The 144,179-nt window shown below is 44.0% G+C and overlaps 2 protein-coding genes across 3 annotated transcripts; one reads left to right on the top strand and one right to left on the bottom strand.

The window, feature by feature from the left end:
- Positions 1-24,230: 24,230 nt before the first annotated feature.
- Positions 24,231-116,079, top strand: LOC147451721 (uncharacterized). 2 transcript variants are annotated; one of them, XM_086517624.1, is made up of 15 exons: positions 24,231-24,412; positions 24,481-24,813; positions 45,116-45,668; positions 45,963-46,201; positions 46,278-46,461; positions 47,531-47,556; positions 111,902-112,266; positions 112,335-112,421; positions 112,506-112,674; positions 112,760-112,864; positions 112,943-113,158; positions 113,262-113,468; positions 113,551-113,775; positions 113,920-114,058; positions 114,147-116,074. In XM_086517624.1, the coding sequence occupies exons 1-15, from the start codon at positions 24,305-24,307 to the stop codon at positions 115,361-115,363; spliced, it is 4,173 nt and encodes a 1,390-aa protein (XP_086373750.1). In that variant the 5' UTR covers positions 24,231-24,304; the 3' UTR covers positions 115,364-116,074. The 2 variants fall into 2 exon arrangements, with proteins under 2 accessions (XP_086373750.1, XP_086373751.1); XM_086517625.1 differs by lacking the exons at positions 24,231-24,412; positions 24,481-24,813 and adding an exon at positions 26,061-26,194 and having other exon boundaries at positions 114,147-116,079.
- Positions 84,687-85,751, bottom strand: LOC147451722 (uncharacterized). The gene has a single exon (XM_086518734.1). It carries the CDS (start codon positions 85,734-85,736, stop codon positions 84,687-84,689), a length of 1,050 nt encoding a protein of 349 aa, XP_086374860.1. The 5' UTR covers positions 85,737-85,751.
- Positions 116,080-144,179: the final 28,100 nt, after the last annotated feature.

Raw genomic sequence — 144,179 nt, 5'->3', positions numbered from 1 at the left:
TAAATAGAGGAAGGTGGAAGACCGCCATCACTATGTAGCGAGCAGAGCGTCATGAGTGGAGTGATCCCCTCTTGGCGAACCGAGACTGCGAAGCCGTCTAGGATGCGATATGTCGAAGCGAAAAAAACCACCATAGTGCCTTCACGGCAGGGTTTACAAAGGCAGTATACCACTTATTTTAGGTTTTAAGTAACACTTATGATTTATAAGGGCCATGTCCCATGGTGGATACACTAAGTAGTGAAGCTTAGGAAGCGTGTTCCAGGATGTCATTTATGCTAGAGATTCTTAAAGGCAGTAATACACTGTGTGTGTGTGTATACATACATACATACATATATATATATATATATATATATATATATATATATATATATATATATATATATATATATATATATATGTGTGTGTGTGTGTGTGTGTGTGTGTGTAGAGAGAGAGAGAGAGAATGAAGGAGTGGGAGATAGAGAGATATATAGAGAAATAGAGATAGGGAGGGAGAGGTAGAGAGAGAGAGAGAGAGAGAGAGAGAGAGAGACTGCTCTGAAAACACTTTTTGGAGCAAGCTTTCAGAGTGAGCTTTTTTGGGAGGTTTGGTCAACTGAGCAATATATGAATGAAAAAGGCTCTTTTCAAACCTCAACTTTGAATGAAGTGTTAACTAATTATCTATGAAATACTCTAGCAAAGAATAACAACAGCCATAGCAGTAGTGAAAAAAGAAAATAAAAGATGTATTAGCTCCGAACTTGAGAAATTTGTAGCTTGCATCAATAAGGATGATTCTATGTCTTTTGTGTATTCTTGATTTGCATGAGTATGTACTAGGAATCTAGCTATGAGGTGGGTAGAGCTTCCATTCATTATAAGAAACAATGTGTCAACTCTCCACCATACTTATATGGCACTCACTTAGTCTATGCATTATATACTTTTTCAATAATTTTTGCAAAACTTTCAAAGTATGAAAAGTTAGGATGTGATTTAAAGTTGAGCACTCTAGTAGTGTGTGGGGAGTGTGTGGTGCTCAAACTCTTGAGCTTGGCAGTGATCATAATGTGCACAATCGATTTGACTCTTCTCCATTACCCAACCCCCTGTCTCGCATCAAAGGATTGGGAGCTAAGCCGAATGGATGCAATAGAGCATATCACTGACAAGGGGAGAGGCTCAAGCATATAAGGGTGAGTACGGTTTTCTCTTTAAGTGAAGAACATGGTATTGTAGTTGGGGGCAATATGGGTGGTGTAATGTATGAAGTGTGACCCACCAAATTCCTTTCAAGCCGTATGAGAGAGGCCAAGAGGGAGGGAGAGAGGAAGAGGGAGGAAGGAAGATATGTGTGTATGTGTGTGTGTGTGTGTGTGTGTGTGTGTGTGTGTGTGTGTGTGTGTGTGTGTGTGTGTGTGTGTGTGTGTGTGAGAGAGAGAGAGAGAGAGAGAGAGAGAGGGGGGAGGGAGAAGGTAAAGGGAGAAAGGGGGAGAGAGAGAGAGAGAGAGAGAGATACATAGATTTTATTATCATCCTCAACATGACCTATGGGACCAAAGTTACATGTGATGTAGTATGTGTATGGCTGATGAGTGACTCTTGATGCTCCAAAATTGTGGTGATGAGAGTAGCAATGGAGAGCCCGCACTGTGGCTGGGAGAGGAAAGTGTGTAGGTCTAAGTCATGGCTGAAAATGTGAGAGAAGCAAGTTCAGATGTGACCCCAACGCCCTGTCTCGCATCGAAGGAAATGGGAGCTAAGCCGAATGGTTGCAATAGTGCGTATCGTTGACAAGGGGATAGGCTCAAGCATGTAAGTGTGAGTACGGTTTCCTGTTTCCTCTTTCAGCAAAGAACATGGTTTTGTGTTTGGGGGCAATATGGGTGGTGTAATGTATGAAGCGTGACCCACCGTATTTCTCCCAAGCCGTAATACATTGGCGCTGTAGAAAAGCTTCGTTCACTTGGGAGTCAATTGAAACATCATGTAGCAAGTGTAATGCATCCCATCTCCCAAACCACTTCTTTATGTCTTGCATCCATCCCGTGCTCAAGATCTTGCTCTTATGCGTCTTTTGAACTTTTTTGCTTGCTTCCCATGCAATTGTAGGAAGTCGATGTGAGGGGTTTTGATGCATCTTTATCATGTACTCCACAACCCTTTCCATGCCCATAACCTCAATTAGAAGAGATCCCGACTCAAGAAGTAGGAGCATATATGGTGTTTGTGTCTTAAATTGGAGAAAGTTTGTAAGAAAACGCTTTCGGACATTCTCAAACTCTTTCCAAGTAGACTTTGAGATGCTCCCGCCCCACACTTCAACTCCATAGAGAAGAACCGATGTCACCAATGCATCAACAAGATACTTCTTGAGAACCCAACACTTGATGTTTCCTACATTACACATGTTCTCAAATACATAATATGCTCTCTTTCCCGCTTCCAAATGGCGCATAGCACATTCATACCACTTGTGATTGGATGAAACCTCAAGGCAAGGTACTTAAAGCTCTCAACAACTTCAAGTGTTTCATTGTTGTACACAATGCATGGCTTCTCCTTATGGTTGGTTTTCAGAAGCATAACCTTTGTTTTGGATACATTCACAATCAACCCACTATACAAGCAAAAGTTCTCAAGGACAACCATAAGCTTTTGTGCATCTTCTAAAGTGTGTGCTAGAAGCACTAAATCATCCGCATACAACAAAAGCATGATTACCACATTGCAAATAGTGCCCTCTTCGATGCCTTCTTCTTGCATAAAGTCAAGTACCATTTGTTCCAATTGATCGATGCATAGACCAAAGAGAGTTGGTGACAATGGACATCCTTGTTTAACCCCAATAGTGCTTACAAAAATTTCTAAAATTTCTCTTCCCATGCGCAATTGACAAATCACCTTCATAGATTCAAGAAACCGCAAGCATAAACTCACTTGGCACTTGGAGTTCTTCCATCCTTCTCCACAAATTGTTATGTGGAATCATATCAAAGGCATTCTGAAAGTCCACAAAACAACAATACAATCGCTTGCCTTTCAACCGACTTTCCTCCATGAGAACACGAAGAGTGACAAGATGGATGGTGCTATGGCATCGACCAAAAACCCGCTTGTCCTTTTGCACACTTGCCATTCTCTTCAGCCCAATCACTGAATTTCATCTCCATTATGCACCCAAACGACTTTGCCATAAGAGACCCAATCATTATAGTCCGGTAGTTGTTTACATTCTTTACATCCCCTCCTTTATGCAAAGGCTTAACCCAATTAGTACTCCAATCGTAAGGCATACCATGTTGAAGTGCAAGGTTGAACATATCACACATCCACTCATGGTAATCCCGTCCATTTGATCATCTCCGGCTTGATACCTTGAAGATCTCCCGCTTTGCGAGTGGCCAACTTTTCAAGCCCACCGCATACATCCTCAATAGTAAAAAAAGAGGGCATACATGGGAGTGAACCATAAAATGGCATTTTTCAGCATTTTCTTGCTCAAATAACTGCCTACAATGTGTGTACATATCCACAAGACTCAAGTTACCAAAATTCTCAACCTGCTTGCCCCTCAAGTTTCTCCAAAATCTTCAACATGCATGTGCCTTTTCTTGGACTTGAAAAAGTTGTTGCTTTACTTCCCATCTTCTTCTCTTCTTTTGAATCAATGCCTTGTATGTATAAAAATGACTTTGGTAGTTGCCTTTGTCCATAGTTGCATCAAGCTTTATCAAGGACTTTCAAGGACTTTTGAGCATCTTGAAAGTCTTTATCAAACCACCTTTTGCATGATCTATCTATGTTGATAGATCTTTTGAGCATCTTGACAGTCTTTATCAAACCACCTTTTGCGTGATCTATCTTTGTTGATACCATGGAGATGCTTTATAGCAAAGCATTCTTCGGCACAAGAACAAATAACTTTCTTGAAAGCTTCCCATTTATTTTCCAATGGTGCGTCATATTGAAGCTTTGTCATCCATAACTTTTGCTCCGACCATTTTAATGTGCATTGGTGCTCGTTTGAAATCCATACATAGTGATAATTCTCTTCCCTTTTGGCTGAGATTATCATGCTTAGTTGCTTCTCCACATGAAAGGTCAGTACATAAGGTCTAATGGTTGAATTATGGGGTCCATTGGCCAAACATAAAACTCTTTATGCGATACATGATGGCTTCGGAGAGTAGCATATAGTCAATCACAATGTCCCCATTATGTTTCCTACATGTAAATCCATTGGTTCCACTCCACAAAAATACACCATTGGCAATGAGCATACCCGTGCTATTACACATGTGTAAAAGTAATTTTTCATAGTGATCCGGCTCTTTCTCATCCATTGAAGTACGATCATACAAGTGAACTTCCTCCAACTCCCTTGAAATGTCTGGCATATCAAATTGTTGAGTATAATGTTGCAATGTTTTTGTGCGAGCATTCACATCCCCAAATACAATAACATCACCTTCGCCTTTGAAATAAGCGATGTCCTCTTTTAAATCAAAAAATGGTTGATCTCTATCCATGCAAGCATAAAAGGGGGAATCATGATGAGGAATGTAGCAACTGGCTACAAAAATGGGTGCTCTTTTTGGTGTCATAATTTTTGGCCATACATAACGTTTGTACTTGTCATCTTTCACAATTGATACAAAATCTTTCAATCCTTTCTTAACCATACATGCTACCCCTCCTTGCCCTCTTTGTTGCTTGAGATTCTTTGACCACATCAATGAATGTACATTGTGATCCTCCAAGCCATTAATCCTTTGTGTATCATGCTCCCAAGTTTCAACAAGAAGTACAACATCGGCTTTGCTTGTTAGTTCATTAATGCCAAACCCCGCTTTCCATGGGTATCCATTACAATTCCAAAAGCATATTTTCAATTGTAACTCGGTCTCATAGGTCACGCATCCCTATTTACTCAAGGGACTTGCCTCCTCCTTGGGCACATTTTCTTCGTGAGAGATCTCCTTGTTTTTCTTATTCTTTTCCTCATATGCCTTGCGATGCATATTTTGTTGCTTAATAGTGCGATCTTCACATACAAAGAATTTTGTATCCCTCAAATAGATCCAACTATTATCAAGGATAATCTTTCGTTTGGTCTCATCCGGCATGGTGCATACAATTGGCCGTTCTCCTGAGCGAGGAGCTCCTTGCTTCCCCACTCTATGTGCTCCATAGACCATAACTCCGGACATGCCAAAGAGGGTTTTGAAGAAATCTTCAATAACAATGGCAAGAGAAGGAGGTGTCTCTAACTTCTCTTCGGGAATTCCATAAATTACAATGTTCTTGGAACGTCGCTCCCGTTCCTTCAACTCCTCCACATCCACATTTTCAACATTCTTTGTTTGAACCATAGCTTGCATGAGTGAGGAATTAGGAACCACATTGTTACCGCATACATCAGCCCAAGATTTGTTTGTGCATACATTTTTCATGTCGCATACATCTCTGCTCAATATATATATAGATAGAGAGAGAGAGAGAGAGAGAGAGAGAGAGAGAGAGAGAGAGAGAGAGAGAGAGAGAGAGAGAGAGAGAGAGAGAAAGGGGGGGGGTATATAAGACGGTGGAGAGAGAGAGAGAGAGAGAGAGAGAGAGAGAGAGAGAGAGAGAATGAAGGAGTGGGAAATAGAGAGAAATAGAGATAGGGAGAGGTAGCAAGAGACAAAAGGGGGGAGAGAGAGAGAGAGAGAGAGAGAGAGAGAGAGAGAGAGAGATGAAGGAGTACGAGCAGAAGTGCGACGCGAGAGAGAGTGTGCAAGAAGAAGAGCATGACGATATGGTGAACTCGCTCTACTGTAATGCGTAGAGCATAGTGAGTTCTTATTAGGTTTTTACAAAAGAATATGTGTACATACCTGGCGGCCCGCCCACTTACCTGGCCGACCACATTGGGCTTTATACCCCAACAACCTCCCACTTAAAGTCCAATGTGGTACTTTAAGTGTGAGAGAAGCTACTATACAAGCTAATATACAAGAGATGTAGAGAAGTGATGTACTACCCTACACCTAACTGCTTGCGAAAATGCGCAAAGCTCTCTGAGGGAAGTCCTTTTGTAAGTAGATCAACAGGATTTTCTGTGGTGTGAACTTTGACAAGCTGAAGTTGCTTATCCTCGAGCATTTCCGTGATGAAATGATACTTCACATCCACATGCTTTGTCTTTGAGTGATAAACTGGATTGCGAGCCAATTGTATAGCACTTTGACTATCACAATATAACACAGGCATCTCTTCTTTGATTCCCAAATCTGTTACTAGGCGATTAAGCCAAATTGATTCTTTGCATGCCTCTGATGCTGCAACATATTCAGCCTCTGTAGTAGACTGAGTAACACAATCTTGTAATCTAGAACGCCATGATACTGCTCCACCAGCCAATGTAAAGACATACCCTGATGTAGACCTTCGGTTGTCTAAGTCACCTGCATAATCTGAGTCTGTAAAACCCTTTACACTTAGCTCCTGACTCCCATAGCATATACGCATACTCTTTGTAGCTTTCAGGTATCTCAATATTCCTTTCACTGCCTCCCAATGTTTCTTGCCTGGGTTTGACATGTATCGACTTACTACTCCCACTGCATTTACTGGGCGAGTAGCAATCATTGCATACATCAAACTACCCACTGCAGACGCATATGGAATCTTATCCATTTCAGCCTGTTCTTCCTCAGACACAGGACAATCTTGTTTGCTAAGTTTCACATATGGTGGCAATGGAACACTCAGTGCCTTTCCCTTCTCCATATTGAAACGTTGCAAAACCTTGTTAATATACTCTGTTTGAGATAACCAAACCAACTTCTTTGATCTGTCTCTCTCAATGCGCATACCAAGTATATGACTTGCCTCACCCATGTCTTTCATGTCAAACGATTTTGCCATCTTTGACTTCAAAGCTGAAATTTCTTCCAAGTGCTTGCCAGCAATCAACATGTCATCCACATACAAAATAAGGATCAGCCAACTACCATCCTTAGCCTTCTTTGTATATAGACAATGATCGAACTCACTACGTTTGTAGCCTTGAGAAAGCATAAACTTGTGGAATTTATGGTACCATGCCCTCCGTGATTGTTTTAAGCCATAAAGACTCTTTAACAACTGGCATACCCAATCTTCCTTGCCTTTCTCAACAAACCCTTCTGGCTGCTGCATGTAAATTTCCACATCTAAATCACCATGCAAGAACGCTGTCTTGACATCCATTTGGTGCAACACCAAATCTAATATGGCAACCAATGCAAGAAAGCATCTCAATGTAGTCATTTTGACCACCGGAGAGAAGACTTCATCAAAGTCAATGCCTTGTTCTTGCTTAAAGCCCTTGGCAACAAGCCTTGCTTTGTACTTTGGCTGACTATCATGAGCGGTGATCTTATACCTGTAAACCCATTTACAGGGTAGAGCGTTTTTGCCCCATGGTAACTTAACCAGCTTCCATGTCTGCTTTTTATGCAGAGCTGACATCTCTGACTGCATGGCCAATTGCCAATTCCCATAGTCCTTCATTTGCACTGCTTCCTTGTAACATGAAGGCTCATTGCAATCAGTCAACATGACATAGTTCATAGATGGAACAAACCTATCAGGAGGTCGCGTGACACGTCCAGATCTACGCACAATAGGTGGCTCAGGCTCAGCCACAACCTGTGGTTCCACTCTATCCTGTCCTTGCTCCTCTTGAGCCCTGACATTTTGTCTTGCACGTGCAGGTCCATCTTCTTGGAAGACAACTCTTCTAATCTCCTCAACCCTCTCTGGTTTAGAATGATATTTGGATTCATTAAAGTGAACATCATTGCTGCGGACAACCTTTCTGGATTCGGGATCCCAAAGTCTGTACCCCATCTCACCAGAATTACCATAGCCTAGAAAGATGCACTTTCTACTCTTTGGCTCAAGTTTGTTCCTAAATTCCTTTGGAACGTGAGTATATGCCTCACAGCCAAAGACTCTGAGATGCTTGTATGAGGGCATTTTGCCTGACCATACCATCTCTGGCACTGAATCCTTCTGCAAAACCTTGCTAGGAGATCTATTTACAAGATGAACAACTGTTGATACAGCTTCAGCCCAAAACCCATTTGGCAGCTGTGCATTAGACAACATACTTCTGACCTTCTCTTGTATGGTCATATTCATCCTCTCAGCAACACCATTTCGAGGAGGATTGTAAGGAGCAGTAAGTTCACGTTTTATACCTTTTGACTCACAAAAGTCCTGAAAGGCCATTGAAACATACTCTCCACCATTGTCAGTGCGTAAGCATTTAAGCTTCTTGCCATTCTGATTCTCCACAAGTGTCACAAAAGTTTTGAAAACACTAAACGCTTCATCCTTGTGCTTGAGAAAGTAAACCCATACTTTCCTCGAGTAATCATCTATAAATGTCATAAAGTAAGAAGCTCCCCCTAGAGATAGGTTAGGCATAGGTCCACACAAATCACTATGAACAAGTGCCAACTGTGTATCTCTTCTACTGCTTCTATGCTTATGTGGCTGCTGTGTTTGCTTACCATACAGACAATGTTCAGAAAAGCCAGGCAAATAACCAGAACGAGACAAGATTTCCATTCCCTTCTTGGACATATGTCCTAACCGGCTATGCGACAAAGAAACGTTCGGCTGCTTGGTTACATTGATTACATTTTTAGAGACATTTGATACATAAATCATGTAAAGTCCTCCAGACTTTACTCCATGTGCTACTGTCATAGAACCCTTGGATATCTTCCACATGTTCTGTCCAAAAGTGGTGACGTAGCCAGCATCATCAAGTAAACCTGTGCTGATCAAGCTCTTTGTAATTGCGGGAACATGTCTCACATTCTTCAGCGTGAAAGAAGAGCCATTCTGAAACTTCAATTGAACATCTCCAACACCTAAGATCTCGCATGTCTGCCCATTGCCTAGTCGAACATGATCTTTAGTGGTCACATAAGAGGTAAACCACTCCTTGTTTGGAGACACATGAAGTGATGCCCCTGAGTCTATAATCCAGCCACTCAGTGCATTTCCATCAGATGCTGTAAGAAGAGATGAGTCCATTGTATTCTTCAAGAAGTAGATGTCTCCTGACACTAGACTGTCATCCTCTGCAATAGTGTTTGTCCAATTTTTTTTCTCGAATCTTTAATGAGGATTTGTTCTTCTCACCATGGTCTTCAGCTTTCTCTTTGCCTTTTTCTGCTTTCCATTCTCTGCAGTCTCTTTTCATGTGACCCTTCTTGCCACAATGGTAGCATTCTATGTCACTCTTGCCTTTAGCACTGCGGGACTTGCTACGAGACTGATTCCTCTTTCCACCTTTGTACTTTTCTTTGGTCCTTCCCTGACAACTAAGGCTGTTCCTTTGCCTTTGTCCATTGTATTTCTATTGGTTTCTTCAGTAAGCAGACTTCCTTATACACCTGCTATGTTCAAACCATCTGGAGGTGCAGAATTACTCAAAGCTATTGGAAAAGTGTCCCAACTTTCCGGCAATGTGATCAACAGGAACATAGCTCTAACAGGTTCATCAAACTTGACACCTTGAGCTGACAACTGACTATAAATTGTGTTGAATTCATTTAGATGATTGGACATAGGTGTCCCTTCTTTCATCTTCAAGTCAACAAGCTTCTTAAGCCAGTATACCTGTGAAGCTGCACTCTACTTCTCATAAAGATCACTCAGCTTTAACCATGCTTGATAAGCCGACATCTCGTCTGCTACATTGAAGTAAACGCTTTCTGCCAAAGTCAGCATAATGGTAGAAAGTGCCAATTCATCCATTTCGCTCCATTCATCTTCATCCATATCTTCTGGTTTTATCCCCTTGAGCTTTACAGGTTTTATCTGCTTCTTTTGTACCAACACGTGCCAAATCTGCTTCTTCCACAATGGGAAATTGGTTCCATCCAGCTTCTTGATATTGTAAAGAGCAGTGTCCTGTGATCCAGCCATAGCTACGCTTCACAGTAGTTTACTTTCCTGGGAAAAATTCGACAGAGTTTCCCCTGTAAACTGACCTCTGAACCAATATCAACCTGTCAAATAAACCAAGAAAGCTTCAGATTCTGCAGAAATTTTGGCAGAGTCTCCTTTGTAAAATGGCTCTGGTGTACTAAAAACAGACCAAAAAACAGCTCAAAAAACCACTGTCTCTCTAACACTATAAGCTGTGGGTAAACCTATCCTGCACCTGTACTGTCTCTGACTGTCCTGTCACTGTCCTGTAAGCATAGACTACGACAATGCCTCAACGGCAGTAAAGCAAAGATGCAATCCCAACTGTCTAACTCACAGTCAATACATCCTAGCTGCCTATCTAAGGGTGCTCGAGGGATCGCTCCAAGACCTGTATCACCGAAAGGATCTCAACTTTCGAGAATCCCCCAGCTCAATAAAACCTCACTCGACCCTCAACAAAGGCTGCAGTAAATCTGACAGTACATAGACTTCCCACAAAGTCATACATCCACAAATTTCCCACTGTATACTGTAACCGCTGCGGCGGTTGTTTGCTGCGTGACTCACAACCAGCAAACCCTCAACAGACATACATTATCTCTGACAATACATCCCATGTGGAAGTACCTGCAATGTCAGGATGAAATCTGGAATATCAAGCAGCAAACACAAGCTACCTGATGAACTAGTGGATGTCGCCTATAGTCTGTGTGTAGATGCGCCCGTGTCGTATGTGACACGCCTCCAAGAATTGTGAGCCGTCCTTCGATGTGTAGACATCCACAAATCAACACTGTGGGAGTATCCTCAGCAGCTACAGTCGTAGGCCGAAAACCCCAAATTTGCAGAGTCAGATCTGCACCCGCTGAGAACACGTAGTCGAAAATGGCATGCGCAGAACTTTGTCGAAGCCGTGTCTTTGCCTGTCGAATTTCACTCCAATCTGAGCTGGTGACTCTAGCCTCCTGCAGTGCTTCCCCGAGCCTCGATTTGAGCTCTGATACCAGTTGAAGGAGTATGAGCGGAAGTGCGACGCGAGAGAGAGTGTGCGAGAAGAAGAGCACGACGATATGGTGAACTCGCTCTATTGTAATGTGTAGAGCATAGTGAGTTCTTATTAGGTTTTTACAAAAGAATATGTGTACATACCTGGCGGCCCGCCCACTTACCTGGGCGACCACATTGGGCTTTATACCCCAACAAGAGAGAGAGAGAGAGAGAGAGAGAGAGAGAGAGAGAGAGAGAGAGAGAGAGAGAGAGCTCCGAAAACACTTTTTGGAGCAAGCTTTCAGAGTAAGCTTTTTTTATTTGGTCAATTTAGCAATATTTGAAAAAAGCTCGCTTCAAACCTCAACTTTGAATGACGTGTTAACTAATCATCTATGAAATACTCTAGCAAAGAAGAACAACTTCCATAGTAGTAGTGGGAAAAGAAAATAAAAGATATATCAGCTCCAAACTTGAGCAATTTATAGCTAGCATCAACAAGGATGATTCCATGTCTTTTTGCGTATTCTTGATTTGCATGAGTATGTACTAGGAATCTAGCTATGAGGTGGGTAGAGCTTCCATTCGTTATAAGAAACAATGTGTCAACTCTCCACTATACTTATATGGCACTCACTTAGTCTATGTATTATATGCTTTTTCAATAATTTTGCAAAACTTTCAAAGTATGAAAAGTTAGGATGTGATTTAAAGTTGAGCACTCTAGTAGTATGTGGGGAGCATGTGGTGCTCAAACTCTCGAACTTCGCAGTGATCATAATGTGCACAATTGATTTGACTCTTCTCCGTTACCCCAACGCCTTGTCTCGCATCGAAGGGATTGGGAGCTAAGCCGAATGGATGTGATAGTGCATATCACTGACAAGGGGAGAGGCTCAAGCATATAAGTGTGAGTATGGTTTCCTCTTTAAGCGAAGAACATGGTATTGTAGTTGAGGGCATTATGGGTGTTGTAATGTATGAAGCGTGACCCACCAGATTCCTTCCAAGCCATATGAGAGAGAGAGAGAGAGAGAGAGAGCTTCAAAAACACCTTTTGGAGCAAGCTTTCAAAGTGAGCTTTTTTCGGAGATTTGGTCAGTTGAGCAATATCTGAAAAACCCTCTCTCGAAAAGCTCGCTTCAAACCTCAACTTTTAATGAAGTGTTAACTAATCATCTTTGAAATACTCTAGCAAAGAAGAACAAGAGCCATAGTAGTAGTGGAAAAAGAAAATAAAAGATATATCAGCTCCAAACTTGAGCAATTTATAGCTAGCATCAACAAGGATGATTCTATGTCTTTTTGCATATTCTTGATTTGCATGAGTATGTACTAGGAATCTAGCTATGAGGTGGGTAGAACTTCCATTCATTATAAGAAACAATGTGTCAACTCTCCACCATACTCTTGTATGGGACTCACTTAGTCTATGAATTATATACTTTTTCAATAATTTAGCAAAACTTTCAAAGTATGAAAAGTTTAACTTGTGCTCTACTTTCTTCGTAGCTCTGGAAAGGTGGGATTTTTGGTGCAACCATGTTGAAATCAGCATGTTGCTCATTAGGTCAATGCTCCATCTTGTAATGAGTACACAAAAATGAGCATCATTCTAAACGTTAGAGACTCACTTTAGCATCGCAAACCAATTTTGTAACATCTTTCATACGGCCCTTGATATATAATATCCCACTACATCTTGAGAATTGTGGGCTACATAGTTGACCAAGGGGTGGGGCATGGTTTTTGATCTTATAAGTTTTTGAAAGACATTCTGCTAACCCTTCACCATAATTTTGTAGGACGCTCAATGATTTCATGCATTTAATAATTCTTTAATATTTTTTTGCAATTTTTTTTGGGCAAAAAATTGTAGCTCTTGATTTCTCCTTTGTTCACATCTCCCCAAAGGTGGGTTTTGAAGTTACAAACATTATTCTATGAATATATGCTTATTGAGTGAGTGTTCTCTCTGAAATCACATGATATGCCTAACTTTGTTCAAGGTCTATGGTTATGAGATGGTGAGTAGGTGGGACTAAATTTTGGGTTTAGAATATTAAACACTCTCTCTGAACCCATCCTGCTTTGTCCTTTTCTTTCACCCTCTACCTCTATCCTTGAGCTACATAGCTAATGGAGAGAGAGACTAAGGGTAGAAGAGAATAAAAGTGAGAGCTTATGAGAGGGAAACAGTGAGCCTGCAGAGATTACAGAAGATATTCCCATGTAGATACAAAGATAAAAAATGAGAATGTCTTATTATTTCATTTTCACCTCTATATATCTATCTTCCAGCCCCGCTAGAAAGATGAATGAGAAACTAGAAACCATTCCTTACCTCAACTTTATCACACCTATCCTTTTGCATACCTCTCCAAGAGGAAAAGTGTAGGAGTTAGATAGAGAGTGTCATAAAATCTAATATCTAACCAACCCAAATGATTTTCTCATATTAAATTGATCGCTTAATGTGGGAGAATAAAAGGGAACAAGAGTTAAGATATAGATGTGCTTATAGATCTATTTCAACATGGGGCCAATGGAAAAGGGACCCAAATGAGAAATGGCCTATCAAAGAGCAAGGCTAACCAATGGAGCAAAAGACCTTAGGGTTGGCTTCATTAAAGCCTCCAAAGGTAAGTGTTACAAGCCTTAAGACATAGTGTTTAATTTTTAAACTTTAGTCAATTAAGGTCCAAGCAGGGAAGGGGGCAGCTTGCTTAAGCAAGGGCTGTGCTTAAGCAGGGGGCCTGCCTACTTACCAAGTTCAAAGAACTTGCTACAAAAGAGGGGGCGAGCCCTACAAAGGAGGGAGTTGAGTAGTGTGTGGGCACCTCACCAAGGCCCCATACTCTCATGAGAGGAAAGGGGCCACATGTCAAGTGTAGAGGAGGCACACTGCTCAAGCAGGCAAGGGCTGTGCTTAAGCAAAGGCTATGCTTAAGCAAGGGGGGTGCTAGCTTAATCTCACGAGGGAAGGAAGGACACTTTTCAAGAGGCTACACACCTTGCCCCAAAGGGAGCCAAGCTCTTATTGGCTAGAGGGCTACATGGCCCAATAAGCTTCAAGGGAAGCCTAGGAAAGGGGTTCGACCAAGCTACCTCTCTCTCTCTCTCTCTCTCTCTCTCTCTCATTTGAGCATCCCACGAGCTCTCCCTCACTCATTCTTCTCTTCACACACTCTTGTGAAGCAAGAACTTCATCTCCTTCTCCAAGCTTGAGAAGTTGAGTGCCTACTACCATAAGCTGTTGGCTATGGATGCAAATCTAGACAAGAGAATGATTATGCTTGCTTATCAATCTGTCTAATCTCCATTATCACTATGCTAAGCTATGCTACAAGAGCTATGAGTGATTATGTGCAAGGGGGTATTGCTTTCTCGTAGAGATACTTCTACTTCTCTCTTCTTCCTCACTCCCTGCCAGCTCTCCTCACCTTTCATGGTGTTCGAGGTCTTGGGATCGAGGCTGGGCATTTTTCAAGTTCATGCTAATCATGTTTATAGTTGTTGTTATGCTAATGTTTGGTGAGTGAAGCTTTCCATATTCACCTCATCAAGAAGGTCTCAAGGAACACCATCAGCTGTATTGTAAACAAGGTCTTCCCTCATGGAAGAGTCTATAATACAAATGCCTATTGGAGGGGGGACCAACTCCAACTAATCAGGTCCTCTATTAGTGTCGATTTCTCTAAACTCTCACTCTCTTTTACAAGTATTGTTCATGCCATGTTAATGAAGTAATGTGTTAGTGTTTCTCTCTCCATCCAAGCACTTTCCTTCTCACTCTACATCTACACACAAAGAAATGCTCAAGGAAATGCTCAATATGTTATTCACTTTCCGCTCCAACTCAAGTTAAAAGCTAATTCCATTACAGAGAGGAGAGGGGAAAATATTGGGAGTGGGAGGGGTTTTTTAGAAACGTAGAGGGAGCAACTAAAGATTGTTGATATTGTTATTTTTTGTATGTGCAGATATTCATAATGGCCCCTGGAAAGAAATATGTTGGCGCATATGTTGAATTTACTTGCATTGGTGATGCAATTTGGAAAGGACAAATTGATAAGACGTCTAACTTGGCCCACTTACATGGTCAAAATTTGCCTTCTGGTTGTTATTATGTTTCTGTCACTAAAGTGAATGACGGGAAAGATGCTCCTCTTCCACATGTTCCTCCCATGGATACACAAACTACTACCTTAAAGAAGGATGAGGGTACCATCATCACATGGCCCAAAAATGATTTGGTGAGATTTTTTGTTCCTTTCTTTTGACATTTTTGGAGATGTCATAAACCGTGTGAGACTCAAGATTTCTAAAATTTTCAGTAAATTTCAAAAAAAGCGAGGAAAGACGATAAATAGACAGATATGTCTTCGACATTGATTTTCTCAATTCCACAAACCACGCATGTCATCAATGTGCTAACACCACCCACTTTACCAAAATCAACACTCACCAAGGCTACAAAAGGAAAGACTAAGATACACGAAGGCAACTCTGCTAAGGTTATTGCTGATGTGGAGGATTCCAAGGATGAAATTGATGATAGAGAGATAGAAGCCTATATGATAGCTGGAGGTACTGCTGGTGAGGACTTTCCAATTAATGAGGATGCCACATTACATCAAGACATGTTGTCCAAACACCTATATGAAGGGTTTTTTTTTTGCTTTGAATGTACAACCACGTTGGGAGGAAGAATGCTTTATAAAGTCATGCAAATTATGTGAGAGGAGCAAGAAACTCCACTGTCGTGGGTTCCTCTATGTCGATTGACAAAGCTTGAAAAGGCAAGGCAGGTGAGTTGGGATCCCAAGCTTTGAAACCACTAGCAAACACATTCTTGATTGAGGGGTATTACAAACCAAAGGGATCCTTTATTTTCTTTAGTGATGCTTTGAGATATCCATCGATCGAAGTCGACGATGAAATCACACAGAAATGGGACCCCTTATGGTAGGAATTGAATAGCAAGTTTGAAGCAGAGATGAAGGACAATTGTTTGTCAGATTTGTCTAGAAAAATGCTATACACTTGGGATTGAAATCATAGATTGACTGCCTAGATGAATGTCTTGGAAGAAAGTAAGTTTCTTTGTTGTATTGCTTTGCGAGGATTTCATTAGTTGAAACAGTACTCTGATAGAGCTAACACTATGTTGTTTTTAGGTGAGACTTACAAGAAAGACATAAATCTACATCCCTCGGTTCGAGTGGAGTTGATGAAAGTGGACTTCACAAACAAAGCAAATATGATTTCTATCATCATGCATGTAAACAAGTACGTGGAACTATTATCATTGCTCTCATTTTTGCTTTGAGATTGTGTACTTCGTTATATGTGTCACTATCATCCAATCTAGGGTTGACCTTGAGGTGGGAATCCTACACAAGCCCCAAGTTGAGAACAGTCTCAATGTGATTTGTGAGGAGGGGTATGTGGATTCTACGGTCAATGCTTCGATATTGTTCCTTCGTACCAATAGTCTTGTTTATGGATTGTCAAATACAACGATTCGCCAGTGGAACAGTATGGATGCGTGCCAATTTGGTTGTCTAGCTTGGCTCGCACATGCAATGGTCGATGATAGAGGTGTTTTTATTGTTGTGTGCTAAGCAAATGATTATGCAATGGTGAGAAACGTCACAGGAGCTATCGGGTGGTTGGAGGATCACATGAACGTGGTGGTTTGCAAGACTTCAATTTGCAAAAAAGACAACATAACTATCCGCTCGTTACTCGTCTTTGTGAAAAAGGAGGAGTTGCCGTCATCATCAACTACTATCAAACTGCCACTGGAAGACGCTTGGTTTGATCCTCTTGACAAGGAAGATTGGATGAAACAAGAAGATGGCACACCTTTGAGAGGTAAATTTCAAGTATTTTGAACAAATATAAATTTTTATTGATGTGTTGATCATCCTAAAGCAATGCATCTTTTATAGGACGCATTGGACACAGTCCATTGTGGTGAGTGCTCACTGAGTACACAAACAAACATGATGTGGTGGTACATTATGATGGGGAATGTGGTGCGCTGGGATTGTTAGGTAGCAAAATGGGTCGAATGGTTACCATTTTTTAAGACAATGAAGAATATGCCAACAACCTTCAAACAATCTTAGATAAACAAGCCACTCACTTGAGAGGGATGCAAGAGAGAGGAAAGAGGCAAGTCATTGATTTGGATAAGACGATTGAGGAGCATGTACGCTGCCAAAGCCATGTATTGTAGAGCTAGAGCCAACAACCCATTGACAAGAACGCACATGATGCACTAGAGTCATCCCATATTTGACTCTTGAAATTTTATGTATACCAATTTGGCATGCCATGCCTTGTTTTGACATCAAATGCGAAGTTGTTAGCAAAAATTGAGGAGAGAGAGAGAGAGAGAGAGAGAGAGAGAGAGAGAGAGAGAGAGAGAGAGAGAGAGAGAGAGAGAGAGAGAGAGAGGATTGATTAAGCAATGCACTGTGGATTGTTTATGAGGAGTTGTGAAAGAAACAAGTATAGATAGATAAGAGCATAGAGCTAAAGCAATGGTGTGACAGATATTGGAGATAAAAATATGAAAGAGAATATAGAAAACTTGTTCGTAAATATACTCTGAGCGAGCTTTTTACAAGAGACCTTTGAGCGAGATTTTCTCCAGCGTTTGTCAATCGAGGGTATTTCTAAGAAAAACTCTCTCAAAAAGCTCGCTCCAAACCTCAACTATGTCTCACCGAGATCACAATGTGCTCAATTGAGTAACATATCGCGCATGACGAAGTGTGTATAATGTACTGCTAGGCAATGACAAACATATGTCTCCTGCGCCCTTTATGTCACACGTTGAACCATTAACAAGTCGCGCACAACCAAGTCTCCCACTAGAAAAACTACTAAACCACTCACGACATGGTGAGACATGGAAAGCAGTATCGCCATCTAGTAACCACTTTGGAGAAAGTGTGCTATCCAAAGATATATCTGCAAGAGGAATACTTAAGGCAAGTGTGACATCATCGTCACGGGCATATACCACCATTGCAACTACCTCTCTAACATGTGTGAAAGCCGCATCTGCATCTCACATACATATGTGCCTCTATCTCATGTATCTAAAACAACATCGTCTAATGTGACCTATACGACCATAATGCCCACATCTCAAGCGTCAACATGAATGAGATCGTTGTCTAACATGAGTCATCGTCATGGACTCAAAATTGTCACACATATCAAATATCATAAGTAAAGCTATGGCTCTACAACATGTACAAGGGCAATGCAATAAACCAATGCCGAAGAGAATTGCACCAAACCTGGAACAAAAGGAGCTCCCTGCAAGGAGAAAACACTTTCAAAAGAGCTCACGAGCACTCATCTCCTGCAATAGTGTAACCACACTCATCTCCTGCAGTAGTGTAACCACACTCTGCTCTGCAACCATCACAATGATGCAAGTCTCAACTGCCAAAAGTACATGGAACCTATAACTAGTGATTACTACCTGTAAATTGTATGCAGTAGACTCATGATCGGAATATTTGGCATTTTGTTTATTGAAAAGTGTGTAGAACCAAATAGAAGATGTCATGTTTTCAAAATGTCAACAAGTGGAGCTCAACAAGGTGTTGAGCCAGTGAATAGAATGCATCAAGATGGAACTGGTAATCTTTGCAAGGGATGGATTTGTTTTTTATCATGTTCTCAATGTGTTGGCAGACTACAAAACCATGGGAGCCTATATGTACAATTCAAAATAATTTGCTTAAGCTACATGAGGTTGGTTTTCATTTGGATTAATTTGCTTAATTGTGTGGTGGAAATGTTCAAGAAATACAAACTATAGCCTTATGCAAGATGACAGAATCTTTTGCAATCTGCAACAAAGATACATGTCATTATCTCTATAATAAGCAGGATATGCAGTCAAACGAGCACCAATCAAAGTGCAATAAATAACTGCAACTCCCACAAAAAATGCAATTTGAGAGTAGACCAAAAGTTAGTCAACACTTGCTACCTTCTCTCAATGATAGAGCTGGTTACTATATAAATGCCAATAAGCATACATTGAGCCAATGCTCAAGACACCTATGTTGTGTCTCGATCTCTGTGCACAAAAATTGTGTCTATGTGGGAGAATATTGATATCGTGCACATTGATGCAGATTTTTTTTTTCTCAAATCTATGTCAAATGGACACCACCATTGCATTCAAAACATGCACAAACTCCCAAACCGTCTCTTAGGTTGTGTAGATATCGTATGAGGGAAATATTGCCAAAAATGTGTTTTTTTGGGCCAAAAAATGCACATACAAAAACCTGTTTTTGCTAATTTTCCACACTGTGGTCTGGATAATCACAACAAAATAGTCCCAAATATGAGTAAAATTAGCTCTTAGATGAGCTAAACACAAGCTGAAGATATCACCTCCACAATCCCATAAATGGATGTAAATTTATAGCTCGAGAGGTTGTTGTAAGCACAACCCAATGCACTTCAATGTGTGTGCAATCAAAGGATGACACTTCAACTGAATTCTCTTCTTTGTAAGCACTCATGAATGGATGCAAATTAGCTCCAAGTAGTGCATGAAGCACTCACGAATGATGAAGCTCTCTGGCTGGCAAATAATTGGCTTTGATACCAGAATGAAAGCAAAAGGGCGGAGTTAGATACGAGAGAGAGAGAGAGAGAGAGAGAGAGAGAGAGAGAGAGAGAGAGAGAGAGAGAGAGAGAGAGAGAGAGAGAGAGAGAGAGAGAGATGGATGGATGGATAGACAGATAGATTGTATTATCGTCCGCGGAGGTCAGATATGACCTATGGGACCTGATGACAAAACATTACAACGTTTGCTTTCCAGTGAAGCATTGATAAATATCAGTTAAGGACTGAGGGTCCCTCAAAAGGGTGATGAAAATGAAAAGGAAGATGAGGGATGAAACCTAGGGGGCTCCAATGGAAGGGGGCCCGGTTTGGGAGTTCAAAACTCTTGGATGATGGCTTTACCATCTCGGTAGACTGCCCATTTGCCTTGTTTGCGAGCTTCGTGCATCTTCTTGAGTTCACTTTCTTTGACCTTGAGTTGATTCGGGGTCAACTCTTTGGAGATCCAAAGCTTTGTTCCCTTCAGGAGGTAAGACTGGCGTAGTAGCTTCCGTCGCTCTTCTCTATCCTTGAAAATAAGGATACAATGCTTGGGTGGCACACTTTTGTGTGTGTCGTTGATCCAAGAGATGGTTTCTGGCTTGATAGTTATTGGTTGGAGAATGCCATTAAGCTTGGTGATTGCATCTTCAAGAGTATCCTCGTCTGTGCACCATGGCGGATGGAGTTCGCCAATCCGAACCTTCATGCCGATGGATTCTTGTAATGCTGCTTGTACTTGAGTGACAATCTTTTTATGTGTTTCTTCATGAGCTTCTTTCTGGGCTGCTTTGATTTTCGTCTCATGTGCTTTTGCAGTTGGAGCTTGGCTCCCGATGTCCTTCATTTCCTTAAGCTTGCTCAAACGCTCCTTGAGCTGAGCATTTTCCTCGATGAGCTCTTGGACTTGGGTCTCTAGAGTTGTAATTCTCGTGTCTAGACAGATAGGGTGCTGTTGCAATCCCAAGAAAATTTTTGCGAGTGCGAGCGATTGGCATCGAAGTCATCGTATTCCAAGGGTGGGAACAACCCCTGTTTTTCAAACTTAGGTTTCTCCTTGTATTTTTTGTGGTGCCGCCTCGCAGACCTTGACAACACGAGATGCGGCAGGACGACGGGGACAGGGCGAGGATGTGGGGACAAGACGAGGTGCAACAGTTACTGGGAGCAGGGCGAAGTTGGCCAGAGCGGGAGCAGCGCGATGCAGATGCAGAACGGGGACAAAACCGAGAGAGGGGCACTGCAGATGCAATAACGCACACGATGAGGGGTGGTGGTCTTTCACTGTATGGTAGGCAGCGTTGAGGCTAATGCCACAGGGCCGCCCTCGCCTAGGGGGAGACGAGCAGGGGTTGGGGCTGAAGCTGAAGCTTAGGGTTCGACGACGCTAGAGAGAGAGAGAGAGAGAGAGAGAGAGAGAGAGAGAGAGAGAGAGAGAGAGAGAGAGAGAGAGAGAGAGAGAGAGAGAGAGAGAGAGAGAGCACATGACATAGATATGGTGAGGGAGAGACAACCCGCTTCTTCTTTGTAGCACGTGATAGCATATTAGTTCATGTGTGGCTCATAATTGTATATCTATACAATTAAAGGTTAGCGGACATAAGTTAGTGATTACCCACATAAGCATACATTGAGCCAAAGCTCAAAACACCTGTGTTGTGTCTCGATCTGTATGCACAAAACCTGTGTCTATGTGAGAGGATATTGATGCCTTTGCACATTGATGCATAAAATTCTGCTTAAAAGTGTCAAATGGACACCACCATTGCATGCCCAAACTCCCAAACCGACTCTTAGGTTGTGCAGATTTGAGTCTGTATAAGGGAAATATTGCCAAAAATGCGTTTTTTTGGGCCAAAAAATGCACGTGCAAAAATATATTTTTGCTAATTTGCCGCACTGGGGTCTAAATAACCACAACAGAATAGTCCCAAATTTGAGTAAATTAGCTCTTAAATGAGCTGAACCCAAGCTGAAGATCTTGCCTCCACAATCCCATACATGGCTATATATTTCTAGCTCTAGAGGAGGCTGCTGTAAGCACACTCCAATGCACTCCAATGTGTATGCAATCAAAGGATGACACTTCAGCTGAATTCCCTCCTGTGTAAGCACTCACGAATGGTTGCAAATCAGCTCCGAGTAGTGCATGAAGCACTCACGATGATGAAGCCCTCTGGATGGCAAATAATTGGATGTGATACGAGAAGAAGGGAAGCCAACCCTCTTCTTCTCTGTGGTACGCGATAGCAGGTTAGTTTGTATGTGGCTCATAATTGTATATCTATACAATTAAAGGTTAGTGGGCATAAGTTAGTGATGACATACATAAGCATACATTGAGCCAATGCTCAAAACACGTGTTATGTCTCGATCTGTGTGCACAAAACCTATGTCTTATGTGTGAGGATATTGATGCCGTGCACATTGATGCAATTTTTTTGGCTCAAAACTATGTCAAATAGACACCACCATTGCATCTGGAACATGCCCAAACTCCCGAACCGACTCCTTGATTGTGCAGGTTTGAGTCCGTATGAGGGCAATATTGCCAAAAATGTGTTTTTTTGGGCCAAAAAATGCACATGCGAAAACCATTTTTTGCTAATTTCCCACAATGTGGATTGAATAACATAGCAAAATAGTCCCAAATCTGAGTAAGATTAGCTCTTAAATGAGCTAAACAAAAGCTAAAGATCTCAGCTCCACAATACCATACATGGCTATAAATTTCTAGCTCCAGAAAGGCTACTGTAAGCACACCCCAATGCACTCCAATGTGCGTGCAATCAAAGGATGGCACTTCGGTTGAATTCTCTTCCTTTGTAAACACTCATAAATGGCTGCAAATCAGCTCCAAGTAGTGCATGAAGCACTCATGACGATGAAGCTCTTTGGTCAACAAATAATTGGTTGTGATATGAGAATGAAGGGAAGCAAAAGAGTGGAGTTAGATAGGTGAGTGTGTGTGTGTGTGTGTGTGTGTGTGTGAGAGAGAGAGAGAGAGAGAGAGAGAGAGAGAGAGAGAGAGAGATGATGAGGGAGAGCCAACCCTCTTCTTCTCTGTAGCACATGATAGCAGATTAGTTTGTGTGTGGCTTATAATTGTATGTCTATACAATTAAAGGTTGGCGGAAATAAGTTAGTGATGACGCACATAAGCATACATTGAGCCAACACTCAAAACGCCTATGTTGTGTCTCGATTTGTGTGCACAAAACTTGTGTTTATGTGTGAGGATATTGATGTGGTGCTCGATTCCTAGGTTGTGCAAATTTGAGTCCATACGAGGGAAATATTGCCAAAAATATGTTTTTTTGGGGCCGAAAAGTGCACGTGCGAAAACCTGCTTTTGCTAATTTGCCACATTGTGGATTGAATAACCACATCAAAATAGTCCCAAATTTGAGTAAAATTAGCTCTTAAATGAGCTAAACACAAGCTAAAGATTTCGGCTTTGCAATCCCACATATGGCTGTAAATTTCTAGCTCCACAGGTTGTTGTAAGCACACCCCAATGCAAGGGAGCAATAGGACCACTTGGGGCACGGATGTTGACCACCATGAGACTGTAATTGGACATGATCAAACATATAATGTCCATTGTGTGAATAAAAACATATAATGATGATCCTTGTGTGACAAAATAAGTAGCCATTGTTTGACTATACAATTATTAAGACTAGAATCATCTTTCTCGGAGGCTGGAAGACTTATTTTGGGTTTAAAGCCATACACACATATGAGCAAAACTTCTTTCACACAATATCATTCACATTAACTGACATCGTGTCACTACATGAACCAACTCCCTTGCTTGCATGGCGTCCCTCCTCTGAAGCCTGCGCCCCTCCTCGCCTCTTGTCTGAAGCCTCGTGCCCCATGGAGGGTGCCTCTCCTTGCCTCCTCGTCAGTCACCGACTGCTTGGGAGCAGATCTTCGCCGATTCCCATTAATAAAATATTAAACAAGATTGGGCCACACCTACTTGTTGAGTCCTTGACTATATCATTGGCTTCTAAGCTATGGAGTTGTAAGCTAGACTATCTTGCCCATGTTTCATGCAAAAAATAGGTGGAACACCCAAGTTTAGAAGGGTTCGCTATGGTGGTCCAAAGATTAAGCATCATTTATTTTGGCAAATCTCTAAGTGTGCCATGAGGGATGGAAAACAACCCATTCGACTTCCCGATTTTAGTCGGGAATGGGTTGATACCCCTTTATACACCAAAGCAAATAGTCTGCTTTGTACTAACCATGTAGCACATTGGTCAAATACATCCTTTTATGAGGTGGGTCCATTGTCAAGTTCAGGCCTTGCTACTTGTTGTTTTGTCCACCCATATGGCGCGCACACCCCCCCCCCCCCTCCCCCGCCACCCAAAAAAAAAGAAAAGAAGGACACCTATGGCAACCATCCCCCAAAGGACATTATGACATTTAGCATCTAGTGTTCAGGTGACCCGATGGCCAACTTCGGGCAATGGGTGTAAAATAGCCAACTTGGGCAATGTTCATGATCATTTTGAAAATTAAGCTAGATTTTACTATTTCAAATTTCTATATTAATTTGCTCAAAATCTAGGCGGGAATTTTCCTTTTCCTCTTGCTCCCGAGTCCCAATCGCCAATTTTTTTGAATCTTACTAAAGCGGCTGTAGCCGGTATTCCTACACTCTCCAAGCAAGCAGAAATGACGGAAGGAGCAGGTGCTGGGGGGGTCGATTTCTGTGTGATTCAGCTTCTTCTTCAGGAAGATGATGAGTTTTTTCGCGTCTTGGTCTCCTGGATTTCTGGAAAGGTAAGACACGCAATACTCTCAGCTTGTCTGTCTTAGTCCTTCAGCCACATTGATGTTAGTTTTGGCAGGCGGTTGAGGACTCCTCTCTCTCAGATAAGTTGAAGCAAACAAACCGTCTTTCTTTTGCCATATCTTTTTTAAACTATGTGAGGAGTGAATCAGACACGATTCTGGCACAAGAGGTTGACTATAACCATGGGAAACATGAGCTAGCGAGCAGTCCACGGGATATCTCACCCAGAGTTGAGTCTGGCTTTGTTGAAGAACCACATGAAGGCAATTCGATTGCACGACACTGCATCAGCGCAATGAAGGAATCTTCCTATGATGCCGAGTTTCCTGCCCTTGGTGCCTCCCATTCCAATGTTCTACAGCAGTCTAACCAAGTGCCAAAGAAACATGTAACTTCTTTTAACTATCGATTTTCTTTCCTCATCTTGTTGTCACTACAGAGGCTCCTCAGTTAGTAGAAAGAAAATTGTCATCTTTTTTTTCTTCATTTGTTTATAGAGGCCCTAGTCAAAAGCTCCTCGCCACCATATTTCAATATCTCATGCTAGAAGGATAACTACGTGGTGTTACCAATCTATGTTCTTGCACAAGTTCTACAGAACAAGGTCATGCTATTGTGCATATTTAATCAATGGGGTGCTTCTGTCGTGCAAGTCCCACATGATGATTTTACAGATGTAATGGACCTAACACCTCTGCTAAGAACGACGTAGGAAATGGTCTCATCCCTGGTTATGACAGTTTGTAGGCCCCTAGGCATGCAATATGTGGAAGCTTATCGCCTGCAACTTCTTGTTTGAGTGCTGTCTCAAAAGGTTGCTGCAGTCATTTGTAACTTTAGGATCTCTGATTAATTTCAAACTACGAAACTCCAATCTCTGCTAGCTTCTGTCAAAATAGCATATGTCATGAAGACAATTATAAGCATCAAGAGAGATAAGAGATGTGAGAGATCAAAATCAATGGTGAAGCATGACTCATGATTTATCCGACAGCTCTGAATGAGATGACCTGATAAGCAAAAAGAGTGGATGAAATGAGGGGTGCCTGGACTGCTATGCTCCTCAGTTAGTAGAAAGAAAATTGTCATCTTTTTTTTCTTCATTTGTTTATAGAGGCCCTAGTCAAAAGCTCCTCGCCACCATATTTCAATATCTCATGCTAGAAGGATAACTACGTGGTGTTACCAATCTATGTTCTTGCACAAGTTCTACAGAACAAGGTCATGCTATTGTGCATATTTAATCAATGGGGTGCTTCTGTCGTGCAAGTCCCACATGATGATTTTACAGATGTAATGGACCTAACACCTCTGCTAAGAACGACGTAGGAAATGGTCTCATCCCTGGTTATGACAGTTTGTAGGCCCCTAGGCATGCAATATGTGGAAGCTTATCGTCTGCAACTTCTTGTTTGAGTGCTGTCTCAAAAGGTTGCTGCAGTCATTTGTAACTTTAGGATCTCCGATTAATTTCAAACTACGAAACTCCAATCTCTGCTAGCTTCTGTCAAAATAGCATAAGTCATGAAGACAATTATAAGCATCAAGAGAGATAAGAGATGTGAGAGATCAAAATCAATGGTGAAGCATGACTCATGATTTATCCGACAGCTCTGAATGAGATGACCTGATAAGCAAAAAGAGTGGATGAAATGAGGGGTGCCTGGACTGCTATGCCTTGGCCCCAAGATCTAGGTAGGGAACAATACGGAGCGCATGTTGAAATCTCAGAACCAGAGGCACAACCCAAACGAAGGCCCTCTCTCAAGGTACCTGCTCCTCCATCCTCTGGTATTTGTGCTGATGTATGCAAATGAGTCATGACTTGCTTAATCAAGAAGGGAATGAACAGAACTTTGACATCTAACGAAATCTGGATACTTTATTGTCGATGAGTGTAACCAGCTGCATGTGTCCAGACTCCAACATTGTCTGATAATTCACAATCATTACACCATTTTGACAAAGAACCACAGCTGGAAGTTACCTTCTTGCTGAAATCAGAGTCCAAGAATGTTCCTCGTGATGCATGGCTTGCACCTTTGAATGTCCAAGGGTTCCACAAGTAGCAAGCTGTCGTTCCTATTTCCCAGCAAACCATAAGTTAAATTGGGATACGTACTTGCATTTGGTTGGGTTAGAACAACATTGTTTTTGTCTTTATGTGGAAGACACATTTTGAGATTCTAGAAGGTGGAAAGAAGATTCCACCAATCTTGTGCACCAAGGGCAAGATTTTTAGCTAGATCACTTTGTGGGAGGATTTGGCTATATCCTGAAGGATGGCTTTTATAAGTGTTAATAGAAGCATAATAAGGTAGTATTTAAGCATCGTTGAGATGTAGGGCTAAGAGAAGGTGATTAGGTCTTTCTTACGTTTAAGAAGGCCAGGCTCAAAAAGATGAGAGAAAGGAGAAGCTATAGATCATTGACAAGGTCAATGATGTACCTTTCAAACTATAGATGTCGAATTATTGAAGGATTCACACTATTTTCCTTGTGAGTGTTCTTAGACCATTTTAAGAAGTGGCAAAGGACATGATTTGTGAGGAGCAGCCAAAGGTTGAAGAGATAGAGGAGATCCTTCAACTAGAGGAGGTTTTGGCTCATAAGAATCTGCCCGTGTGACCAGGGAGGTTCCTTTGTACAGGGGGTTGCACTTGGCGATGCTCTTGGCCCCATCGACCTACCCCGTCGACGCACCTGCACCCATCGGCTTAGCCTCTCGGGCCACCCCGTTGCACCCGGCCTTGTCGGCTCACCCGTCAAACCACCTTTCCGTGTTGGCCCACTTGTCACACCCCCATCTGTCCACACACCCCTCCCCTTCAGCCAAACCCGATTGGCCCACCTGTTAACTTCGTCAACGCACTCGACCACGTTGGCCCTTCAACGAGAGAAGATAGGGATTATTGGGAATGGGATTGTGCTAGCTAGGGTGGATGAAAGAGAAACATAGTGTGAGTGTGTGTGTAAGCAAGATTATCACTCAAGTGAATTAGGTTCCAAGATAGAATTAGCTTGGACTCATAAACAGAATCTTGAGTATTGGCTTAGCTTAGCACAGGCTCACCATAGACAAGCATGTAGTGCAAAATAGAGTTGTGTTTATTTATTCATAAAATGAGCTTTAAGTAGCTCTACAGCCTTGCACCACAACATGTGGGATAATTCCACTCTTCTCTCCTTAATTCACACTTTAGGACAAAGCTCACACTTTACAATCCTCCCCTTAAGGTTTGGACTAAGACAAAATACTGAAGATACAATATCCACACAGGATTATAAATTGGTATCCACACGGGATGGTAATATCCACACAGGTTGACAAAATCCACACAGGATGATAATATCCACACATGAACATAAAAGTCCTTCTTTACAAGTAGAGAGGCTGCATTTTCAAAGTACGTCGTCTTAAAAGACAAGGTTGTCCTCGCCTTCGTCTTCTTCTTTTGCTCATAGTTACATGGGACGGCGGGTCGGGGTCGGGACGACAAAAATTAGGAAACTGCGACGGGGTCGGAACGGCAAAAAAAAAGAGTTTTTTTGGCATTTTTTGACCTACACACATGCCACACACATAGAGCATCACTTTGACCATAAATTTACACTAAATAGACCAAAGAACACGAGCCATATAGGCTGAAATGTGCTAATAAAACATCGATGATCGATGGATACAAAATGAGAAGTGCATGCCACAAGGGCTCAAGAGTCAAAAACCCTAAAGGACTTAGGACAAGCCTGAGGCCTCAAGGATAACAAAAAGTACAAAGGGCTATGTAGTAGGTAGAGTCGTAGACTCAAGAGTCTAGACTCGAGAGTCGAGTGATCAATGATCATCAAACTCAAGAAGTGCTCGCTTGCTGAATCTCCATATCGTTGTCGTAGTCGAGGTCGTCAGCGACGTATGAGGGCTCGGGAGGCTCGCATTGAGGCTCGAAGTCCTCCTCTAGCTCCTCCAAAAGAGTATCGGCCATAGATGGATTCTCTTGTGCCATCTCCCACTTAGTGAAAGGATCTGCCTTGTGTGTGACACTCTTGGCAAGCATGCGCAAGTTAGCACTCACAAACACCAAATCATTGGCCCTCTGAACCCCAAGGCGATTCCTCTTCTTAGAGGCAATGTGGCTGTACACACTCCATAGTTGCTCCAAGCAACTAGTGGTACATGCTTGGCTAAGGACACGAACAGCCAAGCGCTGCAAATGTGGGCCATCTCCGCCATAGTCCTCCCATCACAAAACCGAGCCAATCTTGTTGCGATCAAGCTGTGCATCTACACATCCATAGGAGCCCTTCTTTTGCCTGTAGTTGAGTAGCTCGTCTCTAATCTTGCGTCTAATGTCACTGCTAGGCTCAAGGCGCTCCAATGCAAGCCGCCATCCTTTGCTCACCTCCTTGTCGGTCTCTTGACGCCTTCCCTGAAACTCAGGGTCAAGCACATAAGCTGCCGCATGAAGTGGAGAGTAGTGTCCATTCCACCTCGACTCACACAAGCCATGAATCTCTGCATACTGAACAAGGTCAGGCACAAGCTTCTCAAGTGCCTCTATCATCCGATCCATGGCTTCGTAGACTTTGCCAATGCATGGCTGCAAGCCATCCACCACTCGAAGTAGGTGTAGAATAGGCTTGACCATGGCGTCAAGAGTCTTCACCTCCTCCCACCAAGCGGCATCGTCGGCCCATTCTCGGCATTTCAATCCTACTGTTGATGTAGACTCCGGCATGGCCTGGAACTCATCACTGAGAAAGAGGCCCCTTAAGGCTCCGCCACATGTAGACAAGCGGCCTAGCATAAGCCAATTGAGTGCAAATCTTGTCTCTGAATATTTGAGCAAGGACAAGTGGCTCCTCTTTGAGAATTCATGGCGCACTTTTTGATGGTTGAGCACAAAGGAGACAATTCGGGAGGCGTCACCAATGGTAGGTGAAATCCATGACAAGTTCCCTATGTCCTTGAGGAGGTTATTGAGGCAATGCGCCATGCAAAATGTGACATGGATGCTGGGATACATGCCCTCAATGATAGCTCTGGCTGCCCTATTTGACGTCTCTCCATCTGCAACCATACAAAGGACATTCTCCGGGCCGGTGATCTCTATGGTGCTTGTCCACTCCGCAGCAAGCATCTCGGCGGCCTTGCCATTATCGGATGCATCATGTGACTCCACAAAGTACATCTCCCCCCGAGAGTAGGCCACCACCCCGTGGATGGACCGCTTGCGGGTGTCGCTCCATCCATCTACAAAGAGAGAGACGCCATTGGTCTCCCACAAATCCTTTGTTGCTTGGGCCGCTTGCTCCACGGCAAGCTTCTCTTTGTCAAGGAGGGTGGTGCGAAGCCTCTCCGATGAAGGTGGCACATAAGAGGAGCCATATTCCCCTATTTTCGTAACCATGGTTCGAAAGTATGGAGACCTATCCACACAAATAGAGCATGTTGTGTTAGTATGGAGAGTCGAGAGTCGAGAAGTTATAACCCATTATGAATACAAAATGGAAGATTGCAATGTGCATATGCCAAGGGAAACTCACCGCGAAGCATGGAAGGCAATGTGGTCGTGGAAGAAGAATCGGGTAACCGACCTATCCACCTCTTCCTTCAATTTAGGATTCCAATTTTCGTTGAGAGTGGTTTGGCGATGCGGAACGGAAGAGGACGGTGTAGATGCATGGCTCTTGAAGCTTCGAGAGATGTCGTCAATGTTGGCTTCCCTTTGTTGTCGCGGTGTCGCCGTGGCGGAGGGATCAACGGCAACAAAACGGCCCCTCTTGGCCGCTTCTGCAACCTCATATACCGTGAGCTTCTCAAGAAGATCCAACCTCTTCTCGGGAGCTACATGAGGGCAAAACTTCACCTCGTGACCGGGTTCATGAAGAAGATGGACTCGCATTTTGTTTGAACCACCCGTTCTCTTGTATGGGCATAGCTTGCACGTCCATGGTCTTGCACCTTCACCTTTGCCATGCGTGCTAAAGTCGAGTTCATCCCACCACGACCACGTTTGCACGGCGGGCCTCCTTCGAGAAGAACCGGCTTGAGAAGTGGAGTTGGCTTGAGATGACATGATGGTGGAGAGACTCGAGAGAGTAGAGCTTAGAAGTTAGAGGAGTTATAGGAGAGCTTGTGTGGAGAGAGAGTAGAGGAGAGCTTCAAAGTTCAAACCTCAAAGTGGGTAGAAGAGGGAGAGACTTGAGAGTGGAGACTAGAGTGTAGAGTAGTCAATGGTCATGCTTGAGCCTTGAGCAATGACTCAATGAGGCTATGAGGCTTGAGCAATGAGTAGAGAGGAAAGCATTGAGTAGCTTGAGCTTGAGGGAAATTGCAAATTGGAATGAGACTATGAGTATTAAGAGGCCCAAGGGAGCTTTTTATAGCCTCCCAAGGGCCAAGGCCCCCCAAAATGTGGCAGTTGGGACTGCACAGAGCCGTTAAAAACGGTCAAAAACGGTAACTTTTCGGTTTGGCAGCCGTTCTCGGCCGACCCCGTCCGACCCCTGCCGTTCCGGCTGTTCCTGGTCCGTCCCCCCTGCGACCCGCCCGTCCGGCCCGAAATCCATCCGTCCCACAGTGTCCCCTTCCGTTCTCGGCCCGGTTACGGCCGTCCCCTGGCCCTAGGGCCCGTCCCCCCCGTCCCCTTTAACTATGCTTCTGCTACCGTGTGAGCTGACCCTTCGTCGATAGGTCTCTTCCCTTCGTAGCTTTTGCTACTGCTGCTTTCTCCACTGCTACTACCTCCATTTGAGTAGCATCGAGAAGGAGGGTGTCCCTTTTTACCGCATTTGTTGCAAGGTTTGTTTGTGTAGCAGTCTTTCGCTACGTGTCCCATTCTTCCACATTCATTACACTTTCTTCCGGTTTATGTCGATGACGAATATCTTCCCCTTGAGGATGTCGTGACATAAGCCCCTCGTGATGATAATGAACCTTTTTGCATTCTTTCTTCTGCTTGAATTGAGTTGATGACATCTTGGAAAGGTGGAGCCGGTTTTTTTTCTTAAAGAATTGTAACTAAGTGGTCATAAGGTGGAAATGCACTTAATAGTACGGCCACTTTGTTGTCTTCTGGTACTTCGACTTGGATGTAAGTGAGCTGCGTGAAAATGCTCTTAATCTTATTTACTAGGCTAGCAATGTCCTCCCCTTCAATCATGGCGATCTTGTAAAGTTGTCTTTTCGTTTAACTTTACTTCTTTTGGCCCTGGCTCCAAAATTACTTTCTAGGATATGCCAGGCTTCACGTGCATGCTTACATTCGTCTATGAAATGCACATTGTTGTCATGCAAGGAAGTGATGATAATTCCTAATGCTTGTTCGTCCTTGGCCAAATTTTGTGCGCTTGCTATAAGTGTAGATGTCCTAGAGTGCACTCCATCCGGTTCGGCTTGTTGCTCTAAGGCAGTGCTGATGACAAACCATAAACATTTTTTCATTAGGTAACCTCTTAACTTTGTTTGCCAGGCATGAAACCCCTCCCCATTGTACTTCTCAATTCCCTTTTCCTTCATTGTGCTAATAGAGGGGTCTTAGCTTGGGAGACTCTCCTAGCCAGTATCTACCTCTTTACACGGGCACAAATTCCTCTTCGGAGATGATATAACTTTTTTTTGTAATTTTTTTTTTTTGTGCTTGGCTGCAAAATATTAGGGTTCATCGCAAGATAGAGAGAGACATCCCCTTATGTGAAGCTCCTCTTCACAAGGTGCTTTGAATGTTTGTTGAAAAACTCAATGACTTGTCTTTAAGAAATCCAAAAAAAAAAAAAAAGTGTGGCAAAAGCTTCAAATTTCGACCTAAAACCGGGAGAATTTCAACGTTGTTCTTACTTTCACCTATTAGGGAAAATATATTTTTTCTAGCCTTGAAAAGAATCCTCCTTTCTTCCTCCCTTTTTTTTGTAGTGATGGGTTGCTGCTCCTCGTGGGAACTTGAGCCGTGAGAATGGGCGCCTTGGAAAGGGTCTGAATGTGTGGTAAGGGAGGCCCCTTTATTGCTTAGGTTTTACCTCGGTGCAACAGGGCAGTGAGAGCAAGGCCTTAGGTGGTGTGGCATAAGGGACTTACAAGGTCACAAACACCAGTCGCGGGAACGGGGGCCCCGTAGGGGTAGACTCGAAAAGTCCTTAAAAAAACAGTGTAGCGCGTGTGGCAATGTCCGTGATCGGACGGTCGGAGAAAAAGGGGCGTCGTTGGTGGTCGGAGTAGAAACGGGCAGCGTGGTTCGGACGGGCAAAGCGGATAGGCGCGTGTAGGCGGGTGGCTTGTCGGGCAGGCGTCGACAACGAGCAGCTCTTCGGGCAGGCAGACTCGGGAAGATGGCCGGGCAACGACCTCTAGATTGTGAGAATGCCTTTGTTTTTGAGGGTTTGACCCCCTTTAAGAGGGTAGTCCCACCATGGTGAGGTGGTCTTTTGAAGACTTTTAGGGAAAAATCTTGGTGATCATTGAATGCGCCTTTAGGCGCGCGCACACATACACACACTTAAGCCTCTGCTGTAGCAATTCCAAAGAGTGAGGGTGTGCAAGAGAGCAAAACCAATCAAGCTCTATATTGTGCAAATATAGGGCGATTTGAGTATGGATAGGTTTGATGGAATACTCTTGAGATGGGCTACACGGCGCACGCACACACCAATTGAAAATGTTGATTCCTCTAAATAGAGGAGCAACTATTGAACGCAAATGCAAGTTGCTAATGGCGAATAAATGAATTTCAATACCAATTAAGCTTCCAATTAGCCATTGAGTAGTGGCCCAAGAGTCTTTAGCTCAAGAACATGCTCATGTTAGCAAATGGAATACTAATTATTATGCAATAGGAGAGCAAACCTAATGGATCTAGCTAATGATGATTAATGAATGCTAATTGTACAAACATGCAAATGCATAATAGCAAACCTAGCTAGCATACCCGTGGCTCTGATACCACTTGTTGGGAATGGGATCGTGCTAGCTAGGGTGGATGAAAAAGAAACGTAGTGCAAGTGTGTGAGTGTGTGTGTAAGTAAGATTATCACTCAAGTGAATTAGGTTCCAAGATAGAATTAGCTTGGACTCATAAATACAATCTTGAGTATTGACTTAGCTTAGCACAGGCTCACCATAGACAAGCATGTAGTGCAAAGTAGAGTTCTGTTTATTCATTCATGAAATGAGGTTTAAGTAGCTCTACAACCTTGCACCACAACATGTGGGATATGTAACAGACTTGGACACTCCAAGTCAAGAATCAATCGCGACAGCACCAAATAACCACTTCAAAACAATTCATAGATCACAATAGATTTGCACTGGCCCGGCGGAGTTCCGTGCCTAGAGATATTGGCCCCAAAGACTGGCGCCCCTTTCGGTATTTCTTTTTGTATTAATCAATTCAAAGTACAAGAGAGTGGGTCGGGATTCACTCTCAGACTCTGCGTCCAGATGCTCTGAGAAGTGAGGCCCTCACCACTAATTTAAAGGTTACAAGGGATGCCTAAAAGCAGAGCCCCAAAAGCTTCAAATCAAAAGCAACTACTCTCTCTCTCTCACAGAGAGTCAAAACTTGAAAGCAAAAGCATTCTCTCTCTCTTTCTCATTGCGTAGAGAAAAAGCAAGATTCGTGTCGCTCATCATTAATTTAAAAATAAAAAATAAAATTTAAAAGCCTCCGCGATTTCCAGAAATTAGGGTTTTTGGTAGAAATTAGGGTTTGCAGGAATTTTAGGGTTTTTGGCAGAAATTAGGGTTTTTGCTGTCCGTAGCCACGTCATCATTTTGTGACATACCCTTGCAAAACCGACAAAAGCCATAAACCGTCTTAGCAGACACTGACTGTTAGTACCTACGTACTAAGAACACACATCTAGCACATGTACAAAATCGACAGTCACATCACACGACATCATAGGACATCACTAGACATCACATGACATTCAACATTCATTCGGATCTTAGACCATGATTTATCGGCAATGTAGCTAGCAATCACATCTAGGTCCAATCGGGACCTCATCGATGTCCGATTGACTAACCCCTATTGCAACCATGTCTATTCGAGATCAAGTAGACCAAAATGCTGCAGTCATTTCGTCTATCAGTTCCTGCACTCAAAAGAAGTGAAGAAACAAATCAATATCATTATCAGGAATTCCATTTCATAAAGTCATCCAGCAGAATACTTTCAGCTATCAGTATCCCTGAAGCTCAAAGAGACATCAGTGACTTTAGTATCAAAATCGAGGCATCTATTGACAAGGGAGCGGAGTGACTCTCCTCTTGTGCATCCCACTGCACCAGATTTCCGACTAAGCTGAATTTTGGGTTCCGTTTGGAGTAGACTATGCTAAACCAAAACATCGAGGTAAAGTTTCACAATCCGAGGAGTATCTGCTCGGTCCTCCTCCTCCATCCACTTCGCATCAAATGCAGGAAAGTTCTTGAACTTAACCAAGAACCGCCTTCGGACTTTACCTTTCTTCGTATCGTTATGTGCCAAAATCTGTTCAGGAACAAGGATCTCCTCATTTTCTTCCACTTCGGGTTGCTGATCAGGCTCCCCATCATCAGGCACGTCACCCTTAACAAGTTTCAAGAGACTCACATGCAATGCATTGTGAATCCTCCAAGTATCTGGCAGTTTCAATTGGAAGGAGACATCATTTATCTTTTCAGTGATCTGGAAAGGTCCGTAGTATCGCATACTAAGCTTTGGAAAAAGCCTCTACTTTCTCTTTTTCTTTCGATGGCGTGCCTTCTCAAAACGTAAGAGCACCCAATCATCCTCCTTCAATTTCAAGTCGCGACGATGGCGATCCGCTGCCTTTTTTTTGTCGTTCTTGAGACTCCTGCAAAGTCTCGCGAACCTTGGCAAAAGCCGTATCCAAATCTCGCTAATATTCATCCGCTTCAAATATCTAATCTTTCGTGCTCAGGAAGGATGGAACCTTCGCAGCACTTTCAACAATCTCACATGGTGTCTTCCCCGTCGAAGAGTGTATCGTGTTATTGTAGGCAAATTCCACCAAAGGTAAGTTCTTTTTCCATTGAGTCTTTTGATCCGAGATACAAGAGTTCAATAAATCTAAAATCACTGAATTGGCAATCTCAAATTGCCCGTCAGTCTGCAAGCGGAACGATGACGAGAACTTCAACTGCGTGCCAATGTTCTCCCAAATTGCCTTAAATTTGGGGTCTCTGTCGGAGACAATCGTCTCAGATGTGCCATGTAATCGGAAAATCATCGTGATCTTTCTGTGTTCTCGGGAGATCAAAAATGAAATCCATTTCAATATTTTCCCAGGGGCGGGTGGGTATGGGTAAAGGTTGTAACAATTCCTGTGCCTTATGCCTGTCAAACTTGACCTTCTGGCATACTGCGCACAAACTCTTCCATATCCTTTTTTGAGTCTCGGCCGAAAGAAGTATCTCTCTACCCCTTCATGGTGGTAGCAATGCCGCGGTGACCCGTAAAAGGTGGACTGTGGCATTCAGTCATAACCTTTTCCCACAACGGCTGTGTAACGCACAACATAGTCTTTCTCATCAAGTAGCCTTCCCGAAGGGAGTATCCAGCTACTGTCTCCCCATCCCGTATCCGTGTGAAAATATTTGCAAAATTTGTATCTGTGGCATATTGATCGACCATATCTTCGAAGCTCCTACGATGTGTCGCGGAAATAGCCAGAACCAACGGCTTTCGAGACAAAGCATCTGCCACCACGTTCGTCTGTCCCTGCACATGGACAATCTGGAAGTGAAACTGTGACAAGATGTTCGCCCACCTCATCTGCTTTTCCGAAAGCTGCTTCTGTGAAAAGAAGTAGCGCAAACTCTGATGGTCTGTAAAGACAGTAAAATCTGCTCTGAGTAGGTAATGCCGCCACTGAGTAAGAGCATGGATAACCACCAAAAGCTCTTTCTCATAAATCTGTGCTGTCATCTCCGGCCTGGAGAACAATCGGCTCTCGTAAGCAATGACATGGCCTTCTTGCATCAAGACCGTACCCAGACTACGACCATAAGCATCACAAAATACTTCAAATGACTTCTGCAAGTTCGGCAAAGTCAAATCTGGTCCTGTAGTCAATTTCTCTTTCAATGCTTGAAAGGCAGTCACCTCTGTGGATCCCACCGAGAAAGGGACTCCTTTCTGTATCAAGAATATGCAAAGGGGAAGCAACCTCTGCGTACTTTCGTATGAACCGCCTGTAGTACGAACACAGTCCCAAGAAGCTTCTAAGTTCATGGACATTCCTCAATTCGGGCCAATCACGGATAGTCTCTATCTTGGCCGGATCCATTTGCACTCCTGCTGTTGACACAATGTGTTTCAAAAAGTGTATCTCTGGTAGGAAAAATTCACTTTTCTTTGCATTAATCACTAACTTTTGATCTCGTAATGCCTGAAAGACCTGAAGCAGATGATCTCTGTGTTCTGCCTCATTCTTGGAGAAAACAATGATGTCGTCAAAGAAAGTGCCAACAAATAGCATGTACTCTAGAAAAATCCTATCCATCATTTGGTTAAATGTCGCAAGAGCATTGGTTAAGCCAAAAGGCATCACCAAAAACTCAAATAACCCAAAAGTCGTCCGAAAGGCTGTCTTGTAGATGTCTCCCGGCGCGATTCGGATATGATGATATCCACTCTTCAAGTCAATCTTGCTAAAGCACGAGGATCCCTGTAACCTATCGAGTATATAATCGATCCTAGGAATTGAAAATCTGTTCTTGATGGTGATTTTGTTGAGAGCGCTATAATCGATGCACATTCTGCAAGATCCGTCTTTCTTCAAATCCAACAACAGTGGAGAGCAATACGGTGAAGTACTATGTTGGACAAGACCCTTTTCCAAGAGGTCTTTCATTGGGTTCATAATCTTTTCATTCTGTACTCGGCTCACAGAGTAAGGTGGCCGGTTCGGTGGCGTGCTTCCAGGTATCAGATCAATGGTTTGATCTTCAGGCCCTCTGAAAAGCAATCGGCATGAGTGTGGAGAAAAAAATCTTGGCATTCTTTTGATCAGGTCAAAACATATTCAACCTTTATCCATCGTTCAGTTCTCTCCCAAAAGAATGAGTAAGACACTGAAGTTCATCAAGTACAATCTCTAAGCCCTTCATTTATCAAAGTCGCTTTCTCGGCCCGGTAGTCAACCACGGCGTAGTTCTTGTGGTACCAAGGGATCCTGAGTAGAACGTCACTCGCGTGCCTTGAACACCCCTGTCATTGCAAACAAAGTTTGCCAATGCTCGGTGTAATGGAAACATCCCATCCGGGTGCCAGTCGAACTACCCCCACCTGTGGCGTCAGTCTGTCGGGCGTAATTCCAAATCGAGCCGCCCATTCCAAGTGAAAAGAAGTTGGCCTTGGCTGCTTCAAAAGAGCTTCCTGATCCTTCACTTTGCCCCAAAAAGCGGCAAAGTTTGTACTTTCATTCATTAGATTCGGTGCAGGTCCCACGCCATGTGGTACCAGTTTTGCTTTTCTATCTGCCTTTTCTGCCACGTTCCTCAGTTGCTCTCAAACTCTCAGGCCTGTCGTCGTCTTTATCATTCTGTTCTTTCTGTGCCTTTTAAGGGCACTTCGTGGAGATATGTCCCATGTTCCCCGCATCCAAAGCACTTCCCTTCTCTGATGAAGCGAGCTCTCTCCTCAGGAGTAAGCTTGGGTTGTGCATCCTTTTTCTTTGGGTTGCTCTTTTTTCTTTCTACTTTCACTCCCAGAAGTCTGTTCGGCTCGTTGTGTCATGGCCTCATCTGTGGGGTAGGTCAGACTGCCAGAGTGAATGGCAAAGCCCCGCTTCCCATGACTCATCAGCTCCTGAATAGAAGGTGACTTTTGTTCCAAGTAGTGATCTCGGATCTCTGGAGGTAGACCCAAGGTAAACCGCTCAATCTGTTCTCTGAACAAGATCTTCTTGAATGAAGAAGCGGGTAGAAAAGAGCTCCAGAATCTTTCACAATAAGCATTGATTGTATCTTTCTTGGTCATCCGAAGATGGTTCCAAGCAGCTTGTACATCTCGTTCATATTCTTGCGTCAACCAAGAAGAAATAAAAAGCTTCTTAAATTTCAGCCATTTAACTGGCGCAGTCTTGTTTAAAAGAAGCATGGACCACCAAGTATGAGCATTCCCCTTAAAGTAAGAGGCAGCTCTCCGAATCTTGGAGTGCTCTGAATAGCGTCCTCCCGCGAAAGCGATGTCAAACTGCTGTATAAAAGACAAAGCCTTCGAAGCATCTGAGTATCCTGAAAAAGTATCAAACTTGATCGAGTGGCCACCTTCCTTAAACTCTCGAACTTTCTTGCTTTTATCTTCGAGAAAGTCATACTGGTTAGCTGTGTAAAAATTCTTCTTGTTCGCATAAAAGTTTCCGTCATCGGAATCTGAGCTGTTTGTAGACGAGTCCTTAGTAGAACTGTCAGTCTCTGGGCGAGATGTAGCATTCTTTGCCTTTTTCTTGCCCTTTCCGAAGCTTTGTTTCTTGCTTCGCTTTTTACCTTTTCTGTCTTCTTCGCTCGAATTTGAAGAGCTAGAAGAACTGTCAGATGAAGAAGAAGAAGAAGAAGAACTGGGTACTCCTTCAAATCGAACACGCTTCTTTCGTTTCTTTGCTTTGTCAAAAGTCGACCGACGACCCAAATATCCCGGGAAGTCAGTGCTTTTCTTCTCCTTTTTGCCGTGCTTTTTGGCTTTCTTTTGCGCGTCAAAAAGCTGAGCAATCCGTGCATCAACCACCTCTTCTAATTCCCTCTCTGAATATTTCTTGTGAGCAGAAGGTTTCTTGAGAGTGGGTGTAGTGGTTTTCTGCCACTGCTCATGCACTTCTTGAAAAGAAGTCTCGCTCATATATTTTGCAAATTTTGGGTCCTTCGCAAAATTGAGCATCATCTTCGTTGCATCGTCGATCAATTGACGACGCTTCATCTCTCTTTGCTCCGCCTGAGTAGGCCGAGGCGGGCCATACTCTCTATTTGAATCTTCGTTGTGATCCCAGCCCGCATCTCCAAATGCAGAGGGAGTCGACTCATCCTTGCGTGAAGCCATAGGTGCCGCGGAAAAAAAAATTGGGGATCGGATTTCCCGTAGAAGAGAAATCGGCCGTGCTCTGATACCACTGTAACAGACTTGGACACTCCAAGTCAAGAATCAATCGCGACAGCACCAAATAACCACTTCAAAACAATTCACAGATCACAATAGATTTGCACTGGCCCGGCGGAGTTCCGTGCCTAGAGATATTGGCCCCAAAGACTAGCGTCCCTTTCGGTATTCTCTTTTTGTATTAATCAATTCAAAGTACAAGAGAGTGGGTCTGGATTCACTCTCAGACTCTGCGTCCAGATGCTCGAAAAGCTAATTTAAAGGTTACAAGGGATGCCCAAAAGCAGAGCCCCAAAAGCTTCAAATCAAAAGCAACTGCTCTCTCTCTCTCTCTCTCACAGAGAGTCAAAACTTGAAAGCAAAAGCATTCTCTCTCTCTTTCTCATTGCGTAGAGAAAAATCAAGATTCGTGTCGCTCATCATTAATTTTCTTTTTATTTTTTATTTTTAATTTAAAAGCCTCTGCGATTTCCAGAAATTAGGGTTTTTGGTAGAAATTAGGGTTTGTAGGAATTTTAGGGTTTTTGGCAAAAATTAGGGTTTCTGTTGTCCGTAGCCACGTCATCACTTTGTGACAAGATAATTCCACTCTTCTCTTTTTGACTCACACTTCAGAACAAAGCTCACACTTTATAGGGATCAGAGGCAAGTAAGAGATGATATAGATTAGAGTACGTCACCTGACTCAGATAAGATCCAATCATATTTTTCAAGGAGCTGTTGACACTTCCATCTTTGATATATACCCTACTACACCCCCAATATACTACAGGATGGAGGTAGCTAGATTGCATATGATGCTTGTATACCCTATGTATATAGTCTTGCATTTCAAGCCCCTTGCAATAGAGCTCCATCCTTTACCCATCATGTTACCCATCATGCCCGACCTGTAGTAAAACATCATCCAACCCCCCCCCCCCCGCGGGCAAACCTCTCCCCCTCTAGCGTCAAACCCCCTGCCCTCAAAACCACAAACTCATTGTATACTCTAGATTAAGTCTTAGCATAGCTTATCAGTTAACCATAGTCATTATTATCATTTTCCCTTTCCCTTGTTTGGGATGGTAGATGATATAACACACATGTACATTGATTGGTCTCATAGGCTTGAGCCTTGGTCTCTTAGGCTGAGTCTGGCCTTTCGAAGACATTGAAAAAACCTCTCTCTCTCTCTCTCTCGTCTATTGCAAGGTTCTTGTGTGCAGTGTTCTCACTTGTTAGTGTGTTAGAATTCTGTTCAATTATTCACCGCTTGTGTTTGAAGTACCAATTTGGTTCCAATGTGCATGGTCTTTTTCCTTGCTGTGGCTTGGAGGGGACAAGTGTTAGGTGCAGTGGAAGGTTTTAAGGATTTTAGCTCAAATCTAGTACTTTACACAAACACAAGGTTACTTCACTTCAATGGAGGGAATTAAACACAATGAAAGAGAGAGACAAAGAGAAAGAAGAGAGATGGCATTGCATGTCGGGTCCCAAATACCCTCAAGGGTCCCCTTGCTCTGTTGCCAAGGGAAGTACTTGCTTTAGATTACTTGCACAAATGTGGATACAATGGCTAGATGTTGAATAATGAGTGCCGATCCTTCGTTTGGATGAACTGCAAAACGCTATCGTTGATCCGATGCACAAAAGCTAGGGCTGATTTGATGCAAAAACGTTGTGTTGATTTGATGCAAAACGCTGGGCTGAACTGATGCAAAAATGCAAGGTGGAATCTGATGCTGAGGACGTAGGTGCTGAACTGCTGGTGTTGAGGGTACTGATGGAGAAAATGATGGATATGGTTGGTGCGTTGGTTGCCTTCTACGGGTATTGGGTTTTGAGATGCTTAAAATTGAAGGCCAAGTGACTCTTTTACAGGTTTTTAGCCATTTGCCCTACCTACTTTTTATAAATGTCATTTCAATGCAAGTGAGGGTATGCAACTATGACCTATTAATAAATGACCTAAGTGACTGTTCATATGCCTACATGCTTAGGTGACTATATTGTGCAAGTGAGGGTATGCAACTATGACGTGCCTGATCATGCACGTCCTTCTAGAGGCTCACGAAGTTGCCAGGCTAGATCCTAAGCTATACTAACTAAGACTGATGCTGACCTGTAGTAGTACCTTGTCCATGTGGATCAAGGGCAATGCGCACGTGACAACAAGCATGAGTTTCAATTATTTGGGGTTTTGAACCAACCGTTAAAAAAGTAGTAAGAGCACTCTATAGCTCCTGAGGGAGGGTCAAATGAAGAAATTCTTTACCCACCTCAAGAAAATTGTTGGAAAGGGGCAAGGAACTATTGCCAATCAACCTTTGAACGCAAATGGGGAGCTAGTAATGGAACCAGAGAGGCAATTACAAGTATGGGAGGGCCACTACTCTAGGATCTTCGCCGATACGGACGGTACCAGCAAGGATCCTCTTGCTTGGTATGACAAACACGTGCGCATTTGGCCTGGTATGCCTGAAGTATGTGACATGTTGAACTGGTACGAAGTGCGGGAGGCCTGTCGGCGGTTGAAGAGATACAAGGCAATTGGAGGTGACGGGTTACCACCCGAATTCTTTAAGCTGCTTGTGAAAGATAAGGGGCTTAGGTCGGATCCGCGTAAGCCACGATCGGAGATGGGCAAGGCTTACTTGCACATGATTGAGGGCATTTACGATATTGGAGACATCCCGGCCGGCGCTAGCGACGTAGTGATTGTGTCAATTCCCAAGAAGGGCGATTTGACCAACACTAATAACTACCGCGGGATCGCGTTAATCTCCGTTGCCATAAAAGTTCTCACTACGGTCTTGATTAGGCGGATCACTAAGCTACTTGAAAAGAGGAATTTCTTCAATCCCGGCCAAGCAGGCTTCCGTACTAATGAGGAATGCATAGGGCAAGTTGCTTGTCTGAAAGAGATCGTGAAACTCCGTCACAAGGATGGGAAACCAACTTATGCGGCCTACATTGATTTCATGAAGGCATACGGCACAGTACCGCACGAGGCGTTGTTCCTAAAGCTCACTGCGGCTGGCCTGCAAGGTCGAGCACTTAGATTCTTACAAGCGCTCTACAGGTCCACCTCTGTTAAAGTCCGACATATGGATCAACTGTCGGATTCGATTCCGATGCAGCAGGGAGTTCGCCAAGGATGCTCGGGATCGCCCTATCTATTCAATATATACATCAATGATATTTTAGACGCAGATGGGGAAACATGGGGCCTGGAAGTACCTAACCTCCTCAAGAGAATAAAAGGACTCCTTTTTGTCGATGACCTGGTTCTACTTGCTGACTCTCCTGAAAGCCTACAAACGAGCCTTGACAAGGTAAGTGAATGGGCAAAGACCTAGGGCATGACTTTTGGAATTGACAAATGCATGGTCACGGTGTTCCACGGCGACTTGCAAGATCTCTCTACGAGGATCTTTACTTTGGGTGGTGAGATGGTTGAAGTAGGTGAAACGTACAGATACCTTGGCATCGATGTTGACTCGACCTTCTCCATTGAACGTATCGTTAAAGAGCGAGCGGACAAGGGGAGGAAAAGTCTCTTCGCATGTCAACACCTACTGGCGAACCGAGCCATCCCTATCTGGTCTCGACTAACTGTTTTTAAGGCGTGTGTATATCCAGTGATTTGTTATGGCGGGAAATTATGGGGGCCCACGACCAGCGTGTCCTTCACTCTCTGCAGTGCCTCGTCGCCACGGGATGCGAATGTTACTTGGAAAGGGAGCAAGGTCAACCTCTGTAGGGACGGCTACTCTCCATCACGAGTTTAACATACCACCCGTACCTGCCTTTTGTGGGGGACAACGAGCACGGGCTTTTGACAAGTACCGCTCGGTTTCATCTACTTGGATAGGCTCCTTGGTAAACAAGAAGCCTAAGAACCAACCATTCAAGAAGTGGACTTGGACGACAAGAACCGAGAATTGGACGAATAAATATATCCTAGTGACTGACTTCAGCTCAGTACGCTACCACACATGGGACAAGTGGGACGAGAGGCATTCGTGCCTGGCGTTGGAGCCCTATAAGGAGGCCGGCTATGAACAAACACGTGGATACCTGCTGCAGCTCAATAGGAGCACTATAGTCAATAGAAAGGAGGAGAGAATGCTGGCTCTTGCGAGAGTAGGTGGGCTCAAACTGGCTGATAGTTATATGCGCGGACACAGCATTTGCACGCTGTGCTCCCAGTTAGAGGGTCGTTCGCTTTCGCATTTGCCGATGAGGTGTCCGGCGGGCAGATGATTCTAGGGGGTGTTGGCTAGACCGATTCAACTCCACCTTCAACGCACTCGACCCTTCGTTGGACCTTGAAGAAAGGACAGTTATCCTCCTTGGTGGGGAGGCTCGCGGGAAGCGGCTGCCCTTCGGGGTACGGTGTGATCCGCACTCGAGGGACGGAAGTGTAGGGCACGTGCCTGTGGCGAAGTTCCTCGGTGAAGTTGTACCCCAGTATTTAGGTGCTCTGCATAGGCGGATGGGGAGATAATGCTCCCCTTCCTATGCGGTTATTTGAATCCGATCCCTTCCAGGGGAAATGACGTAATTCTCCCCAAGCGAAGCCAGATGAGCTACGAGAGCACCATACTGCCATTCCCCCTCGGGGGGGTCAACTTCACCTAAAAGGGGTTGGGAAATGCATAATGGGAGACATTACCAGCCTTAGCGGACGCCACTTGTGAGCCGACACCCTTTCAAGCGGGTATGGCATTTCCTAGGGGAAAACTGTCGGGTTTCAAAGGTAGTTTAGTGAGGTGAGCGATAAGTTACCTGGAGGAGGCAACTCCAAAGGGAAGACCGAAGCAAGTCCCGCAGTACCTGGGCCTCTGAACAGAGGTACTTGGTCGTTGTCACGCCCACCGAAATGGGTCTCTCAAGGGAACAATCATCACCCTAAGAGTGTAGATAATTCTGGCCTCCCGAGTCCAGAGGAAACTAGTGACAAAAGCGTTTGCCTTCGGTTTCTCGGGGCATAGTCCTGGTCGTTCTTCTTGTCCACTTTTACGGTGGATAAGGGGAGCGGCCGGGCTTGCCCCGCCCGACTCCGAAAACAAAACAAAAAGCACTCTACAGCTGTGCTGTAAACATTGTCTACTCTTGCTCTTTATGTATCCCAGTAGACCGTAACTACTTCTCACTAGTGTGCAGATCAATAAAAACTTTATGCTACTACGATCTGCATTAATTAAATAATCACTTTGCACAACTTAACATAATCTGAACTAACAAGAGAGATTGGTGTTTGTGAATCGCCACCATCGTACATTTCTCTAGAGGAGGCTTCTTAGGTGAAAATGTAGTTTGAACTTCGACATCATGGTTAAATTTATATAACAAATTTGGTTTTTGAGCAATCATGTTCCAACCTCATATAAACATGCCTTGGGGTAAATTTTCTTACAGCTCATTTGTTTTGCAGTTGTACTAGCCTATATAGTACACAATATATCTTTGATAAACTGGTGAGACCACGTTGTCATCAACTTAATGAGAGCTTTTGTGATTTTCCTGTGCAAGTACATTTCATGGGCTAGTGCTCTCACTTTTCTGGGTATCTAATTGTTTGTTTGGTGCTTTTCTTTGCATCAGAAGAGACGAGTGAATCCCACACCACTGGAGAACCCAACTGTTGACAGTGCCTTCGTGTTAGCAGAATTGGATTTCAGCAAGGAAAATCTCAGCAGCAATTTTGAGGCTAGGAGCTTGGCTTCAAGAAAAGTTGACATGGATGTCCTTATGCAGCAATGTTCAGGGCACAAGCCAAGGCCCAACTTGATTAAAGCAGCAAAGCTAAATTCCAAGGAGTCTTTGTATGCTGGGGAGAAATTGCAAATTGCTGCAAATGATACAAGCAAATCCATGAGACACCTGAAAGCAGCAATCAAAAGCTGGATCATTCCAGATAGAACACTGCTAAGACTCAGACGTTTTGCAAATGTGCATTCGAAGCTTGTGACTGAAAAAATGGTGCCGTCTTTGATGGCAGAATTACAATTTCTGCTTCATCTTCTCACTCTCAAGCAGGGTGCTGAGCCCTATGGTGAAAGGCACAGTGTTGAGGACAACTTGTTCCGATGCAGTGATTCTTGTTCCATATATTCTTGTTTTGTTATGGAGCACCTAGAAAAGATTGTAGAATCTGGTACGTAAGATGTGTAGGGAGGCATGCATGTTACCTTATTATGTTTCAGCTGCTGTTTCTAAACATGGTTGATTTTCTTGATGATGCTGTGCTGCACATGTTGTGCCAATACATATTTATGCTTGCATATCAGAAGCAAATATGCTTGCATGTTCATGCTGTGCGTTTGCATTACTTTTTGCACAAGGTCACGTCTGCAATTTTGAGGACCTGCAATTGCACCCATCACTTTTTCCTTGCCCACCAACAGTCTGAGAAATATTTTTATTCATACTTTTGTGAATATGTTGACAGTCGGAGAGCCTCTGCTTTCAGTTCTAGTACAGCATCCATTGATCAATCACCATTCTCCTACTTTTCTAATGCGAATGAAAGAATCATTAGCCAGGCACCAAGCATCTGCATTGCGCTCTTTCAAACCATATAAATTGTCGGATGTTTACAGTAACTGCTCAAAGTCAGCAGTATTTGCTATGCCTGTATCTTTACCTTTTCAAGCAGATCGAGATTCCAGAAATAATTTCAAGACTCGAGTAGGTTTCTCCTTTCTGTAGTACCTCTTACTCTCCTCTCAGAAAGATGATCTAAGGATTTTTTTCTACTTTGTAGGAGGCACAGAAGCTATATAATAATCGTGAGCAATGCCGAGATCACTTCTATTCAATTTTGAAAGAAGCTTCTTTGTTTCAAAACTCTTTTGAACACACAGTTGATGAAGCCCGCTTGAAGACGCAGGAAAATACGAAAACTCTTATGTCTGTTCTGGCAGTTGAAAACTATCCTTGGTTTACTGGTAAACTGCTTCTCTTTCACTATTCTCTCCTTTCATCTTCTTGTTCTGTGTGTGTGTGTGTGTGTGTGTGTGTGTAGGCATGCTTGTGTGTTTGTTCATATATACAGTCAAAAATATATGTGTGACTGTTTGGGTGAACGTGTGCGCATTTGTCTCTCTCACACCACACACAGGATTTTTTTGTAAAAGAGTAGGTGTATTTTACTACAAAAAAGATGTATTTTTAGTAAGATGTAATTTTCAGCTTTGATTTGGATGATATCTCTCTTCATAATCAAGGTAGGATCCGCACGTACATACGAATCCTTTTGTACAGTACGGTCGTACTGTACAGGTATCCGTGCGTACAGATTGATCCATACTTTTTTTTTTTTTGAGTGTCTCCCCCTCCCCTCCTGGTGGCAGTCTGTGTGTTATTTAACTCAATGCAGATTGTCTTGTTATTCTAATGAGACTATCGTCTACGATTGACTGTCATCCAAAGCGTAATTTAAAGTTTTTGGAGTTTGTTGTTGTTTTGTGTATAATGTAACATTCGAGAGGTAATTGAATCTTTTTATCTGCTGTTTAGTTTTAATTGTTTAGTGTTGGATGTCTGAAGTGGTCCATGATAATGAACAGTCTTACAAAAGTTTCAAAATGTATAGTTTATGGAAATTTTTGTTTGTAGTTTACCATTGTGGAGTGATAGTTATTAATATACCATAAACCTACTAAATTATGCTTTTAAAGAGAAAAAAATGAATTTTACATACCTAATTACTCAACCCATTCAATACTACGTATACTATGCACCGAACACTACGTACCTTACCACCCTGCTCAGAATTATGAGTTTTACTTTGATTGCTTCTAAGTTTCATTTCTTTGATAGTGATGTAATATTCCTCATGTGTTTTTGCCTCTGTGTGTGTGTGTGTGTGTGTGTGTGTGTGTGTGTCACACACACACACTCGTGTGCGTGCACACATATGCTCATAGAGTTAAGTAGGGTAAACCAAGACCTGAAGGTGAGCAGTTTCCTGTTTTAGAGTGTCATCTAATCACATATTAACTCTCAATGATGCAGATATGTTTATGGAGCACCTGACTCAGGTGTGCAATTCTCATTAACCTAGTCTTTATGAATGATAGAAAGTATCTTATTCAGTATTTTATATCTAGGACTTCACTTTAGAGAAAGGAGACCCTCAGTCATATTGACAGCTGAAGAAACTAGTAACCTGCTTCATAGTGAATGTTTGATGGACAGGAATAAATCATTTTTGTAGGTGTCATATCATTTAGGGATTTCTTGTCTTTATGTAGTGAGAGTTGTCATATTGCAAGTTAGATTAATTAAGTAGTGCGCCATTATTAAGATAATAACAATTTTTCTGCTCTCTTACTGGTGAAAGATTTTTGTTTTAATGCTAGAAGGAGTGATTCTCGGTTACACAAAAGCCTCAGATAGAAAGATTGGAATGTTAATGTATAAAAGGGCCTTCAGACCTATCAGGCTTGTGTGTGACAACCAGAGTTGCAAAACAGAAACGGAATCAAAACAGGAATGGAAATGGCAAAGTTTGATTCAAATGGGTAAACGCCAAGTCAGCAAGGGTGTGCTACTATCAATGTTCTAGAAAACTCAAAACTCTTAGTTCTAGTAAACCCTTAAAAAATGGACCATGTACAAACCAAAAACACAAATTGATTAGTTTGAAGACAAATTATAAGGGCTCAGAGTTGGATCTCAATTTTTATCACTCAAAATGCATGTATAACAAGAAATGGGAGTAAGACTCCAGAGAATAATGAATCTTGCTGTTGTTGCTAAGAAGAGATAACACGAGTCTAACAAAAGATATCCTTGTTTACTTTTGTAAATTGATCTCCGACATAAATCACAAAGCCGCCTCATTTGGATACAACAACCCTGTAGGTTTCTATCTTGTGATATGTTACCTGGCCAGGCTAATCGGAAACTTTGCGTTTCATATGTTTGAAATGTTCCGAAACACTGCATGGAAGCTGTTTCAAAAAATCTTCAAGTGTTTCAGAAGGGAAATTCGTTTCGGGAGGTCAGAGTGTGTTCTGACATTCTTATCATCCCAAGGGGGCGTTTTTGGCCATTTCGCACAACTTTGGCTACAACGGTTATTGAGGAAATGATGTGGTGATCACACAAGATGTCTCACAAATGAGACTCAAGTCCTATTTATAGGACTTCATTACCAAAGGGTCAGGTTCATACTGGGAGGATATATTGCAGGCGCTCATCCTGATGTCTGGGGACGTAAGAGGTTGCCTTGGATTGGAACCCTTTGGCTCTAGATTGATGGCTACGGATTGCTAAGAAGATGCATACGATGTGCTGCCAAAGATGTTGTAGCTGGGCTACAGTGTCACTCTACACGGAAAGACAAGACAGTTACAGTTGATTGTGGGTTCACAATTGGTGGACTTGACACGTGGCAGGAGGGTGGTTTAGAGGACATCGTGGCTAGTTCTTCTCCACCATAGTTTGGGGATAGATGCAGCTGGACAATCAGAGATATTTGAGTTATCCGTTGGTTGCCCTTTTGGGTTGTATATATGCTCACATTTGCTTGAGTGTGATACACTATTTTAGATGGTTTATGAGTCTTGAGTCTAGCGTCGAGTTGAGTCTACATCACACACTCACCCTCCCTGCACATCTTGAGCCTTGACACCCCCATTGTACGTGTGAGTTCTGGGCTTGGAGCAAAGTGTGTTGCCATGCTAGAGTCTGTACTGGTTCATCTGAGTTAGTCGAGTCCCATGCTGTTTAGGTTCTACTGTTGAGTCGCTTGTTTGTTATATTGTTCAATGTCTATAATGTTTTCATTTTGTTGGAGTGAGATTTCACGCACATTGCATTGAGGAGCACCCACAATAGAGAGCACGACACATTATTCCTGCTACAAATGTGTACACATCAATGATGATGCGATGCCTCTTTTGGAATGATGGGAATTCTCCAAGCAGATGGGAGAGATGGTTGTGCAATCAATGCCAAGACTCCAAAGCAAATAGGCTGATCTAGATGGCGCCTTCCTTTGTCATCATAGGTCGCTAACAAATCTTGATACTCGCAATCAACATCTTCATGTTTCCAGTGCATGTCTTCAATGATGCGATCGGTCATGTCGAAGAAGTTATGACTGCAAATATCCATGCTAGGATTTCTTTATGTCGAGGTGGTCGAGTGCACACACCAACTTAACTACTCTCTTGTAGGCACACCACAAGTGTAACCCCAGGTATACAATGTTTGCATTTTTTACGCTCAAGGTGCTCGGTCCTACGCGTAATGACAGGTCTTGGAGTTCTCTAAGTGAGAGAAGCGTTCTTGGGCGAAACGCTACAACATGCACTCAAGCACTCAAGAGATTTTCTTTTCAAAGGTTGGCCTATTAGTGCAAAATCACAAAGCTCTAATACCAATGTTAGGTGTAGTGGAATTGAAATGGTGACAAGATCTAGACTTTACACTCAAATCTTTACTTCTTTTCTTGCTTGAATGTGTGCTACTTAGTAAGAATGACGGTGCCTTTTATTTTCTTGTAGAGAGAGAGAGAGACTCCCAATGTGAGAAACCCATTCGGCCGTAGCCGTTTCAAATTGGCCATGCAAGGTCCACTTTCAACGGTTCCGAGGAAAACAAGTAAAAATAAAATAAATAAAAATATGTAGTACATATTTAAAGAAGGCAACAAAAAAACAAAAAAAACCTCTTGGTAACAATTGCTCACCATCCAAGCAGAGAAGGAGAAGAAGGCACGAGAGGCCTCTTCATGGGTAGAGTTGCTCACCCGCCTCAAGAAGCAAGTAGAGGCAGCGGACCAATGGATCCAAATAGCCAAAAAAGGGAAACATGGAATGCCGACTCCCACCTCTATCATCTACATGACAATTGAAAAAGAGCAAAGAAGGAAAGCATGTGCTTTGCATGTACGAGTCATGGGTGTCAAGGACACGAACAATGTTGATGAGGAAGTGAAAAGCCTCTATGCACGTATGGGAATCTTGGAGCCAAAACACAACGGAGTATTGAGAGAGAGAGAGAGAGAGAGAGAGAGAGAGAGAGAGAGAGAGAGAGAGAGAGAGAGAGAGAGAGAGAGGAAATGAAATGAAATGTTATATTAACGCCTTCAAAAGGCCAAAGTGACCTATGAGACCGGAAAGTTACAATGTGGTGGATCTGATACAAAGTCAGAGTAACAAGAGTAACAAGATGACAAAATGACAAAATGACAAAATAAAATACTATGGAATCCTAAACTTCTAGGTGTGAACTAAGCAACTAAACAGCTAGCTGGGATAGCTAGATCATAGGAGATCTAGCATCGGTCGCTGGCGGATCTCATCAATCTCCTCCATGGTCAGTAGTTTGACCGGGTGTCGTGCATGTCGAGCCAAAGTGATCCGGATCCTCTGATGCAGCCTCCGTCGATGCTGTGTAGTCCTCCGCAGTCGTGGGCGTCTGGATCTCCCTAGCTCAGTCGCTCGGTCGATCAGTGTACCTCTGGTGTAAGGCGACGAGCTTTGCTGTGGTAGTAACTCCTCCGGGTGTCCAGTGGCAGCTCTAAAGAAGTCTGTGATCTGTCTTTGAGAGTGACTAGTCTCTCCTCTCATCAGGCTCTCTCTGTGTCTGCGCAGCTGCGAGGGGGAGGGTAGGGGCGGGGGTGTGTGAGGGGGTGGGTAGGGGCGAGTAAGGATAGGGTAGGGGCGAGGGGAAGGGAGAGGGTGGGTAGGGGCGAGAGGGGGAGAGGGGTTGGGTAGGGGCGAGAGGGGGAGGGTAGGGGCGAGGGGGTGTTTGGTAAGGGCAAGGAAGGTCAGAGCATAATGAAAGTGCAGGTTGAGGACAAAACCAACTATTCTCAGCAAGACTACGAGCAGGAGTAGGGAATTCATCCAGCACATCAAGCAGGACTTGCTCTGTGAAGGGAGTTGGCTAGACACAGAGGTTAGCTTCGTTCTGGTTGGAGAAGCAGACACCAATGGGGCTGATGTTTGAAGGGGGTTGAACTCCTGTAGGGGAGATTTCTTTTTGCTTATATACTTTTTCCTCGGCTTTCCAAATTCAACGGCTTTTATCAAGAGGGCTTTCACCGAGAGCGCATCAGGAGTATCTTCTGTGACCTTCAACTCTTGAGCTGGCTCATGTGGCTCATAAGGTTTAGTTACCTTGGAAGCATTGGAAGAGGGTGTACCTTCAAGCAAAGAGTGAATTGAAACTCCAAAACAGGGCATAGATTTGGTAGCATCCAACCATTCCAACAGATCCTCATCTGACCCGTCAGGTGGAGTAGGTTGTTCCAATTCGAGGCTGGTTGCTAAGGACAAAGAACTATGTTGCACCACGGGATCCATACCACCTTCTAAGAGAATGGGTTGCATCGAGGAGCCTGAATTATGTATCCACATTGCATCATTTCCCCAATCTTGGAGTGCTTTAGTGTGTCGCAGCCATGGTCTTCCAATAAGCAAGGGAAATCCGCCCTCAACCTGGGGAAGACGAACCACCACAAAATCCAAGTTAAAAGTAAAGTCTTGTACCTGCAGAGGCACATTATCCACTATGCCCACTGGGCAGACTGTCCGCTGGTCGGCCAATGTAACTGTGAAGGGAGCAAGGCGAGTAGGCTGTAGACCTAGAGCTAGCATAGTGAACTCGGGCATCAGGTTGATGCCAGATCCACCATCCACTATCACTCCTGAGAATTGCCGACCTAAAACGGACACTGTTAGGCGAGGGCTTCTATAATCAGTGAGTGGAGCAGCAGGATTGGATATCATATAGGACTCTGATTGTCGCATTGGGAGGTGCCCGCCACTAGGACCTGCTCCAGGGTAAAGTGACTGAATAACTACAAGGGTGTCACTTCTGAAACTCGCATCTAGTCGAAGCATGTCATAGAGGGACACTTGTTGGAAAGTGTTCTTCAAGACTGTCTCTGCTGTATGCTTCTCTTTTTCTACCTGTTGTTGTTCCTCTGGTACTTTGATCTTTTGTAAGTCAGCAACTGCTTCTAAGAAAGCCCCATCAATATCGGAGAGCATAGTAAAAGATTCTTTCTTAGCACTAGGGGATGGCATGTCAGCTGCTGGAGGAGATGTAGGCATTGGGGAGGAAAGGGATGTACTTGCTGGAAGATTGAGGCCGAGGGCTGCCCTCTGAGCTCGTGTGAGGACACCAGCTGGCTCCTCTACCAGCTGCAACTTGTCTTGAGAGGCAATCATATGGGCAGAAAGGGGTGGCTTGGGGTTGGTACTAACTGCTATCAAATTGATCTTGGGAAAGGTGAATTCAGGTTGGCTCTGACTTGGGCTCGCAAAGGTAGAGGTGCGTTGTTTTGGACAATCCTTAGTGTAGTGATCCTGAGCCTCAGGGCAAAGTTGGCACGGAGAAGAGCCTTCTGGCAGAGGGCATTTGCTCTGATAATGCCCATACTCTCCGCATCTGTAGCAGAGTATGGGCCGATTGGAAGGACGAAACGGGGGACGAGGTGGTTGCTGCATGGAGTTGGAGGCTGAAGTGTAGAAGCTCTGAGGGGTTGAGGTGGCATTAGCATTATAAAAACTTTGAGTCGGGAAAGTACTTGACATACCTTGGACAACAGGGGTATTGAGCAAAGGTGGCATGTAGTTGGGATGGCCGTAGTGGGAAACCATGTTGGATGATGGTGCTAACCCTTGTTGGAGAGAAGGACCAAGACTTTGCTGTATTTTGTGCAATCCCTTTAGGTAGTAACAATCCTTGTCCTCATGTCCTGATTTTTCACAGAAGTGGCAGTAAACCCGAAGGGGGCATTCCTGCGGAGGGTGCCCTGGAGAGCGGCATGAGCTACACCAAACCGTAGCCTTAGTCTCTTGCTGACACTTGAGCTCTTCTAGCTCGCGCTTAATCTGTTCCAATGCCTCATGATTTGGAGGCTTCTCTTGTCTAAGAGAGAAGGACCTCTCCTCTTGAAGAGCTCGTTGTAGCTTTAGGGCTTCCAGTTCCCTACGTAAAGAAGTTAAAGGATCAGTAGGACTACCTTCCGAGAACACAGAGGGAGTATCTATTTGAGGAGAGTTGTTGAAGAGCTTCCTAGCTCCCTCTATTCTAGTAGCAGCTGCGATGAACTCGTCGAGAGTGGCGTCGGGTCGGAGTCTCTCTCGGAGTTTTTGCTGAGAAGTTTTGGGAAGCGCCTTCTCCACCCACTTTTTAACCATGAATTCACCGGGTTGTTGGGGAAGCTTGGCCACCAACGACTTAGTTTTCGTCATAAGCTCCGCAAAAGTCTCCTCAGGTTTGAGCACCATGTTGGCCAACTCATCCAACACCTTCTCCTGGTAGTCACCTAGCCTGAAAGCTGCACAGAACTGCTGTCTTAAGGTTGCCCAAGTTGCAAAATGGTTCTCTGCAAATTGGCTGTACCATTTATCTGCTAGGCCATCCAGGGTGGATGGAAATAGTACCAAGTAAGCATCTTCTCTGTTCAGCCCACGTCCCCTACAGAGAGATACAAATCTTCTTGCATGGTCGTCAGCATCTTCTGAGGACAGCCCTTTGAAGGTAGGGAACTTGATGTTCACCTTGGCCAAAACACTAGCTAGTGGCTCCATGATTCCTTGCTGAGAGCAAGTCTGTTGCACAATAACTTGCTGTAGCAGAATAGGAGAGAGCTTTTTTGGAGAAGGTGATCCCGAAGATGGGGAACTTGATGACGAAGGAACGGGTGATGTGATATGTGGAGGTATAGGTGATGAGGTTGAAGGATTTCTACACGGCGTCAAAGGTCGTCTTCTGTGATAGTACTTCAGAGGGCTCAGTAGTGGGCTTTGACGCTCAACTGACCTCCTTGTATGTGTCATGCAGTGACCTCCAATCCAACCAAGCTTTGGGTAAGAGAACCTCGAACTGGCTGAAGACTGGTCTAGACTCTACTAGACCAGACTCTACTAGACCAAACGAGTGACTAGACCAGCTGGACCAGGGACGAGGGACGAGGAGGACTAGACCAGGGTCGAGGGGTCTAGACCAGAGACGAGGCAAGTTGGACCAGGGCGAGAGGGGACCATGCCAGCAAGGCGAGAGACTAGACCAGCTAGATTAAGCTATCGAGGGTGAAACTGGACCAGACCAACAGGCTGCACAGGCGAGGCGAAGAAACCAGCTACTCAACAGAGTGAGACTTCAGTTGAGGTCCCACCGTGATCGCCAAAATGAGAGAACCTGTAGCGCGGATAATGTGTCGTGCTCTCTCCAGTGTGGGTGCCCCTCAGTGCAATGTGCGTGACAATCTCACTCAAACAAATGAAAACTCTCTAAACAGAATGAAACACAGAAACAATGGATAACAACAGAGACACAACAGTGGACCAGAACATGTGGACTCGACTAGCTCAAAGAACCATGTACAGACTCTGGCGTGGCAGCACACTCAGCTCTAGCCCAGGGCTCACTGGTACAAATGGGGTGTCGAGGCTCAGATGTGCATGGATGGTGAAGCAGTGCTCTCTGTAAGACTCCTTACCTCCCGAACGATGCTGGACCAAAAATGAAGAAGCAGATGATCCTGACCCCCGGCTACTACTCACATGAACCATCATAAAGAGCCACCAACGGCTCATAAATGTCCAGTCAGCTAAGTCTATCTCCAAACTGAGTGGTGGTGGTGACCTGGCCACGATGTCCACTAGACCACCGTCGGTACCCTGCCACGTGTCACTCCCAGCCCAAAGGGTCCGTCCAGTGTGAACCAGACCAACTAGACCAACTGTAACCAACTGTCCAACTGTCTGTCCTGTGAAGTGACACTGTAGCCCGGCTACATGATCTCGGATTGTGTAAGAGTCAGAGAGGACGCATCCAGTGAGTATTGGAAGGGAGGCAATCTGTCTATGCTGAACCCATGCGCATGAAACCATGATGTCATCTCCCCATACCAACATGCTGTATCTCCTTGCATGGCTAACTGTCGAGAGGACTCAAGTGCAAGGTGTGCATATCTATCTGTGGGAAGGTCCCATATGCGGTGTATGAAGGAGACAGATCTGGTGAGCGCCTCAACCACTAGTGGGTGGGCAGCTAGCTCTGCTCCTACAATAGCACGTGGTATTGAAGCCTTGGCTCTAATGAGCCGTGAGATCATAGAGACCAGAGGCTTCTCCATGTCCCCCCATCCATCACTGCGGCCTATCCTCCCGTGATGATCCAGTGAAGGTCACCAAATCTCAGCTCCATAAAGCAATGCAAAAGCCAACAAAGTCTCAAAGAGCCAGAGCTTCGTCCGAGGCTCCTGAAACTGAACTTGTGAACACATCCTTTCCAATCTACCCAATGCTGCATGGGCTCTGGTCAATCTAGTCTTTGCTGCCCTCCTCAATGAAAATGCTGGCCCACTAAAAACCATTCCAAGGTAAGTGTAAGCACCTGTATACTCCACCTTCTCCTGGCCGTATGTGAATGCGGGCGCTGACCTTTTGAGCCACTGTGGGGTGATATTAAATACCATGACCTTGGTTTTACCAAGGTTGACAGACAAACCACTTTCCTGGGCAAACCTATGCAAAAGCATCCAAGTGACGTTGCATCCCCTCCAGAGAGTCGGAGATCAACACAATATCATCAACATATAACAATAGTGAAATCTATGTCCCTGCCAGCTGTGCACCTCTATCACCATCTCTCTCAATGTAGTCAGAAACCTCCTCTACATACATGCCAAATAGAGCAGGAGAGAGCAGGCAGCCCTGCTTCACCCCAATAGTGGAGTAAACCGGTGTGGATAGACCCTCTGGGGTGCGTACATGCCCCACTACTGACTTGTATAATGCCATGACCCCCCAAATGAGTTCTGTGGGTACTCCCATCTGCTGTAATCTGCGCATCAATCTAGCTCTGGGCATTGTGTCAAATGCTTTGTGGAAATCCACAAAGTTACAATAGATCCGTCTCCCACGCGATCTGCCCTCCTCAATGATGGCTCTGAGTGTCAAGATATGTTCAAGAGTAGAAAAACCCCTCCTGAAACCTACCTGCCCGGCTGCGCGTATCTCCTCCCTCTTTGCCCATCTACTCAACTGCTGCTCAAGAATAGATGCGTACAACCGTGTCAATGTGTGTCCAATCATGATAGTGCGATAATTCCCAGGCTCCATAGGGTCTCCCGACTTGAAGATAGGTACAATAGTAGATAGGCTCCAAGTATCAGGCAAGCCCTCACACATGGCACGGTTAAACATAACTGCTAGAAGTTCTGCTAGTAAATCTCTGGCATACGTGGAATGCTCAGCCACTAAGCCATCATGATCATATGCTCTCCCAGTCCTCATCCTGTCAATGGCTTCCTCACCATCTCAGAAAACACGTGTGTGGGCATGGATGGGGGGTGCGGGATGGGGGGGCTGCTCAGGAACCGTGTACAGAGATGATGCATACTGGCGCCAAGCCTCTATAGAAGTGATGGCAGGGGGGTGGGGGGGGGGGGGTCAGGGAGTGCTCCTGAAAGAGCCGCCATGCCTCACGTGACTCCTGACTCAAGAATAGCTGGTATAGATCCCGCTCTAGGCGAGCCAAAAATGCCCTCTTCTTCGACCGCACTAGGTGTCGCAACTCAATCTTTGACTGTCTGTGAGTGATGTCCCCCAAAAGCACCTCCCTCTAAAGTCTCGCTCTAGTGTCTCAGCATTCCTCATCATACCAACTGTTCTGGGGCATTCTCCCCGCATGGCGTTTGCTCAGGCTGGGTATGTGGGTATGCCTCTGCTGTTGCATCATGTAGTGTGTGTTAGTATAGTAGTAAGCTCCTTCAGAGGTCGCCCTGGCTCCTCTGTGCACAGGCGTCTGTAGATCCCATCTATGTATACAGAGTCCGTCTCCCGCTTGAAGGTGTAGCGAGTAGGGGCTGCTGCTCGTAGTGTGTGTGCTACACTAAACTGAAAAGAGATGGTCAACGACACAAGAGCATGGTCCACTGCCACACCAACAGGTCTGGGTACAACCGTGAGATCCTGTATACTAGAGATGAGGCTCGGCTGTGCCATGATATAATCCACTGTGCTGGCTCCATGTCTGTGTGGAAAGCATGTAAAACCCCCCGCTCTCTGTAGGCCATTCAAGATGGCCAATCCATGTGCAGTCCCCATGTCTATCAAGTGTCGTCCATACTCAGTGTGTTCTCCATCGTGTGATAGTCTGGATAGGCCCGTCTTTGCAACATCCAACTCTCTCAGCATCTCCTCTGAAGTATCATAGAATACTGTATGATGATGGGCAGTCCTAGCATTGAAATCCTCTAGAATGATGATGTCACCATGTCTAGAGAACTCCCATATGTCATCATCCAAAATAGAGAAGGGGGACTGTCCTCCGGGTGGTGCATAAACTGACGTACTCGGGGGAAAGTAGCAAAGAGCAATGTAAAGATATCTGCCTGTCTCTGCTCTCAATCTCACCCACATGTACCTAGCTTGCTCATCCTTGCGGGCTATATGTATCAATGGCTGCAACTCCTCCTTGAATAACACTGCCACTCCTCTTGAGCCCCGCCCTCTGTGCTTTGATCGTGTCTCCTGTCTACAGGCTATCTCCCATCTATATCCACTAATGTGAGGCATAGATTGCCCCGGGGTCGGATGTGTCTCAGAGTAGAAGACGATGTCTCTTCCCGTAAAACTATCCTCAAAAACACCCACATCAAGGTGCATGGATCCATTACAATTCCAGGTGGCAACTTTGAGTGTGGTCCCATGGGTCTCGCACCGTCATGTGGAGCGCCGCTCTACAATCACCACCCGGCCATCTCTGTAGAAGGCCGTCTTTCCCTTCTCCCTTGCCGCTTGAATCTCTAGCATTACCTCTCTCATATGCGCAAGCTATGTGAGAGTGAGGTCATCTCCAAGGAATATACCCGTTTTCTTTAGTGTAGGGCGCTTCTTCAAGAAGTCCTTCTTTGCCTCTATGGATGGGAAACGGATGATTAAAGCTCTCCCTTTTGAAGTCTCCCCATTGCCTTGTGTCTTCTTCCCTACCCTCCATGCCTTTGTATGAGTAGCCTCACTACCCATAATGCGTAGAAGTTCTTTGACTTCTCCCTCCACATCATCTCGATCTTTTAGACCGGTTACTCTCATATGCAAGGCTCTAGTTTTTGTTCGTTGCTCTTCTTCTAGAGTCATGTTGATGATTGTAGGAGTGGGGACGGATGTGGTTTCTTTCCCTTTCCCTTTCTTAGCGATTTCTATCCATTTCTCGGCCTCATCCGCCTTCTTCTGCGTCTTCGTGATCACATCCATCCACGAAGACGTCTTTACCACCTTCTGTTTCTCTTCCTTTGTGATCATCCGTACCTACTCCTTGATGAACTTGATCTCCTCCATCATCGAGGGTTAGAATTCCCCTTCTTCCAGTCCACTGCTTACTCTATCTACAAGCTCTCGCTTGAGGGTTGTGACCTCTTCTCTAAGTGCTTGTGAATCCGCCTTAAGTGCTTGTAGCTTTGCATGCAAGTCCTCTTTCTCCTTCTTCCATTGCGCGCCTTCATTGAGAAACATTTGAAGAAGGTTGGCCTTCTCTTTCCACCATCCCACCGTCTCTGCTTTCCATTCTTTCATCTCCCTTTCCATTTGTGTTATCTGCTTGTTTGTAAGCACAAAGGTTGCCTTCGTATGGGGCTTACATACTGGCGAAACGATCATGGCCTCCATTGGCGATGCGGGTATCGGCTCTACCAAGAAGGAGGAAATAGGGGTTTGGAGCACCACGGGTCACCCTTCAACTGACATACAAAAGAAGGGGCTCGAGTCCCACTCGAGAGACCAGCCAAATACTCAAAAGTACCTCGACACTCTAGCTCAGCTGAGACCATGTGGAGAATCAGTCATCCACAACCCGTTGCGGGTACATTCACATGTCCAGCCCACTGTGGGTATCAGCACTAGAACAAGATGAAGGGCCTTGCGTCCGTTGTCATGCAACTGAACCTGCCCAAAACTGTCCAGCATACAACCGGCTACCCCCCTTGAGTTGGGTCAGCTCGCCGCCAAAAGGTTACCCCGCAGGGCGCAGGGTATATGCCACACCAAAGACAAGAGATGCAACCCCAATGGGTCTGCACCCGATTCAACACTTGTAAGGGAACAACACACGCAACCCCCAGCTGGGTTGGCTTGCGATATCGATAGGCCCTCTCAGGGCGCTGATTCCAAACACGAAAGCGGCCCCCATTGTGGGAGAGGCCTGCTGTCCACGCACTCGAAACCTGTATTGCTGGAGAAGCAGCCCTGCTGTATATTGCCCCGAGTCCTGTAACGCTGAGGACGTAGCCCTATGGTCTGCAGCCCCACTGTGGGAGAGGCCCTGCGCGAGGAGCTCTGCAGTCAACGCGCGAGGAAGCAAGTCACCTGCGCGTAGAGAGAGAGAGAGAGAGAGAGAGAGAGAGAGAGAGAGAGAGAGAGAGAGAGAGAGAGAGAGAGAGAGAGAGAGATGAAACGAGATGATATTTTAACGTCCTCAAGAGGCCAAAATGACCTATGAGACCAAACCGTTACAAACTGGGGATTCTGGTACAAAAAAGAGATACTAAAATGAAATGAAACTAGGAGTACAACTAGGAGTATGTGTGATCACTGATACAATGGGTGCCCAGTACAAGAGGGTGATATAATGGGTAATGAGTCTATTCTCATGTGTACTCTGGATTTGAGATAGTATGACTCGAATCCTCTGCTGTAGTCTCCTTCGATGCTATGAAGCTCCTCTCCTTAGTCGCGAGCATCTTTGTCACGTTCACATCTGACCCTATGTGTACGTGGACAAGCTGTTCCTACATCTAGGGTTTAGGAAGCCTAGGAAGTGTTCTGGCACCTTTGTGAGCCTGTGCGCAGGCCGTGCATGTCTAGGCACTTAGAGTAGCTGCATACCCTTTTATTGCATTACCCAGGATCTTTAGTATCATGATACAATACCAAGCATGAGCATTTTCTAGAGCATAGAATCCTTTTTGCCAAAGTACACATTTTTCACTTATTTATTAATAAGTGACTTTTGTTGGAAAAGTAGGTAGGACAAATTGCTAAGGAATTATAAAAGAAACCCAATGGGCACTGAATACAAGCAGAAAAAAGAAGACAAGCTTAGTGCACAAGTGCAGAGTGCAACCAGATAGCTTGCCTAGCGTTTTTTGAGCAGATCACCCTTGCGTTTGCAAATCCAGCAAGTTCTGCCATCGTTTTCAGTTTCCAGTCTTAGCCTCGCAAGAACCCGTATTCTCTGGTTGCAGATCCTCGCCAGATTCCCCATCTAGTACCAGATCAGCCTAGTGTTTTCAGAATTTTGCAGATCAGCCTAGCGTTTTCAGATTTCAGCTAGATCAGCTAGTGTTTTTGCATTTCAGCCCTAGTCCGAAGAAGCAGTTGCAGATTCAAGCTGCAGTACCGCCATAGGAGCAGATCCCCACCAAAGCATTTAGCGTTTTCAGGTTTCAGTCTTGATGCCGTCGTCGTTGACATCGTCATTGTCATCGCAGTCCCTATCTTGACGACGACACCTTCGACATCGTCATCACAGACCCCTATCTGGACGACGACACCTTCGTCGGCATTGTCGCAGATCTCGGACTTGACGACAACACCATTGTCGTCATCGTCATCGTCGTCGACATTGTCATCATCAAGTCCATATAATCTAGACCATTGTACGAGATTGGTGCAGTCTATAGCATAGATCTCTCTCGCCATAGAGAGAGCGGGCCATGGAGGGGGGTTTGAGAACCATCTGGTATCGTATTCTTCTCTCTCTCTCTCTCTCTCTCTCTCTCTCTCTAACTCTCTCATTTTCAGCACTTTCATTCACAATAGCATTCACTTCATAGTTACACGGAACAGGAACGGGGGGCCCTCGGGGTGGCGGAACGAGAACGGAGGCCGGAACGGTAGCCTTGAGGGAGAGGGAGAGAGAGCCTTGAGGGAGAGAGTGAGGTAGAGAGCTTGAGAGAGAGAGAGAGGGTTTAAATCCCTTCTTTACATAGGAGAGGATGGAAATAACACCCCCCAAAAAGTTCAAAAAAACTGTCCCAAACTGTCATTTTTTAAAATCTTGGTGTTCCAGATTTGCCGTTCTGCCTTCCGTTCCGGCTGTTCCGGGCCCTGTTCCGGTTATGTCTGGGAAGGGAACGGCATTCCGGTCCCGTTCCCGTTTCGAGGAGCCGTCGGGCTTGGGAACGCGTTCCGGGAACGGGAGGGCCCCGTTCTACCCGTTCCCTGTTACTATGATTCACTTTGTTTTTGATCATTGCACTTGCGCTCTCTCTAAGAAGAACGAAAGGCTCTCCCTTCCGTAAGTAAACGGAACCCTTAAGCACAGTTCAGAGCACTCATCTTGAGCACTATCAATATTCACTTCCGTTGCACCTTACAGTCTTGATCTCCCTAGCTCCAATGCTCGGTCAATGAGAGTACGGCCGATGTGAGTATGAGTTGAGCTTTGCAGTGGTGGTTGCTCCTCTATGTGTCCAATGTCTGATGTGAAGAAATCGGTTATTTGTCTCTGGGGATGTTTCTCTCTAGATCGCCTCAATAAACTGTCTCTGTGTCTGTGTAGCTCAAGTAGATATAGTCCAAGGCATCTCTGGTCCTGATAGCTCATGACTGTGGAGAAGGGTCTGAAGCTGTCTCTGAATAGACAATGGAAGTGACCCCATATCTTGTAGTGCACTGTGGACTGACATATATAATGCATCTCCGTCTCTGGGCATAGGCGACATATCCTGCTGATGGCTGGTATCCCTTTGAATCTACCAGTTTCAATCTCAAGTTGGTAGGAAGATGCCCGTATTTGACCAATGGCACACCGTAACCCATGAGATAGATGTGTATCCATATAGTTGGATCGAATCACAAACCCATCCCTTGTGAGTTGGAGAAGATGCTCTTTATAGAAAGCCATCTTCGTACGCAACTCCTGTGTCGGCTCTATCCATGTCCTCCTTGTTTCCAACTGGGTCAGGTCCTGGCGAATGAGTCTAGTAATCTCCACCCGTGTAAGAGACAACGATGGTGCATCAAGGGAGTACTTGAAGGGGGGTAAGTTGTCCATGTTGATCTCATGTATCTGAAACCATGTTGACATCTGTGCATACCAGCATGATGTGTCCCCCTATAAAGCAAACTGTCTTTAGGACTCGAGGGCGAATCTGGCATATCTATCTTTGATAGTATCCCAGAAGTTGTGCATAAACGAGACTGATCTGGTCAGCGCCTCTATCTCCTATGGGGCCCGTGGGGGGGGGGGGGGGGGGGGCTGCTAACTCTGCTCTAATGATCTCATGTGATACAGAGGCCTTGGCTGTAGTCAGTTGGCTGTAGTCAGCCGAGAGATCATAGATACCAAGGGCCTCTCCATACCTCTCCACCCATCTTGACCTAGAGAGGGTCACCAAATCTGAACCCCATAGAGCATGGCTGAAGCTACCAAGGTATCAAAGAGCCAAAGCTTTGTTCGGGGTTCTTGGAATTGAATCTGCGATGTGAACACATCCTCTCCAATCCTCCCAAGGCTGCATACGTTGGAGTTAGTCTAGTCTTTGCTGCTCTCTTCAAACAAAACCTTGGCCCAGTGAAGATTAGTCCAAGATAAGTGTATGCATTTGTGTACTCTATAGTCTCTTGACCATAAGTGAGTGTAGGTGTTGATACATACAATCTAGTATCCTCTGCAAAGCTATGTAATTCATCCAAATGTTGTTGCATACCCTCTGGTGAGTCAGATATCAACCCAATATCATCCACATATAGCAACAATGAAATCCGTATCCGTGTCCTTGCCAGTCGAGCACCTATGACAATGTCAGACTGTAAAATTAATCTATTTACGAGAAAATAGTTATCTAATTAGTTGTGTGCACATCAGAATAGAACTAGCAGTTCTAGGGCCTCAGGTGCGCCCAAATTTGGGCCAGAGCACCTCAGGGAGACCCTAGCAGAAAATATCTTGAAGCCCTAGTGATTGGGAAATCGGCTCTTCAATAAACGGGTAGATAGTAGCCTGAGATTTTAGGCTCAAAAAATCACGTGTGTCAGTGCGAGCATATGAATGAGATGGGGTCCTTAGGACAGTAATCTTAAGGCTTGCATTATTTTTAAGGCCTTAGAATAAGTCAATTAAACTAATTAAAAATTGGTTGTGCCGGACCAAATGGCCGGACAACTACGAGCAGGTAATGCCAGAGTAGTGCCGATACGACCTTGTGCTGGGGAGCAACTAACATTATCATTAGTCGCATCCATGTGTGCAGTTGTGAGTTAATTTGTACATTTCATTAATAGCTTAGGAACTTTTAAATTTGAAAGTTGAATGGTTTTTAAATTATTAAGTAAGTGTGCCACTTGGCACACTTACCAATGCTAAGTGACTCTCTCACTCTCACTCTCACCCTCCCTCTTCTCCTAGCGCCCCCCTAATGTGAGCGTGCCCTATGCATTGAAGCCCTCCATGGAAGCTTGAGAGTAGCCTCTTGCGACATATGTGTTGGCCTCGTGCTCCCATTGTCTAGAACAAGGGTTCTCATAGCCATAGCCAGCTTTTGGTGAAGATTCGTCGCAAGAAGTTGCAACAGGCACTCTCCGTAGAGTAGGACTTTTTCCAGCGGAGCACTACTAGAATTTCCCTCCTCTTTACTTACCCTACGCGTACGTAAGTTTTGGGGCGGTTTCATCACGAAGAAGGCCTTAGTTTCGGCGTAGGAGTGCGCACAGGTAAGAATTTCAGGTTATGTGCAGAAAATCACAGCAAGCATGTTTGTGTGCATTTTGCTTGTTTCTCTCTTGAGTTTGATGCATGAATGATTGCGCATGAAGGGCCACACATAGCGGAAGATAGACTCTCTTGGTGAGAGCTTCCGGCAAGCTTTTTGGAAGATAGACTCTCCTGGCGAGAGCTTCCAACAAAGTTTGTAGAAGAGGGAAAGTCCTCTTAGCAGAAAGAGAGTGGAAACGCTCTCTCAGTTAGTAGTTAGAACAAAACAAAGAAAGAAATAGAGAACGGGCGTTTGCTCCGTTCCTGTGCTTGTAAAGATTCTCCCTTAGTAATAAAGATAATCTCTTTATGGGAGGGGAGACTAACCCATCTTCTGGAATGAAGTGTCAAGCTCTCTCTCTCTCTCTCTCTCTCTCTCCAATTCTCTTGAGTATTATAAGTGCAATTAAAGTGAGTTTACGCTTCCGTATTTTTGTGACAGTGGTATTATGCAAGGTTATCTCTCTCTTTTTTAAGCGATTGACGACTCTTGGCAGAGTGCAGAAATGGAAGGACGTGAGATAGAGTTCGCTATCCTTCAACAACAGGTGGCACAGTTGCAAAAAGCTCTCTTCTATCTAGAAGTCCAGAAGATTCTCCATACCCTTGAGAAAGGGAAGGAGAAAGTGCCGATGGGATCGGGAGAAATCCCGCAGAACCCAAAGACGTAAGAACCAAAGAAAGATCCTTTAATTAGAACCTCTCGCATGCACGAGAGATAGAGGAAACATCCAGAACGTCATGTGCGGTTTAACCCAAAGGTTCAAGAGCAGGATCCTTCCGATTGTAACTATGTCAGACTTTGTAAATAATTAATTTATTTACGAGAAAAGAATTATCTAATTAGTTGTGTGCACATCAGAATAGATCTAGCAATTCTGGGGCCTCAGGTGCACCTTAGTTTGGGCCAAAGCACCTCAGGGAGACCCTAGCAGAAATTACTCTGAAGCCCTAGTGATTGGAAAATCGGGTCTTCAATGAAGGGGTAGATAGTAGCCTCAGATTTTAGGCTTAGAAAATTACGCGTGCCAGTGCAAGCAGAAGAATGAAATGGCGTCCTTAGAACAACAGTAACCCTAAGGCTTGAATTATTTTTACGGCCTTAGGATAAGTCAATTAAATTATTTTATATGATTTGTTCTGGACCAAATGGTTGGACAAGTGCGAACAGGCAATGTCGATACGACATTGTGCTGGGGAGCAATTAACATTTCATTTCTAGTATCTGTGTGTGTAGTTGTGAGTTAATTCGCACATTTCATTAATAGCCTAGGGACTTTCAAATGTGAAAGTTGAATGGTTTTAAAGTTATTAAGTAAGTGTGCCACTTGGCACACTTACGAATGCAAAACTAGCTCTCCCACTCTCACTCTCACACTCTCTCTTCCTAGCGCCCCCTCTTCCTGCTGGCTTGATAAGAGCATCCCCTCCCCCATTTCTCAGTGTTGGCAGTGCTCCTACCCTCCCTATTGTGAGTATGCTCTACGCATTGGAGCCCTCCATGGAAGCTTGAGAGTAGCCCCTTGCGACATATATGGCGGCCTCGTGCTCCCATTGTCTAGAACAAGGGTTCTCATAGCCATAGCCAGCTTTTGGTGAAGTTTCATCGCGAGAAGTTGCAGCAGGCACTCTCTTCGTAGAGTGTGGTGGCTGTAAATTCTCTGTTTTCAGCCCCTAATCATCTCTTTTAGGGTGAATTTCAGCAAAATACACATAGAATCTAGTTCTTCTCTATCTACACTACGCGTACATAAAGTTTGGTGCAATTCCATCACGAAAAAGGTCTCTATTTCTGCTTTGGAAGGTGCTCATGTAACATTTTCAGGTTATGTGCAGAAAATTACAGCAAGCATGTGTGTGTGCATTTTGCATGTTTCTCCCTTGTTTTTGTTGCAGTAATGATTATGCATAAAGGGACATAGTTAGCGGAAGGTAGACTCATTTTCGAGAGCTTCCATTGATTTTTGTGGAAGATAGACTCTTGTTTTCGAGAGCTTCCCAAAATCTCATAGCAGAGGGAAAACCCTCTCGGTATTTATAGAGTAGCTTTCGCACTCTCTCAATCACGAAGCAGAAAAGAAAGAATAGAGGATGGGCTATTGCCTCGTGCCTGTGCTTGTAAAGATTCTCCCTTAGTAATAAAGATAATCTCTTTATGGGGGGGGGAGGGACCGGTCCATCTTCTGGTCCCCAATGAAGTGTCAAGATTTTTTCTCTCTCTCTCTCTCTCTCTCTCTCTCTCTCTCTCTCTCTAATTCTCTTGAGTATTTGAAATACAATTAAAAGTCAGTTTACGCTTCCGTATTTTTGTGACAGTGGTATTAGAGCAAGGTCATCTCTCTCTTTCTTAAGGGATTGACGACTCTTGGCAGACTGCAGAAATGAAAGGACGCGAGATAGAGTTTTCTATCCTTCAACAGCAGGTGACAGAGTTGCAAAAAGCTCTCTCCCATCCAAAAGTCCAAAAGATTCTCCATACCCTTGAGAAAGGGAAGGAGAAAGTGCAGATGGGGTCGGGAGAGATTCCGCAGAACCCAAAGACGCAAGAACCAAAGAAAGATCCTTTAATTGGAACCTCCCGCATGCACGAGAGACAGAGGAAACCTCCAGAACGTCATGTGCGGTTTAATCCAAAGGTTCAAGAGCAGGATCCTCTTGATTCTCCTCAGTTTTCTTTCATGAAGGATCTCGATGACATAGTCGCTCCAGAAGACATGTTTCTTGATGATCCGTCGCAGCAAGAAGTGTATTCAAGGGAAAGAACTCCTGTCCACAAGGAGTCTAAGCATAGAAAGGAGCACCATAAGAGGAAGCACCACAAGCAGAAAACATTCAAGTCGGGAGACAAAGATGTAAAATTCGACACCTACAATGGACGGCGTGATAATGACAAAGCTTTGGCTTTCATCCGCCAATTTGAAGTTGCATTTGTAGAAGGGAACTTTAAAGAACGATCCAAGCTTTGCCATGTCTTGATGTACCTGAAAGGCACCGCCAGCAGTTGGTGGTTAACCCTGATCCTAGAAAAACGCAAACCCCAAGATTGGACTGCTTCCAAGGAGTTCAACGCACAGTTCCTTCCTCCAGACTATGAGGAAGAGGTAAAGAAAGAATGGGATCGACCCTCACAGTCAGAGAATGGAACTATTTCACGCTATGTGGATAGGTTTTGGGACGTTCTCTTGAAAGTCACTCCATTCAAGAAATCGAAGATTCGGAAAAGATGTGCAAGTTTGAAGCAGGATTACCTGAAGCCTTGCAAAAGGCTATGAAGCTTTACCCTCGAGGTAACTTGCAGATGCTTATGGAATCAGCTCGCATAGCTGATTGAATACATGACAAGGGTACTCCCACGAAGATGGAGCAAAGCAACTCTCATGCCAAGCAGAAGGCTCTCCATGAACAACCTACCTCTACTTCTTCTTCTCAAAGAAGAAAAGAATTGCCTCCGATGCAGAAGCAAAGCCAACTCAGCCCAAGAAAGGGAAATATCTCTCTCTTGCTGAATTGACCTACATCAGCGAAGGAAGATGCTTCAAGTGTGGACAAATTGGACATATGAAGGGTGATTGCTCTACCAAAACCCTGCAACCACCTTCTTGTAATGCAGTCCCAGATGTACAAGGGAATGCAACCAAGGATGGAAAAGAAAGAGCTCTTCTCAAAGCATGGGGTAGTATCAACAACCAACGGGCTCTTATTTTGTTTGATCCTTGCAGTACAGACAATTTCATCTCTACAAAGCTAGCTGATGACCTGAATTTACAGCTCAACCGTTTTGGAGTTTCTATTCAAGCACAATCTGCTTTCAAAGGGTAGAACTCCAGCTCTACTCCAATCATAGGGAAGCTGAATTTGAAGGTCAACAACTACAAAGATCAAGAGTCTTTCTTACTAGCTTCACATGAAAGGTGTGATGTCATCTTGGGAATGCCTTGGCACTACAAGATGCATCCCATTCCTGACTATGTTCAGAAAACTTTATCTTTTGATCATAAAGAAATGTAATATCTTGTACTTGCGGATGCAGGGGATACGCCAATCGCATTGCAATCGATCAAAGGAAAGGAATATCTTGTACTTGCGGATGCAGGTGATTGGCGTATCCCCATCGCCAATCACATTGCAATCAAGAAAGTAATGAAAAAGTGTGTTTCAATGTACTTAATTTTTGCAAGAGAGAGAGATGTGTCTGCTTCACAACTTTCTTCCTCTCTAGAGCAAAAAAGAATTAAGTTATTAGAAAGTTTTGAAGATTGTTTTGTAGGTGAACTTCCCAATGAACTCACTCCTTCTCGACCTGAGGATCATACAATTGATTTGATCCCAGGAAGTTCTTCTCCAAATCAGCCCCCCTATCGACTTAGTCTAATGGGGCAAGAGGAAATCCTCAAACAGGTGAACGAACTATTGGAGAAAGGCTTAATAAGGCCTAGTACTTCTCCATATTGTTCACTTGTTTTGCTAGTACAGAAAAAGGATGGCACATTTCGTATGTGCATAGACTATAGATCTCTAAACAAGATCACAATCAAGAATCGATTTCCAATTCCTCGGATTGATGACATTCTTGATAAGTTACAAGGAGCAAGTGACTTCAGTTGTATAGACTTAAAGAGCGTGTATCATCAAATCCGCATAGCTTCTCAGGATGTGCATAAGACTTCATTTAGAACAACCTTCGGGTTGTATGAATTCTTAGTATGCCTTTTGGACTCACTAATGCAACTAGCCACATTCAACAGAATGATAGATAGAATCTCTCACTCATATAGACGGTTTACAGGAGTTTTCTTTGATGACGTCTTAATCTTCTTAGAGACGGAAGACGAACACTATAAGCATCTCGCATTAGTGTTTGAAGAATTACGCAAACACAAATTTTTTGTGATGCTAAGAAAAGAGTTCTTTCTAAAAGAAATCCACTATTTGGGCCATATAGTATCTCACAATCAGGTGAGAATGGACCTTGATAAGATTCAAGCACTTGTAGAATGGCCTACGCAAACTACAATACATGATGTACGAAGTTTTCTCGGCCTCTGTTCCTACTATGGGCGTTTCATTCGAGCCTTCGCCGCGATAGCAGGTCCCCTCCATGATCTGACAAAGAAGCGGATTCCATTCCATTGGGGGCCTGGACAAAAACAAGCTTTTACCAAGCTTAAGTATCTACTTAGTCATGGACTTGTTCTCACCGTCCTTGATCTTCGCAAACCTTTGGAGGTATACTGCGATGCATCTAGAGATTTTGTAGGAGCAGTTTTGAACCAAGAGGGTCACGCCATTCCCTACGAAAGTCGGCGCCTTAGAGATGCAGAGTTGCATGCTTCCATATATGAGAAAGAGCTAATGGCAGTAATTGCTCTTCCAATCGGAAACATTATTTGTTAGGAGCTGATTTTATTATCAAGACAGATCATCAGAGTCTTCGCTACTTTCTCACACAGAGAAAGTTATCAGAAAAGCAGATGAGATGGGCCAACTTTCTTTCAATGTTCCATTTTCAGATTTTACACACTTCTGGAACAAAGAATGCAGCTGCAGATGCTCTCTCAAGGCGTCCAAAGATCAATGCACTGACAACAATTTATCATGAGGAACTAGAATCTCTTAGTGAGATGTATTCTTAAGATCCAGACTTGCTGCAATTTTGGCAGATCTTCACGTTGGTCACTCAAGGACACCTTATTCCATTATGGATAATACGCTATGTCGTCAACAAGCAATATGCATTGCTCAACCCTTACGACAGAAGGTAATGGATGAAGCACATAATTCTCCTTATTTCGAGCATCAGGGAATTGTTGCTACCACTAGTGCTCTCGAAAGATATTTCTTTTGGCCAACACTCCGGGCGGACATTGAAAAATATGTACGCGAGTGTTTAGTTTGCCAAATAGTGAAATATGAAAGACATAAAGTTTATGGTAAGCTTCAACCACTCTCTGTGCCTAATACGCCTTGGGAAAGTATTGCCATGGATTTTATTACGGATCTTCCTAGATCCAAGAATGGAAATGATGTAATCTGGACTATAGTAGACAGATTCAGTAAGCAAGTACATTTCATTCTAGTTAAGAAGACGATCAAGGCTGATCACATGGCTAGAATATTTCTAGCCCAGATTTTTAAACACCATGGATTGCCAAAGACTATTTTCAGTGATAGAGATCCTCGCATGGCTAGTCTATTTTGGTAAGCATTGTTTGAAAACTTGGGAACTAAGCTTGATTTTTCATCAGCTTATCATCCTCAAACAGATGGTCAAAGCGAAATCGCTAATGCCACTGTTTTAGATCTCCTCAAGCGCTATGTTTCGGAACGACAATTCGAATGGGAACAATACTTACCGTTAGTTGAGTTTGTGTATAATAATACCATACATTTCTCAACTGGTAAAGCTCCCTTGGAAATTATTTATGGGAAGCCACTCTTACTTCTTGTTATGGTTACCAAAGAAAACATCTTTGTCGCAAATGAATTTGTGCGCGCCTATCAACAAGTAAAGTAAGCGATTCTTCGTACTCAAGAGCAACAGAAGAGAAAAGCAGACAAGCACAAAAGAAATCTCAATCTTGAAAAAGGACAATATGTCCTGCTTAGGTTTGAGAAAGCTAGATTGAAAAAGCGGGTCAGAAAAGGGAAAGTTGTTAAACTTTCCCATAGATTTTACGGCCCTTTCAAGATTATAGATAAAGTCAATGACGTGACTTTTCTATTGGATTTGCCTTCTCATTGGCACATCCATAATGCTTTTCATGTAAGTCTCCTCCGACCATATGTTGGTTCTCCACCAGTGGCGCCAGTACAAGAAGATTCTCCAGAAGTCGAAGAGACTGAGAAAATCCTTCAGCCTGAACAAATAATATACCACTCTGAGAGACAACTAAAGTCCGGGAGCCTACATCGAAAGTATTTAGTCAAGTTCAAGAATTACATCCCTATAGATGCAAAGTAGATGATTGAGTCCGATCTCAAGGACTACCAAGACATCTTGCACAATTATGTTGACTCTCTACAGTTGATGTCAACCGTTTAGAACCAAGAGGGATGTAATTATATCAGACTTTGTAAATAATTAATTTATTTACGAGAAAAGAATTATCTAATTAGTTGTGTGCACATCAGAATAGATATAGCAGTTTTGGGCCTCAGGTGCGCCCTAGTTTGGGCCAGAGCACCTCAGGAAGACCCTAGCACAAAATACCTTGAAGCCCTAGTGATTGGGAAATCAGGTCTTAAATGAAGGGGTAGATAGTAGCCTCAGATTTCACGCTCAGAAAATTACGCGCGCTACTGCAAGTACAGAAATGAGATGGGGTCCTTAGAACAACCTTAACTTTAAGGCCTGAATTATTTTTACGGCCTTAGGATAAGTCAATTAAATTATTTTAAATGATTAGCGTTGGACCAAATGGTCGGACAAGTGCGAACAGGTAGTGCCAGAGCAGTGTCGGTACGGCATTGTGTTGGGGAGCAGCTAACATTTCATTTGTAGCATCCGTGTGTGCAGTTGTGAGTCAATTTGCACATTTCATTAATAGCCTAGGGACTTTTAAATGTGAAAGTTGAATGGTTTTAAAGTTATTAAGTAAGTGTGCCACATGGCACACTTACTAATGCAAAACTAGCTCTCCGACTCTCACTCTCACCCTCTCTCTCTTCATAGCGTCCCCTCTTCCTGCTGGCTTGGTAAGTGCACCCCCTCCCTCATTTCTCAGTGTTGGTAGTGCTCCTACCTCCCCTATTGTGAGTATGCTCTACGTATTGGAGCCCTCCATGGAAGCTTGAGAGCAGCCCCTTGCGACATATATGGTGGCTTCGTGCTCCCATTGTCTAGAACAAGGGTTCTCATAGCCATAGCGAGCTTTTGGTGAAGTTTCATCGCAAGAAGTTGCAGCAGGCACTCTCTTCGTAGAGTGTGGTGGCTGTAAATTCTCTGTTTTCAGCCCCTAATCATCTCTTTTACGGTGAATTTCAGCAGAATACACATAGAATCTAGTTCTTCTCTACTTACACTATGCGTACACAAAGTTTGGTGCAATTCCATCGCAGAAAAGGTCTCTATTTCAGCTTTGGAAGGTGCTTAGGTAACATTTTAAGGTTATGTGCAGAAAATTACAGCAAGCATGTATGCGTGCATTTTGCGTGTTTCTCCCTTGTTTTTGTTGCAGGAATGATTATGCATAAAGGGACACAATTAGCGGAAGGTAGACTCATTTTCGAGAGCTTCCCAAAATCTCATAGCCGAGGAAAAACTATTTCAATATTCAGAAAGTAGCTTTCGCACTCTCTCAGTCAGAAGCAGAAAAGAAAGAATAGAGGATGGGCTTTTGTCCCGTTCCTGTGCTTGTAAAGATTCGCCCTTAGTAATAAAGGTAATCTCTTTATGAGGGGGACCAGCCCATCTTTTGGTCCCCAATGAAGTGTCAAGCTTTTCCTCTCTCTCTCTCTCTCTCTCTCTCTCTCTCTCTCTCTCTCTCTCTCTCTCTCTCTCTCTCTCTCTCTCTCTCTCTCTCTCTAATTCTCTTGAGTATTTGAAATACAATTAAAAGTCAGTTTACGCTCCCATATTTTTGTTACACCGATTCTCCTTAGTTTTCTTTCATTAAGAATTTGGATGACATAGTCGCTCCAGAGGACATGTTTCTTAACGATCCGCCGCAGCAGGAAGTGCAGTCAAGAAAAAGGACTCTTGTCCACAAGGAGTCTAAGCATAGAAAGAAGGAGCTTCATAAGAAGAAGCACCACAAGCAAAAAACATTCATGTCCGGTGACAAAGATGTAAAATTTTACACCTACAACGGACGGCTTGATAATGATAAAGCTTTGGCTTTCATCCGCCAATTTGAAGTTTCATTTGCAGAAGGAAACTTTAAGGAAAGGTCCAAGCTTCGCCATGTCAGCATGTACTTGAAAGGCATCGCCAGCAATTGGTGGTTAATCTTGATTCTAGAAAACGCAAACCCCAAGATTGGATTGCTTTCTAGAAGGAGTTCTATGCACAATTCCTTTCTCCAGACTACGAGGAAGAAGTAAAGAAAGAATGGGATCGACTCTCACAGTCAGAGAACGAAACTGTTCCACGCCGTGGATAGGTTTTGGGACGTTCTCTTGAAAGTTACTCCATTGAAGAAGATTGAAGATTCGGAAAAGATGCACAAATTTGAAGCAGGATTGCATGAAGCCTTGCAAAAGGCTACGAAGCTTTACCCTCGAGGTAACTTGCAGATACTTATGGAATCAACTTGCATAGCTGATGGTATACATGACAAGGGTACTCCCAAGAAGATGGAGCAAAGCACCTATCATGCCAAGCAGAAGGCTCTCCATGAATAACCTACTTCTACTTCTTCTCAAAAGAAGAAAAGAACCGCCAGCGATGTGGAACCAAAGCCAAATCAACCCAAGAAAGGGAAATATCTCTCTCGTGTTGAATTGAGAACCTACATCAGCGAAGGAAGATGCTTCAAGTGGGAACAATTTGGACATATGAAGGGCGATTGCCCTACCATAACCCCGTAACCACCTTCTTCCAATGCAGTCCCAGATGTACAAGGGAATACAACCAAGGATGGGAAAGAAAGAGCTCTTCTCAAAGCATGGGGTAGCATCAACAACCAACGGGCTCTTATTTTGTTTGATCCTTGCAGTACATACAATTTCATCTCTACAAAGCTAGTTGATGACCTAAATTTACAGCCCAACCGTTTTGGAGTTTCTATTCAAGCAGCACTTGCTTTCAAAGGACAAAACTCCAGTTCTACTCCAATCATAGGGAAGCTGAATTTAAAGGTCGACAACTATAAAGATCAAGAGCCTTTCCAACTAGCTTCACTTGAAAGGTGTGATGTCATCATGGGAATGCCTTGGCACTACAAGATGCATCCCATTCTTGACTATGTTCTAAAAACCTTATCCTTTGATCATAAAGGAAAGCAATATATTGTACTTGCGGATGCAGGTGATTGGCGTATTGCGATCGCCAATCACATTGCAATCAAGAAAGTAATGAAAAAGTGTGTTTCAGCGTACTTAATTTTTGCACAAGAGAGAGATGTGTCTGCTTCGCAACTTTCTTCCTCTCTAGAGCAAAAAGAACTAAGTTACTAGAAAGTTTTGAAGATTATTTTGCAGATGAACTTCCCAATGAATTCCCTCCTTTTCGTCATGAGGATCATACAATTGATTTGATCCCAGGAAGTTCTCCTCCAAATCAGCCCCCTTATAGAGTCAGTTTAATGCAGCAATAGCAGATCCTCAAGCAGGTTAACGAATTCTTGGAGAAGGGTTTAATAAGGCCTAGTACTTCTCCATATTGTTCACCTGTCTTGTTAGTACAGAAAAAGGATAGCACATTCCATATGTGCATAGACTATAGATCTTTAAACAAGATCACAATCAAGAACCCATTCCCAATCCCTCGGAATGATGACATTCTTGATAAGCTACAAGGAGCAGGTGTCTTTAGCCGTATAGACTTGAAGAGCGGGTATCATAAAATCCGCATAGCTCCTCAGGATGTGCATAAGACTTCATTTAGAACAACCTTTGGGTTGTATGAATTCTTAGTGATGCCTTTTGGACTCATTAATGCACCAACCACATTCAACAGAATGATGGATAGAATCTTCTATTCATATAGAAGATTTAGAGGAGTTTTCTTCGATGACGTCTTAATCTTCTTAGAGACGGAAGAAGAATACTATAAGCATCTCGCATTAGTGTTTGAAGCAAAGTTACCCGGAACAGGAACGGGGGCCTCCGGAACGTTTCCGGAACGGGCCCCCCCAAAAAAGGTGGAATAGGTACGGGGGCCGGAACGGTAAGTTTAAAATATGCTTAAATTAGGTTGGATTTAACCTATATGTTAGTAGAGAGCCGTACACACCCATTACTCCAAATAGAATCCTATTTAGGCATGCTCTGCAATGATTATTCAGTCTTAAATCTTACACGCGATTGCGCAATACACAATACATGAATTGGGATCATCCTTTACAAAAGCGGACTTGATTCTTCATAGAAAGAACATTAACTCAAAGTTGAAGAATAGAGTCCAGACTCCACACAAAAGCTCGGAGCAAAAAGATGACAGATGATAGATTATAAAGATGGCTTATAAGGCTAGCCAAGGCGCTACAAAAAGACATGTAGAGGTTAGAGTGCTAAATAACAACTGTAAGAGTCACTAGGTGACATGTCAAGACTCAATCACTCATATGGTAGTGCAATACAAAACGGGGCAAAGCCGGCGGCCACAAAGGAAACTAATATCAAAAACCAATGAGCACTGAGTCATGATTCATGCTCGATGTTCACCTCTGGGTAGGGGCAAAAGAGCGTCCCACCTCCCAATCTATAGTGGAGTCTAAGACGTCGTGAATATCATCCCAATCCTCCTGCATAGGCTCATGCTCATGCGTAGATCCTCTTGCCTCTCCAAGAACCTTTGCCTCTTTCTCTGCCTCCATCTCCCACTGTAGAAAAGGATCTGTCACTTTGGATGCTTACTTGCAAAGCATTTTTAAGTTTTCACTGACAAAAACAAGGTCATTTGCTTTGTCCACTCCAAGTCGGTTCCTCTTTCTAGATGCAATGTGGCTATATACACTCCACAATTGCTCCAGGCAAGAGGATCTAACCGCTTGGCTGAGAATGCGGACGGCAGGTCGTTGAAGATCGGGATCATCTGAACCATTTTCTTGCCACCACTAGATAGAGGAAATCTCGGTGCGATCAATTTGGGCATCGGCTGTCCCAAATGATCCTCGCATATCCCTGTAAAATGCAAGTTGATCCTTTATTTTGCGTTGCATGTCATGATGATGCTGAAGCTTCTTCAAGATGGTGTTGCAATGTGTGTTTACCTTTGAATCATGCTCTTGTCCTTCATCTTGGAACTTTGGGTCCAACACAAAAGCTGCACCATGAACAGGTGAACTATAGGCATTCCACCTGCTATTGCAAAGGTCTTTGATTTCTTCGAGCCTATCTGGGTCCTTCTCATGCTCTTCAATGGCCTCGACCATGCGATCCATTGCTTCATAGACGTTGCCAATGCAAGGTTGCATACCATCCATCACTCTAAGCAAGTGGATCACTGGTTTCACCATTTTGTCAATACGCTTTAGGGACTCCCGGAACTTAGGATCCTCCACCTTCCCCGTACAAATGATCCTTGTGATTGTACTTGCATGGGTAGTCTCAACAAACTCTGTACTGATGAAGAGTTGCTGCACTGCACTTTGACACTCTACAAAGCGGCTTATTATTAGATAGTTGTAGGCGAAGCGGGTCTCACAATACTTTAGAAGCACTTTGCTCCTCGACCGCTTCAAGAAATTGGCTAGAAGTATGTTGTGGTTTTTGATGAAAGCAACCACCTTGGACGTGGATGCAATGAGAGGCTCTATCCAAGGTAGTGCCGAAATCCTTCAAGAGGTTGTTAAGGCAATGTGGCATGCAGAAGGACACCGTGATGTGAGGATAAGCGCCTTCCAAAATAGCTCCGGCTGCCCTGTTTGATGCCTCCCCATCGGTGACTAGACCTATCACAAGGTCCGACTCAATGGTGGTCTCTATGGAGGAGGTCCACTCACCCGCAAGGACATCTGTTGATTTTCTTGTCTCTGTGGCGTCATGGGAGTGGGCAAAATACATCTCCCATTTGGAATAGGCAACAATGCCATGGATGGACCTCCTCCTAGTGTCGCTCCATCTATTCACAACGAGGGTCATGCCATACTTTGTCCATTGCTTCTTCATGTTGAGGGTTGCCATCTTCACAACAGCCTTCTCTCTATCGAGTAGAGTAGTACGGAGGGCCTTGAAAGAGGGTGGCACATAGCGTGTCCCATACTCTCCAATCCTCGTGCACATGGTGATAGCCGACTTTCGAAAATCAAAGAAAAAAGAGAAAAAAAAACTTATCCCCCCCCCCCAACCCCCCCACTCTCATTACCCCCCTCGTAGCTTATTTCCCCCCCCCCCCCCCCCCCCGCCCAACGGGCATTGGATAAAATAACACCCTCTCTCTCTCTCTCTCTCTCTCTCTCTCTCTCTCTCTCTCTCTCTGTGTCTGTCTCTCTCTCATTTTTCCCTACATACCCCTCTCTAATATCCTCTCTCCCGAGCTACAGACGACCGCGACTGAGGAGAGGAGCTACACAGCATCGACGGAGACTACAACAGAAGATTCGAGCCATACTCTCTCTACATCCAGAGTGCAGATGAGGATGGATCCTCACCATTTCTTCCATCTTTGTTTCACACACTGTTACATCCAGTTTACCGGGTACCTATTGTATCAGCTGCTACACCCACGTAGTTTTAGATTGTAGTAGTAGTAGTAGTATTTTGTTCCACTTCTAGTTCTTTTCTAGTTCTTTTGTACCCAGACATGGTATTAGATTCACTATTTTGTAACTGATTGGTCTCATAGGTCATTTTGGCCTTTTGAAGACGTTAATATAACATTTCATTTCATTTCATTTCATTTTCCCAATTTACCCCCACTCTCATTACCCCCCCGGCCAAGCGAAAGCTTTCAGCACTCAACCCCCGACCCCTCTCTCGTGCTCCCTCTGTGTGAGCCGCATGGAACCCCCCCCCCCCACACACACACACACACACACACACACCTTCCCCCCCTTTTGGCCCTCTAATATTCTTTCCCCGATCCCTCCCCCCTCTTTCGCACCCGCTCGCCTCACCCTCCCCTCGGCCTCATTCCCTCCCCCTTGGCCCGCTAACATATTCCCTCACTCCCACCCATTGACTTGCTTTCCTCTCCTCGTCCTTAAGCTCCCATGCAAGACAATAGATACTATTCCCTCTCTCTCTCACCCACATATCCCCCCTACCCCACTCCATTGCCAAACAACCCCCCCCCCCCCCTTCACTCTCTTGTCCGGCGGCCCACAAGGAGCGGACCTAGCCCCTTTCTCTCTCTCTCTCTCTCTCTCTCTCTCTCTCTCTCTCTCTCTCTCTCACACACACACACACACACACACACACACACACTCTCTCTCTCTCTCTCTCTCTCTCTCTCTCTCTCTCTCTCTCTCACGAGCCTGTGAAGGCGCCGCAAGAAACACTCTCTCTCTCTCTCTCTCTCTCTCTCTCTCTCTTATCCACACACCCTATCCCTCACAATCTCTCTCTCTCAGCCGAACGCTCCCTCTCTCTCTCTCTCTCTCTCTCTCTCTCTCTCTCTCTCTCTCTCTCTCTCTCTCTCTCTCGCGCTCAAGCCGCGCACGAAAATCTCCCTCTCTCTCTCTCTCTCTCTCTCTCTCTCCCCTTCTCACGGAATGCGGCAGTAGAACCTCTCTCTCTCTCTCTCTCTCTCTCTCTCTCTCTCTCTCTCTCTCTCTCTCTCTCACACACACACAGACACCATCTCTCCCCCCCCCCCCTTCCCCCCCTTTTGGCGCTGTGCACGAGCCTATAACAATAAGCTCTCTCTCTCTCTCTCTCTCTCTCTCTCTCTCTCCCACCCGAGCGCTCACGCACAGTAGCAGACCGCCATCCACATACACACACACACACACACACACCATACCTACCCACGCACGCACACACACACTCACGCTCTCTCTCTAACCCCCCCCCCCCATCCACCTTGCGTAGAAGACAGGCAGCCGGCCGTCAACCATCAAAACATAAAAAAAAATAAAACATCAGCCGGCTTACGAAAGTCGGCGCCTTAGAGATGCATAGTTGCATGCTTCCATTTATGAGAAAGAGCTAATGGCAGTAATTCATGCTCTTTCCATTTGGAAACATTGCCTGTTAGGAGCTGATTTTATAATCAAGACTAATCATCAGAGTCTTTGCTACTTTCCCACATAGAGAAAGTTATTAGAAAAACAGATGAGATGGGCCAACTTTCTTTCAATGTTCCATTTTCAGATTTTACACACTTCTAGAACAAAGAATGCGGTTGCAGATGCTCTCTCTAGGCGTCCAAAGATCAATGCAATGACAACTATTTATCATGAGGAACTAGAATCTCTTAGTGAGATGTATCCTCAAGATCCAGACTTAGCTACAATTTGGGCAGATCTTCAAGCTGGTCACTTAAGGCCACCTTATTCCAATTGGGATAATACATTCTATCATCAACAAGCAATATGCATAGCTCAGCCCTTAAGACAGAAGGTGATGAATGAAGCACACGATCCTCCCTATGTTGGGCATCCGGGAATTGCTGCTATCACTAGTGTCCTCGACAAATATTTCTTTTCGCCAACACTTCGGACAAACATTGAAAAATATGTACGCGAGTGTTTAGTATGCCAAAAAGTGAAATATGACAGACATAAAGTTTATGGCTAGCTTCAGCCACTCCCTGTGCCTGACACGCCAGGGGAAAGTATTGCCATGGATTTTATTACGGATCTTCGTAGATCCAAGAATGAAAATGATGCAATTTGGACTATAGTAGACAGATTCAGTAAGCAAGCACATTTCCTTCCAGTTAAGAAGAAAATCAAAGCTGATCACATGGCTAGAATATTTCTAGCTCAGATTTTTAAACATCATGGATTGCCAAAGACTATTGTCAGCTATAGAGATCCTCGAATGACTAGTCTATTTTGGCAAACATTCTTCAAGAATTTGGGAACTAAGTTGGATTTCTCATCAGCTTATCACCTCAAACAAATGGTCACAGCGAAATCGCTAATGCCACTGTTTTAGACCTCCTCAAGTGCTATGTTTCGGAAAGACAATCCGAATGGGAACAATACTTACCGTTAGTTTAGTTTGTGTATAATAATACCATACATTTCTCAACTGGTAAAGCTCTCTTCAAAATTATGTATGGGAAGCCCGTCTTACTTCCTATTATGGTGTCACCTTCCAGCAGCAGATCCTCGCCGCACGGTCAGATCTAGCGCAACTTGCAGATTCAGCCCGAAAAACGCAGATTTCAGCATCTGCGTTTTCAGCGCGTCATCGTCGCATCGTCGCCATCGACATCGTCACCGACATAGAGTCAGAATTCAGCAGATAAAGATTTGCAGATTTCAGCCCTTAGCATTCTCAGATTTCAGCCCGTCTCGTCGTCATCCTCATCGTCGTCGACATCGTCGGCAAGTCCAAGCATTGTAGAGATTTGTGCAATCATCTCGCCATAGAGAGTGGGGCCTTCGGAGGAGGGTTTGACAACATTTTGGTGTCGTATTCTTCTCTCTCCATCTCTCAGTCTCAGTACCTTCATTCACAGTGTTCATCCACTTTGTTTGTGATCATTTGCACTCTCTCACGAAAGGAACGGAAGGCTCTCCCTTCCGTAAGTAAAAGGAACCCTTGAGCACAATTCGGAGCACTCATCTTGAGCAAAGTTCAACATTCACTTCCGCTGCACCTTACATATGGTTACCAAAGAAAACATCTTTGCCGCAGATGAATTTGTGTGCAATATTGATACTGCCTACCAACAAGGAAAGCAAACGATTCTTCGTACTCAAGAGCAGCAGAAGAGAAAAGCAGACAAGCACAGAAAGAATCTCAATGTTGAGAAAGGACAATATGTCCTACTTAAGTTTGAGAAAGCTAGATTGAAAAAGCGGGTAAAAAAAGGAAAAGTTGTTAAACTTTTCCATAGATTTTACGGCCCTTTCAAGATTACAGATAAAGTGAATGAAGTGACTTTTAGATTGGATTTGCCTTCTCATTGGCGCAACCATAATGCTTTTCATGTAAGTCTCCTCCGAACATATGTTGGTTCTCCTCCAATGACGCTAGTACAAGAAGATCCTCCAGAAGTCGAGAGATTGAGGAAATCCTTCTACCAGGATAGATAATACACCACTCTGAGAGAGAACTTAAATCCGGGAGCCTACATCGAAAGTATTTAGTCAAGTTCAAGAATTACATCACTTAAGATGCAAAGTGGATGACTCTACAGTTAAGGTAAACTGTTTAGAACCAAGAGGGATGTAACAATGTCAGACTTTGTAAATAATTAAGTTATTTACGAGAAAATAGTTATCTAATTAGTTGTGTGCACGTCGGAAATAGAACTAGCAGTTCTAGGGCCTCAGGTGCGCCCAAATATGGGCCAGAGTACCTGAGGGAGACCCTAGCAGAAAATATCATGAAGCCCTAGTGATTGGGAAACCGGTCTTCAATAAAGGGGTAGATAGTAGCCTGAGATTTTAGGCTCAATAAATCACGCGCGTCAGTGCGAGCATAGGAATGAGATGGGGTTCTTAGTACACTAATCTTAAGGCTTGTATTATTTTTAAGGCCTTAGGATAAGTCAATTAAACTAATTTAAAATTGTTTGTGCCGAACCAAATGGCCGGCAAGTGCGAACAGGTAATGCCAAAGCAGTATCGATACGACATTGTGCTGGGGAGTAGCTAACGTTTTCATTAGTAGCATCCATGTGTGCAATTGTGAGTTAATTTGCACATTTCATTAATAGCTTAGGAACTTTTAAATGTAAAAGTTGAATGGTTTTTAAGTTATTAAGTGTGCCACTTCGCACACTTACCAATGCAAAGTGACTCTCACTCTCACTCTCACCCTCCCTCTTCTCCTAGCGTCCCCCTCTCTGGCTGGCTTTATAAGAGCATCCTCTCCCTCTCTTCTCAGGTTGGCAGTGCTCTTACCCCCCCTAATGTGAGCGTGCTCTATGCATTGAAGCCTTCCATGGAAGCTTGAGAGCAGCCCTTTGCGGCATATGTGGTGGCCTTGTGCTCCCATTGTCTAGAACAAGGGTTTTTATAGCCACAACCAACTTTTGGTGAAGATTCGTTGCGAGAAGTTGTAGTAGGCACTCTCTCCGTAGAGTGCTGTAGCTGTAAATTCTTTGTTTTCAATCCCTAATCACCTCGATTAGGATTCTTTTCAGCAGAGCACTAATAGAATTTCGCTCCTCTTTACTTACCCTACGCCTACACAAGTTTTGGGGTGGTTCCATCGCGAAGAAGGCCTCAATTTCAACATAGGAGTGCGCACATGTAAGAATTTCAGGTTATGTGCAGAAAATTACAGCAAGCATATTTTGTGTGCATTTTGCTTGTTTCTCTCTTGAGTTGGATGCATGAATGATTGCGCATGAAGGGCCACAAATAGCGGAAGATAGACTCTCTTGGTGAGAGCTTCCGACAAGCTTTTTGGAAGATAGACTCTCCTGGTGAGAGCTTCCAACAAAGTTTGCAGAAGAGGGAAAGTCCTCTTACGAGAAAGTGGAAACGCTCTCTCAATCAGTAGTCAGAATAGAACAAAGAAAGAAATAGAGGACGGGCGTTTGCCCCATTCCCGTACTTGTAAAGATTCTCCCTTAGTAATAAAGATAATCTCTTTTGTAGCGCGGATAATGTGTCGTGCTCTCTACAGTGGGTGGTCCTCAGTGCAATGTGCGTGACAATCTCACTCAAACAGACTGAAAAGAAAGGAAACAATAGACATCAACAGAGCTCACAAAGGCACTACAGCAGACCAGAACATATGACTCGACTATCTCAAAGAACTGATACAGACTCTGGTGTGGCAGCACACTCAGCTCCAACCCAGGACTCACAGGTACAATGGGGGTGTCGAGGCTCAGATGTGCCGGGATGGTGAAGACGTGCTCTGTGTATAGACTCACTCTAGACGACTACGTGAAGGTCCAACTGACCAAACGCTATTACTCATATATACAACCATAAAGAGCCACCAACGGCTCATAAGTGACAATACCTAAGTCTATCCCCACTGGGTGGCGGTGGTGACCTGGCCACGATGTCCACTAAACCACCGTATTCTTGCCACGTGTCGTTGTCCAGCGAGTCCGTCTAGTGTGAACCGATTAGACCAAAGATCAACTGTGAAGTCCACTGTCCTGTGAAAGTGACAGTGACACTGACACTGTAGCCTACAGGTTGCCCGCCACAAGACCGTTGCCCGTCTCGGAGAGCGGAACTGAAGAACTGAAAGATCGGCACTCTACTGTTGGTAGTCGGATGATGGAGGAGGAGGGGAGGCTGGTAGAAAGGTGGGTAAGGAGATGCAAGCCATGTGTATGGTGGGGGGTAGTGGCCATGAGGAGGGTACAGCGGATATGGAGTGGCCACCCTAGGAGTAGCAGCAGACTGACTAGGGTGAGTAGGTGGAGCAGGTGGAAACCCAGGGAAAAACTGAGTAGGCTGAGAAGGGGGGACAGGTGGAAACCCAAGAAAAGACTGAGTAGGCTGAGATGGTGGAACAGGTGGTTGGAATCCAGGGAAGCTGTAGAAGTGCCAAGGGAAAGAGGTGGATTGGGAGGGGGAGGCCATAGAGGGTCCATGAAATTGTGATGAAGCCGATCCTGCTGGCTTAGACTCCATAGTGGTAGGATTTGTTTTATTTGCTGCTTGAGAATCCCCGGAATGGGCTTTGGAAACATCCGTCTGTATCTGTGTTGCCATAGCAGGAACTTGCGTAGAAATCGGGGTTGTATCTGTAGCTGTAGTTGTCTGTGAAATGGCTAGAGCTTGGTATTTGGCACATGAGGGACACATTGTATGTACCAAAAGAGAGAGGTTTTGAACTGCGGCCATATCATTTGCCTCTTTTAACTGTATTTGTTGAGTGTGGACAATATGTTTGAGGTCCACTACTTGTTGAGTGAGGACCTTTATGCGATCTTGAGCTGGAGCAATTAACATGTTCGTATCCATTGCTCGTTGAAGATGGCTACGCACTTCCCTTTGCATACTGTCATAGACAGCGCGATGTAGACCGTTGGTACCTTGCAATGAGAGGGCTGTATCCATAATCGTCGAAATGGCTCTTCTGTCCGCATTTAAAAGTGTGTCAGCTTGAGGCGCAAAATTGGCATATATGTCAGGCTGTTTAGATGTAGGTTTCCTAGAGCTAGATGCCCCTGCAGTATCCTTAGACATAGTTTTTCCATACGTCAATCACATGTCGGACGCACACGAGAACGGAAGTACGGAATAAGTACGGATCAGACCACCCAAAATTCCACACGTCGGTCTTAGGATGCTACATAGTAATTGTAGAAATACTTACTGCACCACCATGTTTAAAACTTTATAAGTTTATAGACAGACAAAAGTTAAAACTTTAAACCATAGAAACTTTAGAAATTAAAAGTGGACTCATGACCTCGGAGAGTCGAGACTGGAGAGAATCAAGATGGTGCCTCAGATCTCTAAGTAATGATTCATAAAGTAACCTCCAAACAGAAAGGAGTCAAGAATCAGGACAATAGAAGCAAGCCAAAAACATTCAGGAATCAGGAGTGTAGTCTCCTGAAGGCTGAATCCAAAACATAAGTAGAGAGGCGAGACTAGAGACTAGAATCTAAACTATAGACTCTAGAGTCAACAATGAACAGAACACCATACGAGTAACGGCATGCCGCATAAGTAAATGTCAAAAACCATGGTCCAGACTCTAGACTCCATAAGCAGGCGGCCAGGCACAATGAGCTCTAACTCTCACCATAGCTCACATCCTCATCGTCATAAGCAACATCATCCTCCTCCTCGTCCTTGTCCCCGTCCTTGTCCTCATCCTCATCACCACCAACTGAGCATGATGCTCCAATATGACTGGTCCCAGCAATGGGAATAGGCTCTATCGTATCTGTAGTACTCTCTGCAATGGCCTCTTGAATCTCTTGCAAGGCAAGCAAGCGGTCCTCATCTTTTTCCTTATTGAGCATTTCCAATGTGACCTCCATTCTCTCATAGCCGCGCTCTTTGATTTTGGATATGAGCCTCAAGTTCGTGTGTATGTACACAAGCTTCTCTGTATGAGATGGGAGTAGCCTATTTCTTCTCTTGGTATGAATGAGAGAGAAGGTGCTCCAATTTCTCTCACATGGAGAGGCACATGTCCCTTGCGAAAGCACTCTCAAAGCAAGTGCTTGCAAAGCAAGTGTGCAAGCCCCAAAAGTTTCCCACCATTTCACTCCCTCTTGCATCCTCAATGCATCTTTTGCAATTGGATGAGCAAATGACTTGCTTTCAGCTTTATAAATGTCAAAATCATCAATTAGGGTGCCTTGCAAGGTCAAATCACCCTTGGTGTACCTGTCCAAGAATGTCATCCATCCTTCATGCACCTCGCCATCACTTTCTTGCCCTCTTCCTCGCCATATGGGATGCAACATGTATCCAACAGCATGTAACGGTGTGTGCAACATATTCCATCTTTCAATGCATAGATCCCTAATCTCTCTCATCCTTGCAGCATCAATGCCTTGCATGTTTTCAATTTGCTCTACCATGCGATCCGTAAGCTCGTACATAAGCCCCATGGTGGCTCCTTCCCTATCAGCCAAACGGAGAATTTTCAAAATCGGAGCACACATTTTCAAAATCAGCCTTGCCTCTTGCCAAAAGGATGCATTAAACACAATGTTCGAGACCTCAATAGCCTTTTGAGTCTTGGATCTCTTCATCTTAACAAATTTGTCAGCAATCATAAGCTTGCGCATACCTTGCATGCATCTCTCATCCACAAGATTGGCCAACATAATAAAGTAGTATGCAAATCGAGTGGCTGACGGCTTGACCAAGTCCTTCTTGCTAAGTTGCCGAAACAATGCGAACACAATAGATTTTCTTGTCACAAATGTGACAATCTTTGTTGCATCCTCAAGCACTTTTCCAACCCAACCAATCTGTCCAATGTCCTCAAACAAAAGGTCCAAGCAATGGCAAGCACATCTGGTAAAAAAAATGTGTTTCTACTCCCTTTCAATCATCTCCCCAGCACCAACACAATTGGTTGCATTGTCCATGCATACCAGCACAACATTTGCTGGGCCAATCTCTCTGATAACCTGTTTGAGATGCTTAAAAATAAATTCTGATGTCTTTGTTTCCCCATATGTGTCTACAGCTTTCAAAAACACTGACCCATGAATAGAGCATGCAAGAAAGTTAATGATAGGCCTGCGCCTAGTGTTAGACCATCCATCACACACAATAGAGCATCCATATCTTTTCCATTTCTCGCGTACACCCATGATCTCAGTCTTTACGCATTTAACCTCCACATTCAATTCTGTGGTGTGCAAAGCATGATAAGAGGGGGGAACATACGAAGGACCTGCTTGCCCAATAGCTTTCACCATTTGAAAAAAGTAAGGGCTCCTTACTTTCCATGTAGGAACATCCTCAGCATAAAAAAACCTGCGCAAGGCTTGGTCTTCTTGCTTCCGTGTTTGCAAGCCAAATGCACTCGCCAAACCCCCTTGAGAAACCTTCCTCTTTTTGCTTGAGGACCCCACATTGGACTTGGAAGAGCCACTTACATTAGTTGTTCCCTTAGCATGCGTACTCATTGAAGCACCTCCTTGAGCTTGAGAGGGATCTCCTTCCAAATCATTGACCAGTGCATCTACAAAAGCAGCTCTGTCTTCTCCCTCTGGCCTTGCATCTGCATGCAATCTTGTGACAATCTCTACAACATCTGTTGGGGCCTCATCACATGGGCCTCCCACACCATGGCTAGCAATGCCCAAAATATGTGCACGGATACGCAAAGGACCACCGTCCCATGAATGCCCACAAAAATTACATTTACAAGTCCATTTTCCTTTTGGAAGACTCTTCACTTGCTGCACATACTGCCACTCGGGACGCTTGGTTCGGCCCATCTGCAAACTTGCAAAGAATTCGGCTTGGAAGTTGGAACTTGGAAGATGGTGCAACGAGCTTGAGCCTTGGAGTATTGAGCTGGCTGCTGCGCTATGTGTTGGCGGGAGAGGTTGGAGGCAAGAGAGAGTGCGACCCGAGGGCGGAGACTCGAGAGGATGGGCGGGCTTATGTCCAAGTCTCACTTCATACACGCTCTGTGATAGTGTCTGAGTCTTTGCAATCTCTGTATATTCTATTCAGAGACATTCGCCTACAGACTATACGAGCGCGCGGCCAAAAAAATGCAGTCGAAACCTTTTTGCCCCAAATTTTTTGCCACACTGGCTGTAGGTACGAAATCCTTATCCGTACTTCATCCGTACTCGTACGGCAGTACGGTAGTACGGCAGGCCTTCAGTACGCGAACGAAAAAAACTATGTCCCTAGGTGCCCCTGCACTAAGAGTAGTACATGGTGCTGCCGACACAACTGGAGGTTGTGTTTTGGTGCCTGCAACACTCGTCACAAGAGGTGGTGTGAAAGTAGAGGTGGCCACAGAAGTAGTCATCCGCACTCTTGGTGTTGCAGTATTGACGTCAGAGATTTTGACCTGTGATTCGGAATTTCGGAGAAGGGTAGTGTTGCTAGCTGCTCAGTTGAATCTTTTTGTACTTTTGTCCTCTTCTGTAAGGTGCCTTTCCCTTTGGCCATTTTGGAACGGCCTTGTTCTTGTTCTTTGGCTTCATCTTGCAGGGTGAGAACAACGGTTGTATCTGTCTTTTGCTGCATAATTTGCACTACCCAATACATAATAGGGGCTTCATAGCAATTGAACCTCTCCGCCTTCCCTTTACGCTGAGTCCGAAAACGCTTTGCCCTGTCTTGTAGCGCTTTAAACAGTAGATGGTGAAATGGATACGGCAGGCAATGGTAGAGACAAAAAAAGCATCGCATATTCCTGGAGAACTTGGAGAAGAGAGAACTACTGCTCTTTCCGGTGCGCGCAATAAAAAATAATACTGTAAAATTGAATACAGCTGTTGACTCGTGTGATAGTCTGCATGTGAGTGGAGTAACAATTCCTGGCACGCATTTGCAGTGTCTTCAGGGGATTAGAAGTAGATATCTATGATAAGCGCCTTGAACCAGAATATGCCAATCTAAAAATCATCCGCATGCCTCACATTTCTTCGAACATTTCTCTTTTAGCTAAGTACAGTGTCATTTGCTCTCAACTATTTAGATTTTCTTGTCTTTGTTCTAGTAAATCTAGTTTTGTTGTTCAATCTTGCCATCTTATTTCTTTACTAGTTGAAAAAGGATACTCATTCAAAAGAATCATGAAAAAAGTTCGTTCATTTTTGCATCGTAATAAGTTTATTTTTAGTGTTTCTTCCTTTGGAATGTTCAAGATGATCAGTAGTAAATTCAATAGAAGTGGGGAGCTAAAAAGCTCACTTATTGTTTGACTTAATAACACCTTATGTTGTTGTTTTGATCTTTAGCGCTTCTAGTATTTTCACTATAGCTTGACAATTGCTAGCCTTTATCATGGCTGAGTATGCCCATCACCTCCGGAGGGTGATAGAAACTCAGCTCATTGGTTTTGTAGAGTACGTTCAAAGCATGAATGACCTCTATATAAACTTGCACCTACTCTTGGGCACTGACGACGTGAGTAGGGATGTCATAGCTGTTGTCCAAGCTATGCATGATAAAGGTGATAATCTTATTTTTCCTGTTTGGACAAGCAGTGAAGTTGAGATCACATATTGTCAAGTTTGGTTCTCTGCTCTTCGTAGGTTTGTAGTAGTATTCATTTTTCGATTTCATATTTAGCTTACCTGAGGACTTAAGAATGTGTTCCGTTATAAGTTGTTGTGTGAAGTTTGATTTCTAGGATTAAGTTTTTAAGATGTCTTATCCTTTTTTTGCTTAAAGTTGAGTACTTGTTTTAAGCCAAGTAAGTTGCGTCAACTTATTTTACACATGCCTTTTCTAAAAACATTTTTAAGTTAATAATGTTTTGTTTTATCTAGTTTTGTTTCGAAGCAAACAAAGTGATTTAGTTTGTTTTTGTTTTTCTTTCTTTTCGTGTGTCCCTTGCTTTTATAGTTTTATGAGTGCTTTATTCCCTCTTATAATTCGTGAGTTCAGACTATTCTGAACTTATGAAGGTATATGTCTTCAGGGGATAGATTCGAGAAGGTTTTGGTGGCGGGCAAAGGTGCCAACACATTCAATATTCCCATAGCTTGTCCGATATCCTCCATTGTAAGTGTAGTTCCATTTAGCTTTGGAAAAGTAAGCAAGAGGGCACTTAGCTTGGCACTAGAGATTGTGGAGGACAAATCGGCATGAGCCAAATTTTGGAGACCTAAGTGTATCATTTGCTGTTGAGAGAACACATCTTTGAGTGCCGGGTTTGGCGCTTGTAAATGATAGATCATTAGTAAAGGTACCTTCGAGATGACACCGGAAGGGCGAAACACCTGGAGAGTGGTGATCTTGCCAGCAGTGAGACTGATTGGGCTGAATCTTCCTCTGAAGATTCTTCGGAAAGTTGCTCTGAACTAGGAGTATAGTCTGATTTATTGTGAGAGCTATCCCCAGAGGAGGCAAAGGACTCTTTCTCCGACTGGAGGTGCTGCTTTCTATTCCAAGTACGAAACATATAAAGTATACCGAGAATCTGCAACTGAGAATTTGGTGGAGGAGCACGGAGCACGGAGAGAGAGCTCCTGGAGGCACACCTGGCGATGGAGAGAGGTTGGAGGCATGTTGGCGATGGAGGAACGCGTGGCTGAAAACTGAAAACTTGACAGAAAATACCCTGCGCCGAGTTTTATTTATTCTTGTGTCTAAAAGCAAAGCTGATTTACGCTGGCTTTTTATTAAAGCACCGTGGGGAAGGCAAGGCGACAACAGCTTTATGCGAGGGTGAGGGCGAGAGAAAGCTGCAAGGGCGAGTGCTTTATGTGAGGGCGAGTGCAAGAGGATAGGGCGAGGGCGAGAGGAAGGGGCGAGGGCGAGGGGATGGCGAGGGGATAGGGGGAGGGCGAGGGGGAGGGGATGGCAAGGGGCGAGGGGATAGGGGGAGGGCGAGGGGCGAGGAGATAGGGGGAGGCTAGGGGCGAGGAGTGACGGCGAGCGCGAGGGGATAGGGGGAGGGCTAAGGGCGAAGGCGAGGGGAGGGGGTAAGGACTAGGGCGAGGGCGAGGGGAGGGGGTAAGGCTTAGGGCGATGGGCTAGGGTTGAGAGGAGAGTGCAAGGGCGAGGGGTGAGGGGAGAGGGTAAGGGCGAGGGCGAGGAGATAGGGGTAAGGGCGAGGGAAAAGGCGAGGGACAGGGCAGCAAGGCTTCAAGGCGAGTTCAGGGCAAGGTGACATGGATATTTCCGAGGCAATCAGAAGCAAAGAGAATGCGTGAGAGGACATCAGAAGCACCAAACAGGAAAGGGACTAGCAAGGCAAGAGCAAGGAAAACGTAATCGGAGATCATCTACCCCTCTGAAAGAATCCGTGGCAGATAAAATGCGAAGTAAAATTGCTAGTGAACATGGTACTTTTATAAATACCCTACTCAAGAACACTAAGGCTTTTATGCATAGCAAAAGAACTTAGTTTCATTATAGATCAACAGAATCTTGTGCTTTGAAAAAGGGCATGAGTCGGGTAGGTTAAGCCCAAGACTAGAATCATTCCTACACACAGAAGAGGGTTTACATAGGATACAGACAGAGATTGAAGACAGAGAGTGAAGGAGATGGTTTATCCAATTCTAGAATCAAGCCCATAGAATCAAGCCCATTAAACGCAACAGAGTTAGCAGAAGGAGAGCTGTATAAGGAGAGGGTGTATGAGATAGGATGAAAAAGAACAGCAGGGATGTCGAAGATAGTGATCTAGAAGATATTTAAGGGTTCAGAAGTCGGCGAAGATCAACACTTGATTTTAGACGGTTGATCGTGAGCTTAAGCATGATAGCATTTGATCCTAGATCCATTGACTAAAGGCAGCGGAACTCCTTCGAGGGTGGCTAATTATACAGCTACGTGGGGTAGAATCTCCATGACCTTATATAGTCCTTGCGATGCTGGGACCAACTTCTTTGCTTTTTTCAGATACTTAGCTTGATAAAGTAGCATCAGTGCTCCTTGCGTTATTTGCGGCTTTCTGAGATGGCGATCATGCCAAGCTTTGCGACGAAGCTGCTTTGCTTCCAGAGCCAGGAAGCCAAACTTCGGCTTTCATCCAGAAGGAAAAGACGAGAGACAGATGCCGACCCCAAATCTCCATTGGCACGCAGACTGCCGACTCGCGGAGATCCTCTGACTTGAAATTTGAGTTCCTTTCCCTTTGAAAGAGGGTGGTCAAACTTGCTTTAGAAGTAATTTCTTCTCTTGAAGAGATGTATATAGAGCATCCTATATAGCACATACTAACTTAGCCTTATATACTTAACTAGTTTTTCAAGTTTCTCAAGACAAAATTTCAAATACCATTGTAAATAAGAGAGATCAATGAATTGACTTTCATTTATATGTACAGTTCTTACATGAGTTCCCTCCTAGAGCCAATTTCATATCCAGAATTGACTTGTCCAATGATCCCTTTACATTGATTCTATAAAATACTAGGAGATTGTCTATAGGGTCAATAAACCTCGCCCAAAGGGTGCCGTGGATAGCTTGAGCCCAAGTCGAAGGATGAAGATGACATGCTTTCCGCAGGAGTGCTATCAGAACCTTATTAGTGCTCTCTGCCTGTCCGTTTGCTCTAGGGTAATAGGAACAAGATTTTTGGTGAAAAATCTTGTAGTTGGCAAGCGAGGTTGAAATTGTTTCATTCACAAAGTGACTACCCCTATCACTGGTGATTTCCAAGGGACATCCAAACCTGCACAAAATGTTTTCGTAGAGAAACTTGGCTACTGTAGTGCCAGTGCAGTCCGTTGTTGCCAGTACCTCTGTCCATTTTGTTGCATAATCTGTAGCCACTAAGAGATACTTCCGATTGCCGGGTTGGGCGGAGGGAGTAATTGGACCTACAAAATCAATGCCCCATCTCTCAAAGGGCTGCCATGCCATAGAGACCTGCAGAGGACGGTTTGACTGCTTGCTTGGTTTAGGGCCACAACGCTGACATACATCACATACTTTTACATAGGAAATTGCATCCCGAAAAATGTAGGGCCACCATAAGCCACACTGGAGAATCTTCTAAGCAGTAATATGACCAGGGTAATAGCCACCAGTGGGACCACTGTGGGCATCCTCCAAAATATACTTGATTTCATGAGGGGAGACACATCGCCTCAGAACACCATCCTGTCCTGACTTGTATAGCTGGCCCCCAATTAGAGTGAATGGCCTAGACTTCAACAACAGTCGTCTCTTCTGCAGTGGAGAAGCGTTCTCTGGGTACACGCTTGTAGAAATCAGATGCAATACATCGCCGTACCATTCCGGAGTGGTATCCACCTTAAAGAGACTGCTATCTGGGAAGTCGTCAGCAACCCCCATTGCTTCTTCACCCGTGTGAATGCGAGAGAGGTGGTCGGCAAGGACATGATGTTTGTCGGGCTTGAGTACCACTTCGAAATCAAATTCTTGAAATAAGAGTAGCCATCGCCATACTCGACCTGCAACTTGCGGCTTGTTGAGCAGATAGCACAGGGCATGGTGATCAGTAATAACTGTGAAGTGGACCCCTAATAAATAATGCCGAAATTTTTGGAGAGCATGCAAAATAGCCAAACCTTTCCTCTCTGTGGTGCTATAGTTGCGGTCTGCCTTGGTAAGTAGACGACTTGCATAGTGAACAGGGCGATCCAGGTTGTACTCCTTACTAGGCTGAGTCAGCACATGCCCCACAACCAGTTGACTGGCATCAGTATGCACATGAAAAGGGAGAGACCAATTTGGAGCCACTAGGATAGACGCTTCAGTGAGGCGTTTTTTGAGGTATGCAAAAGCTTTTGCCTTTGCATTCGACCATTGAAAGGGAACAATAGCACTGGTTAGGCGGGTTAGGGGTTGAGCCACCTGTGCACACATGCGTATAAACCGGCCATGATAGCCTGTATGGCCTACAAAGCTCTGCACCCCTTTTGGGCTGATGGGAGGTGGTAACTTTAAGATCGCCACGATTTTCTCTTGGTAAGGGGCTAAACCTTCAGCAGACACCACATGGCCTACAAGTGTGTCCTCGGTGACCAAAAAATGACATTTGTAGGATTTAGCTTTAGGCATGCCTCTCTGCATCCTAGGAAGACAACAAAGAGTTGAGCAAGGTGTTCCTCTAGATTTTCCACTGGGGTTGAACATTGAGCACCTGAGAAGGTCGAAAAATCGTCCATGAAGATGTGAAGATGATCCGTAAGCAGAGGACAAAAGATGAGATATACCGCCCGATTGAAAGAAGGTGGAGCGTTTTTCAACCCAAAAGACATTCTAGTGTAAATAAACATACCCCAGGGAGTCACAAAACCGTTTTCAGCTGATCACCTGGATGGATGCCCAACTGATTGTATCCACTAAATCCATCCATGAAATTGTACAATACATGCCGTGCTACATCTTGAAGCACACACTCAGTGAAAGGTGTGGGAAAATCATATGGAATAGTTACCTTATTCAAAGCGCGGTAATCTACGCACACAGGGATTTTATTGGACTGCTTCTTAGGAGCTATCACCATGGGTGATAACCACTCAGAGTGCTCCACAGGTACAATGATCCCTGCCTCTTGCATTTTTTCTAACTCTGACTTGACCGCCTCAGCATACTTCGGGTTGAGCTTGTAAGCTCGGCCTCTTACAGGCTTAGCCCCTTCAACCAGAGGTATAGTGTGGACACCCAATTCTGGTGGGATCCCCTCCAAATCCTTGTAGGACCAAGCAAAAACATCTTTAAAAGAGTGTATAAAAGAGTAACGCGGGATGCTCCCATAACCAAGCTGCTAAGAGTACGTACTGAGGGTCGTCAGGATCTCCCAGGTTGACTTCTTTGACCGGGTCAGGAGGTGTAGTTGGAGAGAGTGCTTCCGAAGATGAGAAGTGAGTTGCCTCTTGGAGCTTCGAGACATGATGTGCTGGCGTTTGATGGATTGGAAACTCCGCATACTCTTCTTGTAACCATCCTGGTGGAAGCTCCTCGAAGGGTAAATCTTCAGACCCAGACATAATAGAATGCTTTTGAAGGGGTCGGGCGTCCGACCTGGGAGATGTTAGAGGAAGGGGGAGATCTTTGGCGAGTTCACGCAAAGGAGATTTCTTTCCCCTTCAGTGATGTGTTATAGGTTCCCCGAGGCCGAGGGCTTCCATCGGCGGGTCATTTGAAGCATGAGAATTTGGGGCTGACACACTTACTTCTTCGACCGGTCCACTGCCTGCTGTAGGACTACTATCTGCTGTAGGACCGCCTCAGGAGTTGGAAGAGAGAGTGTTACCGACGGCACAGGTGAGTTTTGAATAGAGACCACATAGCATAGCATCGATGTGGTAGCTTCCAACCACTGTAGCAGGTCCTCGTCAGACCCGTCAGGTGGGATGGGCTTCTCAGGGTCGGGGTTGGACTGTATTGACAATGAGCTATGATGAGCCATTGGATCCATCCCTCCTTCGAGCCGAATTGGTTGCATTTGGGAGCCAGGAGTATATATCCACATGGCGTCGTTTCCCCAATCATGAAGTGCCTTCGTATGCCGCAACCATGGTCTACCAATCAGCAAAGGAAGTCCTCCCTCCACCTGAGAAAGACTGACCACCACAAAATCCAAGCTAAATGTGAAGTCTTGTACTCTCAAAGGCACCTTTTCTATTATGCCCACAGGGTAGACTGTCCACTGGTCTGCCAACGTAACAGTGAATGGAGAAGGGCGGGTAGGCTGCAGACCTAAGGTCGAGATAGTAAATTCTAGCATTAGATTGATCTCGGATCCACCATCCACTATGACGCCTGAGAATTGATGCCCAAGAATAGATACAGTGAGACGAGGACTTTTGTAGTCGGTGAGGGGTGCAGCTGGATATGAAATCATGTAGGATTCAAAGGGCTGCATAGGTAGGTGTCCGCCACTAGGCCTTGTACCCTAGTACATAGACTGAATTATTGAGAGGGTGTCACTTCTGAGGGTTGCATCTAGCCGGAGCATCTCATAAAGGGACACTTGTTGAAAGGTGTTCTTCAAGATTGCTTCCGCTGTGGGCTTAGCTCCTACAATTTGGGCGTCCTCGGAAACTTTGACGTGTTGCAAGTCCGCCACTGCTGCCAGGAAGGCTCCATCAATGCTTGAAAGCATAGAGATTGGCCTATTCTTTTCACCACTTAAGGGTTCGACATTTTGATTAGGTTGCGGAAGTGATGGACGAGATGGTCTTGTTGGCAAGCTTAAACCCAGGGCTGCTCTTTGTGCCCGAGTGAGCACGCCAACGGGCTCTGGCACTTGTTGTGGCTGAACTGTATGTGTAGCAAGTGCTGGTTGAGGGGTGGTGTTGACTGTGGTTAGATTGATCTTTGGGAATGTAAACTCTTGTTGGTTTTGATTCGGGCCTGAAGATGAGGATGCCCTTTGCTTGGGACAATCCTTACTGTAGTGGTCCTTAGACTCCGGACAATGTCTGCAAGGAGGAGACCCTTCAGGTAAAGGATACTTACTTTGGTAATGCCCATATTCACTGCATCTGTAGCATAAGATTGGCCGATTAGACGGACGAAACGGGGGACGAGGTGGTCGTTGCTCTTGTTGTTGCATGGAGCTGGAGGCTGAGGTGTAGAAGCTTTTGGGAATTGAGGGAGTACTAGCATGATAAAAGCTGGGGGGATGCAAAGTTGTTGTGCATACCTTGCTGCATAGGAGGTGTTGTCAGCAGAGGGGGCAACAGGTTTTGATGGCCATAGGGTGAGACCATGTTGGATGTAGGTGCTAGCCCTTGTTGGAGAGAAGGACCCAAACTTTGTTGTATTTGCCGCAATTCTTTGATATAGTCACAATCCTTATCTTGGTGCCCAGATTTTTCGCAGAAGTGGCAATAAGCCCGAAGGAGACAGTCCTGTGGAGGATGTCCTGGAGAGCGACAAAAGTTGCACCATACCATAGCTTTAGTCTCCTGTTGAGACCGAAGCTCTTCTAGCTCTCTCTTGATTCGATCCAAAGCCTCAAGGTGCGATGGTTTCTCTTGTCTAAGAGAGATTGCTTTCTCTTCTTGGAGAGCGCGTTGTAGTTTTAGGGCTTCAAGTTCCCTGCGCAAAGAAGTGAATGGATTAGGAGGACTTCTTTCCGAGAACACAGAGGGAGTCTCTATGTGAGGGGAGTTGTTGAACAACTGCCTAGCCCCCTCTATCCTAGTAGCAACTGCGATGAATTCCTCCAGAGTGGCGTCGGGTCGGAGGCTCTCTCGGAGTTTTTGCTAAGAGGTTTTGGGGAGCGCCTTCTCCACCCAGTTCTTAACCATATTCACCGGGTTGTTGGGGAAGCTTGGCAACCAGAGACTTGGTTTTAGTCATAAGCTCTGCAAAGGTCTCCTCTGGCTGGAGCACCATGTTGGCCAACTCATCCAACACTTTCTCTTGGTAGTTTAGAAAGCTGCCCAGAACTGTTGTCTTAAGGTTGCCCAAGTTGCAAAATGGTTCTCTGCAAACTGGTTGTACCATGTGTCTGCTAAGCCGTCCAAGGTGGATGGAAAAAGTACCAAATAAGCATCTTCTCTGTTAAGACCACGACCCCTACAGAGAGATACGAACCTCCTTGCATGGTCGTCAGCATCTTCTGAAGAGAGTTCTTTGAAGGTGGGGAACTTGATGTTTACCTTGGCCAACACACTAGCCAACGCCTCCATGGCTCCTTGTTGAGCCTGTTGCTCAATAGCGTGCTGTAGCAGAATAGGAGAGAGCTTTACTGGAGAAGGTGATCTGGAAGATGTGGAATCGGATGAAGGAATGGGGGATGTCGTATGTGGAGGTATGGTTGATGAGGTTAATGGACTTCTACGAGATACCAAAGGTCGTGTTCTGTTATAGTGCTTCAGAGGGCTCAGTAGTGCGCTTTGACGCTCGACTGACCGCCTTGTATGTGTCATGCAGTGACCACCAATCCAACGAAGCTTTGGGCAAGAAGACTCTAACTGTGGGCTGAACAACCCAGGTCTAGACCAGGACAAGTGGGGATAGTGACTAGACCACCTGGTCCAAGACAAGTGACTAGACCACCTAGCTGGCAAGACGAGGAGGACTGGACCAAGGCGAGCACTAGACCAGAACCCGGGACGAGGACGAGGACGAGGACTGGTTGGACCAAGGCGAGAGAGGACCAGACCAGGAGACTATCTACACAGTGCAAGCAAGTGTGCGGAGCTAGGTAACAACCAATTAGCTTCACGATTTGTATGTCAACAAAGAGTGAGACTTCATTCGAGGTCCCACCGTGATCGCCAATTGAGAGCACCTATAGCGCGGATAATGTGTTGTGCTCTCTACAGTGGGTGGTCCTCAGTGCAATGTGCTTGACAATCTCACTCAAACAGACTGAAAAGAAAGGAAACAATAGACATCAACAGAGCTCACAAAGGCACTACAGCAGACCAGAACATATGACTCGACTATCTCAAAGAACTGATACAGACTGTGGCGTGGCAACACACTCAGCTCCAGCCCAGTACTCACAGGTACAATGGGGGTGTCGAGGCTCAGATGTGCCGGGATGGTGAAGACGTGCTCTGTGTATAGACTCACTGTAGACGACTACGTGAAAGATGCAACTCACCAAACGCTACTACTCATATATACAACCATAAAGAGCCACCAACGGCTCATAAGTGACAGCACCTAAGTCTATCCCCACTGGGTGGCAGTGGTGACCTGGCCACGATGTCCACTAAACCACCGTATCCCTGCAACGTGTCACTGCCCAACGAGTCCGTCTAGTGTGAACCGACCAGACCAAAGACCAACTGTAAAGTCCACTGTCTTGTGAAAGTGACACTGACACTGACACTGTAGCCTGCTACATCTTTATGGGGGGACCAGCCCATCTTCTGGTCCCCAATGAAGTGTCAAGCTCTCTCTCTCTCTCTCTCTCTCTCTCTCTCTCTCTCTCTCTCTCTCTCTCTCTCTCTCTCTCCAATTCTCTCGAGTATTTGAAGTGCAATTAAAGTCAGTTTATGCTGCTCTATTTTTGTATCAGCACCTCTGTCATTCTCTTTGCCAATGTAATCAGAAACCTCATCTACATACATACCAAATAGAGTAGGGGACAATGGACAACCTTGTTTCACTCCAATAGTGGAGTGCACTAAATCAAATATCCCCTCTGAAGTGCATACATGTCCCACCATTGATTTGTATAGAGCCATGATCCCCCAAATCAACTCATTGGGCACTCCCATCTCCTATAGTCTGTACATGAAGCTGGATCTGGGCACCATGTCATATGCTTTTCGGATATCCACAATGTCACAAGACGGGCACCACGTGCCAATAGAAAAGAACAGATTGAACAGACTTTTAGCACTTCAATAACAGTTGAACTGAAAGAGAGAGATGACACGTGACACGGAGTGGTGGAATTCCACCCCAAAGAGTATTGGCCCCAAACCTTGGCGCCCCTTTTGGTATTTTTTTATATTGCATCAAGACAGTATAAGCCGGTACTCCAGACTCTACACCTTCTCCAGGAAGCATGCCAGAGAATGAGCCCTAACCTCATATTTAAAGGCCCTTGGCCTAAAGCAATTACAGTGAAAAGCCTTCAAAACTCAAAAGCTCTTGGTCCAAAAAGCAATGCTAAAAGCTGCCAGCTTTTCGTAAATCAAGCTGGTGTCCGTATAGTAGGCCACGTGTCCAGCTTGCCACGTCAGCAAATCAGGGTTAGGGTTTCTGATTTTAGGGTTAGGGTTTCAACAGAATTAGGGTTTCGACACGTAAGCAGTTTGTTACACACAAAGCTACAATAAATCCGTCTCCCATGTGCCCTACCCTCCTCGATGATGGCTTTGAGTGTCAAAATATGGTCAAGAGTGGAGAAGCCTCTCATGAAACCAGCCTGTCCCATTGCGTGCATGTCCTCACTCTCTGTCCATCTGCTCAGCTGTTGCTCAAGGATAGATGCATACAAACGTGCCAATGTGTGTCCAATCATAATACTACGGTATTTGCTGGGCTCCGTAGGATCAATTGCTTGAAGATAGGCACAATAGTAGACAGTCTCCAAGTCTCAAGTAAACCCTCACACATGACACGATTGAATAGAACCTCAAGAACCTTTGCCAGCATATCTTTAGCATGTATAAAGTGCTTTGCTACTAGACCATTATGTATAAAGTGCTTTGCTAAGACCATACATCAGGGGAAGTAATCATCGGGGGAGGGGAGTGCTCATGAAAGAGACGCCATGCCTCTCGTGAGTCTTTGCTCAAGAACAACTGGTATAAGTCTTGCTCTATCCGAGCTAGGAACACTCGTTTCTTTCGTCACATGCGCCGAAATGCTATCTGAGATTGTCTGTGATCGATGACCCCTAGGAGAAGATCCCTCTGAAGCTATGCTCTCGTCTCTTTACATTCTTCGTCATACCAACTGTTTTGAGGCATGTTCCGAGGACGACGTCTTTGATTAGGTTGAGTGTGTGGGTATGCCTCTGTTGTTGCATCATGCAATGTCTCAATCAATAAAGTGGTGGGCTCCTCCACTAAGAGTTTTGGCTTGGCTGTTGTACAGAGACGACCATAGAGAAATGAAATGAAATGAAATGTTATATTAACGTCTTCAAAAGGCCAAAGTGACCTATGAGACCAGAAAGTTACAATGTGGTGGATCTAATACAAAGTCAGAGTAACAAGATGACAAAATGACAAAATAAAATACTGAAGGGGATCGGAGAGCACCACAGACGGAGAGTGAGAGAGAGAAGGAGACACACGACACACAGATATGGGTGGGGAGACTCAAGAGAGTGAGCAGTCCCCTATACACTTATGCCATGTATAAGTTATACAAGTCAGTGGGCGCCCAGACTCTGGGCGACCGGGCAAGGCATAGGCGCCTATACCCCAACAACCTCCCACTTAAAGGCGACTGTGCCTTTAAGCAAGGGAACCTAGTCTAAAGACTACAAAAGGCGAGAGAAAATTGCTCTCAACCGATGCCCACTGGCTGGCTGTGATCGTGTGCATCCGGCTGTCCTACTCCCGTGTAAGTCCATGCACCACCAAACGTACTGCACACGTATTGCAAGTATGTACGCAATACTTGCATATCTCCCTCGTGCACTATGCCATCATTAGTCAACAAACGACTGACAACCCCAACTGCAAATGCTCCCATTGTAGCTGCGATATCCGGTCTCAAGATCAGCATCTCATACATGAGACCACCGAATGCCGATGCAATGCTAGCGGGCCCTGCTAGCTCTACGGAGCATGCATCAACATATATATCCCTGGCAATAGGCATCTCGGACTGACAAGGCCTGTCAGTCACATGCATCTCTTGACTGTCCGCAAAAGACGCATCAACCTGTCGTGCAACCTCAGAGCAAACCAGCTGCTCTAGGTGTCTGCTGGAAGACATATCCTGCACAACTATATCCCCATGCTCACCGTCGAGCATAGAAAGGAATGACTGCATAATCGCTGACATCTCAGCGTCCTCTGCAATCATCCATTGCAAACATGACCACTCAATCTGTTGTGACTCACTAGAGCTCTCATGCTCTAACTCCTTATGCATAGACTCTTGCACAACGTCCTCCTGTCGTGACTCACTAGAGCAAGACCGCTCTACCTGTCTATCCTGCATAGAAGTATCTCGCACAATTGACTCTCTGCTTTGCTCAGTCACTAGCAAAGCATGCATGTCTGACTCTGTCACCTCTCTGTGTGATTGCTCAAGTCGTGCCCCAACTGTGTGTACAACGAGCTCACTACTCTGCACTCCATGCAAAGCACCCTGCAACCGATGAGCAAAAGAGACTCGCCTGCTCTCTCGCTCTCTACCTGGCTGCATGATCACAGAGACAACACCGTCTCTCCCGTGATCCACATGCAATGGGTAACCTGTACCACTCCTGGCACCTCTCGCAATCACTAGCGAACCCAAATGCATCACAAAATCTCGCTCTCGTAGCGAAATCTGACATCCACAATCTCTAAGCTGACCAATCGAGATCAAACTCACTGTCAAATCTGGTACATAGTGCACATGTCGTAACAAGTAAAATGCACCACTCGGTGATGACAGTCTCACATCTCCTGCACCATGCTATCGCATGCACCGATCCATCGGTCAAACGTACACTGCCAAGCATCCCGCTAGAATAGCTACAAAACCATTCACGATGCGGCGTGACATGAACATAGCATCTGCGTCTAGCAACCACTTCGAAGGGAGTGCACTGTCCACATGTATAGCATCTCGTGCATAGCTCGAGGTAAAAGTGTCATCCTCGTCACTAGTATACTCCGACACTACATTTGCCTCAACTGTCAAAGCAACTGAGTCCATGGCATCACTATATACATCTCTGAGACTTCCATGTCTCCTACGATGTCACATACGACGAAAACAACGCCGTCTAACGTGTCCAAAATGACCACAATACCAACATATCACCTGTCGGCGTGCTCATGAATGTACATGTCTCACACGAGTCCGTGATGACTCAGATCTATCATACATATCATGTAATCTGCGCCAAAGTGCTCTCGAAGTAGTCTCATACATAACAAGAGCATATACAGATTCTGCAAGGTGCAAAGAGAGTGTAGATAGTGCCATCTCCTCTAGCTCCTGCCCCACTGATCGTCAGACATGTTTGAAGGTCTACTTGCATCACCACTCAATGGTTGATGCAACCCTCGCTGTGTCAATGCATCAAGCATACACTCTCTCCATGCTGCAAAGTCTGACCCATCAAACGTGCACATTTCAGAGAGATCATAATCTGAGTGATCACCTGTCTCTGCCATGAGCACAATGTAGCAAACTAGAAAGCAAAACCACCTCACCAACAACACCTGGAAACTGTCTACAAATATGGCTAGAAACACAATGTAAAACTTGTGAGACACACTCCAAAATAGAGCTCCCGCAATGTCAATACAAGCCTTGCCTGCTCTAGTATCACACTGCACTCTGTGAGCTAATCACCAAGCCTACACTGTGCGGTATCGATGCATACACACGCACAAATCTCCCACCTGCAAAGAACACCGCACGCAAATGCTGAGTGCAACCCGCAATCTCTACCTAGATCGCATAAATGATGCGCATAAAACTCCTGGGAAAATTTTGCCAGAGTTTCGACGCACAATGGCTATCGACACAAAAGAACCATTGTCCTGCAAGCTCAATACAATGAGCAATCAATGCGCATCAAACTACACTCAACATACATGCATAAGTTCTGCAAACCTGTGTCCAACAAATGCTCACAAAGAGTACCACAGGTGACCATACATGTCATCCACAACCAACCTCTGCACTTGCTCACAAGATCTACTGCTCACCACATAAGCATACATAGAACATTACCCGCTCAAAGACCATGTATGCAAGCCACAACACTGCAGAAGAACCACTCAACTGCAACTGGCAACACCTGTGGGAGTACTAGACTCAACCTGTACCTGGGAGTCAAACCCGATCTTGTAACACTTGCAAATGTGCCTGCTACCTGCAGTGTGCATGGGTAAGCTGTCTGCAGCAAAGAAAACAACAGAGCCCAAAACTGTCTTTGAAAACAGTCTCTGTGTTTTTAATTTCAGACCCACCTGCACTCCGAATCAGAAAACGATTTTTTCTACAAAGTCGTAGAGTTTGAAGCAGCTCCGTTTTGAACCAAAAAGTTTTGGAATTGGAGCTTTGTAGCTCAAGTTATGAGCAAAACAGTGGACTGTTGTCAAACTGCCAAAAACTGAACGACTTTCTTCTGTGCTTCTTTGAGCTCATAGAAAGGCTCAAACTCACTTCCCACCTCGATACGTGAGCTGAATGCATCAATCTCACAATGCTTTCATGTCTATGGAAGCTCCAAGCTCCAATCTGTCGCCGATGTAGCCGTTGCAAAGCTTGCCGAGAAGAGGGAAAATGTTGTACACAGTGGGCTGATCTGTAGAGGAACTGTGGACTGATCTGTGAGCAATAGGAAGCTCCTGAGAGCTCTCCTGCAAGCCTCTATGGCTGCCGACAAGCCTCCTCTATTTATTTGCTCAGATCTGTGACCTCTCTGTCATAGCCGACGAGTTCATCGCAAAGCTGTCCATCTACGCTCTCACACCTGTCGCTCTTATACCAATTGAAGGGGATCGGAGAGCACCACAGACGGAGAGTGAGAGAGAGAAGGAGACACACGACACACAGATATGGGTGGGGAGACTCAAGAGAGTGAGCAGCCCCCTATACACTTATGCTATGTATAAGGTATACAAGTCAGTGGGCGCCCAGACTCTCGGCGAGCAGGCAAGGCATATGCGCTTATACCCCAACAAATACTATGGAATCCTAGATTGCTGAGTGTGGACTAAGCCGCTAAAACAACTAGTTGGGATAACTAGATCACAGGAGATCTAGCATCGGTCGTTGGCGGATGTCATCAATCTCCTCCATGGTCAGTAGTTTAACTGGGCCTCGTGCATGTCGAACCAAAGTGACCCGGATCCTCTGTTGCAGCCTCTGTCGATGTTGTGTAGTCCTCCGCAGTCGTGGGCGTCTGGATCTCCCCAGCTCAGTCGCTCCGTCGATTAGTATGCCTCTGGTGTAGAGCGACGAGCTTTGTCGTGGTAGTAACTCCTCCGGGTGTCCAATGGCAGCTCTAAAGAAGTCCGTGATCTGTCTCTGAGACTGGCTAGTCTTTCCTCTCATCAAGATCTCTCTGTATTTGCGTAGCTCGAGCAAAAACAAACCCAGGCATCTCTGATCCTCATACTGCATGACTCTAGAGAATGGTCCAAAGCCTTCTCTGAACAAGCAATGGAAGCGGCCTCGTATCTCGTAGTAGACGGGGCAGTGGCATGTGTAGTGCAACTCTGTCTCAGGCTTGATGTCACACAGGGGGCATGTCCTGGCCTCTGTTGGTATTCCTCTGTATCTCCCAGTCTTGATCCGTTGGTGTGAAGATGTGCGTATCTGGCCAATAGCACATCGTATCCCATGAGACAGGTGAGTGTCCATGTATCTAGGCCTCGTCACAAAACCATCCTCCGTAAGCTGGAGGAGATGCTCTCTGTAGGAAGCCATCTTCGTGCCCAACTCCCGTGCTGGCTGTATCCATGTCCTCTTGGTGTCTAGCTGAGTCAAGTCTTGGCGAATGAGCCTGGTGATCTCGGATTGTGTAAGAGTCATAGAGGGCGCATCCAGTGAGTATTGGAAAGGAGGCAATCTGTCTATGCTGAACCCATGCGCCTGAAACCATGACGTCATCTCCCCATACCAGCATGTTGTATCTCCCTGCACGGCTAACTGTCGAGAGGACTCAAGTGCAAGGCATGCATATCTGTCTCTGGGAAGTTCCCACATGCGGTGTATGAAGGAGAGATCTGGTGAGCGCCTCAACCACCAGTGGGGAGGCAGCTAGCTCTGCTCGTGTAATAGCATGTGGTACACACACACACACACACACACACACACACACACACACACACACACACACACAGAGAGAGAGAGAGAGAGAGAGAGAGAGAGAGAGAGAGAGAGAGAGAGAGAGAGAGAGAGAGAGAGAGAGAGAGAGAGAGAGAGAGAGAGAGAGAGAGAAATGAAATGTTATATTAACGTCTTCAAAAGGCCAAAGTGACCTATGAGACCAGAAAGTTACAATGCGGTGTATCTGATACAAAGTCAGATTAACAAAATAAATTAATCTAGGATAACAAAATATAAATACTGCGGGATCCTAAACTAAGCAGTACAATGTGAGGACAATATGGGAGGGGAGTAGAGATCCATCTTCATCTGTACTCTGGACGACGAAAGAGTATGGCTTGAATCTTTTGCCATAGCCTCCTTCGAAATTGTGTAGCTCCTCTCCTCCCTCGGGGTCGTCTAGATCTCCCTAGCTCCAATGCTCGGTCTATGAGAATGCCAGTAGTGCGAGTAGACCTCTCCACGGTCGCTGGTTGCTCCTCTGTCTGTTCTTCTGGGTGTACAGTATCTAGTGTAAAGAAATCTGTGATCTATCTTTGGGGATGTCTCTCTTCACCTCTCCTCAGTAACGTTTCTCTATGCTTGTGTAACTCAAGTAGATAAAGCCCAAGACATCTATGATCCTCATAACTCATGACCCTAGATAGAGGCCCAAAACCTTCTCTGAATAGACAGTGGAAACGACCTCGTATCTCATAGTACACTATGCAATGACATATGTAATGTACTTCTGTCTCTTGCTCTAGATGGCATAAGCGGCATATTCTGTTATTTGCTGGTGTCCCTCTGAATTTGCCAGTCTCAATCTCGAGCTGATGTGAGGACGTGCATATCTGGCGAATGGCACAACGCAAACCATGCGAAAGATGCGTGTCCATATAGCTAGGTCGAATTACAAACCCATCCCTCGTGAGGTGGAGAAGATGCTCTCTATAGAAAGCCATCTTTGTGCCCAACTCTTGTAACGGCTCTATCCATGTCCTCCTCGTGTCCAATTGGGTCAAATCCTGACGGATGAGTTTATTAATCTCTACCCGTGTCAGAGACCTCAAGGGTGCCTGAAGAGAGTATTGAAAAGGAGGCAACCTGTCCATGGTGAAACCATGTGTCTGAAACCATGATGTCATCTGAGCATACCAGCATGATGTATCCCTGTTAAGAGCTAACTGTCAAGAGGACTCTAGAGCCACCCTGGCATATCTGTCTCTGGTAGTATCCCACAGACTGTGTACAAAGGAGACTGATCTTGTGAGCGCCTCAATCTCCATAGGGGGGGCAGCTAATGCCGCTCGAATGATATCATGCGGTACAGAAACCTTGGCTCTAATCAGCCGAGAGATCATGGATACTAGCCCATATAACATAGTAGAGGCAACCAAAGTATCAAAGAGCCATAACTTTGTCCTAGGTTCCTGGAACTGAACCTGTGAACACATCCTCTCCATTCCTCCCAGAGCCGCACTAGCTCTAGTTAGTCTAGTCTCTGCTTCTCTTCTCAAGGAAAATCTCGGCCCAGTAAAGACTACCCCCAGGTAAGTGTATGCATCTGTATACTCCACAATCTCCTGAACATACTTGAAAGTGGGTACTGATCTCCTGACCCATTGCGGTGTGGTGTTAAACACCATAACCTTGGTTTTACCTAGGTTTACACACAATCCACTATCCTCTGCAAAATTGCGTAGTGCATACCTTCTGGTGAGTCAGATATCAGCATAATATCATCAGCATATAGCAACAATGGGATCCACGTCCCTGCCAGCTGTGCACCTCTGTCACCCTCTCTATTGATGTAATCAGACACCTCATCAACATACATACCAAATAGAGTAGGAGACAATGGGAAGCCCTGTTTCACTCCAATGGTAGAGTGAACTAAATCAGATACCCCTTCCGGAGTGCGTACCCGTCCCATCACCGATCTGTACAAAGCCATTATCCCCCAAATCACCTCTATGGGCACCCCCATCTCCTGTAGTTTGCGCATCAATCGAGCTCTTGGTACCATGTCAAATGCTTTACGAAAGTCCACAAAGCTACAATATATTCGTCTCCCATGTGCTCTGCCCTCCTCAATGATGGCCCTGAGTGTCAGAATATGATCAAGAGTGGAGAAACCCCTCCTGAAGCCGGCTTGACCCTTTGCTCGTACCCCCTCCCCCTCTGCCCAATTACTCAAGTGTTGCTCCAGGATGGATGCATACAACCGTGCCAATGTGTGTCCAACCATGATGGTGCGGTAGTTCCCAGGCTCTGTAGGGTCACCAGTCTTGAAGATGGGCACAATATTAGACAATCTCCAAGTTTCAGGTAATCCCTCACACATGGCACGATTGAACAACACTGTGAGAACCTCCATCAGCATATCCTTGGCATGTATAAAGTGCTCCGATACTAGACCGTCATGATCATATGCCTCCCCGGTCTTCATTCTGTCGATGGCCCTATGTACCATCTCAGGTGTAAAGAAAGTGCTTGTAGTTGGGCAAGGCTTGGTAGGGTCTGGAAGGGGTTCCTGTCCAGGAACCGTATATAATGATGTCGCATATTGGCCCCACACCTCAGGTGAAGTAATCACTGGGGGAGGGGAGTGCTCATGGAAGAGACGCCATGCCTCTCTTGAGTCCCTACTCAAGAACATCTGATACAAGTCTCGCTCCATTTGGGTTAGGTAAGCTCGCTTCTTCCGTCACAGAAGGCGTTGAAAAGCAATCTGAGACTGTCTGTAAGTGATGACTCCTAAAAGAAGATCCCTCTGAAGCTGGTCTCTCATCTCTCTGCATTCAGAGAGAGAGAGAGAGAGAGAGAGAGAGAGAGAGAGAGAGAGAGAGAGAGAGAGAGAGAGAGAGAGAGAGAGAGAGAGAGAGAGAGAGAGAGAGAGAGAGAGAGAGAGAGAGAGAGAGAGAGAGAGAGAGAGAGAGAGAGAGAGAGAGAGAAATGAAATGAAATGAATGTTATATTAACGTCTTCAAAAGGCCATAATGACCTATGAGACCCGAAAGTTACAAAGTGGTGGATCTGATACAAAGTCAGAGTAACAAAATAACCTAACAACAGTACAAAACAAAGATATCTACTATGGGGGCCTAAGCTGGTCGATGTGAGCTAAAGCATAAAACTAAGCGGGAAAATTTGGGTGGCTTGTTGGGATGGCTGAATCACAAGAGATCTAGCATCGATCGTTGGCAAATCTCATCAATTTCCTCCATGGTTAGTAGTTTGACCGGGCGTCGTGCATGCCTGGCTAGCGTGCTCCGAATTTTCTATCGTAGAACCCGTCGATGCTGTGTAGTTCTTCGCAGTCGTGGGCGCTTGGATTTCCCTAGTTCAATTGCTCGGGCAATCAGTGTGCCTCTGGTGTGAGACGAGGGGGAGCTCTGTTGTGGGAGTGGCTCTTGCGGCCGTCCCGTGTCTGCTTTGAAGAAGTCTGTGATCCGTCTTTGAGACTGGCTAGCCTCGCCATTCATCAGGCTATCTCTGTGTCTGCGCAGCTCGAGTAAGAACAAACCCAGACATCTCTGATCTTCGTATCCCATGACTCTTGAGAGTGGTCCAAAACCCTCCCTGAACAGGCAGTGGAAGCGACCTCGTATCTCGTAGTAGACGGGGCAGCGGCATGTATAGTGTAGCTCTGTCTCAGGTTCCGTGTTGCACAAGGGGCATGTCCTGTCCTCTGCTAGTACTCCACTGTACCTCCCAGTCTCAATCCGCAACTGGTGAGAAGATGTGCGTAATTGGCCAATAGCACAACGTATCCCATGAGACAAGTGGGTATCCATGTATCTGGGTCTCGCCACAAAACCATTTTCCGTAAGCTGGAGAAGGTGGTCTCTGTAGAAAGCCATCTTCGTGCCAAATTCCTGTGCTGGTTGTATCCATGTCCTCTTGGTGTCTAGCTGGGTTAGGTCTTGGCGGATGAGCTTGGTGATCTCTGACTGTGTAAGAGTGAGAGATGGTGTATCCAATGAGTAATGGAATGGTGGCAGCCTGTCTATGCTGAACCCACATGCCCGAAACCATGATGTCATCTCCTCATACCAGCATGTTGTATCTCCTTGTATGGCTAACTGTCGAGAGGATTCAAGTGCTATGCGAGCATATCTGTCTCTAGGAAGTTCCCATGTGCGGTTTATGAAGGAGACTGATCTGGTGAGCGCCTCCACCAAAAGTGGGGGGGCCGCTAGCTCTGCTCGGATAATGGCACGTGCTATTGATGCCTTGGCTCTAATGAGCCGCGAGATCATAGAGACGAGAGGTTTCTCCATGTTCCCCCATCCGTCTAAGCGACCTGGCCTCCCGTGGTGATCCAGTGAAGGTCCCCATATCTCGGTTCCATAGAGCAGTGCTGAAGCCACCAAGGTGTCAAAGAGCCAAAGCTTCGTCCGGGGCTCCTGAAACTGAACCTGCGAACACATCCTCTCCAATCTACCCAATGCTGCGTGGGCTCTAGTAAGTTTGGTTTCTGCTGCTCTTCTGAGTGAGAATGTAGGTCCGCTAAAAACCACTCCAAGGTAAGTGTAAGCGTCTGTGTACTCCACTGTCTCCTGGCCGTATGTGAATGTAGGTGCTGACCTCTTGATCCACTATGGGGTGGTGTTAAACACCATAACCTTGGTTTTACCGAGGTTGACAGACAAACCACTTTCTTGTGTAAACGTGTGCAAAGCATCCAATTGACGTTGCATTCCCTCTGGGGATTCGGAGATCAACACTATGTCATCAGCATATAACAAAAGTGGAATCCATGTCCCTGCCAATTGAGCACCTTTATCCCCATCGCTGTCAATGTAGTCAGAAACCTCATCCACATACATACCGAAAAGGGTAGGAGAGAGCGGGCAGCCCTACTTCACCCCAATAGTGGAGTGAACCGGTGTAGAAAGTCCCTCCGGGGTGCGTACATGCCCTACTACTGATCTGTACAATGCCATGATTCCCCAAATGAGTTCTGTGGGTACTCCCATTTCTTGTAATTTGCGCATCAGTCTAGCTCTGGGTACCGTGTTGAAAGCTTTGCGGAAGTGCACAAAGCTACAATAGATCCGTCTCCTATCAGATTTGCCTTCCTCGATGATGGCCCTGAGTGTTAGGATATGGTCAAGAGTGGAGAAGCCTCTCTTGAATCCTGCCTGCCCAGTTGCACGTATTCCTTCCCTCTCTGCCCATCTACTCAGCTGTTGCTCAAGAATGGATGCATACAACCGTGCCAGTGTGTGCCCAATCATAATAGTGCGATAATTCCTAGGCTCCATGGGGTCTCATGATTTGAAGATAGGTACGATCGTAGATAGGCTCCAAGTGTCCGGTAGGCCCTCACACATGGCCCGGTTAAACATAACTGCTAGGAGCTCACCTAGAGAGAGAGACCCGATGAGGTCCCAATCAACCCTCTAAAGGCCCCTCCACACCATTGTCGACGTGGTATTTGCTTTCGATTGCGTAAATGGAATGTACAAACGTGCAATATCTCAAATGCAGACTCTAGTTACTTGAATGGGGAATGTAGCCGTGGTAACTCTTTAAGATGAAGCACCTCCACGTTGATTTGATGCATCTTTGGATCTGTCTTGATGAGGGGCTATTGATGGCCACCAAGGGGAATATCTAGGATTGATTTGGGCTCCCGATGTGAGAGGAATCAAGGGTTGAAAGATGGCTGCAAAAACGTAGATTTGGCACACAAAATGCAGCAGACGTGTCGTGCAAAACAGGGCTGAAAATGTTGATGATGATGGAGCCAATGATGGACAGCAATTGGAGCACTCCATGCAGCGAGGGAATGGCCGAGAAGAGGCTTAATGGGTTGTCAAAGGTCTGGGTTGCAGCAGGGAAGGAAGTCTTCGTAGATCCACGCAATCTCCGGCAACGAAGGGCTGGAATTTTTTTGACACTCGGTTGTTTTGCTGCTGTAGGAAAAATGCCGGGCTAATCTACAATGTGGACCACAAAATGCCAGGGCTTGTTGTTGCAAAAATGTTGGGCTGATTTCTGGCACTTAAAACTTGTGAGAAAATGCTAGGTTTGCTACTTCTTTTTTATCGACTTTTTGAGGTACTAGGTCTGGAAAATTGTACGAGTCGGAATTATGTGCAAATGTGTGCATTTTTGACGATAACTCACTATTTAGTTTCCCATTTGACAAACAGACTGGACCGACACGTTCCTCTGACCTAGACCTACATGCACGTCATGTCGAATGTCCAATGAAGTGTAATAACATCTGTCAAAACGCTTGTACAATCCATTTATGCAAGAGGGTTCCAAAAGTGGAAAACCTAATCTAATAGACTCGTCCGGACATGCCGATCCTACGAATAGGGTCACAAAATTGTCAGTATTAATCCTCCTAGGAGACTCTTCTATCTAGAGATAGGTGAAAAATTGGCTTTGGAAGTCGATGAAGCATGTCCACGTGATACAATAGAGCCATGTGCATGTGACACACATCATCAAGGAAATATTTTTCTTCTTACATCTATAACAGGTATGCATGCCATTTTGGGTAAAGTGTATTTGTTACAATATACGATAGCATGTTGGTCGTCACCTTGCTTATGATGGGAGGCTCTTCATTGGTCGAAAACAATGAGCAAAATACGCAAGACACGAATGGAGGACTTGCAATCATTTGTCGACAAAATTATTGATCACAATCCTCTTGTGCATACTATGCTACAAACTTACATAGCAAATATGGCTTGGGCAACAATTTTCAATTATTGCCGCTTGTTTGGCGAGAAATAGATCTCCTTTTCATAAAAAGACTTCAACAATCACTAATTCACACTAATAACATTTAAAGATGAAGGTTGTATTGGCATAGATTGTTGTGGTTTAATTTGGTTCATATGTTTTCAAGGACCATAAGGTTTCGTCTTCAAGCGTAGTAAACCAACTGAATGCATAATCTAGAGTGACATGAAAATTTATGAGCAAAGTCATGGAGCTAGTGCTCTAGAGCACATAAAACATCTTTTAGCTGCTCAAGTAGCTCCACAGCAGATTGTCTTGTAATTTTTGCACTATCATAATTATTAACCATGTTTTACAGTAATAAGCAGAAAAGGACTAATCTTTCCCTACTTGTTTTGTTAGTTTGCAAAGAAAGTTTGCAGGTCAATGCTAGTAAAAATTTAATTCTATTGATGCAGTGTAAAAGGGATGAATTTGATAGTGATATCATCTATCGAGTTTCCAAACCTAATGCAGCCTGCTGTCCTGCTGTCTATGAATTGAGGAACTATTGAAATTGCTTTTTTGTTGCTTATGAAGCATCAATGATGTGCAGGAGTATTTTTTTGGTATGTCCGTTTAACTTATTAAACCAAAAAGATGAATCACAATGATTTGAGTTGTTGATAGAATCATGCCTTATACGGGTATGTTATGTGGCCCAGCAATTTCTAAGTGAGCTCTCAAACAGGTGGCTGTGTGTGGAGAGACAGACCCTGTGGTAACTGATCTTGCCAGACAAGATATCATGAAGTTGCAGAAGTTGCATGATCGTATTACGATTAGAAATAAAAACAAACCTATGAGATCTTCATTACCTCATGCTCTTGGAAGCAAGGCATATACCTCCAATGTTGCTGCGATCATGGCAAAGCCAAGCTCAGATAAGTGGAATGATCTGACTGTTGAGAAAGGCAAAGAAGCCGAATCAGACCTCACAATTCTTTATCCACCGTCTCTAAGGGTGTACATTTGGATCTTGGAAGCTGCAGACAGCCATCGACTAAGCATGCAGATGAAGTGGAGTTTGAAGTCCAAAATCTTCAAGTTGGCAGAGTAAGCTTTTAATTTCCCTTTGCAAACAAGAACAATGTTACATGGTTCTAAGGGGGGAAATTCATCAGAATCCAGCAGGCCCAAGATGCAGTGGGAATCGCTTCAGTCCTGACACAGCGCGTACTCAGTCTGAAAGCACTGGCTAGCTTGCTCGGGTAAGACTTTTCATAATTTCTCGGTGGTGGTTTGATTTGCAAGCCAATTAACCTGCTGCTGAGAGCCAGAAATCTGAGTTGCAGGTTCCTTTCTTTTTCCCTGCTCATTGGCTCTTCAAGCCATGGTCATGATTGGGAGATGTGCTGGTCAGACCTGCCAATAAATGTGATGGAAACTTTAGAAAAAGCAGTGGTAACTGAAACCGTACTTCTCAATTTGCCTTGGGTCCTTGATTATCTTCACTTGATCAGGGTAAGTTCTGTTTCCTTTATGCTTGTCTTTTATTTTGTTATATTTCATAGCTGTCTGAGCTTTTGTTTGTCATCTTTTTGAACAGGTGAATAACAAGACATTTTCAATCCCAATTTTCCAGAGAGCACTACAGGCAGTACACAATGTGTATAATTATGCCATTCTAGACCCAAACGATGAAAATTTTGGGGTAAATTGCTGCACTTTCATAAAAAAAAAAGAAACATCAGGAATTGAAGGATTTATCGCACACTGTTGATGTGTGCAGGTCCCTAGCATGTGCATACTAGCTTTTTTGGACAGATTTTTCGACAATACTAACTTTCCAGCTTATTCTGCCAGCATAGATCAGACTGTGGCTAAACCAGGTAAGCTTTATGATTGGACAGCAGATGTCGGTAGCACAAACATATGCCATCGGTTGGACCGAATGAAGGGTTTAATAGATAACACCTTTATTCAACAGTGTTGTCCTTCCCTGATGGTGAGATGTTCTGACAATTTGGTAGTTCAAAAATTTCCGCATTTTTAGCTTGAGAACTGATAACTTGCTTTTAGTTTCTGAGAACCTTCTCTTGCTTTGTCAGGAGCTTCGCCTTCTACTGGCAGGAAGTGAGGGAGGCTTATCAAGTCTAAATAATGCCTCCAAGCCCCATGGGGAGACTGTCAGGTCAGTGAGAAAAATAACACCTTTACATGACCCAAGTAGTTTCCATATACTTGATCGAGGAAGCTCCTTAGGCCTCTGTGATGCGTCAATTTCTGCAGAGGAATTCTCTCTCATAGCACTGCAGGTGTTGCATCTATTTCTATGTTTTTGTCATTGGAAAAGGTTATCATATTTAATAACACATAACACTCGCTACAATGTTTCAGCGAAATTTTTTCCAGCAACGACAAGAGTTGCAGAGGCTGGTGGACTTTGTTATTGATACCACAGCAGTCAATGCTTCTCGAGCAGCGTCTTTAAAATGTGTGCCTCCCATTCTTGAAGAAGCAATGGAAAGTTTGAAAGTTGTGCTTGCTCAAAAGTACCAAGTTTTAAGTTGCAAGGAGGGAAGCTTTCAGCAAGAGCTCGAAGTAGAAGCTGCAGCTGAAAATGTGCGTATGCTCTGTTGATTTTCAGGAGCCTCATTTCACACTCTTTGTATAGTAGATTAGCTGTTTCGAGTTTTTTTTTTCACCATCACAAAAGACCCGTGCATAACAGGCATCATGTTTTTATTCTTTATTTTTCCTGCTTAGGTAATCCTTTCTTCCATCCAAAAGGCACTCTCTTCTGCAATGGAATATGCAAAAGGCCATGCCATGGAGCGAGCATCCAGGGCTTTGGAATTGCTAGCGAATCAAGATGAAAGCCCACATGTGCTTGGAATAGCTGCCAGTAAGTTGAACTTTCTTGTTTGGTATTGTGTCACAAATTTTGGCTGAGCCCATGTTCCGTGCCGTCATATTTGTATATTTTGTGACAGACATAGCTGCTGATACTGCTGGCTTAGCTGCATGCAAGAAAACTCTTGCAAATATCTCTTCTGACATCCGCAAGTACGTCACTCAAGAAATCGAGAGCTGGAGGCAACGCTGTAAAATGGTGATGAAGTTGGAGGAAAAGCTTCAAGAGCAAGCTGCAGTGGTTAGTGTCGACATGGGCACAGAGATCCAGAGACTTTCCAGTACTACAAAGAAATCAACTGCTGCATTGGAGGTCCGGCAACCAGATCCTGCAAAGATGCAATTGCGGGGTTTGGAACATGAAGGCTTTCTGGTGAATAGACTTGTGCGCTCCTGTGCTCAAGTGGTCAATCTATGTGCAGATAATGTGCAGCTTCATGACAGAAGATACGAACTGCGTGTCAAGCTGGCAGCTATCTCTAACTTCTTGGAAACCCTTCTTTCCTCGAGATCTGAGCAAATTCCAGGAGGCTTTGATCTATACATTTATGGAAACCTGGAATCACATCAGATGTCAGATTTTGTTACTTTGGGGTCAGAGAAGGTTAGCGTTGATGCTCAGTTCAGAATTGAGAGGGGTCTAATAAAGCGAGCTATAGCTTTGGCTCTGTATTTGTGTCTTCAGTTGCCCATGGAATCTATGGGGTATGATGATGAGATACTATCAAAATGTATCTGTGGTTCTCCATCAATTTGCCAGCTTGAAAATGAGATTAAATTGCTGTCAAGATCAGTAATGTGTTGTTCTAAGTTGTCAGAGCATGAGAAAACTGGCATTGAAGAGGAGAAGACAAGTGAAACAGAAGAAGAGACACGTACTAAGAGGGTTTCAGATTGTCAAATGGAGAACTACCTTGGCAACTTCATGACATCCCTCGTAGGCATGTGGAGGATGCTTATCGAGTGTGGAATATGCGATGCTAGCTTCCTTATATCAGAATTCCTGTCCTTGAGGCGGTGGTCTCTCTCACTTCATTCAGAACCTTGGAAAGCTTCCAAATGGTGGTTCCAGGCAGTAAAGCATGGAATTGCAGCTGTTCTGATTGAAATTTTACGTATGGATGGAACAGACAAATCAGCTTACTATGTATTCAAACGTTTTGTACTAGAAACGCTTCAGATGAAGAGGAAAGAGTCGAGAGATGTTATTCCGGTGAATGAAAAGTGTCAAAACTTGAGGGTCACTCTCTTTGCAGTCGTAGACGCTATTTGTGTGAACATTGGTGGCATTGAGTGAGCAGTGTTTGGTAATGAAAAGATTACTTTCTCAGAGGTGGTAGATCTGCCATGGCTGCTGGACTTTCACGTATGCAAGGCACTTGGCTTCATGACTAAGTACCACCCCTGCTTTCAGGAGGGATCAATGGTTTCAATCAATCGGCCCCTGCATACAGCTTCGTGACTAACCTTTCCTTCCAGGAAGGATCAATGGTTACAATCAATGGGCAATATCGGGATTTGGCAGGACCGTCCAAGCACAGATATGCACTGCATATTGAATTAATGTGAACTAGTGTAATGTTAACTAGTTGCCAACTAAATGTGGACTATGTGTGAGATGTGAACATTTGTTTATATGTAAACTACCTGTTAACTACGGTTGACCTATATCGACCGGTTGCAGTTTAAGACCATATTTCTTCACCGTTTACATCACAAGATGCGCAATAGCAAAATGGTGAGGTCCTCAAGTCCCAAAGCGTGGATCACAAGTTAGAGGTTTGGGCACAATGCTTTGTTGCTTTGTTGTTTTTTAAGTAAAGAGGGTACTCGGCTGGTAGTTCATTCTGAGCCGCACCTCTTGCAGGCTGCATTTGCAGCGGCAGCAGGAATTTTAACCAGCTGCTTGCCAGTGAACGCTGTCAGAAATGCAAAAGAGCGCCCGTCGCCTGCTCTGATGGCCATGGAAGCTTGCGCACGCAATTTTATCGTGCTAATCATCAACCGAGAGCGATGTTGGCGGCCTTGTTATATGTTCAACCTCTTGGAATGATTTAACACCTTGTGTGATTGAGCATCCTACTGCTTCATGGCCGTGGCCCCCCCTCCAGACTAGAAAAATTTCAAAGTGTAGAAGAACCTGGAAGATTGCCCTCATCACTATATAGCACAGACATATGGTGCAGAGGGGATCTAGCGCCCAAGGGCGAGGGGGCTTTAATCTCAGCCATCGGATCATTTGGTGAACTAGGGATGGGTAAACTATGGTGTGATCATGTGCCATGCTAACATGGGCAATGACACTTGTTGGTGTGATGGTAGGGCATTTGTGTGGCAATCGAGAGGTCTTTGGTTCTCAATCCACACCCCATGAGGCGGGTAAACTCGGAGCATCATTTTTGCCTTGAGATCACCTCTATTTCACCCCAAGTTCACCCCTAGCTTACCACGCGATCGCACGGTTGAAATCAATGCCGCTCCACACCCCCATATTTGGGCTTTAGATCCTCCTTGGTTGACCTTGTGTGAGATAGTGAGGAGGGGACACCAACCAAATGATGGCACATCCTTATTTCATGAAATAAAATTGTATGAATACATAGCTATATATATATATATATATATATAGAGAGAGAGAGAGAGAGAGAGAGAGAGAGAGAGAGAGAGAGAGAGGGAGGTAGCTCCCATGTGCTATGAATGAAAGACATTGATCTAGCAAGAGCCTCCACTACAATCTGTGGTGCACTCATCTCAAATCTCATAATCTCATGTAGCACTAAGGCTTTCACTCGAATGAGTTGGAGGTCATAAATATATGTAGTCTCCCCATGGATCTCCATACATCATATGTGCACCTTGATCTACTATGATGATCAAGTCTAGGCCTCCATATGTGTATTCCATAAAGCATGTTGGTAGTGGCCAATGTGTCAAATGGCCACAACTTAGTGTGTGACTCTTGAAACTACACGTGTGAACATATCCTCTATTGTCCTCCTAATGTTGCATATCCCCTCGCCAATCTCACCTTTGCAACACCTCTCATAGAGAAAGTAGGTCCACTAAATACTACACCAAGATTGTATTAGAGTTTACATACTCTACAATCTCTTGTCCATCTGTGAAAAATAGGTGTTGATCTCGTGACCCCTTGTAGTGTTGAATACCATCACCTTGGTTTTGCCAAGGTTGATGTGGAGCTTGTTGTCATGTGCATAAGTGTCAAATCTAGATGTCTTTGCATAGCCTCTCGAGAGTCTAAAATAAGCACAATATCATCGGCAAAAGTCAATAGGTGTAGTTGGAGAAAGTGGGCATTCTTGCTTCATCGCAATAGTAGAGTGAACAGGGTATGAAAGACCCTCTGTTGTCCGTACTCTCCCTACAAATGTCTCATATAGTACCATGATACCCTATACAAGCTCCCATGGGACTCCTAGGTTATGTATTCACTATATCAACTTGGCTCTTGGGATTGTGTCAAAGGCTTTGCAGGAATCCACAAAGCTACAATGAATCCTTCTCTCACGTGCTCTACCCTCCTCAATGATTGTTGGAAGCATGAAAATATGATCAAGTGTAGAGAATCCCTTCTTGAATCTAGCTCGCCTTGAAGTTTGTATACCCTCTCTCTTCGCCCATCTATCGAACTCATGCTCAAGTATAGATGCATATAGCTTGGCTAATGTGTGGCCGATCATGAAAGTGTGCTGGTTAGTTGGCATGGTTGGATTCCCATACTTTAGTGATACAATCGTAGATGTACCCCAAGTCTCAAGAAACCCCTCATACATGGCCGTTTTGAACCAACAAACCATCAATATGATCCCTAGCATGTATGAAATACTCTGCCACTATACTATCATGATTATGTGCTCTTCGTATGTGCAATTTGTCAATGGCTTGCCTTGAAGAGCTTAGTCAATGCTTGCCTTCGTAAATAATCGTATTGGGCGTCTCCCATGTCGTGCTAGAATAGTCTCGATTCTCTGGTGGATCCTCCATCAATGTCATGGTCGCCCGTGTAGACGTGGGCGTCTAGCTCTCTTGAGCTCAGTGGCTCTGTTCACTAATATGCCTCTGGTAGAAGTGGACTCTAAAGTCTGCCATGAAGCATGCTCATCCGGCTGTAGAGTCCTTGCTCAAAAAAAGACGGTGATCTCCCTCTATGAATGTCTCCCACTACATGGTCTCCTCAAGAGATTATCCTTGTGTTTGCGTAGCTCTAGCAAAAACAACCCGAGGCATCTCTGATCATGATATCCCATGACTCTAGCCAACGGTCCAAAGCCCTCTCTGAATAGACAGTGAAAGCGCCCTCATATCTCATAGTATATTGGACAATGAAAAATGTGATGTAACTCTGTTCTGGCTCTATATGACATAACTGGCATGTCCTTGCTTCTGATTGTACTCTCCTAAATTTGCCAGTCTCAATCTATAGCTGATGTGATGATGTGTGCATTTGACCAATAGCACATCGTATCCCATAGGATAAATGAGTGTCCATATAGGCCGGTCTGATCATATATCGATCCTCTGTTAGTTGGAGGAGATGCTCTCTATGGAAAGCCATCTTCGTGCCCAACTCTTGTACCGACCGTATCCATGTGCTTCTGGTATCTAGTTGAATCAAATCTTGTCGTATAACTCTAGTAGTCTCTATCCGTGTGAGAGAAAGGGAGGGTACATCCAAGGAGTACTAGAATGGAGGCAGTCTATCCATGCTAAAGCCATGTGACTGAAACCATGATGTCATTTGCCCATACCACCATGCTGTGTCCCCTTGTAGTGCTAGCTATCGGGATGACTCAAGAGCTAGTCGAGCATATCTGTCTCTGGGAAGGTCCCATAAATAATTCATGAAGGAAACTGATTTAGTAAGGGCCTCAAATACAAGAGGAGGGGCAGCTAGCTCAGCTCGAATAATCTCATGTGGCAATGAGGCCTTAGCACGAATCATCCAAGAGATCATAGAGATTAGAGGCCTCTCCATACATTTCCATCCATCAATGCTACCAGATATGCCCCGGTGGTCCACTGAGGGCCAAATAAGAACCCCATAGAGCATAGCTGAAGCCACTTGTTAACCGATAAGTCACACAGTGGAGTCAACATTGGGCAAATAGAAGGCTTGGGGACTGCCCAACGCTACCTATCGCTTGGTGTTGACCTTGGGATTAAAGTCATTACAAGTGGGAGTTGAGTCAATACTAGGTGAATAGGAGGCTTGGGGAATGCCCAAAGCTCCCTATTGCTTGGTGTTGACCGTGGTGTCAAAGACATTACAAGCGACAAAGAAGTCAACACCGAGCGTCTAAGAGGCTTGGTGGCTGTCCAAACGCCCCCTATCGCTTGATGCTGACTTTGGAAAATAGGCGGCGGCCTAGGAAACATCCACGAATATCACATTGTTTTGAGTCATGGGCCGGGCTTGTTGGTCCAATAGGAAAAGGGTAAGAGTGATTGCCGATGAGAGGCGCACTCTAACTGGAACATTCAAGGGTTAGTTGACTAAGCATGGGCGCCCAAGTGTGATAGTTGACTAAGCATGGGCGCCCAAGTGTGAATGGACGAGCTCTTATAAAATTCACCTAAACCTAAAAATCACTCATTTTCTCATTTGTGCAATTGAAGAGTGCTCTTTCTCCATCTCCATCTTCTTCTTCATCTCCTTGTGTGTGTGTATGCGTGTGTGTGTGTGTGTGTGTGTGTGTGTGTGTGAGAGAGAGAGAGAGAGAGAGAGAGAGAGAGAGAGAGAGAGAGTGTGATCGAGCATTGCGACGGCACGGCGGCCGGCGAGGCGGTTGAGCGCGGCACGACGATAGCTCCCTCTTCTTCGCGGCAAGGAATCCTCCATGAAGGCTAGCGTAGGGCGGTGAGTGACACACCCTTGCTCTCTTGAGCTTGCTAGATTAGTCTAGTTGTGTGCTTGCAGACATTTGTGGCTCGCACACAGTGTGCGGCAAGTCCCTTGCTTTGACACGTGCGATAGACGTGCACATGTTTGGCATCGTTGCCGGGGAAATACACTGCATTAAGCTCGAATAGCACTGTATGCTGCTTTGTGGTGCATTATAAAATGTAGGAAAGGTAGAGAAAGAAGGTGTGTGGCTTGTTGAGAAGGATTTGTGACCTTTGTTTTTGCTGTAGTGTAGTGTTTTCTTTTAATAAAGTGTTAGCTTTCCTGATGTAAGGTGCTGTGTTTTCTGTTGATAAGGTGTTAGAACTAAGGTAGTATATCTATAATGTTAGATATGTAAGGTACAATAAGTAGATATGTTAGTTAATTAGTTGCTATAGTAGTATATTAGTGTGTAACAGTAGCTTTGTTAGTTGCAAGTAGGTAGGTTAGGTGTGTGCACTCACGCGCACGGCGCGGCCGCGGCGACCTTATTCCTAAAAAAAAATAAAAAATAAAAAATAAAAAATATCAAAGGTAGGACCGGAATCAAGAATATTCCCCAAGCCCAAGCCCACGCTCAGGCTCAGGTCTCAGTCACCCTTTAGAATTACTTATTTTAGCATCACGCTTAAGTAAAAATCGACCCTTTTGAAGACCAACAGAGCTTCGGGTAACCGAACGCTGTGTTGTAAAGCACACCACAACCCCCTGAGCAATACGCTCATTTTGAGTTATCACACACTCTAATCCAAAAACCGATCGTAAAAAGACATTAAAAAACATAAAAAAACGACTGAAAACGGGGTGCAAAACTTCCAAAAAATCAAGCGGTTAATCTTCGAGGGTATTTGCCGATGTTTGTAGTGTGCCAAAGGCACATGCATCTGCGCTCTGGTCGTGTGCTAGAGACCGAGCAACTAGCGAGCACTTTGACTTACGCGGGTTCTCAATACCCACCTACCTTAGGTTCCGGGACCTCGACAGGGACTCAAATGTTGGTGATAAAGTCCTGATGTGTGGAGTGCGTAATGAAAAAAAAAAGTTAAAATATGTGAAAAAAAGCCTATATAGAGTATGACCATTGGAGACTCTTGATGGAGTTGAAACCATTGGATCCCTCAATGGGAGAAATTTCAATAGATACTATGATCCTTTAAGCCAAGAGGAACTACGTGCTATCCATAAAAAAAAGGCAGCCAAGGTACAAACAAAATTGAAGAAGATACAAGCTCAAGTTGAGGCTAAAGAGCGACAACAACGCATAAGACGCCAACGAGAGATCAAGCTTGGAGTTACACATGCATTCCATGTTGAAACAGAGGATGATTGGTTGGACTTTGACACACCTCTACGATATCCTATTGAGCTAAATAGTGTCTATGGAAAATTACTATATAACGCCTTATTGGACACGGGTGCTAAGTATATTTTGCTATCATATGGGATGTGGTGTCAGTTAGGGAAGCCACCTCTATCTGAGAGTATTATCCAAGTCAAAGTGTCAACAAGAAAAAAACTACGGTTTTTGGAATCTGTCACACTTCTGTCAGTTATGACAATGGGTTGTAGCTTAAGAATTTTATATAAACCTAGGACGCACGTGGATGATAGCCACCAAATGCACCATTGATTGGGATATTGGGGGTATCACAACACAGAAACCAACTCCTAGCCCTGCCACTTAAGCCATAGTTCATGAGATATTGCCTCTTAAGGAAATAAAACCCAAAACATTGCATGTCCAAGAGGTTGAACCATATTTCCCCATAGCCCAACTCTCTAGAGCTTCAACTGTTGTAGTTGAAATAAAGCTTGAGACACACAAGACCCATCCTAATATAACAAAGAAAAACATACAAGTGGGTCCCTAAAGCTTCTTTAGCGACCATAGCTAGTGCTAAAAGAACGGAGCCTGGTAAGAGACGTCCCACTCGTCCCAAGAAATGTAAAGAAAGATTGCGTTGGATTCCTAAAAAAACTATTGGAAGCTCAAAGCTACTATGAAGAAAATGATCAAATCTGGGTGCCAAAACAAAAATTGTGCTCTTACTTGTCACCTGGCCCATGTGAGTCCGATCCTGTAGCTCCAAAATGAATTGACGATCGCGGAAAGAAAAGAAATCACGGAATGCTACACACTCGCTCCAGAGCTAGTTTGGGTACCGAAGAAAGAAGAAAGAACAATTTGTTCTATTTAGCTCAGGAACAGGGAAGTTAAATGAAGCTTCTTGCTCTTCATGTAGTTCCTATACAGAAATAGAAGCTTCAACACAACCTCCACCTACCATTGTACATATCCATACAAACATGAAAGAGTTTCCACCTCCCGTTGTAAGTTCCGCACCTATAACAACGTTGCAAATAAAATCATGGAAGAGTACATTACCACCCTTGCAACTAGATGAAACACATAGGACGGTCGAAAACTATTGGTTAAACCCTTCACCCATAACAACTTGGAACAATTGGTTTCAAAAGGTGACGACATAATTCCAAAAGGTATGATCTACCCAAGGAAGGGGGGATTGTTTACGAACATCCATCATTCACTTGATTCCCTCTTAACCTTCCTCCCTGACCTCTCAATCTCCAATCTTAGGGAATGTATATATAAAGACTTATACTCACAAAAAACAAAAATAAGAAAGTAAAAGAGCAAGAGTCACCAAACAAAAATTTGGAAATCTACGAGTTCAATACAGAACACAAAATCATAAAAACACATTATGCACAAGGACACGACCTTTTGACACGACCCTTGTAATATTCGCACTCTGGCCATCATCTATCTGTGTATACAGATATGGCTAGTACGCTAGAGTCATCCACTCTTGCCTTGGGTGAGAGGTACCCTCATTACTTTTCACAAGTGTTTCACATGGTCTTTTCGGTGCTTGCCTGTGAATGGGATTTGGTAGGTACGCTAGCATGCGAGAGGAATTTTGACGAGTTAGAATGGCTGATATGTCTCTTGACCAGGACTGATACATACTTAGTAGAGAGCGTTTCTCCCATTGCACAAGCCTTCTCTTTTGACCAAGATGACTATAGACGTATAGTGACTTTTTTAGTAAACATTGGTGCTTCTAATGAAGACAATTTACATGATTACACGGATGGCACATATGGTCTCACGAATGATGACTTTGTTTTTCTCGATGATGAGGATGGTGGTTTAGCCTTAGGGTTCCCCCCCAATCTCTACAATATCCTATTCCCTTGACTCTCGAGGGGGAGTGAAAATAATTAGGTTATGATTCTTTATGTTGTTTAATTGTGTTCTATAAGGGTTGGTACCTCTTCCCATTGATGTGCCTCCTAGAGGTATTCTTTGTGTTTCCTAATGTGTACAAGAACGTGTTGCTGTTGTTAGGATTTGGAACTTCATGGAATCTCTCTCTTGTTCACTCTTTAAATCAAGCGCGATCATCAACACAAACATGTATTTCTTATCCATTCCCTTATCTTTTTTGCATCCATGTTTGTCTGCTCTAATTGTGATTAGTAGCATAATTTTCAGCACATTTGCTTAGTACCAAACATTAAATTCAATGTATTTTTTTTTTGTCATAATCACTTGTCTAGGTTTAAAAATCAAACAGTCCGATTAAGCTAGTTTGACCAAGCTAGGCGTTAGAGATCTTCTATTAATAACATGGGGAATGCCTTCCTAATAATCAATGGTTACTTAGGTTTTAAATCCGATTTAGGTAGCATTGTGTGCAATGTACTAGGGCTTTCTAGTGTGCTTAGTCCCTATTGACCTTTAGCTTAAGTATTATAAAGGGAGTTTACTAGTGTGATGAGCTTGGGGAGGGTAACAATGTTATATGACCCCCAAAGTTACAAAATTAAAATACTGAAATCGAAAAAATAAATAAAAATCAAAGTGTCACAATGTAAAATCTTAAGCGGGAAGAGAAATCTTAACTTGATTTGGTACTTCACTCACATGTATCGCCTATGGTACTAGAGCCCTAGAGGTTCCCAGTGTGGGTGCTTTTCTTTGAAAAGCAAAAAACCCAAGGCATACAAAATAAGCGCACACATCAAAATTGAATCGATGTGAAAAGACTTTGGGGGGTCAAAGAAAAGGGAATCAGTCAGGCGATGATTTCATGAGCAATTCCTTTTATCATAACTTAACTGCAAGATCTTCTAGGTATAGTCTCAGCCCTCAGACATGAAATACTTGGCTCTCGCAATTAAACAGCTTAATTGACCAGAATAATTGAGAAGTCTGTCCATGGTATTAATAGTTGACCTCTAGTGCCTTTCGATTGTTAAATTAGGAACCCCAGACTTGTTCAGTTTTTGACCTTTTCAACTGTTTATGCGTTTGATTATATTACAATTTAATATTTATTGCTGACAAATTGCTCACTCTTTAGTTACCGATCAATTTGTCTACCTACCACTGTATATGCTTTTTAATTGTATATATGAATGCAATGATTGTGCCAATTTTGTTGGATTTTGCCGTGACTGAAGATGGCTAAGGACATTTATCTCAAATGCTCTTCCACCTTGACGAACGAGCTTCAACACAATAGATTTCGAGGACGAAATCTACATCAGGAAGGGGGCATGTTAACCGACAAGTCACATAGTGGAGTCAACATTGGGTGAATAGGAGGTTTGGGGACTGCCCAATGCTACCTATCGCTTGGTGTTGACCTTGGGATTAGTCATTACAAGAGGCAGTTGAGTCAATACTAGGCAAATAGAAGGCTTGGGGATTGCCCAAAGCTCCCTATCGCTTGGTGCTGACCTTGGTGTCAAAGACATTACATGTGACAAAGAAGTCAACACCGAGCGAATAGGAGGCTTGGTGCTTGCCCAAATGCCCCCTATCGCTTGATGCTAACCTTGGCAAATAGGCGTTGGCCTAGGAAATATCCACGAATATCACATTGTTCTGAGTCATGGGCTAGGCTTGTTGGTCCAATAGGAAAAGGGTAAGAGTGATAGCCGATGAGAGGCGCACTCTAATTGGAACATTCAAGGGTTAGTTGGCTAAGCGTGGGCGCCCAACTGTGAATAGGCGAGCTCTTATAAAAGTCACCTAAACCTAAAAATCACTCATTCTCTCATTTGTGCAATTGAAGAGTGCTCTTGCTCCATCTCCATCTTCTTCTTCATCTCCTTGTGTGTGTGTGTGTGTGTGTGTGTGTGTGTGTGTATGCGTGCGAGAGAGAGAGAGAGAGAGAGAGAGAGAGAGAGAGAGAGAGAGAGAGAGAGAGAGAGAGAGAGAGAGAGAGAGAGAGAGAGAAATCAAGCATTGCGACGGCACGGCGGCGAGGCGGTTGATCATGGCACGACGGTAGCTCCCTCTTCTTCGCGGCGAGGAATCCTCCACAAAGGCGAGCATAGGGTGGTGAGTGACAGACCCTTGCTCTCTTGAGCTTGCTAGATTAGTTGTGTGCTTGCAGCCATTTGTGGCTCGCACACAGTGTACGACAAGTCCCTTGCTTTGACACATGCGAAGACGCGCACACCACTAGGGTGTCAAAAAGCCAGAACTTTGTTCGAGGTTCTTGAAACTGAACTTGCAAACACATCTTCTCCAAACCTCCCAAGGCTGCATAAGCTCTCGCCAATCTAGTCTTTGCTGCTCTCCTCAATGAAAATGCCGATGCATTGAAGACTACCCCAAGATAGGAGTATGCATCTGTATACTCCACTGGCTCCTGGCCATATGTAAAAGTAGGTGCTGACCCCCTGACCCACTATGGTGTGGTGTTGAACACCATAACCTTGGTTTTCCCTAGGTTAACACACAATCCACTATCGTGGGCAAATGTGTACAAAGCATCCAAATGACGCTGTATCCCCTCCGGGGAGTCAAAAATCGTTAACATATAACAATAGTGGGATCCATGTCCCTACCAACTGTGCTCCTCTATCACCAGCCCTCTCAATGTAGTCAGCAACGTCATCCACATACATACCAAATAGTGTAGGAGATAGCGGCAAGCCCTGTTTCACCCCAATAGTGGAGTGAAACAAATGAGAAATCCCCTCTGGAGTGCGTACATGCCCCAACTACTGACTTGTATACAACCATGATCCCGTAAATCAACTCTTTTGGAACCCCCATCTCTTGCAGTCTACGCGTCAATCTAACTTTGGGCACTGTATCAAAGGCTTTGCGAAAGTCCACAAAGCAGGAATGAAGCAGTCTCCCATGTGATCTCCCCTCCTCAATAAGGGCTTTGAGTGTCAAAATATGATCAAATGTAGAGAAACCTCTCCTGAAATCCGCCTGTTCTGCTACACGTACACCCTCTCTTTCTGCCCATCTACTCAATTGCTCTTAAGGATGGATGCGTACAACCGTGCCAATGTGTGTCCAATCATGATAGTGCGGTAGTTTCCAAGCTCCATAGTGGACAAACTTCAAGTATCACCACGTACGCCCTCGCACATGGCACGATTGAACGTCACTGCTAGAAGCTCTACAAGCAAATCTTTGGCATGTATAAAATGCTCTGCGCGACCAGGCCAATGTGATAATATGCTCTCCTAGTCTTCATCTTGTCAATGGCTTTCTTTACCATCTCGGTGGTAAAGAAAGTACATGTGTGTGGGAATGGATCTTGCGGATTTGGAAGAGGTAGCTGCCCTAAGACGATGTAGAGAAATGATGCATACTGATCCCATACCTCCGTAGAAGTGATGTGACCGGCAGGGGGGAGTGCTCATGGAAGAGTCGCCATGCTTTGCTTGAATCTTGGCTAAAAAACAACTGATATAAATCCTACTCTAGCCGAGCTAGAAACGCCCTCTTTTTTTGTCGTACCAAACACCGAGAAGCAATCCGTGTCTGTCTCTGAGTAATGACACCTAGAAGTACCTCCCTTTGAAGTCGGACTCTCGTCTCTCTGCACTCATCATACTAGCTACTTTGGGGTGTTCTCCCAGAATGTCCGTGCTGCCCAGGCTCAATATGGGGGGGTATGCTTCTGCTGCTGCATCCTATAGTGTCTCTATCAATATATAAGTGAGATCCCCTAAAGGTCTCCCCGAATCCTCTATGCATAAGCGCCTGTAGGTACAATCTATGTAGACATAATGAGTCTTTGAAGTAAAAGTGTATCGGGTATGTGTAGGTGTCTATGCTAGTTGACCTATGTTGAATTGGAATGAGATAGTAAACATGAGGAGAGCATGATCTACTGCTACCCCAATAGGCATGGGCCCGACTGTAAAGTCATGAATACAGGGTATGAAACTGGGTGGAGCCAAAACATAATCCATTGTGCTGGCCCCATGTCTATGAGGAAATCAAGTGAACCCACTTGACGTCATTGGGAGTCTATGGAGGCCATTCAAGATGTCCAGTCTATGTGCAATCCCCAAATCTGTCAGATATCCTCGATATCGAGTGGCCAATCCCATATCACTGACATCCAATTCTCTCAAAATTTCATTTGAGGTGTCGTAGAAAGCTGTCTGAGACTGGCCCGTCCTGGCATTGAAGTCTCCCAAAAGAATGACATCTCCATCCCTATAGAACTCCCATATGTACTCATCCAATATCATGTAGGGTGACTTCCCCCTTGAGCGATGCATAATGAGATGTGCTGGGGGCAAAAAAACACATTGCAATGTAGAGAGGCCTCCCTATCTCTGCTCTCACTCTGACCCACATATATCTGGCCTGATCATCCCTTCAAACAATACAAATGAGGGGTTGCAGTTCCTCTCTGAATAGGATTGCCACACTTCCTGACCCCCATCCTCTATGCGTTGATCTCACTTCTTGCCTACAAGTAGTCTCCCAATCGTATCCCGTCACTCTAGATAATGTGCCGCCAGGAGTTAGATGCGTTTTTGAGTAAAAAATAATGTCTCTTCCTTTAAAGCTATCCTCAAATGTGCCTACATATAGCTTCATTGATCCATTACAATTCCATGCTGCCATTTTAAGCTTGGTCATACATTTGCACCGTCATGTGGTGCGTTTTTCCAACACCACTACTCTCCCTTCACTGTAGAAAGTAATTTTCCCTTTCTCCCTCGCCGCCTTGATCTCTGACATCAGCTCTTGCATGTGTGCTATTTGTGTTAGAGTGACGTCATCACCCTTGGGCCTTCCTTTCTCATCACTTCCCTTCTTGCCAACTCTTACCTGTGTGTGTGGGTTCAAAAATATCCATGCGCGTCAAGAGCTCTTGCACTTCTTCTTCTACTTTTCTAGTGGCTTTGAGACCTGTCACACGCACATGAAGGGCTCTAGCCTTTCTCTTTTGCTCCTCATCAATTGTCATATTGATTATAGTGGATGTCGGTGTGGCTTCATGCATTTTATCTTTTCCTTTCTTTGTGTCCTCGATCCACTTTTCAGCTTTATCAACCTTCTCTTATGTTTTGAATAGGTGCTCCGCCCACGAAGAGGTTGTTCGTGCCTTTTCCTCTTCCTCTTCTTGTAGACTTTTCATCTGCTCCTTAATGCTTTCGAGCTCCTTGATCATCGAGGGTTGATTTTCTGCCTCCTTTGCGGGGGTATGTTTGCAAGCTGCAAGGCCTCCCTTAAGTGCTTCGATCAATGCATCCTTTTCATTCATGCATTCCTCCATTTTGATTTCTAGGATTCAAACATAGCAAGTGCATCCTCTAATCTTGCTCTCTGAACTTAAACTAGAGTTTATATTTATCCACATTCCATTGTTATATTGGTCTTTCTTGTTCTCTCTTGGAATTGTTCCTATAACGTGAAAACTTCCTCTCTCTCTCTCTCTCTCTCTCTCTCTCTCTCTCTGTCTCTCTGTGGATAGATCTTTGAGGTCTCTCAAGATTTGTTGGCAAAGTTGTAAAGAACTCTCTCTCTACATTCAATGAACTTCATTTGGATTACTTGAACCTACAAAAGGTTATATAGATCTAAGCCAATTCATCTTCATAGGAGAAATTTAGTAGACAACATTTGTCAATATTGTATTGTGAAATTAGCTTCCTTCTTATGGATGTAAATTGTCAATAGAACTACTTGTCTAGCGTGGTGATAACCTTCATGTGTTTATTAGGAAGGATGTGAACATGCTTCAAGGTGCTTAAGTACCATGTGCTTGAAGAGCTATCCTAGTTTGTATTTGATCTCATGTAGGTCCTTCAATAGAATTAGAGGGAGGAGTTGATGTGAGAGCTCCTTCTTGTAGTGCATGTTGCACTGTAAACCCTAACTCTTGTTGCAATGTCTATAAATAGTTTTATTATGACAATCCACACTTGTTGATGTGTTTGTCTACCACGCGAGCACAATGGTTGAGTTAGTCGGTGATGCTATCTTACAATAAACCTTCAGAAGGAATTGTTCCCACCATGAAGAACATCCCAATGTGTATTGGGTAACATGCCCAATATTTGTATGCATAATAGGTAATCCCATCTAATGTGCGGGATAAATGTTAAACAACAAGGATGCAAGATGCTATGTGCCCTCACCGATTTTTGTTACCATATTATGGTAGTGATGTTTGTGAACACACAAACGTTGGTGCACTTTAATCCCTAATTTGGAGAATTCCCCCCCCCCCCCCCCAACTTGTATATGCTCCTGTAAGCGTCATCTTTGTATTGGAACACTCAATATTACTACTTATGTTGTGTGCTCTTCCACTTCTTCATCTTCTCCATCTTCCCATGCTGGCTCACGCTCTTTGATTGAGGCACTTTTTGGTGAGCATTTCTGATATGATTGTGTTGAATTTGGCTTTAGGTTGATTGGTAGGCAAATTTTCTTGTTACTTGTGTAAATCCTTGTGCAATGAGGAGATGCTTGGGCACTCCCTTTTGCATCATGTGGTGTGTAGGACTTTTGTGGGACTTTGAAGCATTTACAGTAGCTTGAGACTTGTGTTGCTTCTATCACGATGTATGTCTTGGTGATTTGTCATTCCTTCACTGCACTATAGGCTATGACTTGTGGCATTGGCAACCACAAATTTTGAAGACGTAATTTTTGGGCACGATCTTTTTTCTTGAGTTTGTTAGAATTATGATTAGAGCTTATTTTAATTTTCTTTTCCACTACTAATAGTATCGAATTTGCAATTATTTCCTTTTGTACTATGGGTTTATTAATTGTGTAGGTTTTTTCAAAACATGCACGTAGTATTATCTTGTGAATTGTGCTATATAGCACATGTTGATTTTGTGTAGTTTTTCTTCCATACAGGTAGTTCTTGCATCAAGTGTAGTTGTTGACTATGGCTGTCAACCATGATGGTTCCTACATGTTGTCTGCTGAGGACAATTTAGATGGGGACAACTATCCACAGCTTATGATGTGTGACATGGTGCAATGAATATAGGCTTTGTGCATGATGGTGCAATTTCTAGTAGTTCTGATGTTAGAGTTGTATTGCCTACTACTAAGCAGGCATGTGGGCATGGATGGATGTGTAAAGCTCATGCATTGATTGCATGTTTCATTAAGCATTCCATTATTCTAAACATTTCCTTGAACAACAGAATGTGCATGGGATGAGCTAGCTTCTGTTACATGGATCACGATCCATGTTCTATAATAATTTTTAATTGTAATTGCAATAGTGGGACAACGATTTCACCAGCATAGATTTGCCCAAATTTTTCTTGCAAAATGAGATGGGGGTCATGGATTGTGATCCATGTTCCACCCTATCTCTCGCATGTGATTATAGGATTGGATTTTGCCAAGTGAGAGAATCATTCCATGCACTTGTTTTGAAATTTGATCTTGGTTTGCCTTCCCAAAAGTTCTCTATCAGTTTGCCCAAATCCTTCTTTTGATTTGATTGATGTAGTCTTTTTGATAGTTTTTGTGCACTTGTGACCATACAAGACTTATGTATTAATAAGGAGCATACCTATGAAATTTGGTGTGGTCTAAAATTTTGGGGTGCCTGTAGAAGGAAAAAGTGCAACAAGGAGCTCTAGGTCAGAAAGATCTTTCTTTCTATCTCTCTCTGCAAGTGTCAGACTGCAATTAGGTCTAATTTTTCCATTTTTCCTATATGTGTCTGACTTACCCCGAGTGCAATTTTCTTACTTACCTTAATTGGCCACATTTTTCATGTCATACCACCTGCGACTCAGACGGCTTGTTGTTTGGACCTCTGGTCATCATTTGCTCTTGGTTTTGCAATTCTGGTCAGAGATTGAAGTTAGCCCGAAATTTCATTTATGTCAAATCACTCCCTATTTGTCATGCTTGAAGTTCTTGCTTTATAGGTTTGGCGTTTGTTTGCAAATCTCAAATCCAAAATTCATGGCTCTGATTATTAATTTTTGATCATTTTTAGACTAAAAAGCAAAGAAAATTATTGAAAATCATGATTATTTAGCCAAAAAATTTGCCACAATTGTTTCTCACACTCGTATGTACATATTATCACTCTCAATATCTCTTTCGTTGAAATTTGTCGATACGGGTCAATACTTTGCCAAATAAGAGGAAAAATATGCTAAAAGCTTATCAACAAAGAAAAAATTTAAACATCAAACACACTTTATACATTGTACACGTAATCTCTCAACATCTTGTAGTTTATTATCTTGCAATACCCTGCGTCAACTACTGTAGCAAGTGTTGCTACTCCCCCCTTCCCATTCTGAGTCTCTCCGAATGAAGATTTGTGCATTCTGCATGGGCGAAAACAAGGTGTCTATGCATGGCCATGTAAGGTTGCTCTATTATGCTTATAGAAGAGATGTATTGGGTATGTTGGCTGCTTTGAGTTCAATTTGGGTTGTTTCAATCATTGATTTTGATGATTTTAGGTAGGTTGAATATTGCATAGCATTGACACGTGCTCCAGTATCCACAAGTGCCCGTTTGGTTGCTCCATCGGCTAGTCGGACATTGATCCAAACATCCATACCGCCAAGCCAAGTTTGCTCAACTTGAACTGCTGCAATAGGAGGTGGTGGTTGATTTTTTTTCTTTTGTTTTAAATTTCATAATTTAGCCTCCTCATGTGCTTGTGTTTAACTACCTGAAGTCTCTTCTGTCACTCCTTAGCTAAGTGTATCTTTTTTAGCATGTCAACGGTAAAAGGTTGTCAAAACATTCTCAATCTGCAACCATTTATCTAGTTAGACATCACCTCTGCCTCTAATGTCACGAGTTGGATTGCTCCACTTGGTGATAGGTCAATGATCAAAAATGGACCATTACCCCGCTTTTTAAGTTTCTTAGAATGTTGCTTAAGGGTGTAGACTAATACATGGTAACCCTTCTGAAACTCCTTGTTTTTTACATGGTGGTCATGGAATTGTATCATTTGTCATTTTTGCGCATACATAGCTATAGCTGACTAAAGCCTTATCTCGTCCAACTACATTAGTTGGTCTAGTCTTTTAGAGAACTCATGTCCCGTCCATCCCAAGTTTTGGGCTACGCGTAGTGTAGGAATTAAGAATTCTACTAGCAATATGGAATATATCCCAAACACTAAGCTAAAACGAGTTGTATTTTGTGGCATTTTATATGCTACCCGATATGCCCATATGGTTAAATGTAGCTTCATATCCAAATCAGATCTAGATTCACTAACAATCTTTGTGATCAACGTGCATAATACTGTGTTGGTGCTCTTAGCCTGTCCATTGGCTTGAGGGTTATATGGAGCTGATTTAGAATGAAGTATCATCAATTCATGACTCAAAAAATCAACTATATCAATAGGAAGACCATATCGCGTGAAATGTTCTCGTACAAGAATTGTGTTGTGGTTCTAGTATCATTCTTTTGTGTTGCTTTGGCCTCAATCCATTTGGTCAAATAGTCCATTGCCACAACAATGTATTGATCATGTTCTATATGCAGATGGTGAGATATGCCCTACAAAGTCTATTTCCCATTTTGCAAAAGCACGTGCTCCTATGATTGGTTGTAGTGGCATGTCATCACGTCTCGCCGATACTTTAGTACGTTGGGAAGTGTCACATCGTTTCACATAATATTCAACATCCATGAACAGAGTGCGCCACCAAATCCCTACTAAGAGTATTTCTTTTACGGGTTTTTTTGTCAAAAAGTGTCCTCATGCTGGGCTTGCATGAGTTTGCTCAAAGATGGGAAGGTTCTCAAGTTCTTCAACACAAATTCTAAAGTTGTCATCCACTCCTTTTTTATAAATTTGGTTTTCAATAATAGTATAATTTTTGGCTTCTTGTTGAATCGATTGAATTCTAGCTGTGCTCAAGTTCTCTAGTAGTCCCCCTTGCTCCAAGTACTCCACAATAAACTTTGCCCACTTGGATACTGTTGCTACCTTGAAGAGTGTAGCATGCTCGATTGGCTTATTGATTGTGAAACATCACAGGAGTTAACATAGTCATGTACGATCGTCTACATGTGAGGCCAATACACTCCAAATAACATCACACTCTTATATGTTTTCGTTATTGTATTATGGATACCCATTGTTTGTACATGAGCTTGTTTTAGATATTTCTCTTTTTTATATGGCTCAATGCATAATCTGAGTATACCATTATGTCCTCATTTGTATAATCTTCTTGCAATCAACACCGTGTTGCAAGATTGCTCAGTAATAGATGGTTGTCTCTCAATTTTTAGTGAACCAATGGTGAGCAATGGTATAACCCATTCGCTCCACGTTGGCACCAACCGAATGTTGAAGATATATGAGTCAAGCAAGTAGTCCTCCACCCCTAAAGGAGCTTCCTATGTAGAATTTGTAACAAATGGTCTACTCTTTAGTGTGTAGTCCCTTTTTGACCACCACCGTGAAATCAAACTCAAGTAATATTAGGAACCATCGAACAATTCAACCCGTAATGCATGGTTTGTTCACCAAGTATAACAATGCTTGATGATCCACGAAGAACAAAAACTAGTTCACAAGAAGGTATGTCTAAAGTTTTTGACAGAGTAGATTATTCCCAATCCCTCTCTTTCTATGGTAGTGTAAATTCTTTTCACAATGTTGATTTGTCTATTGGAGTAACTGATTGAAAAATCCATGTTGTTTTCTCTAGGTTGAGCTAAGATACATCCAATAGCATAAGCCGATGCATCTACACGGACGTGGAATTTTTTTTTCTAGTCAGGAGCTCTCAACATTGAAGCAAAACAAAAGTTTTTGCTTCAATTGTTGAAATGATTCGTGATGAGTGAGTAGAGAGGTTTTTCAATGATTGCATACATGCAAATGAACCTTTGATAATATAGACAATGACCCATGAAGGCTTGTACCTCTCAAACATTTGTTGGTCTTGGAAGAGTACCAATCACTTGTATCTTTTTGAGGTCATTAGAAATCTTGCCTTGTCTTACCATGAAAACACACTTCTCAGGATTCATGCAAATATAATGCGTCCTGCATTTCTTAAAGACCTTTTTTAAATGATTGACATGTTCATTATGGTGGAGAGAATGCACTCAAAGATCATCCATATCAGTTTCTAAGAATTGTCTAAGATATTCCTTGATTGCATGACTCCTTAGCCTTTGGAATGTGGCAGGCACATTGGTTAGGCCAAATGGCATTACTTGATATGCAAATATATCCCATTCTATAGGAAAGGCAGTTTTGTGTTGATCCTTTATCTTAATCGTGAGTTGTTTATAGCGTGAAAAGCCATCTAGAAAGATGTAGGATTCCTTTCCAGCAACTCTTTCAATCACATGATCAATGATGGGTTAACTATTGCGGGAGCGACTCACACACCCATGAAGTGCATGCAAACACTACCTAGATCAACATAATGTGAATCGAGGACACAGATGACACGATAGGCACACGGAGGAAATCTCTTGAGCTTGTCAGGCTGAGACCATCCTACGCATACAACACTCTGGAAGGCCAACTATACCACAATCAAGAACCTCACTGCTCTCAACTACACCACCTAGCCACATACACACATACGGAAGGTAACTCACCTAATCATGAGAGATTCGTACGAAACTTAAGGAACACACCATGCCCTCACTAGGATACACCTGTCCTTAAGCTTCTACACTCAAAACCCTCACTCTAAACCCATCTACGGAAAACGCGTAGGATGACAGAGCAGAATTTGGAAAGTGCCAGAAAGTGAAATTTATAAGTACCTATGCGTAGCTTATGTCGCCACGATTCTATAGACTACTAGCACGCTGAAAACAGCCATCGTTTGATACACTTACGGCCACAAATAGCTCGTAGATGCGTCGGCATGTACGCTTCGTCTCACGTGGAATGCTTGGCGTTGTCGCGTAGCTCTCCTCGAGCCTACAACAATGGTGCAGTCGGATCTCCAATGTGTTGAGCGAGCTGAGCGTAGCTAGAGGATAAAGCTCACGCTCACTCTCTTTCTCTCTCACACACAGTAGACAGCAGCGCTAAAGTTTTGATTATGATTAGAAGTCTCCCCTTTACAAAATGACCTAGGTACCTTATATATTAAGGCTACCTTAGGTTTAACCAAAAATGGGGTTGAAAGGGTCAAATGGCTTTGTATTTACAATCTGGAAGTGCCATTGCACCCCGGCTTCTGAACCTAGAATAACTACTTATTACAAATGATGTTTATAGCCATAATCCGCAGCGTTTCATAACTCGTAAAAGATAAGACTTTGGTATGAAAGTTGAGTTATGTTGTGTTGTTGACCCAACGGTCAACACTCCCCCCTTGCGTGTTCATGTCGTCCGTGACATGACCTGATTGTCGATGGCGATGTGGTCTTTGCTGTTGTTTTGGCTTCATCTGTTGCACTGCTTGTAACTTTGTCGAACCACAACAAGAACTATGATCCATTAGAGCGGACATCTATCATCATAACCATTCATCTTTTGAGATCCTCTGATTACTTTTATGTTTGCTCTTCTTCATTGGGGACTTCTTTGTTCCTATGCAATCATGTTGTTAGTGTTGTCTGCAGCTTTGTCATTGTAGGCCATTCTTCGACTCGCCATTGAGGAGAAGTATGCTATGATCTGAAATTGGTGCTCCAATTCATTTGTCAATTGATTTGAGTAGCATTTCCTTATTGTTGATGTAGAAGGAATATGTACAAGAGGATGGTGATAGGTGTCTTTAGATTAGGGTCTAAAACCTGGATGACCAAAGGGAAAAAAACCCGGTGGGAAAAAAAATGCCTTTGGTATACGCTCTTATTGGAGTTGAGCAGTTGAACGTGAAGTACATGTTCATGAAAGGTGAGTTCTTGGGTGAAACACAGAAAGAGTGCCTGATGCAAGTGCCAATTATGGGACACTCTATGTGCATATGAGAAATTTGTCAACAAAAGCAAGCAATGTGAAAGAAGGAGATGATGGGTGTTTCGAAGAATAAATGTAGCACAGGTGACATCAAAAGATGTCTCAATAGCTTGCACCTTTCCAAGAAGGGTTGTCGATGTAGAAGTTTCTCCACTCGTATCTCACTGTGCTCAGTACGTGAGTGTCTTTTGGACCTTCTCCTTCACTTCACCAGACTTAAGTACTTAGACTTCGACTCTTTTGCTCACCTATACCAGCATGAGTGACACAACGTAAATATGCTCAACTGTTCCAGCTTGAGCAGTACCTAGAATAGCTAAGACGCTTAGACCAGAGAGAATATTACTTGAAGCTTTGGGACTAACACCTCACTCATTTTGTGGCTTAGCTACTGGACTCTGACTTGTATGACTTGCCGGTTGCATGTTGACACTGCTTTGTGACAAGGACTTCCGCTGTTGTAGTGGCTGCTGAGACATACTTCGTGAAGTTTCATCGTTTTCCTGTACCTTCTTCTCTTTGTAGTGCTCATGCCTCTCATCAGTCTTTTCTTCATGTGGATTATGAATTTTTTTATTTTTTCTTAATAATAAACAAAGAAAATCTTAAAACAACTCAACAAAAGAAAAATCATTCAAATAGAAATCTAAATGCTATGTACACTATACACATGTCCCTAGGGGCTCATATATGGATTTTGTCCCCATACTCCTCTGTAACACTACTATGAGGGCATATACTCTAAATTTGGTCAAAAAATTATTACAATAAAACGCAAAAATTCAATACATCTCACAAAACATTGCCCTCTAATAGTCATAATGTTAGGTCCGCATTGAGAATGCGTCCCCCCTTCCTATTTGGAGGCATCCTTTACGACAGGGTATCGCAAAGGGTATGTGTTGTGCTTGGGCAATTAAAAGTTGTGCCTATGTAGGCCCTGTAACATAGCCCTATTATGCATACACAGTCAATGCATGGAAAAGATGTATGTTGTGCAAGATGTGGGTATAAGAAATTTGCTTATTGGCATTTGTTGGCGAGGCTTCCTATTCTAAGCAATGTAATGGTCTTTGAAGCTCCTGTATCGCTGCTTGATTGAAGCGACTTGCTATTTTTTAACTGTACTGTAATCTTAGGAAGAATTGTAAGAATTCAAGCGGCGATGCACTGACAGCAGTTTTGTTGTTCTTCTTTGGGACCCATTTCTTTGCAAATATTGGCTGTTTTGTTGCTGACGCTCGTTTGGGAACCCATACTTGCCCGTGCTTCGTTTGTGTTTGAAGAGACCTCTTTGGGATCCACCTTTTTGTTGTGTCAATCAACAGTGGTCTTTGCTTCAGCCCTTGTACGCTTGGTTGGGGACGGGATTTAGGCTTTGAAAGTTGATACTGTGGTTGTTTTGGAATCCAAATGAATTCCTGACTTTTTTGTGCTTGAATCAACTTCGTTGGAGCCCAAACCTGAGTAATGAAAGCTTGCAATTTTGCGATATTCTTACCCGTTAGTGCACGCTTTCCTTGTTTTTTTCTTGGTGTTGGATCTTGTGATTTGTCATTAGAGATCTTTCTCTTCTTGATCCATATCTGGTTTTGGCCGATCTGGATTTTTGGTATCCAGATTTGTCGAGCTTTTTGGCTTTGACTTGTTGTCCTGTTCTTTTGACCTGTCATGGTTGTTGCTGAAGGGGTTGGTGATAGTGATGGCCTGAGTTGATGATAGGGGATGTCGTAGGATTCATCACTATCGCTACCATCCGCAGCAAGGTTGACTTCTTGTACTTTCCCTTGATTTTTTGGCTGGTAATCGAAAGTTACTGTCTGTTTGCTCGTGGGTGGTAGTTTCTTGGAGGACTTTTCTAGGCCATTGATTAGAGCATTATTAGCTCGTTGCTCTGGTCGTATTCCTCCTAGCTGAGTCTTTGCATCCTTATTAGGAGCCATGTATGAGGATGCTTGTGGTGGCTGTGTCTTCACGGAGGACTTTGGAATCCACTTTTGATGCACTTTATTCGTGTAGCGATGACATTGATTCCCGGGCCGTTGATCTGCTTGAAGCTCGAAGTGTTCTACAGAGTCATAGAAATCGTCGTCTTCTTCATCTTTTGATTCTTCACATTTCTTTGTTTGCTCCTTATTTCGAGAGCTTGTTGATGTCTGGATCTCTTCGTTTTCCTGGATTACACTCACTGCAAAATAAGGAACGACATCATAGCCATTTTCATCACAAAACATTGTTGTGGGAGCATCCTCCACGGCGCACACGTCCATAGTAGACAAGATGTGTTCCCATCCAAAAGGCTCTAACTCTTCTTTAGGAAATGGTTTTCGGATATAGTCCATATCCTCTATAACCCGCTCTAGGATACATTCCTCACATTTCAAGCTACCACATTGTGAAGCTCCACACATCCACAGTTCTTTAGGCTTACCTAACCAAGCTGGAAGTTCTGATCCTGCTACTGTGGCGGAATCAAACTCCTCAACCGGTGTTCTCGTCACATCTCTATAGCTATGGTCCTCAAGTTTATCTTTGTTATGGTTTCCATATGTCTCAGGTATATATGGTCATAACCCCAATCTTGGACCATTTTCAATTGTCGCATGAATGGTCTTCCCAGAATGATGTCATAGTTGTTCTTCTTGCCAAAGTCAAAAACAACAAAAGTGTGTTCATATTCAATGCCACAAGAAGTAACAAGTACTTTTTCTAGCAGTCCTAGGGGCTTTTCCTTGTGTCCGTCTCTAAGCTGCAAGGTCATTCGTGTGGATATCAAGGCAGGTTTTCCCCATTTTTTCCAAACCTCTTTGGTTGCAATGGCCACACTACCTCCACTGTCAAGGATTTCCATGGTTTTTACACCATTGAATTCCAAAGGAAGGGTGGTGTTCCATCTTCTCCCTCGTAATACTCGCCTACCTTGTTTAATGGCACTGGTCTAGTATTTAGTTGAGCCATTTTAAGCTCTTTGATGCCTTCCTCGATTTGAGTCATTGGGGTTTTTACACCAAATTTCTCTAGACATTTACCCACATTAGCCCACATGTTTGGTCTTATTCTGAGCAACTCGGCTAACATTATTGTACAGGTGACTGGGGTAGATAGAATATCTACTAGCCCCTTGGAATCGATGGCCTTGTTGGGAGACAGTCTCTGTGATGGGACTGCAACCACATCTGACTTGGTCTCGTACTCTCCCATGTAGGACGGTAGTGTTCTTAGCGAATGGGGTTGACTATCCATAGATTGTATAGATTCTTTGTCGCCCCAATACGATTGCACGTCTAGATTCATTTGGGATCCAATCTCAAATTCCTCTATTGGTGGTAGAAACACTCCTCGTTCATCACCAATCTTGTCTACTCGTCTTCTTAGGTCATCGGCTTCATTGGCCTCTCTGACTTGTTTCCACAATTCGTCAAGACCATCTATCTCTTTACAATCCTCAGGTATAGCTTGGTGAAATCTCTTGGAAGATTTATCCGTGGTATTCAGTACTATCCTTGGTTCTAATACTGGGTCTTTGAGGTTTGGTCAGTGCTCATGACTAGAATCTGGCTCTTTTAGTTCCTGGTTTAGTGGGATTACTTGTGTACGCATGACACGGATCACATCCTCAGGTTTTGCAACTAGTGGTTCTAGTAAAACTTGGGTTGTTTGAATCATTTTCTGGCACATTTCAAACCTTTGCTTTTCTAGTTCCGCATAGGGATATGTCATCCACCTGTGTTCTTGGGTTTGGTTTTTTTTGAGCCTCACATCATAGGCTTTCAAGAGGGCATCTAGTGTCTCATTAACCTTCTCTGCCAACATAGATCCTCTTGAACTAGCACTTCTCGGTTTCTCATCCGTGGATGGTTCTTCTAGAGGTTTAACCATCTGTGTAAGAGAAGGTGCCTCCTTTTCCTCATGTTGTTTTATCTTCTCCTCATCTTCGGTAAGCTTCTCAGCTAGGGATTTTTGCTCTCGTTCCCTGCGTGCTTTCATCCTAGTCTTTCTAGCTTTCCAACTATTTCGTTTGCTCTTGGTTTTCTGACTAGGTGCGTCTGTCTTTGGTCCATCAACTGTCTTTGGACTCGTGTCACTTTCCGTGTTCTTTGTCTCTGGATTCTCATCAGCTTTCTTTTGAGCTTGTGCTCTCGTAACCACTTGAACTGGTACGACATTTTCATTTTCTGAGCTACTAGGTAGCTGAACAATCCCTAATACATTTGTCGTGATTTTCCTGATTTGGTTTGGTTTTTTGGGCAATCGGGGATCAAGTGAGTGATGCCACACTCAAGACAATAGGCATTTACTTCAGTGATCTTCGTATGAGGACATTGTTTGACCAAGTGGTTGTCACGACTTTTGTGACAATCTATCTCTGGTTGAGGAGATTCTTTTAGCATTTCCTCTTGGCTATAAGCAAGCTTTGACCTAGATAAGCCGATATTTGCAATGAATCGCAATGTCCTTTCGTCCATTTCATACCTTCTTTCTTTCCACTGAAACCCAGGAGGCGGAGGTTGTACCCGCCTCACCACTCCATGTGTTTCTCTCACATTTTGTTGCTTCGAAGGGTAGTACTCACTTTGGTTGCTATACCACATTGTAGCTGGTACTAGCGTTGGTTTATTTGATGCTTCCATCATTGGCATGTATCTCATGTCTACCGGCATTCTAGCACCTGGCAATGGAGGTTGTTGTCCTAAGATAAGCTGTGGCCTTAAAACTCCTACTGGTCTTGGCGCATTCCCCGTAATGTATCTAGGTGGAGTAGGTGCTTCTGGAACAGGTTGTACATACCTCTCCCTAGCATTTTCCATGCTATAATAGCACTCTTCCTCCGTATGGTTCGTCCATTTTCTCTCAATTTCACACCACTTCGGCTCTCCCGAATTAGACCTTACAAGAGGAATCAACCTCTTGACCAAGTCGGCGATAAGATTTTCTTGATCAATAGGTGTCATTGGCTTGGCTATGGACTCACTTATCTGTGAAACACTGTGCTGAGAGGATGTGTCATCTCCTTGACTCTTTAAGTCCTTTTCTTTGTATGCCTCACATTTATCGACTAGATAAAGAGCTTCTTTGATCAACTCGTTTAGCGTCATCCTCCTTATCGTATGCAGAACCTTCTGAAGGCCCGCATGTCTCATTCCCTGGATAAAGATCAACATCAGTCGTGCTTGCGTAGGTAATTCCGTTCTCGGACAGAGCTTAACGTATCTCTTGAGCCGTAATGATGCTTTGCGTATTGAATCTATGGATTTGAATCTATGGATTTGCAAGACCGTGTTGTGAGCAATGCCTTTTGGCGATAATTCTTCAATAAACTCCTCAAACAGCTCATCTAGGGTCTCAAAATCCCATTTTTCCACTGAGTCGAACCATGTAGCTGCATCATCTTCTAGAGTCAATCCAAATCCCGCAAACTGTGTCGCAAAATCTGAAACTTCCTCTGCTCTAATCACTCTTCTAAAAGCCGTTATGTGATCTCTCGGATCTTTATCACCGTAGTATTTTCTGTTTACCCATTTCTGAACTTGGGATGGTCTAACTCGTTGATTGTCTACAAGTCTAACCAGAGACTCTCCCAATCCTTCTCTCGTTATCGCTCTTGAAGGGAATCCTGGTGGCTCTCTTCTTGGAATTCCTATAGGAATTCTCGTGTTTGGTGGAGGCAATTGTGGTCCTTCATTGACCAAATATCCACCTCTTTCTAGTACAGTCTGTGGATTTGTGCTTTCTAAAACTCTGTATTCTCGTCCATACTTGTCGACAACTATAGATCTCCATTGACAGTCAACTCCGTATGTGTAGACATATAAGAGCTTGTGATACGTTATCTCTTCTTAGGTATGGATCTGAGAACCTATAAAGATTGACCTCATTGTCGTCAATGTATCTATATAGTCCTTCACTCTCATGACCAATCATCCAAACTCTCTCAACAAGATGGATCTTTATCAATTGCAAGTTTGGAAGATCCATTGTGGGAGGATATTCCTCTATCGTCGGGATCTCCAAGCTTGTGTAAGCTGCGTTTCAATCTAGGGTAGACATGATTTCTTGGCTTAAGAGTTTTTTCTTGGTTCAAGTAGACTTAGTCCACTGTGTTCAAGTGCTTTGATTAGGGAAAAGTCGAAACTATGTCCAAAACCGCAACCGTTTCGTCACAATTCTCGCAAATTGTCGCTTTTAAACAACCCTAACTTGGGGATGTATTTTGAGGCCTCAAACGATGTTTTTTTTCAAAATTGACCTAAATGGTTGCCATAGATGTGTAAAGCTCACGCATTGATTGCATGTTTCATTAAGCATTCCATTATTCTAAACATTTCCTTTAACAACAGAATGTGCATGGGATGAGCTAGCTTCTTTGACATGGATCACGATCCATGTTCTATAATAATTTTTAATTGTAATTGCAATAGTGGGACAACGATTTCACCAGCATAGATTTGCCTAACTTTTTCTTGCAAAATGAGATGGGGGTCATGGATCGTGATCCATGTTCCACCCTATCTCTCGCATGTGATTATAGGATTGGATTTTTCCAAGTGAGAGAATCATTCCATGCACTTGTTTTGAAATTTGATCTTGGTTTGCCTTCCCAAAAGTTCTCTATCAATTTGCCTAAATCCTTCTTTTGATTTTATTGAAGCAGTGTTTTTGATAGTTTTTGTGCACTTGTGACCATACAAGACTTATGTATTAATAAGGAGCATACCTATGAAATTTGGTGTGGTGTAAAATTTTGGGGTGCATGTAGCAGGAAAAAGTGCAACAAGGAGCTCTACGTAAGAAAGATCTTTCTTTCTATCTCTCTCTGCAAGTGTCAGACTGTAATGAGGTCTAATTTTTCCATTTTTCCTATATGTATCTGACTTACCCCGAGTGCAATTTGCATACTTATTTTAATTGGCCACATTTTTCATGTCATACCACCTGCGACTCAGACGGCTTGTTGTTTGGACCTCTGGTCATCATTTGCTCTTGGTTTTGCAATTCTGGTCAGAGATTGAAGTTAGCCCGAAATTTTATTTATGTCAAATCACTCCCTATTTGTCATGCCTGAAGTTCTTGCTTTATAGGTTTGGCGTTTGTTTGCAAATCTCAAATCCAAAATTCATGGCAATGATTATTAATTTTTGATCATTTTTAGACTAAAAAGCAAGAAAATTATTGAAAATCATGATTATTTAGCCAAAAAATTTGCCACAATTATTTCTCACACTCGTATGTACATATTCTCTCAATATCTCTTTCGTTGAAATTTGTCGATACAGGTCAATACTTTGCCAAATAAGAGGAAAAATATGCTAAAAGCTTATCAACAAAGAAAAAATTTAAACATCAAACACACTTTATACATTGTACACGTAATCTCTCAACATCTTGTAGTTTATTATCTTGCAATACCCTGCGTCAAGTACTGTAGCAAGTGTTGCTACTCCCCCCTTCCCATTCTGAGTGGCTCCGAATGAAGATTTGTGCATTCTGCATGGGCGAAAACAAGGTGTCTATGCATGGCCATGTAAGGTTGCTCTATTATGCTTAGAGAAGAGATGTATTGGGTATGTTGGCTGCTTTGAGTTCAATTTGGGTTGTTTCAATCATTGATTTTGATGATTTTAGGTAGGTTGAATATTGCATAGCATTGACACGTGCTCCAGTATCCACAAGTGCCCGTTTGGTTGCTCCATCGGCTAGTCGGACATTGATCCAAACATCCATACCGCCAAGCCAAGTTTGCTCAACTTGAACTGCTACAATAGGAGGTGGTGGTTGATTTTTTTTTCTTTTGTTTTAAATTTCATAATTTAGCATCCTCATGTGCTTGTGTTTAACTACCTGAAGTCTCTTCTGTCACTCCTTAGCTAAGTGTATCTTTTTTTAGCATGTCAACGGTAAAAGGTTGTTTAAACTTTCTCAATCTGCAACCATTTATCTAGTTAGACATCACCTCTCCCTCTAATGTCGCGAGTTGGATGGCTCCACTT

Source organism: Adiantum capillus-veneris, chromosome 8 (assembly GCF_014529385.1).
Source record: "Adiantum capillus-veneris isolate H3 chromosome 8, ASM1452938v2, whole genome shotgun sequence".
Lineage (NCBI taxonomy): Eukaryota > Viridiplantae > Streptophyta > Polypodiopsida > Polypodiales > Pteridaceae > Adiantum > Adiantum capillus-veneris.
Note: the sequence above shows the minus strand (reverse complement) of the source record. Positions and strands in the feature narration are given on the sequence as shown.

What these genes read in the sequence shown, in the direction of transcription:
- LOC147451721 (XM_086517624.1), top strand. Translation starts at nt 24,305, where the DNA reads ATGACGGAAGGAGCAGGTGCTGGGGGGGTCGATTTCTGTGTGATTCAG. An exon ending in ATTATCTTCACTTGATCAGG is followed by an intron (nt 112,675 to 112,759) that starts GTAAGTTCTGTT and finishes CTTTTTGAACAG; the next exon opens with GTGAATAACAAGACATTTTC. An exon ending in AGTGTTGTCCTTCCCTGATG is followed by an intron (nt 113,159 to 113,261) that starts GTGAGATGTTCT and finishes TTGCTTTGTCAG; the next exon opens with GAGCTTCGCCTTCTACTGGC.
- LOC147451722 (XM_086518734.1), bottom strand. Translation starts at nt 85,736, where the DNA reads ATGTTGGCCAATCTTGTGGATGAGAGATGCATGCAAGGTATGCGCAAG.